The sequence below is a fragment of the Sardina pilchardus genome, chromosome 15 (assembly GCF_963854185.1).
Source record: "Sardina pilchardus chromosome 15, fSarPil1.1, whole genome shotgun sequence".
Classification (NCBI taxonomy): Eukaryota; Metazoa; Chordata; class Actinopteri; order Clupeiformes; family Clupeidae; genus Sardina; species Sardina pilchardus.
The window spans coordinates 5,939,599-6,077,098 of record NC_085008.1 but is presented as its reverse complement, the minus strand read 5'-3'; the positions used below and the strand labels follow the sequence as shown (position 1 = coordinate 6,077,098).

The following is a 137,500-nucleotide window of genomic DNA, read 5'->3' as shown; positions in this document are numbered from 1 at the left end:
CCCTTGGGGGCTTCCCTCTGCCCCCCCCTCTGTGCCCTGCTCCTGTCCAGCACTCCGCCCCCTCACACAGTGACCAACTACAGGGGGGGGGGCTCTCTCGAATGTCCACAGAACATGTACTGTACTCTTGACGGACTGATCCGTTTTGGTCCATAAACCGTGCCAAGGGCAGAGACGTTCCCACAATTTAAGATTTATAGAGCAAGCAAGCAAACTTTCTAGATTGTTGAGGGGATAATGTACCCCTGTTTTGGACTCCTTTGCAGTTCTTGAAGCACAGGACTTAAGTCATGGGACAAGTTGTGTCTACCAGCTCTGTTGAAAGGTCTGGCAAACTCACGTCATATCTGGAATACTGGTGCCCACCACTCCCCAGCCTAAAAAAAACGTTGTTGAGCTACTGTCAACTGAGTTGTACCCTCAAAATGACGCCCTTTGCCCCAGCATCCTACCAAAGCTTTGACCGTTTCATAGCCCTCTGCTAGGACATGCCCTTTGTCATCCACATTGGGACAGAATTATTTGACCATTGACTCTAGTGGACTTCTGTGTAAACAAAGACTTTATTCCTAAGTGCACACACCACCCTCCCCTTGTAAAGGTCTTGTGAAGGTCTCGTAAAGAGTATTTCTTTGTGAGTTTCAATGTGATTTTCTTATCTGAGTGTTTTGTAAGTGTGTGAGGAACTGGAAAAATCAGTCAATAAGGTGTTTGCTTTGGATGGTCTCCAGACATGGTAAGACATTTGCTAAAAATGCTATTTAAATTTATTTTTTACATCTTTTGTGCTACCTTGGATATATATATTTTACCAATCCTGATCTCTCATAAGGTTCAGGTTTAGTTGTACGGTTTTCACAGGAGCAGTCACTTTCGTGCAATAAGAAACCCAAGGTCATCAGGGATTTAGCGTTATGCTTTTGTTTGTTATGCTTTTGTTTGTTTTTATATGTTTGTTTGTTTGTTTTCATAATCATGCTCAGAGGACGACCCCCCCCCCCCCCCCCTTACATGTTTAAATATGCCACAGGAACATCATGCCTGTGTATATGTATTTTACCTTTAACTCTTAGGCTGTCATAGGCATTTGACTGCATATTAAATCATATGAAATTGCTGTGCACATGCAAACATGTCTGGCAGCATCCCAATGGGTTTGCTTCACCAACAATGAACTGTGGTCATGTCAAATGTGTACCTAAAAACTTTTCCTATTGCATATCACAAAGTACAGCACAGTTTCCAAGAAGCCCAATACAGACACATCAACTCTGAAGACAGTGAGGAATATTTAAAATAGAGATTCGGGGCTCAAGGATCGTTTTTGACCAGATCACTACTGCATCAAGTTCTTGCTTGATTGTAACTCACCCAGTGCAGGGTTTTATATATGTGTGGCCTGACTCAGCTTCAGTGACTCACCCTGTAGTCTTTTGTCTTCAGGCTTAATTTGGCTGAAAGAGGGTAGTGACCCGGCCTCGGCCTCTAGTTTAGATCAGAACGCCACCTCCAAGTGCCAATCGCCATCTTTCACGTTCAGTGTTCTTAGGTCGCGGCAGTCTCTCAAAACATTTCTTACAAGCTCAGGACTATGGTGGGAAAACCCTGCTTTTGAGTCTGGCTAAAGTGCAAAAAAAGGCATTGTGAATTGTGCAAAACTACCTGTTGGCGGGTGCTGCTTATGACTCATCCTGTCTGTCTTGGCCTGAGTCCAGAACCATCTCTAATCTGCTCCATCCAGATGTGAGGGGAGAGGGGCATAGTAGCCCTTGTTCCTGCCTGTTCAGAATACCTGGGACACCCTCTGTATGTATCCCACCTTGTGTATTTGCTTTATGTATTTCTTATTTTTCCACTCCTACAGTTCTGATGAATTTCTGATGAATTGTCATTACTGAGTTTGTTTACTTCTTGTGGGAGGTTCAGAAATGTATGTTGTTTAAGATTTTGGAAGGGAGTAAAACACTGCCTTTGTTTATTCTTTTGTAAAAAAGCAATTTATATTGTATTGCTTCTGTTATGTTAATTTGTTGTTATAATTATTGTTATATTTTGTAAGAAAATGATTGAAATGACAAATGAAGAAGTAAATACATTAAACGTATCAAAGTAAACAGAGCTGACTAATTATTTGTTCCTCAAAAAGAAAAAAAAACTAGAGTCAGACTGAATCAGAGACTCATACTTGTCATCTGCTTTCTGTTTAGTTGACAAGCTGTCAGAATCTACTTGTCGTCTTGTCCTCTTTCAGCATGTATCTGCTAATATTCTCCATTTACCACAGAGGCCGCACCACTGCGCACAGAGATGTAAGCTGTAGGGATATGTGTGAGTCATCCTGCAAAGCGTTCTCTCGCATACATAAAAGGGCCTCTTTTCCATGCTTTATTTCTATACTGCTCACACAGTCTAAACTTCAATGAAAGTTCTTCGTGTGTGGAGTTCAAGATCATGTGTAGGATCTATAGTTCAGCATATTATAAAGAATGACCTGCAAAGCCTGTTTCCAGTTGTTGGGATGCTGTGTAAAAAGTAACTGAACATTATGATTTGCAAAACATGCAAATACATATATTTAATTGAGAAAACAACAACATCAGTTGCTGAATCAGAAAAGGAATTGTATTGATTTTTTGAAAATCTGAGTTCATTTTGAATTTGATGTCGGCGACACATTTTAAAAATGTTGAGACAGCATTGTTTATTTTATCACCTCTTGTTTAACTGTGGAGCAGTTCCTGGACATAATTGTGAGACATGTTGCTGGCGTTACATTTTAAATTGCCCTATATTTTTAATATATACTGTAGGCTATATAAAATAGCAGGCCTACAATTGGTCATTGTTAACATTAGATATGTTTTCTGTGCTTTTATCGGTTTCTGTGATTGGTATATTATGACACTGTGCCTTTATTTACATTTGACAAAGCATCCCAGCTTTTTTGGACATAGCAACAGAATGTGAACAAACCTTCTGTGAACAACCTTTCTAGAATTATGTCAAAAATGCTATGTGCTGCCCAGATATCCACTACGGTTAGAATGCTAATCAGTTAGCTTTGGTCCAAACGCTCTGATAATCTGACTTTGTGCCTCAAGAGGTGCTATATCAAATTCATCAAGGAGGAGTGGTTAATGGTGTGTTTAAGACTCGAGACAACCCCAATTTTGCACTTAACACCTTAAAAGGGCTGATTCATTTTTCAAAATTTCTGAAATTAGCTGATGATCCAAGGTGAATGAGAAACAAAACTTTTTTCATGGTTTATGAAGGTGTTAGTAGATACATTTTTCATTTGTATGTCCACTTCAGGTTCGGTAGTCACAGAAAAACTATTACTTTCACAGAAAACCATGTCCTATGAGAAAAGGTTCCCATACAACTATTAATTACATAAATATTAGTTTAGATTGACAAATGTTTGTATACAAGCAAAACAAAACACCAGTAATTTAAGATGTTTTATCAAAATAATTTCCGAAGTCCGTAATCATGGCTGAAACTAGTTCCTCAGTTTGCGGTGCTCTAATGAATTTGTGCTCTGCACACAGGGCAGGTTGGGCTCTGCTGAACCCACTGATCCACACAGCTTCTGTGGAAGTTGTGATTGCAGGGCAGAATCATGAACCCTTCTCCTTCCACATAATCGCTCAGACAGATCCTACAATCACTCTGTCCATTGGCATTCTCGGGGTTGAAGATCATGGTTGGAAGGTCATAAGTGTCATTCATGGCGAGGAAGTAGTCGGTCTCCCAAATGACCTCCAATTGGTGCACCACGTGGATTCGAAGCTCAATCTGAGGAGGGCGAAGTGCGCCAACAGAAATGACGTGCTCATGTTCAACTTGATCATCAACGTCATCAATCATGATAACTGGGGGTGTGTTTGCCCTTGTCACAGATGGTAAAGCAGTATCTTCACCATCACCAAGAGTGGTAATGGGTACGTCTGCCCTCGGTGGAGATGGTGACCTTGCTCTCTGTTCCAATTCTGAGGGAGCATAGAGGTCTCGTTGTGGGGACCTTCTGCCGTTGGTTGGCATGGAAGTCCCTGGTGCTGGGGACCTTCTGCTCTTGGCAGACTCAACCGGCCTGGACCTCTTGGACCATCTAGAGTCCTCATCATCACTTAAGACAGCATCACCCGTCAGGAGTTGGTCAGCTCTCAACTGATGCCCCTGATCAGTGTGGTTACTGACAGAGGGTCCTGGCTGTGAGGAGTCTCCTTCCTGGCTACGTAGCAAGTACCCACTGTGTGGTTGAACAAGTGGTCGAAACTGTGAGGACCTTTCCCTCTTCCTGCTTCTGCCACGATTACTAATTTTTAGGAGAGAGGTTGGAAACTGGAAGGCAAAATGAGAGAAAAGGTGAAATACTGTATCAGCATATTAGAACTGTGTGTGGAATGGATGTTGAAATAAATAGAATACATTTAATTTATCTGGTAATATTTCTCAGTATAATCATAATACATGTAGGCTATCATTATGAATATGAAAATAATAGTAAATTACCTCATTTGACAGAAGTCCTTCGTTCACCAAAAAGGTATTGTACCAAAGATTAGAAAATAATATCAAGACGATTTTCTGATTTGGGAGTTTGTATTGAATTGTAAATCACAGCGAAAGAAAAAAATGTTTGAGAACCAGAAAGCTGTGACTTTACAAACTTGTCATCTTATTACATCACAAAGCTTTTTGTGTTTTTGTGCCGACATCATGGAATGGAACCTAAAGGCCTTTGTGATGTAAGCAGTGCATTGCTGAGAGCATAGCATTTTTAATTCTGTGATTGAGAGTCAATTTCAACAGGATTGTGTCCAATTTGTTAATCTATTGTTGAAAATAAATAAATAAATAGTTGTGGTAAAGTTGTAAGAGGATGCACAGGATGCACAGGAGTTTCAATGTAAAACCTTGAAAAAAATACCTAGAAATAGCAACATAAACTTAAGACATTATTGTTTCTGACGTCTATGCTTTGGACTGCTCCCAATCATAAGATCACATTCTACCTCAGCACGCATTTAACAAGTAAGTCATGCGGCTATAATGGTGTGTTCAAGACAGAACAGCAATTGAGCGGTAGGGCCCATAAGAGAGCAGCAAAAGGTGGACTGGAGTGAACATTCAGCACAGAGGAGGGTGCCATTGAGCACCTTAAAAAGGGCTACCTCAATGCCCTAATTAACCCTGGAAGAAGAGGCCAGTTTTAGGATGAAGTAGTTAGTTTAGTTCATCTTGTAAGGTGGAGTGGTGGGGAAAAATGGAAAGCCACTGGAAAAGTCAGAAGAAATGTCGGCCTGTTTGATTGAGAGATGAATAAAAATGAGAGATGTTTGTATTTGAAGTTATATCCTTAAAGTGAGCCAATACAGTTCATCTTAACACTATCTTTGTTGCTATTATAGACATCCCTGTTAAATGGTAATGCAAGCTCTCACATAGCATCACGTTTTGGAGACTCTAGTCTATTTTGAGTGTCTTTGTTAATTGCTGCACATTACTTAACTGGGATTTCAGTATTTTTTTTATTTCAAATAGCTGAAAATATTATAACACATTCTCACATATCAGTTCCACCAAGAGTTGACCTGAGACATGAATTCTTCTGGACACAATACAGAGGAAGTTACAGTATACAGTACAAGACAAGAGCAGTAACAGTATAGTTAGTCAGTTACAGTTTTTTCAAGCCAGGAGCCCAGGCATGATCTGTTCCATTCAGCATCTTTGCAGGCCTCAGAACAGCAACACGTGTGGCACAGGCAGGAGTTTCACTTCCTAACGGCACGTAGCATCTGCACACACAGATCTCTCTCTTTCGAAGCATGTATGTGACACGCAATATTTATGTTCTCTGTGGTCTGGGCATTAGTGAGAATGAATGATGATACCAAACCTTATATAACAATAGCAACAATATTTGTATTATCGTTATCATCATCCTTATTATCATTACTATTATCATAATTATCATAGACAAAGACCACCCTGGAGTAAATGTACTTTTTTTTATACCTTTCTGAATGCAGCAATTGCATCAGATATGCAACCCCTTTGTTGTCAACTATAGTTCTGTTCTCAGCTATTTTTCCTCACTGAAATGAATTCTCCGACTTGACATATGTAGATGCACTCTCCACCTGAATGCTGTGTTTCCTTCACTGCCCTCTGCTGGACCATGGCTGAGCACTCAGCTGCCCCGTCCTGGACTTGCACTGTCTTTCTCAACAGCTCAGTTGCCTCTGCTCTGCTACCGCTTCATCAGGTACCAGAATCAGGACCAAAGGGAATGCATCTGTGTAGGATGACATTGTAGTCACAACCATGTGAGTATCAGAGAAAGATATAAAGTAATATCACAGTCACAGCAATGCCATTCATTACCATTAATTTTTTAATGCTGTAATAGAGACCCCCATATTCATCTCATAGTCAACGTGGAGTCTTCTATACCACTGTGTACAATGGCAAGTAATGGCTCAGTGATGTCAGCTAGCCAGGGTGAACCCGACACATGTCAGCTCTTTGATTCTTCAGAATCAAATAAGATGAATTTTACTAAATTTGAATCAAACAAGGCAAAAATATCGATGAGTTTTGTGCGGATTGTAATCTACAATCTCATAGAGTACAACGGTCTTGCAGTAATTGTCACCTTTTCTTTCTATCACAATCTTACAGATTGAAGTTGGTCCTCTCACTTGTTTCAGCATCATTCATTCATTTGGCACCTATACAAACCACCTGTATTACACAGTAATGTGCTTTCTACAAGATAATAATTTGTCACATGTTTACTTCTCAAAATATGAAAAGGACAAACACTTCTGATATTTTCTAACTTGTAAAAACATTTTCAGCGTCATATTTAATTAAACTTTTAGTGTAAGTAAACAATGCTTTATCTCAACCATTATTATATCAGAGATAGTTTTTTTCCATCATTATAATTGCACAAGACAATACATCATACAAGGGTATGATGATTTATCCTATAAATGAGTTGAACTTGTGTGTCTCCAATAACCAACAGAGGGCAGACTTAATACAGAAAGTAAATCATAAAGTAAAGCTAAGTTCTTTCAAGGGCCATATGCTTCCCTTTTGCTGTTATGAATCATATCTGTTAATCTCCTGGTCAGTATGATTTCAACAGTATAGATTTATCAGTGTTTTCAAAACATAAAGTGATTTTTCATGCACACAGATATGAATTAAACTGTATCTAGAGTTATAGTGAGAGCAGTTTGTCAGTAAAAGTGCCTAAAATAAATGTGACCAGGCACGATTCAGAATAGAAAAAGTCAAAAATGTTTTCTTTCCAAACGGAAGATTAAAAATAAGAAGGAAAACTACTTTAGGTCACTAGTTCTCATGTTTTCTTTATCTGTGCCTGCCAGCAGGTATGTACAATTTATAGATAAGGCCAACACCCTCTGACACTCCCTGGGTTGATCTAAGCAATCAATCCTCCGCACTATGTCCTAGAACCGCCACAAACACTGGGTGGTTCCACCATACTTCAGCAAGGTGGCTGTATTATATGGCTCCTTGCAACCACAACATTACGGCCTCAGCCCTGCACTGAAGAACTACCATACCATTGGTCAGAAATGTTGTGTCTGTACCGCCAGCCTCTGTGTGCCTGCAGGATTGCATGTCTCTGTGACCAAGACAGGGGGATCTAAGGCTACAGACTGCTAACGTGAGACCAAGCTGGTTTGTGCAAAACAAGCATTTTTCTCAGCACAGATTGTTTTTCTGTCGCCATCCCTTAATCTTGTGTGTCCTACAGCCTCCTAAATAGCGTGCCACTGGTGGAGCCACAAAGGTGTAACTGGGCCTGGGGCAGAGACTTATGGGGAGGACACTGCAGGGTGGAGTAAAGAGCTGCCAAAATAGGCCTCCAAACAAAGCAGGTGGTGCTAAGCTCAGAGGAGTTCCCTCTTCATTTGTGAACAATAAGAAAAGAAAACAGCGGGTGTTTCCCAAGAGCTGTTTATGTAACCAGGTCACCTTGAACAGGAGGTGAATTAGCACTTCACTTCAGACTGATTCTGGATGTATTCATTTGGGACATTTATTTGGGACAGACAGTCAACTGAAGACTGTTTTTCAGTGGCGTGAACACAAGAGAGAAAAGTCCCCGCATTATGTGAGAAGATCACAGGATGTAAACTTGATGACAACATTCTCAGTTTGACTCTTGTCGACTGTCAATGAACAACTGTTGAATACATCTCTACATACCCCATCTTTTGGTGGCCTGACACCTCATTGGGGACTTTTGTTCTGACGTTTTACTAGGGTTTTTTCCCTCTGTGGTCCCACACACTTAGTCTGGCTCCCTTTGCTAGTCTCTGTGTGGGCTGTGATTCATGACTATAATTAATAACACACACACACACACACACACACACACACACACACACACACACACACACACACACACATTTATTATTTTATCCAGTTGTTATTTTATAGTTTTACACCAAGCAGCCAAACCTTGCCATAACTGAGTCACTGTACCCAAAGGACCCATTCACCCCCCACCCTCTTTTCTTGTTACCTTTTTACTTCAACTCTTTTTCTACTTCAACCTTTGAAGAGGTGGTGGGCTGAGAGTGAACAGTTAGCTGAAAGAACGCATGTTGAAATAATTAGACATAAAAGTTCCAATTCGGAAATCTCCCTCCCTGTCTCCAGTTGCTTGTCTGTAATGTGCCACAATTATAATTTAAAAGATCTCACAGCTGTCAAAACAAAACGAAGGACTGTTTTACTTTCATACCGTCGTTTTTATGCTGGGTGTAGGGTAGTCCTTGGCTTTGTGGTATCCCTGTCTATGGGTAGATGTGTTAATTTCAATGTGAGGTTAAGCAAATTGATAATTTGACGTTTATTACACGCTGGCGCCTCCCCCAGCAGTTTCACGTGGACGTAGGAATTCAAGAACAACCCTGCTTTCCGATTCCGAACTCGTGGTTTATAGCCTGCGCTGTCTTGATCGCGACATTTCATCCTCTGCGAACGCCCCTCGCGTCAGATGTGGAGCTGTGGAGAGTCCTCCTAGGAAGTGAATGTCAGTAGTGGCTTGGGAAAGGAAGCTGTAACTTTGTTTTTGCGCAAACTTTAGTCTCTAACTTAGTTCACCGTCACTTTCCTGTGTGCGTAAAGCCGATATGCGCTCAGAGGGATCTCAGAGTTGGAAATTCTGACCAGATTTAGGCGTTTTGTAACACAACCTACAGGCGAAGTGAAGTTACCTTTGCAGTAAACAGCGGCAGGCAGGTATAGCAGAAGCCGGAAGAAGAACTTGCAATACAGGTTGCTGTGTATGTCATCTCTAACATATTTTTCGGACACCACAAAATTCCCAGATGTGTTAGATTGTTGAATTATTTTCATATATTAGAGATTTTATCCAGTATAGATAATAAACCATGACTGACATGAGAAAAAAGAAGCTTTACGTTCTCGTGGATGTTCTATGTGTGCTCGTGGGTAAGTAACAATCTAGTTTCTCAGCTTGTTTGTCTTCATCTTAACATGCGATTTAAACTATCTAATAACGTTCTGGACTCTGCTGAAGAGTTAAATTGCCTAGTAAGAGACTGACTCTCTATACCTGCTATGCCTAATCTTGAATATAGCTATGTATGTGTAGCCTATACTGTTTATAGCACCTCTCATATGCTCTGTGAGCCAAGCCCTACTCATTTATTATGAGTTATTTACATGTATGTAGGTCAGTACAAGAGAACACAATGATTAGTTGAATGATTAGTCTATGAGCAAGTGATATCTCTCTCTCTCTCTCTCTCTCTCTCTCTCTCTGTGTGTGTGTGTGTGTGTCTGTATCAACCTCCCCACCCCCTTTCTCTCTGTTGGGGTATCATAATTCATAACAGACTCCCCAAAATATTTCGTGAGATAACCACACCATTTGGTATTGGTTTGTTGATGCAGACCTGCATCCTCCTAACCATTGTACTGGTTTAAATAATGATGCATTATTTCTTGACTTGTGTACCAACTACCAAATAAGATCATTTGTCTATAGCCCAAGACATGCCTAATAACATTGTATGTTTTTTTTTTTTGCATAATTGCATGTGGTTGTGGGCTTTTTCCTGTTGTTCTGAATTTACTGGAGTTCACAAACTTTCAGGAAGCGTTATGTTTGTTTATGGAAATGTGATACCAGTTGCTCATAACTTTCCACAGACTTTAGCTTACCCAACTGCCCAAAAATGCTTAAGCACCTTTTTCACATGGTAGGTTTTGGAGCATGAGGTTTCAGTTGCTTACCCCCCTCTCCCCAATGTACATGCAAGTGTTTATTTATATTCACTTTCAATCATATCTCATTTATGATGTTTTTCTTTCACTGTGCCACAGGAATGTGAGTTAGTTTTATTCAAAGTGATTGTGTACCCCTCCCACATATGATTAACTCTTTTGGTTGCATGCATTAGTCAGTAGCTGCAGTTAATACTCCTAGATGGTCCTTGAGGGCATAGACTGCTATGATTTGGCATGTGGTGCACATGCCATGTCTTGATCTCCACGGTTGGCTTCAATTGCGTGACACCTGTGTCAAATAGCGGCTCTGTTTCTCAACATCAAGGCTGGTGTTGTGTAACGAGATAGAGAGGAGCATGTTCAAACTTATTTCTGTGTTTTTCTAACCCATGTAATCACGGGAGGAGAGAGGTTGTGTAGCCTGGCCAATATCAACAAAAGCTCTACTCCAGTGTTTGCCAGTGTTGTATGATGATGCATTGAGGAATGTAGGTGATGTGCTACAGAAGAACTACTTAGATTGGATATGTGGAGGACATAGTTGAGAAAGTTTCCATTGAATGAATTTGTGTAATTGTATTATTCATTTGTGCTCACAACTTTAAATGAATCATTTAAAGTAGGGCTGCAACACTTAATTAATAGGTACATTTTTAACTCTTAAATTAATTGGCAACTATTTTATTTTACTAATATTTTATGTAAAATACCTCAAAATTAGCTTATTTGCAGCTTTTTAAACTTCAATGTTATGTGTTTTACTTAGTCCTCTATGACAGTGAACCAAATATCTTTTGTGTGTGGACAAAACAAACAATTTGAAGAGATAATCTTGGGCTTCAGAGAACATTATAATCAGCATCAGTTTTCTGACATTTTGTTGACCAAATAATTAATTGATTTATCAAGAATATGACTAGCAGACTATTCAACTATGAAAATAGTTGTTAGTTGTAGCCACAACTTAAAGCCTAAACCTCATATCTTAGATCACAGAGAACATACACAACAAACAGTTGTTTATTTCTTGCTGATATTAATGCAAATATGGGAAGCAGATGTTCACATTTATGATGCATTTGCTACTAGTGAGATAAGGGACAGAACTGAAGCAGCAACAGAATTTCGTATAGCCTAGCTCTGTTGGTAACCATGTTGTTCACAAATATATTCCAGAGAACTGCAGCAATGCACATGTTTCCCTTCCATCTCGCCAAAGCCTGCCACTCCAGTCCCTCCTACCCTTGTCTTTCATGCCACTCCAGTCCTTCCTACCCTTGTGTTTTATCTTTCATCTGCCATAATAACAGTAAACTTCGTTTAACAACTTGTAATGTCCCTCTACAGTCTCCGATAGTTTTATGGTTTATTATTGAGGAGGTATTAAAACTACACAAATGTGTAATCCTCTCATGGAATAGTGTTCATTCAATCCAGTCCAGTTTCATAACACTGGTGATCCAAAACTGTAAATAGTTTAGTAATACAGTATTTAGACTGGAAATAACAAAGGAAATAGTTTTGACATTCAGGTGATTGAGGTGCGTTCCAATCACTGAATCAAAATGGAGACAACAGGTGGTGGAGGCTTATGTCGCCTCAGTAAAATCGGTCCACCATCACGCAGACTGCTGGTGAAAGGGTTTTGTGGCCCCAGACATTCCACTCGCAGGACTTTGTTTGACATCCAATCTTCAGACCCTCAGCACCGTACCCACCCTGCCTCTTTTCCTCCGTCTGTGTAAGTCTACCCTCAGCACAAACACTGGCTATGGGTGTTGGCTCAGCTCACAGGCTCTACCTTCGCTGGCCTACTTTGGCTCTCAATTCGAAGAAACAATCAGTGAGTTTAAATCCACATTCACCAGTTTATTTGGTGGCAACATGACTGTAAGATGTGTTGTCAGCATTGGGAAGAATGAAATTGAACCCGCCCATAACTACTGCCAGAATGTCTCACAATTGTTCTATGCACTTGTTTACTCGACTAGTACGGTCTGCTTCTCACAATGTTGACTGACCCACAAATGTTTGCTATTAAGATATTTATGAGCTCAAGCCCTGTTAGGCAACAGTGTGATGAGACACGCCAACATTACTCAATGTAATGCACAAACTGAGTAAAGAGTGAGTATGTGAAATAGTATCTGAGGGGTGAGGGCGCTGTATAAAGAGTGCATAGGAGAGGGCTCTGTAAAGAAAAAAAGAAAAGAAAAAAAACATCATAAGTTGATCAGCTGTTTCAGCAGCAGGACTGTGTGCACTGTTATGGAAATTCTAATTGGTTGAGGGCAACTTGAATGTCTGGCTGGAAGCTATTGTGGTCAGAGACCAGGCATAAGGGTAGCCTTATAGTGTATTCCTTACAGGCTCTCCCATTACAGTGTAGATCTGGGGACAATCAGGGAGGAATTTGGTCCAACTGTGGGTGGGAATGATTAGCTTGTTACAGCAGAGCTAAAAGTAGAATTAATGATTAAAACAGAGCAGTGAAATATCAGTGGTACTTTGATCAAGAAAAGAAGAAAACCCTGATACTATCAGGTCCCAATAGTCATGATACCAGAATGTGCATGGGTTGTCATCATCTGACTGGTAACAAAGGGCTGAAGTAACTCATGATATCCAAGCACTGCATTAACACAATTCCAAAAACAAATAAAATTGGTGCAGATGCTTACTAATATACATGAAGATTGTACTTACCCCTCTCTAAGCCCAGCTGGACATTGTAGGTGAAAACTGGTCTTTCGGCTAATGGCAAATGGCATTTCATGCCAAAAACGTACAGATGCCACATACTACTATTTAAAGTAATGGCTGAAATGTATGAATGTGACCATATACATCAATTTGTAAAGAAGTTGACGTATATGGTCAAAAGAAAGTTCCTTCTTTTTTCTAAGAGTGTTTTGTACAGAAAGTGATATTAAAAAGGATTCAAGGGCAAGCTGCCTCATTCTTCTTGTATAATTTGGGATTATTCTCAAATTTAGCTGGTGATTGCCTGCCCAGATCTCCATCTTAGGCAAACTGAGAAGACATCCAGGGGAGACGAAGCATCATGACTATCTGGACAGTGCGAATCACCCTCTTTTTCACCCTCCAAAACTGACCCGATTAGTGCCCAGTCTTCAAAGGGAGGACAAGAGTTTTGGGGTCTTTGTAAGGACATGATGTGCGGTACAGCACTGTAAGTCCTAGTGTCGGAGCTGCTGACTGCTCAGTCAGTTATCTTCCCGTGAGCATTTATTGCTTTATAACACACAGTCATCTACTGTATGCTATATGACCGTGTGTCAGATTAGAATGTCTCATTCTGTTTAAGGAGGGAGGGGGAGTAAGGACGAGTGAAATGAAGGAGGGAATATATGATTAAAAGAATGAAAGGTAGGGCACTGCCAATGAGGGAGGGAATGGGAGTGTGTTTCTTGAAGGATGCAAGAGGGGGAGAGAGAGAGAGAGAGAGAGAGAGAGACCGAGAGAAAGAAAGAAAGAGGGGGAGAGAGAGAGTGAGGGAGAGGGCGTTTCTGGGTGATTTAGGATTCCAGGGCCTGCAGCCGAGGTTTGTGCGATCAGCACATACCTTCCACATGACTCAGCTCAACTGTGCGAATGAGACTGTAGCCGAGGGCAGAGGAGAGGAGCTCCTCATCTACACCCCTATACACACACACACACACACACACACTTACTCAAATACACATATGCACACACTCGCAAGTGCACACACACACTTACTCAAACACATACTTACGTACACACACAAACACACACACACACACACACTTAGCCAAACACATACTGTACTATCTCAAACACATACCCACACACAAATACATACAAACACACACAAGTACACACAAGCACACTTACTCAAACAAACACACACATACTCACATGCATTTACAAACTCACACACACACTCACACACTCATGCTGAGTGTAAAAACTCAGACAGGCAGACGCAGTCAGACATCTATAGAGATGATTGCGTGCATGAAACACAATCAGACACCAGCGATCGCTGTGCGGCAAATCTGGCCAAGCACACCTAATTTGGAGCTGTTTCACATGTGGTTGCTTCTTATTAAAGGCGGTGTTTTTATGTGGACGCCGCTGTGGTTAGTTGGACATGAGGATAAGAAGCCGGCCAGAGTCTTGAGTAAACAGGATCACATCCAAAACAGTCAAAGAGCTTAGAGAGGAAACGCTGACCCACATCTCTGTCTGAGACGTTCTCCCGAAACCTCAGGAAAGGATCAGAATTTACACAGCAGCCACTGGATTATTGGGCTACGTAGCAGTGAAATAGAAATGCTCATCATGGCTGTGTGTGTCCTTCGGTCCAATCTGATCAATGAACGATTTGACGCAACAGTTTTTTACCATTCAACAAGACTTCCTAAGTAGTTCTGTGTTAGTCAATGGGTTAGATTAGTTCAGTGTTCTGATATTTAGGCTTGGGTGTGTCATAGGGCTTATGTAGTCCCAGTGAATGGGTGTGTGATTATTGCCAGTCATAAGTATACAGCCTATAACTGCAAACAAAAAAAAAAACAGACACTCAATCCCTTGTATGATTTCAGACTCGATGGCAATGCTTTGATGCCCTAGAACACACCCCATCTGTGTGGATTAGGAAAGAGGAAGTTGCACCTTTGTAGCAAGACGTTGCGTACAGTACTTGTGAGGCATGAGCCAGGCGTGAGTCCTGACCGCATTCCTGGCAGCGGAGAAAGGATGTCTTTTAGTCAGTGCGCTTAGTGTGCAAGTTAAGGCCGTGCCTCAATCATTCCGTGTACAGTAATTGCACATCGGCAGCCCTAAAAAGGGAATAGAAAAGAGGCGGTTGTGTGTATTCCACCCCTCCGGGGCGTATTTTTAGTAGGTGCGTTTGTGAGGATCGTTGGCACCGGCTGCGTGGGACTGAGGAGCGACGAGTGGGACGGAGGAGCTCTGAAGGAGAAAAACACTGCGGAGTGTGGTGGCAGTCAGAGAATGGAGCGAGAGGAGGCTCCGGGAAGATATGGCCACAGAGAGAGAGAGAGGGAGCGAGAGAGGCTGTAATCTGCTGTGTTTTTTTGTGAAGGCCAAAGTGCTTGTGCGTGCCACAGTCTTGCTTTACTGCCGCAATGTCTGGAACCTCCAGTGCATAGAGAGGGCTTAGCCGAATAATGCCTCCTTTCACCTAGTTCCCAGTTGTTTTTGCTACAGTTTTCGTCGGCCAGAGCTTTGGTAAATCCTAAATGTGGAGAACATCCAGTCTGCAGTGACCCTCTCTGCTCTAATTCATAGACTCAGGGTACTTAACTCTGGCCCCTGCCAGAGTGTATTGTTAGTAACTACAACAGCCTGTTTTTGCATTGTTCACTCACCTGTTGCCTGATTTAATTGTCTGAATGAGTCATGCGCCAAGGGTGTCTTGGTTTTCTCTCTACCAGGTGTTCCCCCAAGTGTTCAACCAGTTGGACGTGTTGGCGTCCCTGCAGATGAACTTTAGCTCTCCTCACACCACAGTATGGCTGTATGTGGAGGTCAGAAAGACCATTGGGCCAGTTGGACCTCTGATCCAAAAAAAAATTCTCATTAGTCTGAAGGTGAACTGGCCCATATGTTCAGCCCCGCATTCAAGCGCAACACCTGCATGTATGATGTCTGCAATGACGTGTGTGTGTGGGGGCCAGGCATATGTTTATGGTCTGCCCTCCTAACATGCACGTGTGTGGGTGCCTGTGTCTGTCATTTCCCCTATCTGGCACCTGCCATGGGTTGAGCCCCAGGAGAGCAATATATGCTGGACCTTGTACCTGTACCATCACGCTCCTATAAACGATTCTGCAGCATGCTACAGTACGTGCTAGCTGTGCCAAAGATCCCAGTTAAAGGGGCTGAACTGTTCAGATCTTTCAGTTACTCTTCAGTCAGACAGGATATGTTGATCTGCCACTTCCTTTCACTTCAAAAGGCATCATTGTGAGTTCAAACAGGGAAGTTTTGATGCCAGTCGTTGATTGGTTCGTTGGCTGTACTCCATAAAGCCATTTCCCGTGCAGGAGACTCAGGTGGTGATGCCCAATCACAGCTCTCTATTGACACAGTCTCTCTCTCTCTCTCTCTCTCTCTCTCTCTCTCTCACTCTCACTCTCACTCTCTCTCTCTCTCTCTCTCTCGCTCCACAACCATTCTCTTCCTTTCAACTTCCAGGTTTCTCCAAATCCATCTTGCATGCCGTATTTAACTACCCAGACCCTTGCCATTTTCTTTTAAGATGTAGTGTTGAAAAATGTATGCCTGCAAAGCCAATATTCCTACTTGACAGTCATAGTCAGCATCAGTCTCATTTCCTTGGTAGACTGTGGTGTTTATGATGTTTGTATTACGGTACGTCAGGTGAAAACATTTATTTTGGCGAGGGACCATGTTTGTGTGAGCGTATTACGTAAGGGACCCTGAAACATTTCAATGGATTGAATGTTTTGCCCAAATCAGAAAATAGTGTCTGTTTAGTGCCAAATTTAAATGGTTTTGCAATGGAGATTATGTATAATTTTAGTTTTGCTTGTGTTTTTGTTCAATTTAAGTAGCTGCTCTCAGTAGTCCCTGGTTAACGTAGCAATTCCATTTGTTTCAGTTCATGCAAAAATACACTTAACCAATGGAAATTACTATATAAATGATCCTGAATTCAACAGCACAATTATAACCCCAAATAGCCTTATGCAATACTCTGTACCCTCCTAAATGCTTCCATATTATGTTCTCCATATTTGCAACTGAGCAACATAAAGCTCAAGTGTTTTACTCACATTCAGAAATGAAACCACTGATGATTTTCTGTCAAAATTTTGGTTAATCTCTTCTCCATGAAACTGCATAAAATATGTATCCTGGCACACACTGTAACTGTACATCCATAGAATGAATACAGAATCTAGGAGAAGGTGTAATTGTTCAGGGTGTGACTGTCCTTGGCCTTCATTGTCCTGACCTTGTCCTCCTGATCTTGGGCCTAATTTATGTCTTTTTATGAAAGATGAGTCATCCATGCACCCATGCCCTTCCTCTTATACTGTCCCAGGATACCTTGTCATGCCTTATATGAAACTATTGTGTCAGCTAAAAAAGATTTTAAGGAAAAATCTTTATGGAAACAAAGACACAATTGCGTTCAGTTAGTTAGCATCTTTATAACTAGTAGAAGATTAACATACAGTATCCTCAGAATTCTTCCACTGGGTTTTTAACCATAAGTTGTTTACACTTTCATTTCAGAGTTAAAGCTTCAAATCATAAAATTAGTAGAACTATGTAATTGCAGAAAATTAAATTACTTGAGAATGTTGCTGTTTAGTTTTCCCATGCTGCTAAGCTTTGGAACATCGGTTTCTGATTGTCCTGCCTCAAATGTATTTGACATGTCACCTCAAACTTTGACAGTTTAATTGCAGAGCTGTTAGTCTTGTCAGAGTGTGGACTTTATAACATGTGGCATAGTTGCTTCTCAAATATTAGCTTTTAAACAGGGCTAAGATGCAGACACCGACTTGGAAAGATCAAGGATCCATGTCACAGGAAAGGAAGGGGAAGTCATGCAAATTTTCTTCGTTATGCAGTTCATTTGCAAACTCCATGGCCCCAATTTTGAAAAGGATTTACATATTTTCTAGACTGCAAGGGAGAATTTACTTAGAACTTTGAAAGAGAGGGTTTTCTTCTTGACCGATCACACCTTGGCATGTTATTGCAGTTAAATGCTGTGCAAACTAGAATGTTGTCTGTGGATGTTGCAGAAATACTGTTCAGAGTCAACATTTATGCGCTTTCATTTTAATTGTGCTGAAATACTTTTTGTCAGTGCAGAAAGTTATGAAATGCATTGATGTAATTAGAAAAATATAGCACCAGTGGGAATTTTCTTCCACTGAGGTCATGAATTTTTCAGTCATAAAAATTATTTCAATATTCAGACAGGCTCAGTAAAATATTCGAAAATAGGCCGTCTTGTAAATGTTGGTCTTGCATGGAGACCCATCAGTCAATTCTTATGAAGGGCCCTTGGGAAGAATCTAGTCACAGGGTCCCCCTGCAACAAAGGAGTTTAAGATTCCCTCTCTGCAATATTTTATCAGTTGCCATCCTCTCCATCCAACTATGTGTCAGAGAGGGACCTGGGAACGGAAAACTCAGACACATGTTTCTTGACACTTCAACATTATTTCTGTCAGAGTGGGAATTTTTTTTTGCAGCCAATGGCAACGACAGTCATCCAGTCCCTCTCAGAGTTTGAACTGTGACTCTGGGCTCAAAGGCCCTTATGTGGGGTTTACTCAGTGTCACGGCTGAAAGGGGATGTGGAAAGGTTCCTTTTCACTCCGCCACTTCCACATAGAATGTTCTGGGCAAACACTGATAACAATGAAAGGGGTTTTTAGCCAGTAAGTGGGAAATGTTCTTTTGGATGGCAGGTGGGCTCCAGCTGCCTTGTGTTGACAGAGGCACCAGACTCGTCGCGGGCTGAAGCGACGTGGAGTTATACGATGTGTTCAGGGCCTTTGATGAAGCTGAGTTGGGGTGCTGCTTTAACCATCGCGAGGTTCAACGTGGCGCGTGGAATCCAGCTTATTTCCTCCGGGGTCCACATCTGCTTGTAGTTGACTCCATGCGTTTCGTTGGGTTTAAGAGGTGTTTGGGTCCGTGGCCTATGGTGTTGGTGCATATGTGGGCGTTGGTGGTGTTCACTTGGTGTTTCCATCCCTGAGGCATTTCAGATGAATAATGGCAAACAGATTGCTTTGTTAATGAAGTGAAGCAGCCTTTCATACATTTATCATGTTGTTGCAAACCAAGTCCAAAAAAGCTTTCCATTAATGGTTGGTAAAGGTTAACCATTATGCAACGTTATCCAATTTCAAGAGCCACCTGTGCATCTTGAAAGACAAGCATATTGGGTTCAGCCTCTAGACTCACTGCCTGCCTGGTAATGACATTAGAGGTGTACAAATCCATAATACAAAAAAAAGATGATCCATGCGGACCTCAAGTAGTGGCTCAAGTAGCTCATCTCAACATTTCAGCCTGATAAAATGGCAACGTTCAAGGCCAGACGCTGCTGCACTGTCCCACAGAAAGCTCACAAAGATGACACTATTTATCTCCTAGCCCATTGTCCATTGATATGGAACACAAAGGAGCTTTTTCCTGTTGTCTCAGTTTACTCTCAACAAAGACGCGTGTCTTTGTCCATGAGCTCAGGGTATAGCGTGACACTGCAGTGTCATAGACACACATACACACCGTTCTCTCTCACACACAAACACACACACACACACACACACACACACACACACACACACACACACACACACACACACCAAGTCACTGTTGACATGCTAATACATTTTTGGTGAAATGGACACTTTCCACGGAAAAGTTGTGGGAAGCTGTTAATATTCAATTTTTAGCATTGCTGAGGATGCAAGTGTTGTTAGTTCCGACAGTGAGTGGAGAGTCCAACGTCAGGTGAAACTTACAAACTCAGCAGTTGCAGACCAGACGGGATGAACACGCCCTTGTGTTCATGGCCGTGTTGTTGCTGTGCAGTGGGGGTGTGAGGGATACGGTGTGTGTCTCTGAAACAGTGGCCTAAGGCGAGAGAGAGAGAGAGGGAGTGGAAGCGACCGCAGGAAACCTGGCTACAGCTGTGAACACATTCGAGGCAGACACTGTTTGTCAATGTCCTCTACTTTAAGAGTAGTATTTGGAACACAGGAAGGGGGGAAAAGGAGGAAAGAGAAAAATCCCTATCCTTGTTTCACCTTTTAGTATCTTTTTCCTTTCCCTAAGAGCTCCGTGCTGTCTTCTGACTTGAGGTTTGACCTTAATGTGCCCCTCCTCTGCTTTATGGCATTTTCACATAACCGAGAGAAATAGATACGTGGGAATAAATATTTTCTCAGACTAAACTACAGTTGGCAGTGAGCAGGGAATGACCAGCCAGGACCTTACTCCTGACTATTTATTGAGGGGTATTGAAGCAAGATTGCTGAATCCCCAACTGGTCTGAATGACTGGGAGTATTGCCTGGCATATGATTAAGTGTAAAGTAGTATTGTCAGTCAAGAAAAATGCAGTCATTAACTCATTACTTTTTTTTTATATAGCTCTTTGAGGATTGCCAAATGATGTTAGCTGATCCTCTCTCTATTTCTCTCTCTTGGTCTCTCGGTCTCTCTCACTCTTTCTTTCTCTCTTTCTCTCTTCCTTTCTCTTTCTTGCTTACCCTTTTCCCCCTCTCTCTTTTTCAATTTCATTCATCTCTTCAAACAAAACTCTAAGCCATTGTGCTATGTGCATCCCTAGTTGGAGCTCTGTCCATGAACAGAATTCAAAGGTTTGACCATCAGCCTCAGTAGCCTGGCCACTCAAATGTCCTCATCGCTGTGTGGGGCAGTGATCTACAGTCTCACCTCAAAGATGTTGGCTATGGGGCGGTCTGGATAGATCATCAAAATTCTCAAGAACTTTTTTTCCATTTGCTCATGAAGTTGTTATATTTAGGAGAGTTTGTTGACAAAGCTGTGTTATTTAGCTTCATGAATTGTGGCACAAGACCGTAATATTTACAGACTTGTGCAGGATCAAGTGAAAAACATGCCCAGTGGCTTTTTTGCCACTAAGTGAAAAATGTTGCCGTTACTCTCATGTCCACAATGGTTTTGATGGGGTTATTATTCTGACTTTCATGTTTTTAAGAGCAGCCATATGCTCTAATTAAAGGAAATAATTGGTCATGGCACTTTCATAGACAGCACATTGGTGCACTCACAAAATGTGTCATAACAACCAAAGTAGATAGTATTTAGTATTGATATTTATTGTTCTTTATTAATATGCAGCATCTTCTCCAATCAACTTACTCATTCCATGTAAATGTATACATTACATTACATTTGGCTGACGCTTTTTAACCAAAGCGACTTACAACATGGTAAAAACATTTTTAAGCTTTTAAGAGCAATTCTAACAACAATTTTACAACAATGAACAAGAACCACAATAAGTGCACAAATGAGTGCAATAAGTATACTGGTAATTGTCTTGTTAGACAATATGTCGATATTTCTGAAAAATGACTGTTTCAACAGACAACCACAAACACACCCAGTCTAGCTCTCCTTGTATTTCCAGCACAGACTTTTGTTGTTGGATTAAACCTCATCAGTAGCCACAACACTGTCCTTTTGTTTTGCCCTCAGCCTCTCTGGAGGAACTCAATGAAGAGACATTTCTTTATGCACTCCATTGAGTTACAGTTAGTCTTATTACATTTTCCACAGTCCGTAATGAAACTAAACATTTCCTTCCAGAGAGACTAGATGGACAAGCAATGGCATTTTTAGGAGTAACGTAAAAGTTCAGAATAGTTGTTGTTATATAGTTATAGTAATAGTAAGGGCATCTGGAATACTGTAATGTCCAAAGACGATGAATGCTGGATTACCAAAATACTTGTTTTGACAATACCTGGTGCTGCAATCCCACTTTATTTTAACCAGCCTTGGTATAGTGTACCTCAACCCTAAACCTGCAACTCAACCCAGAACAATAAGTATGTTTAGCATGCAATTCAGTAACACAGACGCTGTAGATAAAGTAACACATACTGTACATAAGGTTTATACCGTAAAATGATGATACAGATGACTTACGGGACAGCAAGCCACATGTAGACGACTAGGCCGATCAGAGAGGAGATGGGGGCTCACAGGGAACGGTTGTGTGTTGTGTGTCCGTTGAGTTGCGTGTGAGGAATGACCCCCATTGTCCCCTTTTCCGTCCCTCCAGCATCCCTGCCCTTCATCATCATGAACCTGGTGTTCCGGCCGTACCAGCGGGGCATCTACTGTGACGACGAGAGCATCCGATACCCCCTGAAGCCCGACACCATCACCCACGGGCTGCTGGCAGCCGTCACCATCTCCTGCACTGTCATTATAGTGAGTCCTCATTTAGCCAGGCCAGCCAGCCATCCATCTCTCGCACTCATCTCACTCCCTCTCTCCTCGCCTCTCTGGCTTGGACATTGTTATTCTCTGCCATAGGTTAGCTTGCACATCATTCATCTCTCTCTCCTTTGCTTCTCTCTCACTCTGTTCTTCATACTGTTCAACTAAGGGTTTTTTTGGTCTTTGGTCATGTCTAATCATACAGCTTCTTAAACGCAGAGATCTCTCCCTTATAAAATGCTGCATAAGCATTAACAACTCTGCATTGTACTGTACATTTACACATTTCTTTTCACAAGCATATAGTTTGTAGTCTTTCTCTAATATTTGTCCTTTTTCTTATTGGTTAATTCCATTTGGATGTCTGGAACAGTTGTCTCTGTGTCTCCCTCCACACAGATAAGCTCTGGTGAGGCCTACCTGGTCTACACCAAGAAACTCTACTCCAACTCGGAGTTCAACCAGTACGCGGCTGCCCTGTACAAAGTGGTGGGCACCTTCCTGTTTGGCGCTGCCGTGAGCCAGTCCCTCACCGACCTGGCCAAGTTTACCATCGGGCGCCCGCGGCCTAACTTCATGACCGTCTGCGCCCCAAAAATCTGCAAGGGCTATGTGCCGCAGATCAACTGCACCGGCAACCTCCGGGAAGTCACCGAGTCCAGGTGGGTTGCACACCCAAGTTTATTCAAGTGGATTGGCGCGGGGATATTTACCGTACACTCAGATCTAATATTAATTGTTTGCTCATTGCTCTTTGGTCCATATTGAGTTATTTACACAGACCCAGACTTTTGGGTTTTTAAGAAAATGGATAAACATTGAAGGATGTAAATGTGGGGAAAGGGGGGGGGGGGGGGGGTTGACCATGTCATGATTACTACAGCATTTGTTTGGTCAGGCTTCTATGTCATGTGGCATCTGTGGAATCTCTGCTATTTGGCCAGCAATCACTTGTTTATATTTGTGTTCTATTTTCTTCATGTTAGGTTGTCCTTCTACTCCGGTCACTCCTCGTTTGGAATGTACTGCATGCTGTTTTTGGCGGTGAGTGTTACCATCACAAAGTAACTCCCAGGTGTCTTTCAGTAAACTCCCAAGTGTCTGAAAAAACATTCAGTAATGTTACTTGGATAGCCCATCCACCGAGAGTTTTTAGATGGTTAGTTGACGTTTAAGTTAAATTTTTAAATGCATTTTTAAACAATTACTGTACATCATCTTAATGCAACCAACCCCAAATCCTAACCTAAGTGTTAACCCGTATTCCTAAATGTCAACAGGTAGTTTGTTTATCATTTCTGTAGCATCTGTAGATGGCTTGTTGGAGTCCACTCAAATAAAGTGTAACCAAACTTTGAAACCTGAAACCATCACAACAGGTCTGAAACTGTGAGAGGATATTTTCTAATGGCTATGACAGTCACTTTCAGTGGGTCGTCTGCATGGAAAATCAATTTTATCGTCAAAGACGCATTTTCAGCCAATGTAAATTTCACACTCTGTGAAAAATTCTTACAATCTCCTCCAGAGCTGTTTGGTTTTATGAGCACTGAATTGGGCACAGGTGTGTGTGTGTCAGTCTGTCTGTGTGTGCGTGTGTGCGTGTGTGAGTATGTGTGTGTGCATGAGAGTATTTGTGTCAGTAGGCTGATATAGTATACAGTAATCTACTTTACATATCTTTGCACGTAACACAACACTTGTGGAAACCTTAGCCCTGTTTATGCTGCGTTTAGAGGCTGCGCAAAGACCTTGCAGCTGAACAGCCTTGTTTTGAAATACTGAAGGTATTCCGATGCCCTTGTGATTGCCCTGGAATAATCCTCCACGGCCCACCTTCTCCCTCCGTCCCTCTCTCCCACTGAGCACACGGCCTTATACCTCTGCCCCAGAAACCAGATCGGGAGGTTTAACTGTGGCGAAATAATGAAAGGATAGCGTTCGGTTTAGGGTAAGCCGGGCCGATGAACACAATGGGGCAAACCCCAGGGGGAATGCATGGAGGGCGCCAGGCAGTTGCCCAGTTCCAGAGATGCAGGCAAAGGGTCATGTATTCATCAGGCCTCAGACACACAGAGGTGTCTGTTCCCGTTCCCCTTCTCATCGAGGGAATTATGTGGTCCTCGCAAACGTGCTGTGAGTCACAGCTCTTGTGTCTGCCAGTGACATCAAAGGCCCTCGGGCTGCAGTTAGTGTAATGGGATGTGTAAATGCCTGTGCGCTGACACCGTGTGTGTGTGTGTGTGTGTGTGTGTGTGTGTGTGTGTGTGTGCGTGTGTGTGTGTGTGTGTGTGTGTGTGTGTGTGTGTGTGTGTGTGTGTGTCTGGAGAACAGTGTGCCATCGGACACTGGATTTGACATTTGTAATGATGTTTTGCATGTAAGTGCATGGGTGTGGTGTGTGCATCTGTGCACGCGTAGGTGTGTGTTTGCTAATTTGTGCAAGTGTATGCATGCGTGAACAGTATGTTTGTGTGTGTGGATCTGTGTGTGTGTGTGTGTGTGTGGTTAGTGGGGGAGAATGCCAAGTCACACACCTCCTCCAGCGAGCCTCTGGATTTGTTTGGAAAGCCTGGTAGCTTGTTAAAAACCCTGCTGGCACCAGCGCAGCCCTCCTAGGCAGATACAGCCGAGCAGAACGACGCTTTTGTGCCATTCGAGTAATAATACTCTCAACTGCTGCCTGTGAGATTACCTCAATAACCTTCTTACACATGGATCGTCCTTAGTCCCACAAGCGCCCTGAAACCTAGCTGTGGTGGAGCAGCTCAGCAGGCATAACACTCAATCTGTGCTCCACTGAACTGCTAGGGCAGGACGCAACTTTATTACATCACTGCCGAGCGAGCTGTTTTGGATGAAGGCATTTGTTAAATGTAGAGTACACAAACACACACACACACACACAGATCTGGGACAGCTCGTCGTATCCATTGCTATCGCTGGGCCTGGTGCCACTGACGAGCTAATCCAGGCCTGGAAAGCCAGGCAGAGGAAGTGCCCCAGGCGGAGCGTCCACTCAGCACAAACACGCATCCCACGGCCGTGCCGTAATGCTGTCATGCTCTCTCCCGCTAGCTGAGACTGGCTGGCAACAGAACAGCTTCATCAGCACTCGGTCATGCTGTCATGTGTGTTTATGGTGTATGAGTGTATATTGAAATGCATCATGATGTCTCTCTCTATGTCTGATTTCCTCTCTTTGTTATGTGTTGCTTTTCTTCTCACTCTCTTTCTTTCTTCCTTGATTTCTTCCATTCTTCCTAATTTTCTGTATTTCTTTCTTTCTTTCTTTCACCTCTTTTACCTCTATGTCCTCTTTCTTCCACTCTTGGTGACCTCCTCTCCTGTGCTCTCTCCTGATGTCCAGCTGTACGTGCAGGCTCGGCTGGTGGCCAAGTGGGCCAGGCTGCTGCGGCCCACCATCCAGTTCTTCCTGGTGGCGTTCGCCGTCTACGTGGGCTACACGCGCGTGTCCGACTACAAGCACCACTGGAGCGACGTGCTGGTGGGCCTCCTGCAGGGAGCACTCATAGCCCTGCTCACTGTGAGTAACCACTCACACACACACACACACACACACACACACACACACACACACACACACACACATCCTCTGTCCCTCTTCTTACTTCTCATTTTATGAGAAAGGCACAAAAACCTCTCATGAGTACCTTTTAAAAAAGAAAAAACAAAAAACATATTAATCATTTTCTGGATGACTATATGGCGTGTGAGTGGGGGAGACCGAGAGAGAGTGAGTGAGGCTAAGAGAGAGGAGACGGGCCTGGATTTCTCCACTGCTGTTGCCAATTAGAGAGCCCCCAGCTGGGATTAGAGGCACCAGGTCCTCATGGAGCTTCTGAAACAACTGCTTTTTTTCTCTTTCCCTTCGTTTCTAGTCTGCATGTCTCATTTCCTGTTTATATTGTTTTTTGGGTTTTTTTTTTTGTTCTTCCATTTCTTTCTTTGTGTCATTCTGGCCTACTTTGTTGCTTCCTGCCTTCCTCATATTCTGTCTCACGCATGTAACTCTGATGGGTCATGGTGAGAGTAAGTCCCTTCCTGCTTGTCAGTGCAGTTTAGTTTGTTGTGTATAAATCATAATGCCTTTGTTGTGTGTAATCATAACGATGTGTAGCATTGTGTACTACAAATACCTATTAAGTAAATTTAACAGCAGATAAAGTTTGGTAAAAGTTTAAAACATTTTGTATTTCCCTTTCTTTGTCTCTCTTTCTCTCTTCAATTTCCCTCTTTTCCTTGTCAGGTGCGTTACGTGTCGGACTTCTTCAAGCAGAGGCCCCCCCGCTGCTCTAGCCCTGAGACGGTGGAGAGCGACGCGCTGGAGCGCAAGCCCAGCATGCAGATGGTGGACTCGGAGCACAACAACCATTACACCTACCCCGGCGCCGTGTGAGACCTCGGAGCCAGGCTGGGCCTAGCTCTCCGCTCACGCACAGAGAAAAACCTCACCCCACCCGACAGAGGCGTCGCAAGGGAGGGAGGTCTGCCACCTGGCTCTACACACTCTCTCTTGACCATTTTCAGTGCGCGACTCAAGCCTTTGACTCTCCCGTTGGGCTTGTGAACCACTCGACTACAAATCCCATAAGGCCACTGGACTGACTGGGGCAGAGTTATTGTTGTTCTGAGAGCAACAGCCTTCCTGCCTTGCAAAAAAAAGACATGACTACCTCCTCCCTGCTGGGAGGGGCTGAACCAACGTTTTTACCTGAACATCATTATTGATGTTGTAAAAGTAGACTTTTAGGTGAATTTTTTTTTATGATGGAATTTTAATTTAACCAGTTTTAAGGGGTGCCAATGGTGAGCCTTCGACTGTATCAGATGGACACTTTTACGCATTTAGCTTTTGGGGTGAAAATGGATGAGCTCTTTGCACATTTTGTCTGAATTGTTGTTTAAAACTTAATCATGAAGCATCACAGAATGGAACTACAAGCCAATGTTGGGTCCAGTCTATATTTTTAGTATCAAAATAACATTACATTCAACATAGTGACTTTGATATTTTAAGCTTTTAACTTGAACTTTTAACCCATATACCACAATTTATTTTATTTAAGCTGTTTCAAAGTAATACATTGGTCCGTTTTTCCATATAGAGTATCAAAGTGCTTGTGCTTGTTATAGGATCGGCACACCTGGCTCTAATACGATTTCTTTACAAAAAGAGGAAGTCACATCAGAGGCTGTATAGCCAGTTGTTTAATGGCACCTTGGGCATCTGGTCTGAGTAACGGAAATGTCTTTGATGTCTGCTCTCTTGTGCTCAGCCAATGAGAATCCGGTTGGACACAAGAGACACTACATCTGTTGTTTTCGGTTTACGTCATGCAAGTTGTTCAAAAACAATATCCCACTACGTCGCCGACTTTCACCTTTGGCGTTGCCTTGGTTATCATTTGTCTTTTGTTATGTCAAAGTAGATTATAAAAGAATCAGGGCTTTGAAAACAAGAGAAATAATCTGTTCACTGGTCGCTTCCCACGTGAGGGCCCAGCTCAGAATGTGTCATTTGGTGGTTTTGGGAATGAAGATCCCAGATCAGAACATATCAGAACAGTTAGCTTTGCTAAGATTAAGGACAATCTCACATACAGTTACACTACAATCAGTTTACTCGTACGTTGAGCTACATAGCATGTTGACCAGGGCCAGGTTTTCTAAAACTGCTGTGGCCCTGTGAAGCATTGTTAGAGGGTGATATGCCCGTCTCTTCCTGTCTATCTCACCTTTGATGACGACACTGGCACTGCAATTTTGTAAAGAAAACTCAGCCCAGCCAGGTGAATTGTAACCTTGTAAAGGACTCTGCGTACACACTCACCACTATTCAAAAAATGATGACCTGTCTCTCTCACACACACACAATATACAGTCAAAAAACTCATTTTACATACCCTCACTGTGTATAGCCATAGCACGCAGAAATAATCATATGAATATTTATTCTTAAACACGACTAGATGTTTTCCCTTTGTTTTTCCATTACATTTTGTTGTGAGATCATAATCATAAGTGTATGAAACTTTGCTCGTAAGACCATCTGGCAGGAGTGCCTGCTAAAGTTTTCTGCTCTGTACTATTTACTTTTGCTAATGAGATGAGATCACACTCTCAGTGACTGTAAAGACTAATAGATCTATGCAGCTAACGAGACCTCTGGTCATCCAAAACTGTTTTCACCACAAAGTCCCATATTTCTCACACCAGTCTAACCTGTGTATTGTTTCCCCCCTTTCCCATCCACTCTGAGGAAGAATGGCAATTTATTTCTAAACTCATGTTCTAGGCCTTCTGGTAATTTGGCATAAAAGTTGACCTGCCAAAAGGTGTGTTTTAATGGACAATAGTTCTTTACGCCATATTAAAAACATGACTCTGGAACTGTGCCTTATTATAGACTTTTTCCAAGTATTGTACATAAATTTGCACATTTATTTAATTACAAAAATAAAGCCAACATCTTTGAACAATGTGTGGAATGCATGATTGTGGAAACTATAATTGTATTTTAATGGAAACTTTCAGGTCCGTACATCTGTCACAAGGAAACTTTATTTTTAAAATGGTTCCTTGCCACTTTTTAAGTTTTCTTTTAAGAGTGGAATGTCAGTCTGACACCACTATCCTGTTCACATCTTGCATACAGACACAGTAGCTGTGTTATGTGGTTTCCTTGCCTATTAGTTCTGTCTGGCCTTCTGTGCATACATCTGGCGTGCCACAGACTTTCATTAGTCTGCTTAGAAGTGCGTTAAGGTTCCACCAGGCAGCAAATTGATAGGCACTAGGACCATACACACACTACCTCAAGAGTTCAGGAGTGCTCTTCTCTGACTGCCATTGACTCTGGGTTCTCCCATAGGGGTGGAGACTAATTGTCCTGATGAGTCACTGTTCCTTTGGCAGTGGCCGGACCACATGAAAAGCAGAGCGATGGACAGCGAGTGGACCTCTCAGAGACTGTGACGCAGCCGGCGGATCAAGCAGCGGTCAACGCAAAGGCATCCTACCAGGAGACACTAGACTCAGAGCCTCCACTCCATCCGGCCATACAAGCACTGCACAAAGAAGCCCCTGACTTGTTCCTGGCTTTTCAACAAGACTAATTAAAATCAAGAGCCAGTATTCAGTAGGGGACTCTAATGCAAGGAGGGGACAGTCAGTGCACTGGAATGCAGCTCCTGACCAAAATAAACGGCAGTGTGTGTACAAGTAAACTGCGGTTGCCCAGGACATTTTATGCCAGCTCTTATGAACCAAATCCTAAATAATTCAAAATGGGATTTTGGGGGTGTTATTCATTTTGGTCACAAGCCTTCCATTGAGCTACCATGCAGTTTCAACAGGGTTTCACAGACAAAGCCAAATTGTTGTCCTTTACACTCTACTGTATAGTGGCATTAACACCTATTTGGTGCTTTAAAAAAAAAAAAAGTGCTGTGAATAAAATAAATATTTTAAACTAAGCGGGAAAGTTAAACAAACCACTCTGTTTTGTGGTGTGGTGAATACGCCTTTGTGCATGTTTGTGTTTTGCCTTTTCCGAATGGCTCCTCCTTGGTGTCACAAAATGAGGGGTTGCAGAAACCGCCATTGTGGCAGCAGAAGAGTAAAAATGGGACTTGGCTGCTGGTTTTTTTTGGTATTTTCAGAGGCGCTCTTTGGCACCAGCGCTCCTCTCCTGCCTGGCTGGCAGGACTGCGGGAATGCTAGCATCACAGGGTGGCTTTCAGATTTCTGGCCAGAGTAGGGGTACATTCAGAGGCCTTGAGAGCTAGCAGCTTGAGCTCTGTATTCAGTTATGTATGACTAGTTTTCAAGGTTTATGTGAGCAACAGCAAGGGCTGCCGGGTCTGCTTTAACTCTAACGATGCATTGGCTTGGGAATGAAACCAAATTTGCAACTGACGTCGCAAAGTTTGGATATATAGAGCCCATTCAGTGCAGGTGTTTTTAGGCAGCAGCCACAGCCTCAGCCACAACAGTCAACAATATGTCACAAATCTGAAAGTAGATGATGCTCTCATTCCTTTCTCCCTCTCAAATGCTCATTAGTGACAATGACGTGTTAAGAGCTAGTTTTCAGTTGCAATACATTGTTTCAACATAACCTATATTTCTAAAAGATGGTGTGCTGCCGATGCAAGTGGCAGGCATAACTCATACACCCCTGAAGGCATCTATTTAATGTGCTTCCATTAATTTGAGAAAAGACACAGACCAGAATGACGTCTTTGGCTTATGGCATCTGTTCAATTTTTCTCTTAGCCTATCTCATTTTGGAGAAGAGTGAGAGCTTTTTTTAGCTTTCTTCTTCATTGTGCAATTAAAACGTCACCACAAGATGAGTGGTCATGGCCTCGCTCGCTGTTGTTTTTGACTTTCTATTACATACTGGTCGCTTTCTCACCATTTGCTATATTTAACTGCAAAACGTAATACTTGCTGTCATATAGAACCATCTTTATCATTATCTTTTTACCTACACTCAGTTACATTTAGAGAATTTTACTGACGACTTCTCAAGCGTGTCAAGATGCAAAATGAAGAGCTTTGCTGGAGTTGCACTGAATCTCATCAACACACACTGTGTATTTCACGTGTCAGCAGTTTACCAAAAATACACAGTGGGAACCTCTCGTCACTGCTGAGGAAAAGGAGTATGTATAGAGGCGCGTGTGTATGTGAATGTGTGTGTGCCTGTGCATATGTGTTGCAGTGTGCATGTATGTACACTATATGCAAGTGTGACTGAGTGCGTATGTGCGTGTACATGTGTATGTAATGTACGTGTGTGTGAGTGTGACTGCAACTCTGTGTATGAGTGTGTATGAGTGTGTGTGTGTGTGTGTGTGTGTGTGTGTGCGCGCGCATGTGTGCATAAGGAGCCATTACTGCCGCCCTTAAAGGGGGGGCTGTAGCCCTGCTCCCCCAGGACAGGCCCTGCTCTGAGGCCAGCAGCAGACAACGCTGCACTTCTTCCAGCGCAGCAGTGGCACCCTGCCATCCCCACCACCAGCCTTGCTGACGGATTCATGCATTTATATATTTATACATATGTCTGTTGCTCCGGCCTTTATATGTTTATAAATATATTTTTACCCTGAGCTGCCATGGGTCTACTGGCTCGATAGCTTATGAGGATTTTAGAAGACTCCTCTCCAGCGATGCACACCTTGTGAATGATGAGTCACTCAGGTTGCAGACAGAAACTAAGTGAACGAGGTGCTATGTGTATATATTTGCTGACATTAGCCATATGTATACTTAGCCAGTAGTATGTGTAATAAATACTTGCAATAAATACTCAGTCCCTAGGTCTTATACTATAAGTTATGTCCTTTTTTTTCTTTGAGTTTGCTTTTCACACATGGGTACACACACTCACTCACTCACAAACAAACACTCACACACACACACACACACACACACACACACACACACACACACACACACACACACACACACACACACACACACACACACACACACAATTACACAGATGTACCTTTGAATGTATGCTCAGGTGACGAGGTATAGTATTACCATTTCAAGTTCAAAGAGAGAAAAAAATCACCTTTTTGTCGGCAACACCCTAAAAATACTTTGGGAACTAATTCAGCCTAATTGAAACAGCCCAGGAGTAGGTGTCCATGGATTGTCTGTTGATTGTGAACGTGTGCTGAAGCCAAGGGGAGCTGAAACGTCCCTGTGTCTGCAGCAGTCAGAAGGGGCGTGTGATGATGACATGAGAGGGTCTCTGGGAGGGGAGCGGAGCGGAGGGGAACGGAGGGGAGCGGAGGGGAGGGGAGGGGAGCGGAGTGGACCGGGCTCCTCTCTTGTTCCTGGCCCTTGCTCTGGCATGAGGGGCCACAGGGGGATCCGGGAGCGAGGCCGCGGACAGCCGGCAGCCAGCTGCGCTCTCCTGGAAAATACAGGTTTTCTTCGGCTGCCAGAGGCCTGACTGGAACAGGGAGGGGAGGGGGGGCAGAAAAAGGGAAAAGAGGAAAATGTGAGTGTGATGGCAGGACAGAGGAAAGAGGCAGCCAGCTTCTCCCGCTCCTCTCCTTTGGCTAGGAGAGTAATCAGAGGTAGAGGAAAACAGGGACACTCCACAAATAAACGAAAAAGGAGTGAACATTTAGAATACTGATACTAACATAATAGATGTTTACAGAGATCAGACAGAGTTTGACTGAGTGCTGTGTCCTTAATCAGCCTAACAAATGCAGTGATGACAGCCCTTGATTAAGGCTCATATTTCTCATGTTGAGGCTGGATGGTGAGTGTGAAGTTCTGCCCATAACTGGTTATGGTTATGGTTATGGTAGTTCAAGGGGGTATACACTGAAAAAGGACAGATCAGGCATACCTTGAATTTCCCCTCGGGGATCAATAAAGTATCTATCTATCTATCTACCTGCTTTCCTGTATGTATCTTACTCTTAAAGTAATCTTTGGCTTCAGATACCAAGACTACTTTTAAGAATGTATGGGTATCATTCAACTATTATTTAGCAATTCTTGCCATACCAACTTTGAAGCATTCCTAAAATAAGGTCAATGTTATCACTCATGCCTTTTGTTTCCTTTAGACTTGAAAATTGCAACACCTTATTCACCTGTCTAAATCGTGCATATCCCCTGTTTACAGACTGTTCGGAGCACAGAAGTCAGGCTCTTGACAAAGGCTAAACATAAAGAACACTTCACCCCAGCTCTACATGGTTACCAGTGAGCTGTTGGCCAGGAACCTAGAATCTCCTTTCAGGGAGATAGTAGTCTGGCACAAAACAACACAGAATACACTAACGTTTCCCTTGGCCATCAAGATTCACTGGTCAATCAGTGACAAGAGGGGATGATGCTACAGTTTTGAAATCGAAAGTGGCAGTGGTTAAAGGTATAGGAGCAACACTGGCAAACATCAAAATGGTAGTCAGAACATTTAGAGCAAAGGTAGGCCTACATACAGGCTCCTGACGGCTTATTATCAATTTGTAAAGTAGGAAGTAAGGAATCCATGATCAATGTGATTGGTTAAGTTGGACAAATGATCTCAAAGATTAAGCAAACTGTATACCCAATATGATTCTTGAGTTGTAACACTTGAGATCATGAGAGGCCAGACATTCTTCACAAAATCAAACAAAGTAGTGAGTCTATTGGCTAGTGAATTATACCAATACCCACTATGCTACATTGGTTTTACAGACTTGAAAATCCTCTTAATAACCTTCAATGCTTTACATGGACTGGCACCTGATTATATAAATGATACATTGTCCTAATAGGCCCCTCCAACTCGGGCCCTTTAGCTTTGCCACAATGTAGACTATCAACTAGGGGTGACTGATTGTTTGCTGTAAACTCTGGTGCAGTCTTACAATATTAAATCTGCTCCATCAGTGGCATATTTTTCATGTAAACCTTATCTGACTGATTCCATCTATCTCTGCTTAATTTCTTGTCATTTTAATTGTTTAATTTTACTTTATTTTTCAGGGATGCTGAAATAAAAATGACTGCGTAGCCCTAAACACACGTCGGTGAATCCCGAGGGTCAATCAGAACAAAGTTCTGTCATCACAGAGGAGGTTCCATATTGGTGCAGCCCGAGTGGAGGAACTGCATAAGCCAACTACAGCACCTTTCTCCTGTAAGGTCTAAGGTCATGTGACCACTTTCAGCCAGATCGGCATAGCGCTGCATGAAATTGAAGAGGCCTACTGGATGTGTTCAACAGCGCTCTTAACCGTATTCCACTGTCTGTCATCATTTAGATAGATAGCTAGATAGATAGATATATAGATAGATATACTTTCCCCAAGGGGAAATTACAGTACAAGTGCACCCCATGGCAAATAAGTGGTTGTGATAAGTTATATAATTTTTAAAAGTCAAGGTGAATTGAAGAATTGCCAGACACATCTGCATAGTCAAATGAACTCAAATGAAATTGCAGAATGGTTCACCCAGGCTGTGTTTAATTTATGCTAACTATCATTCTGACAGAGATATTCTAGATACGGATGAGGATGTCAAAGCATGAAATAAAATCAATCTTGTGTGGTTGACAAGGCACAGGACCAGCACATATAGGGCCCAGACAACAATATGTAATACCTCATATCTCATATGCGATGATATTTCATTTGATTTTTGGTTGGAGCATATAGCCTAGTGTTGCTTTCGTCAACGAAAATTATGACTAAATATCGTCGTCAACGAACTTTTTTCACGTGACTATAACGAGACGAGACGCAACGTAAATGCTGGCCATGTGACGATGACTATAATTAAATGTATAAGGCAATATCGTTGACGAATAAAAACGAGACTAATTGTGGTTTACAAAATAAAAACCATGCTAACATCTCTCTTCATTTTCGAAGACCAGAAGGACAGGAATGTTATAACATTATTTTGTGTCGTTTAGTCGTGTTATTATTTTGCAGTAGCCTAGCCTATTTCTGTTTCCTGCGTCTCACTTCAGGGGCGCATCAGGTTGCATGGTCTGATTATCATACCAGAGGACCAGCGTTTCTCGTGGGCCTGGTCATATCCGGTGCTTCTGTCACTCATCTGATCATATTTGATCATGTAGCAAAGGAGCGGTAGATGTATAGCCTATCGTTATCGCTAATAGAAGCTAAGAAATATAGGCTACGTTCAGTCCGTTAGATTGGCACCCTCTCAGTTCAACTTTGCACTAGGCTACTCATCTCACCTGCGCATGTAGATCTAATTCAGATGAAAATGTTAACAGGTAACTGCAGATTTGATTAGTGTGTAGCCTAAGCTTCTGTCCAGCTGATGCTGGCGCTGTCATATAGCCTACAATAACATTATTCCACCGATCAGCAACGAAGTTCTAATCATAGACACATTTTTAATGGAACCTTGGCTTAGTAGGCTATCTAATGTTGTGTGGGAAAGAAAACTATTGAAAACAATTCCTTACCAACCACACAAGTGCGCGTGTGTCGTTTATTTAAACGGTAGTAGAAAAACTGAATCAAAGACGGTGCTGTTCATCAACAAAATCAGCATGGAGTTAAAACGTAATTTAAAGTCCCACGCATTTAAAGGGGCAGCGACCACTCAAGGCATAGTAGCCTACCAAAACTGAGTGATGAACGTGAAATGCGTTTTATAGGCTACAAAACACTGCATTAAGATGACAACTGTGTGTAACCACGCTTAGGCTACCTAGTTAATGGTGAAATAGCATCCACATTTACAGCATTCAATAACCTAAGGACAACTTGATCTTAAGTTAAATTGTTCTCAGAAAAGGAACAGCAGGTCTAGGCCTACAGAATATTCCAAATAGTCCTTTCATGGTGACAGGGGGAGACCAAACTCTGTGTAACATACCTGATTCCACTGTCAATGTTCAGTGCCTATGTAACCTGTAATATTTGTAATTTTTTAATCCATGAAAATTAACCAAAATGTGTCATTTCCTATTAAAGGGGTAGTTCAGAATTTTGGACATAGGACCTCATTTCCAGGTTAGCCAGTGTGATATTTATCATTATACCACTGCTTGGTCAAATTTACCTATTGTGACGCGCTGTTTGGAACGTGCATTATTTTTCTATATACCGCACGGCTATGAAGTAGTTCCCTACTTTTGGGCTCATTACACTTGAATATTAATTCGCCAATGTCAATGTAACGGTAAAAACAACAACGTTGTATCTAAGACAGCGGCAATATAAACGAAAGTGATAGCAGCAGTGGTATAAGCGGGATAATCAACTCCGCGCCGTGCGTTTATAGGAAAATAATGCACTTATCGAAGTGTAAAGTCCCCTCCGCCTGCGGCGTCGGGTCCTTATTACCACTTCGAACGTGCATTATTTTCCTATAAACGCACGGTGCGTCGTTGATTATCCCTTACGTGGAGACCGTTATCTGCACATTTCATCCAGTCCTATAGTTTCAGAGTTCGCTGGTGCTATAGTGCCTGCCACTAAAAACAGTCTTACCCAGTCTATGGAGGAACAACCCCTTAAAATAGAATTGAATTAATAAAAAGATGCTAAAATCCAATTTTCATTGACTAAAACAAGACTAAAAGTCATTAGTTTTCGTCAACTAAAACTAGACGAAAATAAGACTAAAATGCTCATACTTTTAGTCGACTAAAACTTGACTAGACTAAAAGAGTATGAACGTGACTAAAACTGATAAAAACTAAAATGACAGCTTGACACAAAGACTAGACTAAAACTAAAACCAAAACAGGCCGCCAAAAACAACACTAATATAGCCTAATGGATTTTCCAATGATTTTACTTCAACAGTGTGGAGGCATGACTGCAATAACACTGTATTGGGCAACAAGAATTGTATGCATGTTATGTGAAAAACTGGTGGTCCTTGACTCACATCAGTCAGACCTTTCCCATTGCTCCCACTGAACTCCTTCTTGATAAAATCACACCACATTATGTGGAGAGTACTGACTCCTTGTGGAGAAACATAGGAACGACATACAGTATAGACTGCTAAACACTTTGGAACAAGTAGATGAGTGTTCCTTACCGGTAGGTCAAATGTACAAATGGGCTTGCTTGACTTTAAAACATGAAAGGGAATTTGGCCTGCTAAATTTTGGCAGTGGCCTTCTGGAAGAGCTGGATTAAGGGTTGTCCTCACAACAGACAATATAATTCGGGATGGCCAGCTTTCTTTCCCCAGGTTGGATTAAATAGCCTATCTGATTCGAATAAACACAGAGTCAAAAACCGTCGCTTCTTGTTTGCCTGCCACTACATTTTGTCATTGCGAGAAAAGGAAGGTTCTACCGAGATTTGAACTCGGATCGCTGGATTCAAAGTCCAGAGTGCTAACCATTACACCATAGAACCAGCTGATTCGATGACGTTGCACCGCAGCTATATATACGTACCTACTCACGTCACGACCATTGCATTTTCCTGCTTTCCGTTTTCACCTTATGTGCGTCTTCAGAACAAAGACATCCCAAAGATGTACTGACTAGGGGTACGTTCGTAAAGTGCCACTCCGATTCGTGAAATCGGAATTATCGTGCGTTTACAGCGTCACATTCTTGGAGCGTAGGCCTACCAGCTATATGTCAGATTGAATTTACGAACGCACCCCTAGATCATGTAGGTAGGCTATACTTGCCGCTTTGGGATGATGCGTCAACACTGCCGCCATCATGGCACGGGGATCTGACGCTCTAAACTAGATCTCCCGAGCAATGTTACCGATAAGCGGTGATTTCCAGCGATAGAAAATCTTAGCGACGAGCGACATTTGGCGACTTCTCACAATAACGTCAAACTTGCAGAAACGTATTAATTCTCATGTTTTTTAATTTGTGAATTAAAATAGGCTACGTCGCGTTCGCCAAAGGCGATAGGCCTAGCCTACCCCATGATTATAATGAATGACTGGCCTATGTGTATCACACCATTATTCTATATTAGCCTAGTCTAACAGCAACTTCTGGTGAGATTACAACCTGAGTCAATGAGATGAGAGGTAACCTCAACCAGACCTCGTCCCATATACAGGTAGAGAAAGCCTGCTTACTTCCATTGTATCGAACCTGGTTGCAGTTCATCAATAGTTCCATAGGGGCGGTCGCGAGCTCACGCAAATTACAGTAGGCCTAATTGGAGTCTAGATGTGGCTAGACTGGTAAATGCCTTTTTATTACAGTTTTTTCCAATTGCTAACACACTAAAATCAGATTCATAGCACAATTATTCAAACCGACACACAGAGAGCAACACATCCTCTCAAGTCTCCAAATGTCTAAATACATTTTCAGCTTTACACACATTTTGCAATTCAAAATGGCACTTTTTGCATGCACTGAACATGGTTCTCTGCGTAAGACACAAAAATCGGACAAGTAACATGTTTACAGTTTCAAAACAATGGCATCCAAGATAACACACATGTGTGCTAATTGATCAATACGTGTGCCACCTAGCCAAACACCTCAATGCTTACTGTAATTTACCACTTCAATCAGGAAGTAAGCACTATGAAAAGACCACATCAGGTAAGGTGCAGGCAAGGCAACTTTATATAGCAATTTTGTCCAGCAGGGCAACCCAATGTGCTTCACAAAGATAAAAACAATACAGTAAAACCATAAAAAAAACGAGCACCTTTTTTTACAACAAAAATGAAAAACATTGCAGAGAGAGAAGAGGATGAGGGAGAGTAATTAGAGGGGAAGGGAGAGTCCAATGTAAATACACTTGCTGTGCATATGTTGCACTGACTTGTTTGAAGTCAGTATAAAAAAGTATACAGCATGCATCTGTATCTGCAAATATGTGAACGTAAAGAAATGTAAAAACAATTTTAACTATTTTAGTATTATGGCAAAGCATACTAAATATAATTGTTTTTCATTTTTACCAACAGTGTGTAGTTGGTTAGACAACAATCTGGTGAATGAATGAAGTGTGTGCCATGTGGTGCAAAAGTTTGATTTTGATAATGCTGTGTGTTTTGGTTGTAGTGCTTCATTTTGCTAGGTAGATTGAGGTATGGGGGGGGGGGGGGGGGTGAGTTTTCAAAATTGTGTTTTAACAATTGGAAAAAACTGTATTGTCAAAAGCTTAAGTTTCTCTGGGATCAATCGTGTCTGTTTTTTGTATGATGTGTGTGATTTGTATAATAGGGTTCACTGCAGGAGAGAGAAAGGCTGGCAACAACTTGTAGGCCTATTATGTGAGTGAGAGTGAAAGTGTATAAATGCCAAATCATACCACCCCTCTACCAGACTGACCGATTGAGGAGTGTAAATCACTACACTATATTCACTATACACTTTCAGGCCTATCCTGGCACGGATCTGTTTACAACTACGGGTCATCCTACAGTTAAAAACATTTTACCATTAGGCTAAGGCTTTTCTACATAAAGTGGTCCTACAGACAAATCTTTCTGCAGGTAATAGGCTTTTGCGCCATCTTGTGGACCAGAAGTGTCTCATACATTTGTGTGTCTCATGATTTGTAGCCTAACCTAACTGTAAAACTGATTTGTGACCATTGTCAACAATTTAATCAAACAATTTTCAATATTATAGGCCTATGTCCTAGTCTGGCTATCACCATACTAAGCTCAATCTTTTAAGATTGAACATTAGTCTGGGGAGTTTGCATTTTGTTTCTGCCTTCAACCGATCAGGGGGTCGGGTTTCCCAAAATTGTTAAGAAGCTCTTAAGTGCTGAGAACTTCTTAGGAGCGTTGTAAGAATGTTAAGAGCTCTTTCCCATTAAGAAGCTCTTAAGTCCTAAGAACTTCTTAGAAGCGTTCTTAGAACATTCTTACAACGCTCCTAAGAAGTTCTCAGCACTTAAGAGCTTCTTAACAATTTTGGGAAACCTGACCAATGTGCAAACATCTTAGAAGCCTAAACGGTATGACAGCTATCTCAAAATGTGTCCAACTTTGTCTAAGTTTTGTCTAAGACTATTTACACAAAGAAAATATTTACATCTCCCATTTGCTTTACAGCCTTTATACTACATATTCACAACATTAAATATAATCAATGTCCAGTAGCCAATATAAACTATTCCATATCATTCATAGATCTCCCATGCTATATAGAGATGCAAACTTCCTTCCAGCCTATTTAATCAGTGTATGGCAATTGTATAAATATATTCACGTACTTTCAAATTTCAAGATCAAATGTATGAATAATATGTGACCCGACATAGCTTAGGCCTATTAGCAATTCAATTCTCCTGCTTCCCTTGACACCCTCAATAAACACGGGTTGACTGGATGCAGGCTTCCTGTAACAGTCAGCTAAATTGACTGAGTGGCCTGGAGAACCATCTCATAGTATATTACAGTCTACTGTATGATCTATATCAATCTTTTTCCAAACAAATGTGGCAGAAGGCCTACATGCATTGAAATGGTTGGAGTGTCAGACAAAGCCTAGCTATATTGTGACATTGATTTGTTAAAATCAGGTCAGTACTTAGATTTCTTTACATGATTGATTATCATCCCCAAATCTACCAATCCCCAAAATACCATACGTTAAAATAGGTTTAGGCTGCTGGTTGGCTGAAGGTGCTACAGACCGAGAGTGGGCGTGGTGGTGTCCCCCCAGAAGTTGCATCTGTTTTCCGTAGGCTATCACTGTGTCCTTTTGGTAACAGTTGGAGGTCCGACAGCGCTCATCGGCTGCCAGTATCACGGATTTAGGAGCATTTCTTACACCTGCTGCCTGTCAAAGAAAAAAGACAACAGCCTTCTGACAAGAAAACCTTGGATTTTTTTCTAACCACATTGTCTTCGTTCTAAAGTGCATTTCCTGCAGCTGATATTTGCTGGTATACCATTAACTCCCCAACTTACCAAGGTCTACAACGTAGGCTACATCAGGAAGCTGAGGGTGTGAGGAGACAGTTGACGTTCAGAGCACCGTGGAGAAGGCTTCCATATCTGACAATATGGAAATCTGAAGTTATCGGCGCCTATTAAGATGGTAAGACATATTTTTATACCATCATGTGTTCATGTATTAACTTCATACTTTTTACCAATATGGGGACCAATTTGGGGAGGGAATTCGAGCTTGTCTATACTGTCTATAAAGGTAGCCTACTACTATTTTTTAACTTACCGCTATGAAACTGAGAGAGCGATATTTAGCCATGTGACCGATAGGCTCGCTGACCGATGTTGAAAATAAACCATTTTCTCTGTAGGCCCAGACATTTAGGCTATTATTATAATTATTACTAGGCCTACGTGCTGCAATAGCCTAGACGACTCTCGGACTAAAACCTCACAGACCGTTTCCAGCAGAACAGTCCTCATATTATTTTATTCTGAATCAGATCAAGTTAGGCCCATATTGTTTAATTACCCTTTAATTAGTCATTTAGTGGCAAATTTGGCTACTCTCTCTCCAACCCACTAAACTACATTTCTCCAATACATCTGGATCCTTATAATGGTCTTAATTTCTGGGTTGACAAATTGAGTATTTACTGTTGAAAAAAAAAAAAAAAGTTAGAAGTATAGATTAAATAGCCTAATGGAAAAATTGTTTTGTTTGTCGTTTAATTTACTGGCATCGATTAACATGCTGATGCTGGTATGTCCCTAGAACTTGCAGCAAGCCTGCATTCAGTGCAGTGCATTGATCTCTAGGCTAATTCTTCACAGACATGTCTTTGTATTCGGGGAGCATTTGAAGCAACCTGTTTCCTTTTGTCACTCTACAGAGCAACGCATGCCTCTGATTGGCTGCCATGTGGTTCATTTCTCTGTAGCAACCTTTTGCGCAGATAGGTGTGTGGTTGTAATCATTTCCTTTGTGTCTTGGTTGTGTCTTCATGAGTTCCATTGTTCTGTCTGCTCTGCATTGTTTCCAATACAGCCTTTTATGTTTCAGATAGGCCTTGTCATTGGCTACATATTACAACATTGGTTTAAAAAACAAATCCATAGGACCTGTCAGTCAAGGATAGTTTATTGCCTCGTTTCACACTTCACACTGTTACTAGGTGTGATTATGACCTGTATTTCAAGCTTACTTGAAATACAGTTACTGTAACTGATTGAGAAAGATGTTTCCACTTGTAGAGCTCAGGAGGTTGTTATATGTCTATTTTAGTGTTGATATGGAAGAGGAAAAAAGAGATGACATTTATATTTTCCATTTCCATTTATTTTTGATCTACCTTTCAGTAGGCCTAATTATGAAATAACAAGATTTCCCATACATCTTTGGGTTTGGTAATGACTTCCCTGTTTTCTGTTTCAGTTCTCACAATACAGAAGCATTTAAGACAGTGTCTTTGACTGCCTGAAAACTTTTTGAAAGCTTGTCACTCTGTATGGCACTAGAATTAATAATTTCTACCTTTCACCCTCTCAAAAAGATATGCATGACTCTATCGATGTCAGATGTCGATGTATGGACATCAGTACAGCGAACATGGTGACCTATTTTATTAAGGACATACACTCTACATGCCATTTTTGCAACTCATGTGGTTGGTGAGGGGGGAACCTGTGGTGCCAATAAGCATATTTTCTGGGGCCAGGGACTAGAGAGCATACCAAATAACATGTCCCTCAGTTCAGAATTTAAAGCAACTCTTCCAACAACACAGACTTGGAAGTCCTGTGTTTAATATTGGAAAGTTTCTTAGTTTTGGTTTGTGTGAGTATGTATTTCAACACATTTGTAATACATAAAGGTAATACATAAAGTTGTAAAGATGTGAATGATTCCTCGTGCTTGTTTTTACATTCAGTTTCTGACATGATGAATTTCAGGCACGTTTACCATGCAACAAAGCCTGCACTTCAGCTCTCACTCAATGTGGTTTGTTTTCTTTTTTTGCTGAAGCTTTAAAAAGTCTGACCAGGTAGCCTTGGTTTGATGAGTGTCACTGTCAAAAATAGCTGTCTCGCTTCAGTCAATGTACTGAAGCACATATGCGTAACCTGCTACTCGCAGTCCTCCTCAGAGAAGGATGTTTTTCAAATGATGTGACACATCAGTTGTCAACACTGGTATCACTGCACCTTGGTCTGTCAACAGGGGGAGAATGTTGACGTGAGGGCCCTGACGGCCAGGTTCCGCCAGACTGGGATGCATGCAACAGGAGGAGGAGGTGGCTCCCCAAGACTCCCACCTCCCCTCCTCGAGAGAGGTGCTCGTTCACCAGTGGACCCTGGGGCTAATGGAAGTGTCAGGCCCAGGTTCCCTGTCCCCCTGAACAAACCAACCCCAGGACCTATTTCTCCCTCAAACGGGCCGAGGTTTGGCCAGGCGCCGCGCGGTGTGTTCCCCAGGCCCCCGCCGAGCCATCGTCCCAACCACCAGGAGCCCTTCAGGCCCCCCATTGCGGAGGTAGACAAACCAGGATCCTTCAGAAACCCCACGGAGAAGCTGGTGAGACCAATGCCAAAACCTCAGGATTCCCCAGGCGGCAGAAGTCCCCAGACCATCCACACGACACCCCTGCTCTCGCAGAGGAGCATGTCGGCTGAGGTGGCACCCCTCTTACGGCCACTACCTGCTGTGGGATCCAGACCTAAAAAGCCCAAGCGTCCCCCCTTCGTGAACTTGGAACAATTCCGAAGGAATCCTGGCACACCTAAGGCCACTGCACGGGTCTCTGGGAGATCATTAGGGGGTAAGTGATTTGGGGCTCAGAGGCTTTCATGCGTCCTTAATGCAGTCTCGCTGTTTAATGTGTTCATTTCATTCAATTGGTTCATAATATGTTATCATTATTTAAATGCACTATCGAGATGAAGGCCATGTTTTACTGCCATGATAAAGCTTTGATGTGAAAATTAGCTTATTTTTATTTCACAAATCTGGAAATGCTGAGGTCACCTCAAGGTCGGCTGCATCTGTCAGCTTTTGCTCTTCTTTCTTCTCATTTGTAGTCTTCTTAGCGGAAGAATGAAGAATGTCTTTATTAAAGACAGTCAAACAGTGGTACTCAAATGCTGTTTTGAACGTGATTAAGACTGTGGAGCTGACCTATACAGTACTAACCCACTGATATATTCTCTATCACATGCTCAAAATCTATGCAAAGTTTGCTTTTGAAATGATGGCTGGCTTTATTTTTTATATTTTTCTGTATATGATGATGAAAAAGTCATATTTGTATTAATTTAAGCAATTCATAAATTCATGTCACATGTCCCAAACATTAATCTTGAAATATCTCCCTGGGAACAACTTTATAATGTTTTTGTCCTCAGATGACAATAGTCCAACAACATCGAGAGCAGCTGGTGTTAAAATGCCTCCACTACTCCCAAATAGGCCCAAAACCTTGGCAATGCCTGCTTCAAAGCAGTAAGTAACTCTAATCATAGTGGGGAAATGGTGGACAAGCAAAACATCCGATCATACACTATACTTCACATAAAAAATTGATAGCACACATTTGCTTATATGAATGCTTGTACATTGATTGTACTTTTTAACAAATATTGTCCATTTTTAACTACTGTAATGTTCATATTCTGTTCAAGTGGCTTTGGACAAAAGTGTCTGCTAAGTAACCACAGCCAAACCATAACATCGTCTACATAACGTTTATGAGAGCTCTCTTTTAACATAGGGCGAAGAAGACATGTTCATGGGAAGTTGAGAAAAGACTGCAGTAGGCTAATACAAAAGCAGCGTGCTGTTACAGGCAGCTGTGACTCTTTGAACCTCAGATTTTGTGTGGGTGGTTTCTGGGTATTGCCAGAAACATTTACAACAAGTGACACAATGACATTTCCTCAAGTTGGTTTTTGATCAGAGCCGAATTTTTTTTCCAAAGATGCAATTTTATAGAACTTTACAAAAAGTACTCTTCAACTGTCAATAATTTAATTTCATAGAGACATGGATGATGACCAAGACACATATGATGATATTGATGCCCTCCCTCCTCCTCCACCACCTCCAACACAGACCCACGGTGTGGCACATTATTACATTTGGCATGTAATCATTTGTTAATGTCATAATAATGTTGTTGGATTTGTTTATCGTAAAACTATAAGCAGTCAATAATTAATACATACAGTGTTGTATAGAATTAAATCAGTGTGGTTCTCAAATACAAGCCTAATTTAAAAATAATTGCTTGGCTAGCCAATTTCACTATGGGTAGTAAGGCATGTTGTCTGTTTTCTGTATGTATAGCTGGACTAAAATCAATGTCTCTAAATAGTACTAGAGGTATTCAACATTTTGTTCAAACTAACAAACTCTTTTATAGGTGTTCTGTAATGTTTCAGCCATACTGCTATTCTGTAGTAGTATGTAGTAAATGTGTTGAAGAGTATAGCCTATTCCTCGCTTGCATCTGTTACAAGATCGGTCAATGCAAATGACTGAATGAAAATGACAGCATTTTGTTCTCTTATTAGCACGCATTGTAAGAATTATTGTATTGATGTTGTTGATCACTACTGGTCATGTATATGTCACAAGGTTTGGTCACTAGACTTACTCTTATTTTAAGTGTATTGAAACGTAAAGCTCATGTTGAAATCCCTGTGACAGGAGTAGTGTTAGGAGTAGTGAACAAAACATTGTTCTCTCTTCTCTAGAGGGCTTCAGACCTTCTCCATCTAGAACAGCTGGTATAAGCAGTCCCCCCTTGATGTCTAAGCCAAGCAGCATGACAAAAGACTTGTCACGCCAGTAAGTTATGATTTGTGTTTTTTTTTTATATATCAGTTTATTCGGTTCTGAACTGAAGTTGTAATGGCCATTTTCCTGTGAAATTTGCACGGCTCCAGATTGTTTCAATACAGAAACGCATAGCTAGATCACTTATTAACAATATAGATGATATAACCTGATGGGAGTACTGACTGTCTCTCTCCCATATCCCCAGCGACCCGGATGACGAACAAGACACATATGATGACATTGATGCACTTCCTCCCCCTCCGCCCCCTCCACCTACGCAAAGTCAAGGTGCGGGGCAATTCATTACTTACATACTTCCTTATGGTACATTTAAAAGTAAATGTAATTGATAAGGCCCTGTATTATTCTTATGGTTTGATATCTGTGACAAATGTCAAAGTGAAATAGAAGCAAAGAAGTAGACAAAGCTCTGGGAATCACCTGTCATTTGAGGAAAGACACTGAGACGATGTGATAAAAAATTGTTTTCTATAACACGATTCTATGCAACAGGTTGCCATCATTGTATTCTCTCTGAAAAAGGGCATGATTTACTCAAAACAACGTCATCCAGCAACTATCAGAGATGATCTATGTTTACATAACAGGCAATAATCAGCCATTGATTGTAACTATCCTTAAAGTGTAACTCCTGCAAAGATTTACCCCAGGCTGTTGTTCTGCGTGAAATCACATCAGCTAATAAGCTGCGGAGACAGTATTCTTCGTTGATCAATCACTACAGAGCTTCCAACGGTATACGCTATAGCCCAAAACTGCAAATAGTGGATTAGTGAAGGGCGGTGAGCCAAACACTTTCCAAATAGCATTTTGTAACCAGTAATATTGTTCAAAACAGCACCAAACCTCATCAGTAGCTTGCTCAGGGTCCTACACATAAAACAAAGCACCAACAAAGTAGTTTGCAAACCCAGCGTTTATTACAGACTGTTCAGTTGTTGTTGAGTATTCTTGCTAAGCTGAAGGAGTGTTTTTTTTCTCATTTCACACTCAGACTCCTGGAATGATTCAGGTCAAGCAGATGAGGTGAGAGGTTTAAAAAAAAAGAAGAAGCAAAAACAATTCCCTGTTATTAAGCCCCATGAGCATCTGGACTGTCACAAATATGTTATTAATTATAGGATTTTGAATTGGAGTGTAATTTACTGTAAATTAAGAAATACACCTTTCCATTGTATCTCTTTGGTCTTATTTCCTGTAGTGGGATAACAGTGATGATAGTGAAATCTATGAAGAAGTCGAGTAAGTTTATGTTATTTTCATCACATTTTTGGTAGCCTTATGCTTTATGGCCATTCATCTTATACCACTATAATTACAGTATTATAATTACATTATAGTTACGATTTTTAATTACATAATTGTTAAGAAGGTAGTGTATCATCTAATAGTGAATTAACATAAGGACATCAATACATATCTATATTACAGTAGTACTGACAATACTTTCTTTACCAGCCTACCAACCAATTAGTACTGTAAATAAACTGTGTTTCGTCAATTGTTGAATCAGTAATGACCCATGAGGCGTTTGTGTTCAATGCAGCAGCCAGGAGAGCATCCCGACGCCAACTGACACAGGCAAGCATTCAAAGAAAGACATAAAACGACAAAAAGAACAGGAGAAGAAAGAGCAGAGGGAGAGAGAGAAGAGAGAGCTTGCTAACAGAAAGAAATTCAAGGTAAGGATTCCATAAATTCCTGATGCGGTCCCATATATTTCCCTCGAACTGATGTTTCTAAGACCCAATTACTCTCATTTAACAAGGCCTGGTTTTCAAAAGGTTTTCTGTCCCCATGAAGATCAGACACTGTAGCTCTGCCATGAACTGACTGAAAATAACCCCTTAAAGTGAACTTGCATTTAGATTTAGGTCACATATTTCACTTTATGGGTTCCTGTGTCAACATACAGTGTAATGGTTGTAACAAAAATGTATGTATTTAATGGTAGTATTGTTCTTCTGTACACGTTTTATACTCATACCAACACCCATAGCTCAGTCAAATAAGCACTTATTACGGTATAAGTCTCCTCTCCTCTTGATTTTATCTTTACGTGTTGCATACTGTAGTGTATTTGAATCACTTCAGCTTCATGTCATGGAAAAACAAAGTCATGTTTGTGAGAATAACGGACGATCACCACCCTCATCACACCCTCTCCCAACAGCTGACTGGAAATGAGACAGCTCTGCATATAGCCCGTGTCCGCCAAGACTGGCACGGAGGGAAGAGTGGCGATCTGAGTGTGCAGCAGGGTGAGAGTGTGGAGATCATCCGCACCGACAGCAACCCAGAGGGCAGATGGCTTGCCCGCACCATGGATGGCAGATGTGAGTGTAAACATGTGGCAGTAACAGCATCAACCAAATAATTGAAATGCATCAGAGCATGAAACTGAGGAGGGCACTAGTGGGAGTACCGTAATTTCCCTACTATTAGCCGCTTATACATTGATTTTGCTAAATTTCTTCAGCTATGAGGTTAATATACGGCCACGGGGGCAGTTAATATGGTATTAATATGGTTTTGTTTCTTTTAACTTGCATAAAACTATGTCCTGCAGCTAATACACAATGCGGCTAATACACAGGAAATTACTGTATGCCAGATGAAACTAGGTGATATGTGCTCATGTTGCAGTATGATTGTAACCCATCCAGACGAGTCACTGTTGTATACTGTAATGAAAAAGCTGAAAGAATGTACAATGTCGGTGCACTGACATGTTAATGGCAGTTATTTGAGGATAGCGATGAAGTGTGAATGGATAGTTATGTCTGTGTGTAATATGTTTTTTGCTATGTGTAAATGGAACTGCTGTGAATACTAAGACTCGGCAGTGGAGCAATAGGAAGTAAGCCGACCAAGTTGACTGTGTTGATTTTTGAGACTCAAAATGAATAAACAAATGAATGAAGTGTCCTTTGCGTCACCTGATAGACGGCTACATCAGCACCAAATGTGTGGATATGGACTACGAGGAGGTGAAACGGCGCTTTGGTAGCATGGCTAGACCCAGACCTGATCCTGGTGTCTATGATGACGTGAACAGGTAAGATTTCCCCACCACCTCCATTACCCTTACAGAAATTCCACATTTCTGACGAACAGTTACCACAAGGTCATATTTTCACATGCAAATTAGGTTTTTGACTATGTTGCAGCAAATTTGCTCTAAATGTCACATTAGATTTGTCACCAGAAGTTCACTGGAAGTTTGCCATTTCTGGCTAAGTGTGGTGGCAAATCACTGGTGAACACATGTGCCACTAGTGACAAACTTCTCATTGTTGCTAGAACTTTGCTGGAAGCAACCAACATTGGCAAACTCATTTGTTTCCCACAAATCACCCACACGTTTGCTGCAAATCTGCTGCAAATGTTTCATTTAGTCAAAGTAGTGCAAGTGCATGATGCATGATAGTATACAGTGTGTTCCTGATTAAAGATCAAGTAATAATATTTGTCTTGCATTAGTACTGATTATTTCATATATTAAAGTGACCCACATTGATTTACCAATATTGCATTTTAGTTTGTGTTAATGTATGTATAGAGCTCAAATTATTTGAACATTATTTCTGCATACTTTAAATGATTAAAGTCGGTTAAATGTCTGTACGATTTATAATGAAGTAATAAATGTTTTTCTCTCTTGTCAGCAGCATGGAAGGCTATGGTGAGTATGGATTAAACCAAAATGGGGCAGCCCATGTTAGATGTTAATAAAAAGGATATCATGAGAAATCTTTATATTATGACAGCTGTTTTTGTTTATATTTTGATTATGTTTTCTCTCTCTCTCTCTCTCTCTCTGTTTCTCTCTTCTCAGGATGTGAGGATGATAGCTTCCCACCTCCTCCTCCAGAAGTCGGGATAAGGTATAACGACTAATGTACAGTAAAATGGAAAGGCTACATGATACATCAGCGCACTGCAGTTATGACTGCTGACGTAGTGGGATACAATTGTATTTGCCTCATTTATTTAAAACATCTTTTGAATAAGCTATTCATTTTAAGCAAAGTTTGCATGTGAGTTAATGTGTGACGGATTTTAGCACTGTTTAATAGATAACTGTAGGGTGAGGAGTACTCTAAGGAATGTTTTACGAATGGAATGTCTTTTTTTCCCACACATTCATTTAGCAGACACTTTAGTGTTAGATAAGGTGATGTACTACATGTAATTTTACATTTGCATTTAGCAATTTAGCAGACACTTGTATCCAAAGCGACATACATTGCTACATACATCCAAAGCAACAACACCTTAGACAACTTACAGTAGGTAACAATTAATACTACAACAATAAATATTACTACCAGAGGATTGGGAGTGCAGAAGTTTAAGTACTAGTCACAGTGTAGTTAAAAGAGATAGTTGTAGACAAAGGAGGCGGTAGAAGTAGTGGGTGAGGAAAGTGCATGTGAGGAAAAAGAAAGTGTACTGTATGCTAGAGGTGTGCTGAGTTGTTAAAAGTGTTAAAAGGAGAGGAAGTCATCTCAGAGGTGTTGGGTCATCAAGTGTATATGTGTGTGTGTACAAATGTGTACCTGTACATATGTATGTTTTTATGGTAATTCTCTCATTCCATTTTTATGGTAATTCTTTTTGTCCATGAAAAGGAAAAAAAATTGACCTTCTGTCTTTTTTATTTATTTATTTATTTATTTTAGCCCAGATCCCAAACTTTTAAAGAAGATGGAAAAAGAGGAGAGAGAGTTCAGGAAAAAATTCAAGGTATATTTGATATATTTGTGACCTTGCATTTGCATAGATATTGAACATCCGTTACATAAGCCTTACATAAATTCATTGATCACATACCTAAAGAGCTGAAAGAACAATTATTTTTCAGTTTGAAGGGCCAATACAAGTTCTTAGGTACATGAGGGTGGATCCCAATGCGAACATTAAGAAAGCTAGTGGAAAAGACTTAAGCGTGGGTCGGGGAGATCTTCTGGACATCATTCAGTTCATCGGTGATAAAAAAGCACTGTGTCGAAATGCACAGGGAAAATGTAAGTGTAAACACTGCCCTCTGTTGCATAGTCACAACACCTACAGTAGTTCAATTGCAATCTGGAGCACTGCATCACTTCTGAAATTTGTTCTCCTTCTCATATAGATGGATATGTACCCATGATCTACCTGCTGACAGAGTATGTTTTTACAATGAGAGATAAGGATTTTTTATTGTTAATATAACAGAATTAAATGTGTAATAACCTACAGATATACACACGTGTTATGTACAATTATTATAATAATGATTATTACGACTACTACTATTATTATGTTATTGTTATTACTATTATTATTATTATTATCATCATCATCATCATCATCATCATTGATGTTGTGTTATTAATATTCTTTTTAATCTTTTTGTTTTCAGAGAAGGGGAAATATATGATGACATAGATCACGCAGGTGAGATGTTCACTATTAGTTCCATACATTTCCCTTTATATTATTCAATAATTATGCATCGGAGACCATTTGCTTTACTAAAAACTTGCTGCAAGGTTTTATACTATTTCTCTTTTTTGTTAATTTCTCAGATGTCTACGACAACGATAACAACATGTGAAGAAGTCAGTGCCAGACAGCAGTATTGAAAATTACATGGATCATTATAGTAGGACACAAGACATGATGGATTTAATATCAAGGGTGGAAACTACTTTGTGTTTGTTTGTTTTTTTTTTATTCCTGAGACTTTATTGTAATTATGAAAAATAAATGTGTATGCCTGTCGTTGTGAGTCACTATTTCTTTTTATCATGCAAATGCAATTCAGGCTTAGGCCTATAGGCCTGTCATGACACTACTGCAATGTGAGGATAATCCAGTTAGTAGGCCTAAAAGTAATTTCAAAGCCCTCAGGAAATTCACATGTCCTGTGTAGGCGGCATATGGATAGAGTAAGAACGGAGTCTGTTTGTCCATTTCTTTTAGGTCTATGGTAAGAACAGGCTTTTGATTGTAGAGTGTCTGCCATCAGGGGGATGACGAATAGGTAATCTACTATTTTTGCCTGGGAAGGAGTACTCCTACGGCTACTTCCTGACCAGAGTAAAGTTCAGTTGTTTGGTTTCTGACTGGTTAGGTATTTGTTAGGTCTGTCTGAGAAAGAGTTGAAAAAAGAGCTGACAGGCATGACGTGTGGTATGTTGTACTGCATGGACCTGCACTTCTGAGGACACGAAAGCCCATTTCTTCACATAGATAGATTTCTTCACAGGTGAAGACATAGGTTAGGCTAATAACGTTACTATTACTGTGAATGAACGTAATCGAGCACAGGGCATTATGCAGGAATCAATCGGATCGATTGTGAATTTACTAGAATCATACAGAGGAAGAGACAAGGTGGTAAGTGCACCTTGTGTTTCATTGATGCTACGATATTTCATGTCACGCTACCATGTGTGTTAATCGCTCTTCAATGGTCCTTGGCGTCAGGTCCGAACGCTTTGCTATGGCTCTCAGCTGGTCGGAGGCGTTCTCTCCCAGAAGACTGCAGGGTCGTCTGAAGTCGGGAAGAGTCTTATGTTGTTTTCAGCACAGCTGAGCCACTGCAGAACTGTCCTGAGACTTTTCGATGACCTCTCCATGGTTGCCTACTCGAGGAATTATGGATTAGGAAACAGGGTAGGCCTATGGAATTTTAGTTTCAACACTGTGATATTGGGTTCATCTCAGGTGAAATTGGCTCACCTTACAATTACTCAGTTGGGAATGGTTTGTGGTGCTTTATTGCATGCTTTATGAAAGAATGGATTTAAACAATATTTACACACACCTTTTTACTTAAAGTGAAGCAATCAGCAAAAAAAACATTTTCTTTTTATGTATGTAACTTTGGACCAACATGTAGTATTGGTGAAAAAAACATGTAGCTAGGCCTATTTCTGATTTGGTCAATCATGTATGTAGGTACTCATTAAATAACAACATACCAAGAAGAATTGGCACTGACAAAACAAACCAGATACTATCTGTGGTCATTTTCATGGAGGTTTGCAACAAAAGAAACTAAATTTTACCAAATTAATTTTCCGTTTTTATGCTTTAAAATCACTCAGTGGCTCTGAAAGAGCTTGTCATCATTCAAAACATTGCCATAGTACTGCCATATGCACGCAGAGTTACTTGCTCAGCCCCCTGTGAATAGTTCGGTGAATGCAGTACAAAGGTGCTCGGGAGAAAGAATGACCCACCCTGAGTTGCAACAGCATACATCACCACACACAATCCTGTGACGGGCCTGTAGGCCTTTGCCAATGCTTTTCCCAGTGTCTTTGACCACCACAGCAGGAAAATAAAAGGTGGCCGGCAGAGCCGAGGATAGTGAGGTCAAGCCCTGTCAACCCTGAGTGCTGTCCCTCACCCCATATCCCTTCGCCACCTCACTTTCAGCAGTAGTGACGACCAATTTGGGCCTATACTTGCACACACAAACACACACACACATACACACATATACATATGCGCGCGCACACACACACATGGGACCCAGATCAGACCCGCCAGCAGGTTCCATGAAGTTAGTGATAAATTACACATTACACCTTCATCTCACATCTCACCATGTGCCTTTTGTGTAGGAGGATGACAGTATAGTCCGATGTGTGTCAGTGCTTACCAATGTTGCGGATCAGCTGTACTACCCATGTGAACACATTGCCTGGGCTGCAGATGCAGAGTTGGTCAAGGTCAAGTCAGACAAATGGTGGACTCTGAGTACATTACTCTGGGCCTCATCCTTGCTGCTGGGAGCTCTCAGGTAACCCATGGTTGCAGGTGCCATCTTAAAGATCTTTATTGTGACATTTCTAGTCACACTTACTTAAGACACACTCACACTTCATTTTCTTGCCAAAGACATTTGTTGTCTGTTCAAAAATTATAGTGTTATTCTAACAGTATGTATGTTCCTTGATTAGATCAATTCGAGTCATCTTTCTGCTTAGGAGAAAGCTGCGTAAAAGCCGAAGAACAGCACAGGAAAATGTCAGGTAATGTGCATCTCTTATTAACTATTATTGTTGTATTTTCACTAATTGTAATCAATTGCCTATTTAAGCCAATGCAATGACGTCTTGTCATTATAATTTGTGTTTTTGTGTCTGTAGTGAAAGACTGGCCATGCAGAGAGAGTGTCAACAACAAATCAAGATGGAGTTCCTGGGTATTCTCAGCTGTCTGGCAGATCTTAGCAATGCCATTCACTGGATGCCCCCTGGTATTCTCTGGGCAGGACGCTTCCCCAAATGGCTTGTGGGACTGATGGGCACAGTCTCATCTTTCATTGGCTTGTATCAGATGGGCTCAAGTGATAGTGAGCATGAAGCGACCTCTTGATCATATAAATAACTTTCACTGAGATGCCTTTTTGAGATGTAAAAAGACTTGTAAATTGTACTTATTAATTGTCTGTAGATTATTGTAAATTGAACAGTAACCTAATGCCTGTTGAATGTAACCTCTGCATCTTAATTGTGTTAGTTTGTCTGAAATTGCATCAATGAGGAGTCCTAAAGTTAAGACTTAAGAAGATTTAAGCCGTTAGATTATTTGTGAATATGGGCTCTGGTCATGAGGATTTCACTGCTAATGTAATTGCTCTGTCCCTATCAAGTAATTTGATAGAAAAGTTTAATGGCCAGCTGAAGGGACAGTCTGGCGACAGTGGGATGTTTTCCTACATCGGTTTGTATTTGTAATCTAGGCCTTGACTGTTTATTACTGACATTGAATAAAGACACAATAAAGTGTTATTTAGAATGAGAAGCTTATCGGTTCTTCTTAAACCTTGTTTTTTTTTCACACTAATAGAATGGAGCAAAATAAATGGGTACAAAACCAACCGTGTCAGTCAGTCATCAGTCATTTTTACTGAGGCTACCTGTGTTATGATTGACACATCTTGTTTATGTTTTCGATGTATCGATTAGTCAGGGCTTGCTCCTATCTGTAGCGCATGCGCAATTCGTTGTCTCGTCACAATGTAGACCAAGATCGCCGAAAGAAACAGTTACAAGTGTAAAAGATGAGTACATTCCAGCACATAGGTGGGTGTTTTTTCGACTGTAGTTTGCCTCTTAATCTCAGAATTAGAGTAGTTCCTAGTGGTTCGTGCGTTGTGATAACATATGATCGAAGGCATTGGTGAAAACTCAAACATTTCTCATTAGCAAACCCAAGCTGTGTAACTTTTCCACCACTGAGTTGTAAAATTCATGTTATGTTTTGCATGGAGGCAATGCATGAATAAACCGTTTTAGATCGATCGAATGTCGAGAGAGGGTTGAGCATTGACTGATCAAACCTCTGTTCATTTAAGGATACCATATAATGGTTGTCGACAGTGGATACTCCAGCGTAGTCTGGTGGTGTTAAGGGGAAACAACCTTTGTTAAGACAGCCGAACCTTGATCTTACATGTTGTATAGCCAGATCATTAGAGACACGTTGCGATTGCATACTGCCTGTTATCCATTTTGCTCCTTTGAGTAAAACAATCTTAGTTCCGCAATACAGAAACACAGCAGAGAGGCTACACATGTTGCAATATTAGCTATGAATTAGTGTAACGGTTGTCCATTCGTAGCCTATCGACTAATGTTGTTCTTTTGTTGGTTACACTCATTGCTTTTCTTTAGGTAAAAATTGCTGTCAGCCAAGGGTGTTGTATCTTGGAAAGGTCAGAATCTCTCAATCCCATGGAAGGAACCTTGCTTGGGAGTGTTAGAAGACTCACTCATAGACTGTATCTGCCCTTGCATCACTGCTGAGGATGGCAGAAGAGGCAGGCGCCACGCTAATGAATGGGGAGGAGGGGAAACATAGGGATTTGCTCCAAGCAGAAGTGCAGGCCCTCATGATGAATGTGCCTCCTGCATCCAAAAACAATGAGGCTAACATCCCTCTCCATGATAGTCCTGCTCCCTCACAATCAGAAGAAATAGTGAGTCAACCGAATTCAGGTTTGGTGGATGTTGATCACAGCAGCACAAATCCAGCCCAGGAGAATAGTAGGAAAGCAGATCTGGAAGATCTGGACTCCTTTAGCCTGATTGAACCCCCTCCGTTGGACTGGAGGTCCGACTCCTCGAGTGAAGCAGGGTGCATTGGAGAAGCTGACAGCGAGGGCTTCATTCAGACAGACTCAATTGATATTCCTGAGGATGCGGCGAGCGAGGATGGATCCCAATTGGCCGCATCTGTTCCTGAAGCCCCGTTGCTCCCATGTCAGGTGGATGTAGGGAATCATAATGTGGGACAGGCATTTGAACAAAGTGAAGAGCAGCTGCTACAGAATGAGGTGTTAAAGGGACAAACAGTTGAGCAAGAGGTGGAGGAGGAGGAGGAGGAGGAGCAACAGCAGGAGAAGAAGAACGAAGACCAGGAGGGCCCAGCGAATGAGCAGTGTGGTCCTCCTGACGTCGACCACTCCCGCATTCACACCCTGCTGTCTCACCTCCAGCTCGTCAGTCCATCCCCTGCCCCCGACAGCCCCAGCCCAGAGCCACCTCAGGCCACCCTCCTGGACTTCACCGACCCGACACCTTACGACACACTGTCCAGCCCGGGTCCTGTCGATGTGCCGCAAGCCCAGGGCACTGCTGCTTCCGGACTGCTTTTCACCGAGAGTCACCAGAAGGACCTGCTGGGGCTCCTGGAGGGACCCAGCTCTGCGGAGGAAAGGCCCCAGCTCAGCCCGCCGTGCCTCAGCTACGGGCACCTCAGTGCTGGCGTGGACGCCGTGGTCTCCGTCTCCTACAGCCACGAGGATGCTGAGAGGTACTGGGACGGCTCACATGGTGGACACAATGAACCGGAGGATGAGACCCATGCGTTGGATTACTCAGGGGAAGATTCAGGCTTGCTGTGGCAAAGGAGGGCAGAGCCACCTGCTGAAGAGGAGGGAGAGGAGCTTGCTGCCAGTGGTTCAGATATGGTGAGTGAGGGGCAAATGTTCCTGTTTTTACCGGGTCTGTCATGAAAATATCCTTGATTCAGCAAAGCAGTTCATATTGAATAAGAATTGTGTTTTTTTTTTTTTATGTTTTTAAGTCCTAAAATAGCAACTTTTTGAGGACCTATTCCAAAGTAAGTGTATCGAAGAGCTGTGCAGTTGGTAGGCTCTGTGTTTAATTGCCATCACATGTGATTCTATCCTTTGTTCTCTGTAGGAAGCTGAGGCCCGGCCTGCCTATAAAGATGGTGAGATAGCTGAACACACACTGACGAGATAATGCATGTTCCAAAATATTCCACATAATCATGTTTGTACTAGCAAACAATGCATCATCAACAATGCACTCAGGGTTGAATGGTCATCATCACTCTCTCTGTCTCATGCTGTTGTAGTGCCTGGTCCCTGTGACCCAGATGATCTGCTGGATGGGGTCATATTCGGCGCCAAGTACCTGGGCTCCACACAGCTAAAGTCGGACAAGAACCCCTCGACCAGCGCCCGCATGGCTCAGGCCCAGGAGGCTGTGGACAGGATCAAGGTCTGAAGCACAAGAAGCCGTTATTTATACTGTAGTAGTCAGTGTCAAGCTGTACCTACAAGGGGAAGTCTGCTATCAGTAAGCAGTTCTGTTTTTAGTGTGTGCTTGTTTGCATGTCCAAACGTGTGGTTGTGCATTGTTTGGCAGGCTCCTGAGGGTGAGTCTCAGCCTATGACAGAAGTGGATCTCTTCATCTCTACACAGCGAATAAAAGTTCTCAATGCTGATACACAGGTGGGTTGCATGCACATTCTAGTCTTTTTTTTTTATTGCTATTCAGATTTGACTGCTCTGGTATTAAGAGTGCGTATTCAAAAAGTTGTCAAATTTCACATCAGACTTTGAAAGCTTTGTTTTGCATTTGCGCTACGCTTCACATAATTCATTTTTGTTGTCACAAGAAAACCGAGTGATCTGAGCACTGGAGACTCAAATATCCCTGTTGTCACTTCTCATAGGAGGCCATGATGGACCACTCCCTGCAGATGATCTCTTACATCGCCGACATCGGAAACATTGTGGTGCTGATGGCGCGTAGGAAGCCTGCTGGCCGGAAGGGTTCGGACGGGGGTCAGGCGGCCAACCCCGCAGCCGCTCCGAAGAAGTGTTGGATGCTGTGTCACGTCTTCATCTCTGATGACGTGAGTGGCAGGGCAGTGATGTCCACAAGTAGGGAGAGTTGACCAAGCACTCATGACGTGATAAATTAATATTGTATACAGCATGCACTCAGAGGTGGATGCAAAGAAAAGCCTTACTCAGTCTGCTAAATATCAATGCAGGATTAATACATTACACTCTTAAACGGGTGATCACACTGGAAATAACGAAGCAGCAGTGGTAAGCCTAACGCAATGCTCAGACCATATCTCGTTCCTAAGTAACACAAACAGTTTACCTAAGCTGGCAATTGAATACTCCCGCGTTGCGCTTTGAAAGGTGAACCAAATTCAACACTCGGCTTGTTCAACAGCTAGCACTGCCACCATTCCGCTGCCAAACCATAGAAAACAATAGGAAACCTGCCGCCTGTCGCTTACCACAGGCCAGTGTGATCCCTTCCTTACTCTGAGTGATTCCAGGAAGAAGGATCTTGTTCATAAATCATGACTGCAAGTGTACCCTTTTGCCAGCTGTGGTGCTTCCCATGCATTTCATTTGAATTCCCCATTACAGTGTTTCCTTGGCCTAGGGCAACTGGTGACTATGTTGACTTAACTCATTGAATAATAATGGAGGGCCTGAGGGCAATACCCAGTTTTTCATATTCTGAAACTGATCTATGAGTGAGATGACTCCATTTGGGCTGATGAGGAAGTAGTCAGTGTTTACCATGATCTTGAACACATCATTTCTTGCATAACTCTCATGTTCCCTCTCTTGAGAACACCAGGGTGACTTTTTCACTGATGGACAAGTTTGAAAAGGGTGAAGACAACCCATTATCTCTTCTTTCAGAGGCAGGCTGTAGATTCTTTTGAGGCACAAATGGAGTTTGATTGTCAGTATGGCAAATACAGGAATTCCTGATGAAGAATGCACACCATTTCAAGATGGTGTCTCTCATTCAATATCAAGATAGTGAGGCCGGTTTGCTGTAACTGTGTGGCAAAGTTGTGTCACTGGAAATGACTTTGTATTTTAACCCAATTCAGTCATATTCACAGTGTTGCATAATGCCATTATACCAGCTCTCAGGGTGTGGATCAACATTTCTATGCTCAGGCTATATAATTACAACATAACATGACAATCATTTCCTGCCCTCCTCAGGCTCAGGTCATTGCACAGGCCATTGGCCAAGCATTTGCTGTGGCTTACCAGCAGTTCATGCAGACAAATGGCATCAAGCCGGATGAGTACGATGACTTCCTCAGCACTCAGGAGCTGTACAACGGAGACCTGGTCCACTTTTCCTGCTCGGAGAATATTAGAGAGGTACTGTGGTTGTACTTATGATCCCCTGTTGTGGGAGAAATACCCATAAAAAGACATGCCATCTGCTTAAGATAACAATGTCATACCACATGTATAGATTAACAAAGCAATGTCCTATTCATTTATACATATTTATCAGATATTTTCACTTCATCAATAAATCATATTGCCCTCCTCCACCTGGGGTTTTGCGGCCTGGTTAGGTGTGCATTCGTAAGGCGATCGGGGAGATCCTGGGCCTGGCCGTGGTGGAGTCAGGCTGGGGCTCCATCCTGCCCACAGTGGTGGTGGCCAATCTGCTGCACGGCGGACCGGCCGAGCGCAGCGGCGAGCTCAGCATCGGAGACCGCATCATGTCGGTCAACGGCACGAGCCTCGTGGGCCTTCCTATTACGACCTGCCACACCATCATACGGGTATGGATCTCAGCTGTTCGCTGAGTATTATTGCCAAGAATCATGACCATATCATGTCTGCCTGCCAGCATGATATGAATGCTTACTCTAATTTTCCACTAATACCCCTGACTTACTTTCTTGTTTGTGCTCAAGGATCTGAAAAACCAAGCTCAAGTGAAGCTCAGCATAGTCCACTGCCCGCCTGTCACCATGGCGATTATAAAGCGTCCAGATCCGAAGTACCAGCTGGGCTTCAGTGTAGAGGATGGCATTGTGAGTTTCTTGTCCTTCCATTCCAATTTGTGTATAATTCCTCTATATTTTGCATACTGATAATAACACCCTAATATCACCCAGATGATAATACACACCAATAAATGAAAGGCAAAAAAGTTGCAGATTCTGTTGCAGATTCTTTGAACGGGATACATACAGAATAGTTCAATATATATTGCCTGAATGCATGAATGTTATTTCAGATCTGTAGTTTGATGCGAGGCGGGATTGCTGAGAGGGGAGGCATCCGAGTTGGTCACAGAATCATCGAGATCAACGGGCAAAGTGTTGTGGCTACACCCCATGACAAGATCATCCACATCCTTACAAATGCTGTCGGAGAGGTGGGAGTAGTACAAGTACATAAATAGCAATTGTGTGTCTGTGTCTGTGTCTGTGTCTGTGTCTGTGTCTGTCTGTGTCTGTGTCTGTGTCTGTGTCTGTGTCTGTGTCTGTGTCTGTGTGTGGTGTTAGCAGTACATTAACTCTCGTTTGTCTTCAAAAACAGATTCATCTGAAGACTATGCCAGCATCTACTTACCGTCTGCTGACTGGACAGGAGCAGCCTGTGTTTCTTTGAGAGAGAAAAAAGAAGAGAGAGAGTGTGTGTGTGTGAGAGAGAGTGACAGTGAAATGGACTCCACTCTTACAAGCGATAATGGGAAACAAAGATGTCCTTCTGAGCACTGTTCAGCTGGCAGTGTCTCAGTCATCTGCTGGATCTGCTCCCCGATAGTGAACTTGAGACTGTTGCTTGTGCATTCATGAACCACTTCACGTGCATAGAGTGCCACTGTATAGCAGTATTTTTGACAAGTACCAACAAAGTCCATAGTAGTTTACATGAGGAAAGAAAATATTTTAATACAGATTTTTTTTTAGATGTATCTGTACTGAATTAGATTAATGCAAAAGGGCTTATTTATTTTTATGCATAGAACTTAACTCACTCACCGCATGCACTCTTGGCGTGTATTTTGACTTCCTTGTTGCTCTGTAGAGAGTAAGTTATGCCTACGGTCTATGCAATTTAAGACAAGCCTTATTTTTGGAATGCAATGTTGTTATTGTATTTCACTTTGTCGTATACATCAAGACATCTGTCCTCCAATATTCCACCATCACTGTGCCCTCTGTTAGTATAGACATGGAATAACAGCGTTCTCAGTCTTGAATAAGGTTTTGCTGCTCACAAGTGCTCGTAATGTTCTCCTTAACCCAATGTCAGTGCCTGTATGAGAAAAATACATCTTTTTGTCCGAACACTTAAGGATTTGAGCGCAAATAGTAATATATCTTTTAATAACTGGTGACTATTAAAATGAACCCTATCATCTTTGTTGAGTTGTTCACTTGGGGAAAGACTGTTTCCCAACCAACTTCTTCCTTCAATTCCCAATCCAATGCTCACTTGTTATTTATTATAAAGGATCAATAACTCTTTTGTGAAATATGGTGGTCCAACAAGGACTCTTTAGAGGAAAGGTTTATTTACATTAGTGAAGACTTTTACCCTTAATGATGTGGACTCACCAGTTTGAAAAATGAAATGAAGTTTAGTTATAAGATTTGTACAGTTGTTATGGTAGTGTATAACTCTTCTTCTCTGAAGTTCTTTAATACCTTAATACCCTCTCTAGTGTTCCAGAACAGTTGTTGTAGCCCTGTAATAGGCCTACCCCTATAGCATGTCCCAAAATAGGCTAGATTCCTATGTCTAGCAGTCCTATAAAATAATGATAAAAATAAATAATATTTAATCCAACAATAGGGCACTGTAGGAATCTCTCTAAAGTGTGAGACGCTCATCAGTTGAGGAGGATGGGAAATATTTTTCGTTCCTCTAAAAATCAAGTTGCTGGCGAATGAATGAGTCACGATCAGAGTTTATTCATTTGCTTTAAAAGTAGCTGCGGAATCCGTGAATTTATAAGTAATTTGGATGATGAGGTCCATCGCTTTAAATAATTCTCAGTCAGTCTCCTCCCGACCTGCCTTCCTGCTCCGAACCGCAGGAATGTGTGTGACCTCATTCACATGGGCCTTGCATAGTTCTTTTGACTTGTGCTACTGGTGCCAGTTTAACATAGTTGTCCAACTATGGCCTATTATAAAGGATTTATCTCTGTTCTGGGGTCTGCGATGTCGACTCGCAGTTGTTTTTAAGAATCACAGATCACACAAATCCCTACGAGATTTTTGTTTATCTCATTTAAGATTTTAAGTCAATGTTTCCTTGAGATCTGTATCAAGCATGGGTGAAAAAGAAAACTAAAAGTAAAAAAAAAGTTAATGAACGTGTTAACTCTAACACTGACTGAAACCTTCCACCCATATAAGGAATAGTCCCATTATAAGGTATTTCTAATGTCAATCACGTCCAGGATAAGGAGGAGCTTAAGCGCCGCACAGCGCCCATTATGAAAAAAAACTTCACACTAACTTTTTAATAGGAAATTGCTCGCCATCGTCACCGCACGCTGCCTTCTGAGAGGTAGTGTACTGTCGCTAGTTATACACGTCTAGTGATGGCTGCAAATCAGTTCAACAAGGGACCAGCTTATGGACTTTCTGCCGAAGTGAAAAGCAAAGTAAGACACTAATTTGTTAAAATATTGTAAGATATAAAATGAAAATTGTGTGACATTCCTCTATGCCTCATACCAGAATGAGACCAGAATGCCTCGAACCTACCAACTTGTTTTTGAATGCCAGTGTGAAAGTTAGTTTTCATTTAATGTTGAGCATCTGGGCGTTGCCCAGTGCATTCTTTCTAAAACTAGGCATCCGGTGAAGTGTTTTGTGAATGAACTGAAAACCCCGTTTTTGGCTAAATTATTCTTATTCTATTCGTATCGTGTACACATGCTTTAGTTAAAGCGAACACGAAGACCTATTGCATACATGCTTGAAGAACTTATTTCGGCCACACATGGTAATTACGCACGTCTTAGCTTACCATATGCTTGAATGACAGGTAGTCACATTTCGAAGAACAGGAATTCCCCTTTCCTCCTAGATCTTTACTGAAGACTAACTATTAAACTAAAATCGGGAATTGTTCGTTTTCATCTAAATTACTGGAGTTCTGAATTACAGTAGCGTACGCATTCGTGCAGTTTCGTTACACGCCTCTTTTATTAAAAAAAAAACAAAAAAAACACACACACATGATTAGTCCAACTTCCCCTAAAAGCTGGTTGATAAGAGTTGAAATTCCATTAAGCAAAGGAGTAGGTAGGCCCATCAACACGTAGGTCACAATTGATGTTGCTATACGCCTAGATTCAGCAGCTTGGAAAGAGGGGTGCTTACCATCACCAAGGAAGGGGATCATTATGTTCCCTCTGCAAGACTGAAACTGGTCAAGGCGTGGCTAGACTATTATTTTCATGTAATGAAACCACCATAGTTTGACAGAGGAAAAAATAAATAGGCTACCAATAGCAACTTCAACAGTTGTAATTTCAACAATTATACAATCCAAATAATAGTGTTTCATTTGCTAGTGTAGGACTGGTTCTGAGAATAGTTAATAGATTATAAAAAGGTAGATTTATTCAGTTTAGTGATACATAGCATAGGTAGCATACCCTTTAATTTCCCCTTGCCTGCCTGCCTTAGGCCAATGCGAACTTGAGTTAGGCCACTCCCATACAGCTGTAAGACTGGTTTTAAAGCCTATGACACATAACACACACATTTGGTTTGGATTCGGGTGAATGTTTTGCTGGTCAGAGGATGAGCAATGCAAGTGTGTTGTTACTCAAAACAATGGCTGTAGTACATAGCATTGCTGCAGCCTAATAAGGGAAAAAGATGTCTGCCTTTACCACAGTCATAATAGTTCACTTCATATGCAGAAACGATGCAAGTCGCGAAAACATTGATTTAAGTTTTAGGGTCGGTAATGGATCAGCTAAATGTGGGATCAAGTCAATAAGGTGGCCTCATCTGAGTGCTGCTCAGCCACTATACTCTCTGGATGAGTTGTGGACAAGGGGTTTCTAGGACAATATCTGAATGCGTTCCTTGTTATTCTTTGTCCCAGATAGCACAGAAGTATGACCTGCAGAAAGAAGAGGAGCTCCGCGTCTGGATTGAGGACATAACAGGCTGCAGCATTGGGGATGATTTCCAGAAGGGCCTGAAGAATGGTGTCATTCTGTGCCAGTGAGTGACACTTTGATCACCCCATTCAATCACTCTTCCTGCCTCTGCCATGGTGCCCTAACTTAGATTTTGTACTCTTTCTGTTTAGACTGATAAATAAATTGCAGCCGGGGTCGGTGAAGAAAGTTAACAACTCCTCTTTGAACTGGCACCAGGTAAGCTCATATAACACAGCTGTCCCTTTGTCGAATAATGTACTCAAACCTATATCACCGATCAAGGACACCGCAAGATGTTACATGCAAGTCTAGGAGTCAGTTGGAGCTGAAGTCTTAAATTTGACATGACAATTACATTTTCAAATTTCTACACAATTCACAATTTGTCTTTGGGAATCTGAGACAGGATCTGGAGATGATGAGGTAGTCATGGTCAGCGCAGGGCATTGGTACCCTTTCTGTCAAGTACACTCCACACACATTTCAGTGGTCATCTAGCAGCCAACTGGCCAACATCAATGAAAATGAAAGCACAAGCAGAAGCAGCGCTGAATTAGAAGAACAGAAGCATTGGGTTATTTTTTTTCCTTCCGTTTTCCCCCAGCTGTGGCTTTAATCGAGATGTGGAACTGACCAGAGTTCATAGCTGATGGTCAAAAAGTCTCAAAGTTCCCCATAAGTGCTGTGAATGGCCTTGTGAGAATAGTTCCAAATAGAGTGGAGTTTATCTTTGCCACTGTGTATTTCTTAGAAAATGCAACAAGGATTGCTTGAGCTGAGTCTTGCTGTATGTCTTGACCTGTAATTTGGAGCTGTTGTTCATGCATCAGTGTGTTATAGCTGAAGAAGTCAGTTTTGCAGCTGTTGAAGTTGCCTGCAGAGTCTAAATTAGTCGCCTTTGTGGCGATTGGGATGTGTGTATATGCAAGTCTGTGAGTGGTTACTGCTACTGCGTCAAGTGTGGAAAGATTATAGGGAGGCTTTTTTTTCATGGGCTGGACTGCAAGGACAACGATCACAGCATTTATGTAATTAGAAGTGTCCCAAAATAGCAGGCTACTGCTTTGTTGCTCACCAACATGTTCCATGACCATCATTTTTGTGCTGTACTGAGCTTGCTGAGTGGATAGTTTGTGTGCACTGACCTCACTCAGCCTTATCAAGTGTTTAACTAATTTCTTCCTTCTTAGCTGGAGAACCTGTCTAATTTCATCAAAGCCAGTACAATGTACGGCCTGAAGCCTCATGACATCTTTGAAGCCAATGACCTGTTTGAGTGTGGGAACATGACATCAGTCCAGACATCTCTCCTGGCTCTTGCTGGCATGGTAACATTATTTATTAGAACCTAGACTGGTACACCCTGCAATATGACTGCCAGACTGTGAATTACGTGAGTGTCATTGCGCAACCCTTTATATGTGATGCCTGACAGGCTAAGACTAAAGGAGTGCAAACGCGGGTGGAAATTGGTGTGAAATATGCTGATAAACAAGAAAGGGCTTTCGACGAGGAGAAGATGAAGGCCGGGCAGTGTGTCATTGGCCTCCAGGTACTAAGCTCAAGAAATGAATGAAAAATGAAAACATGTGTTCGTTGAGTATATTTCCAAAAGTCATGTTTTATTCCCTTGTCTTGTTCTTGTTTTTGTTTAGATGGGTACAAACAAGTGTGCTAGCCAGGCCGGTATGAACGCTTATGGGACCAGAAGGCATTTGTATGACCCAAAGGCTAATGTTCTTCCACCCATGGACAGCTCAACTATCGGTCTGCAAATGGGCACCAATAAGGGTGCAAGCCAGGTGTTCTATCCTTGCATAATATTCTATGTAACTGCAATGATGTTATCCGGTCTCACATACAGAAGTATATGGTCTAGTCCAGGGGTTCCCAAACTTTTCAGCCCACTACCCCCAAAATCCCCAAAACAGTGCGAGTGACTTGCGACCCCCACTATCCCCAGAGGTGATAAAAGTCTACAACGCACACACACTAATAGGCCTATCGAAATACAAGCGTAATGTCACGAAAGAACATAACAGCCTAACAACTACAATACATTGAATGGCTTTTATTTCAAATGTAACTACTATTTTTATATTTTCATACAGTTATGGCTAAAATATGCTAAACTATGCTATTTCTGATCGTCTCTTGACCCCCCCCCCCACCCTTTCTGTCTCCCAACCCCCACTTTGGGAACCACTGGTCTAGTCTATGCTAGATGTGAATATGGGTAATTGACTAAATGTAGCTGTTTATCTTACAGTGATATACTGTAATGTTTTGCTTTTTATGATGATACAGTTTACCTAAATATACATCTCTGTCATCACCGTAGGCTGGCATGACAGCCCCTGGCACCAGACGAGCCATCTATGACCAGAAGCTGGGAACGGACAAATGTGACAACACCACCATGTCCTTACAGATGGGCTCCAACCAGGGTGCCAATCAGAGTGGGCAAAACTTTGGTCTGGGACGCCAGATCTACGATGCCAAGTACTGCCCAAAGGGTGAACTTCAAGACATGCCATATGAGACGGAGGACAATGGTTATGACCAGGACCAGGGTTATGTGGGCCATTAATGGAACAAAACATGTAAAAGGACACACACACACACACACACAGAGTAGAGACACACAGTGTGTTTTTCTCTTCCTCTACAGGTTAACATCCAATGCATTGAGGCTGTGCTTTATGTTAGAAAAACGGAACAACATGTATTGCGTTCGTCTCTCCTTTTTTAGCCGTCTAGGCCCTAGTGTTCAGCCATGCTGTTGTTTACTGCCAAGAGCAACACATTCATATCCTCTCATCTAACAAAAGCCTCTTTGTGGGACCACATCAGAAAGTGTTAGCATAATTTTTGTTTTTGTCTTGAAGACAGTATGGGTGGTCCTCTCGCTGCTCCACTGTATCTGAAAAAAAAATGTATTGTAATTTTCCTCAATCCAATTCTCTAACTTTTACCTCCTGTTTCTTGCCATGCCATTTAGTTGAACGACACATATAGTTCCTATCCTTGTCTTGCCTAATTTTTTTGGCATGCATCTGTACACATTCATCTCTAGGTTATCTTGACTTAACCTGACCCATCCTCTCACATCCTTGACTAATGTACCTAGGACCATGAGGTACATTTAATTAACCATGATGTTACTGAACAAGCTGAATATGCTTTGGGAAAAATCGTTATACATTCCACATGAGTCTTTAAGTGACAATTGCAAGTGTTGTTCATTGTTCTTTTTAAATTCCAGAGGAAAATATTCATCAAAAAGGGTGTTCCATATTATTTGATTTTGTATATTTTTTAATTAATAAAGTTAACCTGTCGTCTTTTGTGCCTAGTTTTAAGTATGACTCTTCTGTTATTTGTGTTTTAAAAAAAAAGATTTTGAAAGGTTACAAAATATTCGCCTGTTTGATGACCTTGTATAAATGGGACCTAATCTTCTAGCCAGCACCGAAATAGACCTAGGCTACGTCCCAGTGTAGCGGCCAATCATATGTAAAGCCGGTAAGCGTGGACCCTACCCTAATCCTCCTTCAACCAATCAACGTCAAGAAGGGGGCGGAAATACAGTAGTCCCTAATTCCAATAGCAAATGTTACAAAGTAAATATCTTGAACCTATGGCTTACACAGCGGCTGGACCTGGCTAATTGAAAGAGCTGGGACTGGGATAGGTTTACTGCCGAATACAAAACTTCGGGCAGTATTTAGCCAGACGGTAAGACATGTTAGAACATTAGATACTTTTCAGAATGTGCACCTCTGAGAGCTTGTTATTTGGCTGCGACCAGATCTTGTGTAATAGCTACAGTAGCATCGTCCCATGTTTGAAACAACGTCTAGATGACAGGTGCAGAAACAAAATATTTTTATATATCTTATTTTTGCTCTCGCTCATGATGAATATGTAACCTAGCCGTGGGGAATTGATGGAAATACGAGCTCGACAGTTTTTTTTCCCCTTTTAGAATGTCCGGAAAGCAATGCAACATTTCGTTTGTGATGAGAAAAGGAAGTAGGCTAGTGAAAATGTCATCATGACGTTGCAAACCCTCTAATATCTTCATCTGCAGGACGTGTGCTGGGTTTCACTCGCACTGCTCCAGAATATCTTGAAATAGGCTACTCAGTTATGTGTATACGTCTTGCTTATACTGGAGTGTGTCAGGCTACTAGCTTTAGAATAACTCATAGTAATGAGCATTCAGAAAGTATTGCATTAACAATGCTATTCGATTGAATATCTGGTCTGATCAGATGATGCAGGCTATGGTCTTCAGACGCGACGTGATGCTGCAAGGAATAAGGTCAATACAGAATATGTGCATCTTGTCACCTTTTGATGTCTCTCAGACTTAGAGGAAGAAAATTGTGGGCACGTGTGTGCATGCGTTGTCTATTTGACCAATTTAGGTATATTTGATATGCATAAAAAATACATTTGACAGATTGTTTCACAGACTTAACATTTAAATTGGAGGTTTTGACCATAAGAAAGTGAGTACACCTACATGTTTCTGTGCCACAGGTGCATAAGACACTACACCTGATATACCCCCTAACACACACACACACACACACACACACACACACACACACACACACACACACACACACACACACACAGAAAGAGAAACATTTCTATTCATTAGTGATATAGTATTGAATAAGAAGTGCAGCTACAGGCGAGCAGTCAGGCTATCTTTAAAATGTGTTAATAAATTCCATTGGAATCAATCAGTCATAAACCTTTTTTTAAACTGATTCTCTGAATGCTTTTAACAGAATTTGAGGACTAATGCAGTTTAGTTGTTTGCATGTACCTGATAAGTCAAGAATAATTTGCCTTGATGCCACATAAGCCAATAAGGATAACAAGGATTTGGAAATCAACTTGTGACTGGTACTCGGAGCAGATAAACTCCTCCAGTCATGCACACGGCACTGTTACCCAAGTTTTATTTAAGCGCTTGGAAGTGTGTCAGATTGATGATTACTCGAATCATTGAAGAACCAACCAGTCATCAGAAGTATCTGTCTGTCAACAAAAATTGATCTCATATTTAATGGGTGTAAGGTTTATTTAAGTCTGTGTGGTACTGACTTGTTCAGTCATGTGAGGCATGGAACTGTGTTGTTATAACCTCCTGTGCTCTGCCAGTCTTCCCAGGGTCCCTCTCTAACTATGGGCCAGTAGCTGCCATCACTGCGCCATGGGGATCTGCACACAGTTGCTGCTTCTACTTTGGAAGAACATCACATATCGTAGGAGGAACAAGGTGATTCTCATTGAAGTGTGTTCATTTTAATTCAGTGATGCAGTAAGGAATTATCATAATCCTGCTGTAGAAAGAACCAGTGTCTTGGAAAACCAACTCTGTTTCAACCATGGAGATTTCAGGTCCTGTTCTAATGGAATAGGTAAAAACAGTTTGACAACTAGCCAAGTTAGCTTGTGTTTACCTGTCCAGTTACCCTCAGTAGTCTTTACTAAGTAGAGACATTAGGTAAGGAAGCAGCCTGGGGACATTTCAAGTGGGTCATTGTCTGCTTAAATTACACCTTAATGGTAGTCCTTTCTGTTAAGACAACAAAAGAGTCCTGTGGTCAGTAGCTGGTGAACCTTCAGCTTGGAGCTGTAATGGTGCCAGCTGTGTTTTTCTTTTGCCGTAGGGTTGTTGCACAACCACGATCAGTAGAAAAGGCACTCTGTTTAACCTGCCCCCTTCCTACCTCCAGGTCCAGCTGCTCATTGAGATACTATGGCCCCTGTTTCTCTTCCTCATCCTCATCGCCGTGCGACGCTCCCACCCCCCATACAAACAGAGCCAGTGTGAGTACCAGGCCTGTGTCTGCCACTGCTTTTTGCTCTCTCTCACGCTCTATTGCTCTTGAGTTGGATCCTAGCGGTCCCTTCCCCCTGCTGAAAATAAGGCTAGCAGATTGCGTAAGCTGATTAGCTAGGTGAGAGTAATTCTCTGTGCTATGCACAGGTTGAGTTTTGGAGTTTGTTTGTTTGTTGTCTGACTGTGTGATTTTGCATGCAGTATTCTCGGTCACACACAGTATAATTTAGCCCTCACCTTCCTTAGGCAACTTTGTCCTGGTTTTGCCTTTTGTCTTTTATGCCATTTGTTTTGGTTCTCACCTGTCAGTCAAGAAAGATCTATGTGCCCCCATCATTATTTAACTCGTGTGATGTGCTGGGTTGTATTTTTGGTGGTGTGTATTTCCAACACTCATTATCATTTCTCTGATTTAAAATAGTCATGGCCAGTGTACGAGCTGCCGTGGCAGCGTGCTGAGTAATCGTCCATGAGCCTGACCGTCTCTCTATATGCAGGTCACTTCCCCAACAAAGCTCTGCCCTCCGCTGGCACGCTAGCATGGGTTCAAGGCATCGTTTGCAACATCAACAATCCCTGCTTCCACCAGCCCACACCTGGAGAGATGCCTGGCCAAGTGGGCAACTTTGACAACTCAATGTGAGCGTGTGTGTCATATGGAAACATGTCTACCGCTGTAAAATGATAAGTGCTTGGAGTAGACTTATTGTGGAATGTTTGTTTCTGTTGTTGAAAAGTGTTCTGTTGTCCAGCCTTTTTCCCGCATGTGTTTTCTTTGTACATACAGTGGCAGATAGTACGCTTTGCTGTGTCCGTGCTTATTTGTGTACATCTAAGCTGCAGTGATAATGCCTTGCATAAGCTAAAAGTTATGCAAAGTCTGCCCGTGTCTCCACCCCACAACAGACTTTCCCGGATTCTGGTGGAAACGAGGACGGCATTGGCCTACAGCAGCAACCAGACGGCCTTCCATGGATTTCAGGAGCTCCTGGACGTCGCTCAGAGACTTGGAGAGCGGCCCGAGGCTTGGCCAAGTACGGCGTGCCGTCTCCCATGCAGCATGCTAATGAGACTTCTGTGGTTCCCTAACCTTTGTGCTAAGTCCCCACGGTGACATCCTGCGAAGCACACTGAGGGAGACTCCAGGACGGTGACTCTTAGCAGGCCTGACACTGAGCCTGACTCTTAGCAGTCTCAACAGACCTTATTGCTTTGACATTAATTTGCCCCCGCCAACCCCCCTTCTCGCCTCAGGGGTTCGCGTAATCCTCTTTGTTGACAGCTCTCTTAGCCAGAGCAGGTCGCAAACTTGAGTGGCAAAAGTGAAGGCTGTAGTTATCTGATTGTCCGTTTCGACACAAGGGATCTTTTGTTAAACAAGACGGACACTTAGGAAAGTCCCAAATCTTGTGTTGAATGGTTTTGTAAACAAATAGGGTTTAGGGAAACACACAGAAGTCAATCTTTCTTATCATACTGTTTGTTTCGCCAGATTTGCCTGTGGGGGAGTACCTGCGCGCAAACGAAACCTTCTCCAACTTCCTCGTCACCAATGGCAGCCTCCCACGGCCTGCCCTTGACGCGCTGCTTAGGGCGCGGCTCAACTTCCAGGTGGTGAGTGCTCTGTCCTCCGCTGCCGTCTGAGATTACCTCCCGCTGACCTCTGCTCAGCCTGTTATGACAAACAGTGATGAATCATGCCTTTTCCGTTTGACCTCTCCAACACCCTCCAGTTGTATGGGAGAAATGCCCATGTTTTTATTAGGCTGTTTAAACAGCATGGAAAACACAGTTTAAAAGGTGATTTGAGACATGGTATGGTCAGTCTTTTAGATGTCAGGTATATTCTGAGAATATACCTGACACATAAACTAGACAATCTAGACACAGTATCTTGGGTCAATTACATTGCATTTAAGTGTGCTATATAAATAAATTTGACTATGACTTTACTTGACAGTACTTGTTGCACATGCATCCATATACAAGTATAACACATATTATATTTTAGACAGGTATATTATGTTTTAAATAACATAATATACCCCATAATATACCTCCCCCCCTCCCTCAGGTGTCCCTGTCTGGGGCAGGGATGCGTCTGGCAGACATCGTGTGCAACGCGTCCCTGCTGGAGCGCTTTCTGACTGTGGAGGGGGGCGACTCCATGACGGAGCTGCAGGCCAGCTTGTGTGCGGTTGACCCGGACACACTGCAGCAGGCTGAGCAGCTCTTCCTTTCCCAGCTGGACTACAGCAAGATATTCACGGTCAGTGGCTGAGGCCTGGGCGTGTGTGTGTGTGTGTGTGTGTGTGTGTGTGTGTGTGTTTGTTTGTTTGTGTGTTTGTGTGTGTGTGTTTGTAGGGCTGGTCATTCCTGGTGAAAGGTTGGTTTGTGTCTGACCTGGGCAATGTTGGGGAGGATATTGTCTGTTTTCATGGTCATTTTTTGTAAAGATAAATGAATGGTTTAGCTGATTGTGTGCCACTGGGTCAGGGAGTTGTCTATGAGTGTTCTGGAGTGGTCAGGGTTTCATTGTGGTGAGGTGGCCAGTTTGACCTTTGCTTTTATCTGTCAGTGGATACAATACTACTGTGTTTCTCTGTAGTGGACAGTGTGGAGTTTGGTCCGAGCCCAAAGTGGTTAGCCTAATTCTTGATCTATTTAAAGGTGTGATTAGTTTCTAACACTGGGCATTTCTAATTAGTTTCTCTCTCTCCGTTCATTCATCGTTCATTGCTCAGTGTCTGTGCAGGTGTGTGAGTCTAATAATAAACACCTGGCGCTGAGTCTATTTGTGGTGACTTGTATCTGCCCTCACATGTGTGAGTGAGTTCATCAGTCTGTTTGGCATGTCTGTAATCCAATTGGTCAAGCTTAGTGGTCTTAGTGGACTAGAGTGGGGTCTTCAGACCTGTGTCTGGAGCAGAATGGTCTGTCTCTAAGGACAGAGTACGCGTGTACTGCTTGTTAACTGACTGTAGTTAAAGGGATCAGGGGGCCTGAGAGTCTGTCTGTATAGGCCCGTAGAAGAGGGCTGAGTATACTTTATGAGTCACTAGCATGCATGAGCATGATGCATCTGTGCAGCAGTGCTGCTCACAGTATTTATGTGTTGCTGTAACCTTCACTGAGGAGGTTGTGTTTTTAGTTCAGTTTGTTGAAGTGTTTGTCGGCAGAATTGAGCAAAAATAGCTTGGTAGACTTTCATGGAATTTTGACTTGTTGGAGGGGTATAGCATGAGGAAACCATTAAAGTCATGTGCATCCATGAATTATGTTTCATTTTCACTAACATTGAGAGGCCAGTTGACTTCGACAGAAGTCTAGTTTTCTTTCTCTGTCTGTCTCATATGCATTGTTGGTGAATGTTTGTTTTATGTTAAATGCTTGATTGAATATTTTATTACATTGTACAAACAACAGATGCAATGATGTATTAAACATTTATGAATGTATAATCACTGTGAAGTGTCAGTGGTGCATGGCTTGACAATATTTTGCAGTCACATAGCGTAAAAATGGTTGTAGAACACTGCTCTAATTTTTTAGAATGTATGCTATCCACTATCATGTCTGGTGTAGCTAGTACCATTGTGGCAGCTAATTGTTGCACCAGACGCCTTGCGAATGGAATGCTTCAGTCACATGTCCAGTGTAGCCTCCCGGTTAGTCGTTCTGCTCAATGCTGTTTTGCAAATATCTCGAGGTCTCTCTTTGTCATGTCCTAATCCTCTCACCGTCACATTTTGTTCCTCTACCCCCTCAGAGAGAAAGGCTGAGAGCAAATGTGGGAGAGCTGAGGGCGCTAAGCCAGGCCGTGACTTCTGTGTCTCAAGAAGTTGCAGGAATCTTGGATGATGTAAGACATTTTTAATCAAGAAGCCATGTGTTTTCCACTTCACACTATCATTATGTCTGTCTATTTTTGAAGAGCCAGCATTAAAATCTAATTGTGTACACTGTTTGTCAAGTAAACCTTATACACACATATTACAATATTAAAATATAAGCTCACCCATATACTGTAAGTAGTACGTAGGTAGATATGTACAGTAGTATGCCTGATGAAAACAATCTGACACCAGTTTTCCATTTCCATATTTAGCACATTACCATAACCTCCTCTCCCTTGTTGCAGTTATCAGGGTTGTCGGGTTTCTCGGACTTGAACTCGGAGCTGAGGTTGCTGTCTCCAGAGAACCGCACGGAAGCTCCGCTGCAGAGCTTCCGCGCCTTTAGCCGCATCGTCTGCGGTCACCCGGAGGGAGGCGTGGAGCGCATCCCGTCCTTCAACTGGTACGAGGACCAAGACGTCAAGTCCTTCCTGGGCCGAAACGGCACGGAAGAGGACGACCTGGATAACGACAATGTCACCAGTGAGTGAGAGATGGACTTACTGAACCCTCCGACCAGTTAAACACACCTGTGATGTAGAGAGAGCCTTTTCCGCATGTACAGTAATGACCTCGCACCTGTTTTTGTTTTGTAGCTCCCTTCTGTAAAAGCGTCATTCAGAACTTGGAGTCAAACCCCCTCTCCCGCATCGTGTGGCGAGGGATCAAGCCCCTCTTCATTGGGAAGCTGCTGTACACGCCAGACACTCCTGCAGTCAGGGAGGTCATGAAGGAGGTACGGTGCTGCTGTGCAGGTTGGGCCGAGTCCCATGTACTGCCTGAACACTCCAACTTAAAAAGACTCAGAGAGACTTACTATAAGGAAGGTGTAAAGAATGAATCCACTGTAGAGGGAGGGTTTCATGCCTTGCATGTGCCATACATCAAGGACATAGTTCCTGGAATGTTTTTGTGACAGTAACAGGTTGATCTGCCTATTAGCAAAGCAGTGTGAATAGGGAATGCTAAGATATGATCCATATTTTGTTGACGCTTTCTCGGCTTGTTTTGGGTCTACCGTCAGCCTTGTGAAAAACTCTGGCATGGTTTAATTAATCAGCACATACCAGAACACTGTTCTATTTAGATGAATTGCAAATGAAGCATCATGGTTAGGGTTTGATTTACTGAGACTCTGTCTGCATACCAACGCTTGCAATTAAGCAAGCATTCGGTTCTGTCAAAACACATCACCAGCGAGAGAGGTCAGTGTGTAATTGCACTGCTGCACTGTTGGATGCTTATTATGAATGTTGTTCACTACCATTTGAGGGAAGAATGGAAGGCCTCAAGTCCAGCGATGCTTTCCAACATCAGGCTAACATTCTATGTGCTTTGTCCCCCAGGTGAATAAGACCTTTCAGGACCTGCAGATTCTTCAGGACCTAAAGGGGGCCTGGGAAGAGATCGGACCTCGTGTGAAAACCTTCATGGAGAGCAGTGTGGAGATCCGACTTCTGCAGGTCAGTTTATGCTGAAATGACTGGAGCTGTGGGTCAGGCAAGAGACTGCTCAACCCAGGGAAATGCTGTTCCTCCCTCATATGCTGCATATTTTGGAGAAAATGTTATTGAGGAGATTGGCTTGTTGACCGCTACAGTAATTTCCTGCCGCATTGTGTATTAGCCGCAGGGCCGTGTTTTATTTAAGTTAAAAGAGTAAGACACAAAACCATATTAATACCATATTAACTGTCCCCGTGTATCAACCTCATAGTGGAAGAATTCTTGCAAAATCAATGTATAAGCCGCGGCTAATAGTCGGGAAATTACGGTAGTCTTAACATTGTAACTGTTTGCTAACAGTGTCGCTAAGACGTCTTTCTCCAGCTCCTAATAAGCTTATTAGTCTGTGCTCTGACTTGTTGTTGTCACTAAATGGTCTCTCTCTTCCTCTGCTAAACGGATGCCCCTTTCTTGGCAGGACCTGCTGAGGCGGCCAGAGGTGGCGGTCCTGGTGAACATGCGTCTGGAGAACACTTCCTGGACGGCGTCGCGGATCACCCGCTTCCTGTCCACGCCGTCGCCTGACACGCCACGCAAAGAAGGGGCGCCACCCACCTGGTTTGACATCTTCCAGGATGTAAACCACACCATCAGCACCCTGGGCCAGATCACTGAAGTATGCTAATGCTACAGTCATATATAGTCACACTTACGCACCTACATTTACTCACACATGTCACATGTAATACACTATATAGGCAAAAGTATTGGGATGCTTGCCATTACACCCACAGGAACTTCAGTGATATCCCATTCTGTCCCCGCTTACAGCTGTAACAGCTTCCACTCATTTGGGATGGTTTTCCACAAGATTTTAGGGTGTCTGTGGAAATATTTGCCCATTCATTTAGAGGGCTATATGTGAGGTCAGGCACTGCTGTTGGGCAAGAAAGCCTGGCTTGTAATGTCAGATGGAGTTCATCCCAAAGGTATTTGATGATGGCCAAGTTCTTCTCACTGAAACCCGTCTTTACGGACCTTGCATAATGGTTGCTTTTCAGGGATTGGGCTTAGGTTAGTGAGGGAAAATCTTCAAACATTTCCATCCAGACACTCCAAAATCTAGTGGAAATGCTTCCCAAAAGAGTGGCAGCTGTTACAGCTATTGTATTTATTTGGGGAGACAGGCACCAAATAGAGCTCTTGCTTTCACTAAGCCTTCCTCTTTTGGCTTCAGCTGCTGAGGTCTGCAGAGCAGTTTCATAATTGAAGGATTTGAGAAGCTGTTCTACATACTTGTGGCGTTTGCTTCCACCATGTTATTTATTCACTCAATTTGGTGAGAGAACACCAAGTGCATGAGCATGGGTCAACCCAGAAAGAACAGGAATGGAATCTGACCTATTGCCACTCCATGGTATTATTCAGACTGCAATAATGCATCAGTCAGACTGCAACAGAGATTTTGTTTATATTGATTTCTATTTATTTCTTTGTGTGTGTGTGTGTGTGTGTGTGTATGTGTGTGTGTGTGTGTGCGTGTGTGTGTGCGTGTGCGTGTGTGTGTGTGTGTGTGTGTGTGTGTGTGTGTGTGTGTTGCTCTTCTCTTGTTGTTCCACAGTGCTTCTCTCTAGATAAATTGGAAGGTGCTGCCACAGAAGGGCAGATGATTGACAGGGCCCTGGAGCTCTTGGAGGACAGGCAGTTCTGGGCAGGGATTGTTTTTCTCCTTCCGGATCCTTCCGCTCCCACCCTCCCCCCTCACGTGTCTTACAAGATACGCATGGACATAGATGATGTCACGCGGACAAATAAGATCAAAGACAAGTAAGCAGAACTCGTTAAAGCAGAAGTGGAGAGTGGAAATGTAGACGTTTTGATATCCATATGTGCAATTTATTTGTCCACAAACCCACAAATCTATCAAATCAAATTGAGCTTTCCTCTGAGCATTTGTGCGCAACTTGAAGTTTAAGCCTGATTATCTGCTAAAAATGCTCTTAGAAATCTTAGTTTGTAATGTTTTGCTTGTAATCTGTAAAGGCTTTTAACTAGCCATAAATGTTGCTATGTTGTTGTTATTAATCGTGTGACTTGAACATACCTGTACTTTTGCACTGAGTCTGACTTGTCTTTCTTCGCAGAACATATCTGTACTGTTGCACTGACGTGTCTCTCTTGCGGCCAGGTTCTGGGATCCGGGTCCGGCAGCAGAGCCCTTCAGTGACATGCGCTACATCTGGGGCGGCTTTGTGTACGTGCAGGACCTGGTGGAGCGGGGGCTGACTCGAGTCATGACCGGCAAGGAGCAGAACACAGGTGTCTACCTGCAGCAGATGCCCTACCCGTGCTTCGTGGACGACGTGTGAGTGCTGCGCTGTGCATGTTCACACCAACCGGTAGTCGCTCTCGGATGTCGTTCAGCTCCTCAGTTCAACCACAGTTCACACTTCGACACAGAGAAGCTTTAAGCTTCAACTTCCCATAACTTCCATATATGGTCACACGTGTTTGCACACACAACACACACACACACACACACACACACACACACACACACACATTTTCACACATGTGCACACATCAAAGGATTATAATTGGTGCCTGTGTTCCCGTTTGCTGCTGTTGGCAAGGTGTTAGTTAGAGGTGCCCTGAGACAAACATTAAAAACGTATGCAACACACAAACAGAGCCAGGTGGGCACCATGGCATCTGGGTTAGAGGATCTGGTCTCAGATTTCAGTGTGGTGTGCAGCCTTTGGTTGTTGTCAAAACAGGAATGGAAGGGAGGGACATAGGAGAGAGACCAGAGTAGGCGGCAGCTGCCACAAACAAAAACAGTGTCCTTTTGATCTCCCACTGCCTCTGGGTGCTCAAATACTGGGTATCTGCAAACCCACATCCTTTGGCGTGTCCCTATACCTTTCAAGTGCCCCAAGTATCTTTAAGCATCTTATTGCACAGCTACTGCTGATTATGTAAACAAAGGAAGGTTTTCCACGCTTCTGCAGTTGTGCGACGATCTGGTGCAACCAGGCCAGGACAGATAGAAAGGAAGAGGGAGGCCGGTGCAATGCAGATGTCTTCTTTAGTATTTCTTTAGTATTTAATTAAATGGTGCAAAACATTGACGTTTCGACATTACAAACATCTTCATCAGTCCTCTGACTCTGATGAAGATGTTTGTAACGTCGAAACGTTAGTCAATGTTTTGCACTGCTGATTATGTATTTGTTATGTAGTTATTAATTCATTTATTTCATTCATTCATATATTATTACTATTATTTGTTTATTTATATATTTTGTCAAGTGTCTGGTTTGTTCATTTATTTTGAGTGTGGAATTTCTCATGATCCCCATTGTGATTCACACCACCGCAATCCTCCGCAGTTTCCTGCGCGTGCTGAACCGCTCGCTGCCCATGTTCATGACGACGGCGTGGATGTACTCGGTGGCCATGATCATCAAGTGTGTGGTGTACGAGAAGGAGGCGCGCCTCAAGGAGACCATGAGGATTATGGGATTGGGCTCGGGCACACTGTGGGTCAGCTGGTTCATCAGCAGCTATGTGCCCTTCCTGGTCAGCGCAGGCCTGCTCGTCTCTCTGCTACAGGTGTGTGGGACTGGGTGGGGCTAAGTGGCATACAACAAGCGTGTGTGTGTATGTACAGTATATATATATACACATCTATATACCATCATACCATTAATACACGGGGCAGTTAAGGAGGTCTTAATATGGTTTTGTTTCTTTTAACTTGCATACTGTAACTGCAGCTTATACACAATGCGGCTAATACGCAGGAAGTGACTATACTTACATACATACATACACACACACACACACACACACACACACACACACACACACACACACATACATATAATCATAATATAATGTAACCGTGCCCTGCATTTAGACTATGTCCTACAACTGTGCTCTATTGTGCAACTTCTGGAATTGTAAATGTTTTCCTGTGTGTTTCAGTATGGGGACATCCTGCCATATAGTGACCCCGTGGTGGTCTTCTTCTTCCTGGCTGCCTTTGCCACGGCCACCATCCTGCTGTGCTTCCTCATCAGCACCTTGTTCTCGCGGGCCAACCTGGCGTCGGCGTGCGGGGGCCTCATCTACTTCTCGCTCTACCTGCCGTATGTGCCGTGCGTCGCCTGGAGAGATCACCTCACCACCACACACCGCGTCCTTTTAGTAAGTGTGTTTAGCTTGAGTGTCTGTTCTGCTCTCTCTCTCTGATCTTGTCCTGCTCTCTGATTGGTGGGTAATCTTGGTAGAGCAGCGAAGGCTTGCTACTCTGCTGTAAGGGCCCACCTAAAGAAAACTAGCAGCCACCCCAAGTGGAATACTCTCTCTTCGAGTCATGAGTGGGAGACAAGGGAACTGCTTACAGTGTGTGTGTGTGTGTGTGTGTGTGTGTGTGTGTGTGTGTGTGTGTGTGTGTGTGTGTGTGTGTGTGTGTGTGTGTGTGTGTGTGTGTGTGTGTGTGTGTGTGTGTGTGTGTGTGTGTGTGTGTGTGTGTGTGTGTGTGTGTGTGTGTCAGTAAGCATGGAATCATGGCACTCTCCTTACCAGCCAATCAGCATTGATCTTGTTCTTTGGTAATCTGAGGGCAGTCAGCAATGATCTCTCTCTCTCTCTCTCTCTCTCTCTCTCTCTCTCTCTCTGTCTTCATGTCTGAGAATGACTGTACCAGTTTAAGAGCTCTGCCATTCAGCTTGACATATCTACAATTAATGTCACCTTTGGGAGTGATTGCATGTCATGCATGGGTGGTGTGTTTGGGAATGTCTTGGTTGGATGTTTTATGGCTTCTTTATGGCACCATTAAGCTTCCACTGAAACACCCGCTCATACCCTTCATTCCAAAGACAAGTAGAAAAAAATAAATGTTCCAGATCAGCTGAATCTGATGCAGAAGGAAATAAATAATCTACGTCCCTTCATTTAGCCCCTTTATTTGTGCCATGGTCTGTGTTCTTGTCCCCCTTCTGGTCTGTCCAGTGGTAAGATGCAGTGTTCTCACATGCCATGTCTCAGTCTGATTTCCCATCTGCCATCTGAAATGTTTCCCCCCGATAAGCCCCGAAACCAGAGTCAGAATCAGGGGCAGCTGGCTGCTCGTGTAAATGCAGGTCACACGTACTCCTGCGCTGATGTCATCGCACCTCTCCCGGTGAGCGCGGCGGTCCTGGAGACAGGCCATGTTTGTGCTCTTAATTCCCCCAGCACAAAGGGCCTCTGTTGTCGCCAGGCAGGAGCGGCCCCTGGACGCGTGCTTCTACACGGCTGCATGCCGTTACGCCCCGGATCGAGACACGTCAGCCCGGCGTCTGAAATGCTGCTTACGAAAGAGAGGGGAAGTGAACCGGTTTTTATAGGAACAGCTGAACAATGACGCGTGGGCCAGGCATTGATTGGACTCGTGTGTCACATCCTGCTCTGTTTCTCAGGAGCAGAAGCTAGAGTTGGACTAATGCAGATGTTTAAAATAAAATGAACTCTCAACTTTACTCAGTTTTACAGGGGAAATATCATGACAGGCTAATGTCATGATATCATATGACTCATATGAATCATTTTTCAACTTTGTGCTGAATCTTAGTTTCTGTTTTTATTGATGGTGTCTTGATGAACCGCACAATAAGAAGTGGTGTGAAAACCTTCATGTCTGGATTCACATCTAGAAGTGGTGAATGAAAAAAAAAAACGTTCACATAGGTTCACTTCCTCTCCATTTAGCCCTTATGTATGAAAAATGATAAGCATAGACATATGTTGACATACTGTATGTTGAGTAGACTAAACAGTGAACGGGTGAAACACTGACCGCATGCTTGTCCCCTCTCCTCTCCTCTCCTGTCCCGTCCCACAGAGCTTTCTGTCTCCAGTGGCGTTTGGCTTTGGCTGCGAGTACTTCTCCCAGTATGAGGAGCAGGGAGTGGGCATCCAGTGGTTCAACATCAACTCCAGCCCCTTGGAGGGAGACACCTACAGCTTCGTCACCTCCATCGTCATGCTCTATGTAGATGCATTCATCTATGGTGTACTGGCCTGGTACATAGAGGCCGTTTTCCCGGGTATGGACCAGTTATGATGTGTGCCATGATACAGTTATGTCTGTGGTGTGACCCAATGAACATTTGAACTACGATTTGAACTCCTTGTTGTCAGCTTTTGCTGTCTATCTTTAGGATGTATTCATTATGTCCCTTCTCCTTTTCTGTGTCCCTCCTGAAGGTGAGTTTGGGGTCCCTAGGCCCTGGTACTTCATCTTCCAGCTCAACTACTGGGGCGGAATACCGCTGGAGATGGGCATGCCCATCCCCCCAGCCCCCAGGGACGAGCAGAACGGTAAGGCCACACTTCGAAAGCGGACCAGTCACGATATATTCAAATATTTGAAAAGAAATGATAAAGGTCCGCACAATGATAGAAGCTCCCAAGCGTTTATTTAGCACTAAATAAACGCTTGGGAACGTCTATCAGTGTGCGGACCTTTATCATTTCTTTTCACTTCTTTTTAGTCCAGCACCTGTACTACTGAGATGTGCGCACATTCTCTTGTTTTTATATTAAAATATTTGCACTGTCACACAATGAAATGTCACAATCAGTATAGTGAGACTTTTCTTTTATTATCTATCAGTTTTAAAGTTGGGTAGTTTTGAAAGGGGGTTACATTTTCATCTTTTTCCCTCTTTTTTTCTCCAGAACGAGTGGAGCCAGAGCCCCAGAACCTCGTTCTGGGTGTGGCCATCCGCGACCTGGTCAAGATTTACAAGAATGGAGGGAAACTGGCGGTCAATCACCTCAATCTCAAGTTCTATGAGGGTCAGATCACCTCTTTCCTGGGCCACAACGGCGCAGGGAAGACCACCACAATGTGAGCTGCGCTTTATCACATAGCTTTCCAACTATAGTCCATTATGATATCAGTGCTAGGCGTGTAAAGAAAAGTGAAATGTGAAATAGACGATATAGAAATATTACGCTAAACTGATACAAAACTTGAAATAAGGCATTTGAATGAAAATACTTCTCTAAATGTAAATGCTGAGTGATTTAGTGGCCCAAACAGCTGGAGGATGTTCCTCTGCTCTGACGGTGTTCCTCCCCTATGGGCAGCTCCATCCTGACAGGGCTGTTTCCCCCCACGGCGGGGACGATGTACGTGAGGGGCATGGACATCCGCAGGGACATGGAGTGGATCAGGAGGACACTGGGGGTCTGCCCGCAGCACAACGTCCTCTTTGACATGTGAGCGCTTCTTCACTAACCCCCGCCCCTGTGTGGTTTTGGTGTGGTGTTTGTACATGAATCTCTGAAAGTTTTGAAGTTTTCCAAAACACAAATGGATTTAAAAAGTGCTATTGGGTGTGCAAATTGACACTGGGATACTGTTGATTTGGATATTGTTGAAACTTTAGATTATTATTCTTGTACCATTTAAACTTGCATACTTGAGATATATTTTATTTGAATCTGAACAGATCTAGCAAGAACTATTGTGTGACACATGGCACGTCTCTCGTGTGCTTGACATGGTTGCCTGACGCTAGACTGTGTTTTCAGCCTGACGGTGGAGGAGCATGTGTGGTTCTACGGCCGGCTGAAGGGCTTGAACAACACGGAGGTGATGGAGGAGACCACCTCTCTGCTGGACGACGTGGGTCTGCTGCACAAACGCCACGAGGAAACGCGCAACCTGTCAGGTACACAGCTGCTCCATAGTTTAAGTAGTGCATTTGGTTTTATTACGATGACCATTAACTCCTCACTCCCCTGAGCAAGTCGACTTTATAGTAGGCCTATATTGGGGAACTGCTGTGTACATGTATATTTGCTTTAGGTGCTTAGTGAATCTGCTGTGTTATCCTGCGTGCCCCAATGTCTCTCTTGTCTCTTGTGCAGGGGGGATGAAGAGGAAGCTGTCCGTGGCCATTGCCTTCATCGGCGGCTCCAAGGTGGTGGTTCTGGACGAGCCTACTGCTGGAGTGGACCCCTACTCCCGCCGGGCCATTTGGGACCTGCTGCTGAAGTACCGCAAAGGTACTGTAAGAACCAATATACACTTCAGCCATTTTGAGTTGTAAAAGCATTGGGTTCTCACAGCCTTTTTCAATTCCAAGTTGGAAGCTTTGCCATGCAAACCTGATGTGTGTATCTTTGTGATGAGTGCAGTATTGATTGCTCAGAATGTAAGACATAGAATGTTAAGATATCTGGCAACATGAAAAGACAACTAACCTAACGAACTTGCGCTCATCGTTCTGTTTCTCAGACCGCACCATCATCTTGTCCACCCACTACATGGACGAGGCCGAGTTGCTTGGTGACCGCATCGCCATCATCTCCCAGGGGAAGCTGTGCTGCTGTGGAACTCCCCTCTACCTCAAGTCCAAGCTGGGCACTGGCTATTACCTCACGGTGGTCAAGAAGGAGGTGGACAGTCGGACGCCCAGCACCAGTGCCAGTGCCGGAAAGCTCTCTCTGCCTCCAGTGCCTAAGGTATGCACATACTGTACTGTAGGTTCACATGTTAGACTGGATGGTCAGAACCATTTGGCGAAAATAGGGCAGCAACTACTCAATAAGACTTGGAAATAGGAAAATAGTCATAGAAATTTGTATCAAATAACATATCTAATTGATAATAAATAATACGAATTATTAATACTACTAATATTAATAACTAACAATACTACTAATACTAATAAATAAAACATCATTAGCAGCTTAGACTTATTACGCATTTAGGTTACCTTGGTACTGATTTTGTCTCAACGTGTTTCAGGACAGTGACTCATCCCTAAGTGACGACACTGGACTAGGAAGCGAGGAGAATGGCCCTGGTACGTCCTCGAAATTGACACGTGAAATATGATCTCGACAGGAAAGATTAAAGGACACTCTCCGATTCTCTGTATTCCTCGCACCCCTTAATGCTGTGTGTGTGTGTGTGCCCTCTAATCCCCTGTCACGCGCGCAGACGTGCCTGCCCTGGTGGCCCTGGCGCAGCACCACATGCCCGAGGCGCGTCTGGTGCAGGACCTGGGCCGCGAGGCCATCCTCAACCTGCCGCACCGCTCGGCCGAGGACGGCAGCCTGGCGCTCTTCCTGTCCGAGCTGGAGAAGAGGCAGGCCGACATGGGCATCACCAGCTACGGCCTGTCCGACACCACCCTGGAGGAGGTGAGCCCCGGACATGTGGCACACACACACACACACACACACACACACACACACACACGCGCGTAAGCGGTAGCACACTCTTGAGAGCTATAAGAGGATTGGGTCAGAGGCTTAATGTCAAACAGTACCATACTACACATTCAAAAGCGACACATATGTAACCTGGTGTGGTTAAGCCTGGCTTTACCTGGCACCGTATTTAGATTGGTAGAAGATCAGGTGTGATTTTTGCACAGGTGTGGTGATCAGCAGAAAGAGAGCAAATCTTACCTGTGGAGTCGTGTTGTGGCTTGCCTGCCCTTGAGACATGCTTATGAGGCAGTGACAGTGTGTGATATGGCAAAAGAAGAAGAGGAATGTGTGTCAGTGTCACTGGGCATGAATGTGTGTAATAGACTGTGTGTGTGTGTGTGTGTGTGTGTGTGTGTGTGTGTGTGTGTGTGTGAGTGTGAGTGTGAGTGTGAGTGTGAGTGTGAGTGTGTGTGTGTGTGTCAATTCAGGAGTCAGTTGTGTCTTTAATGTCTGTAGAAGGCCTTTATTTATTTCTGTATGTGACGTGAAGACATGCCATAAAACCAAGTAGTTTTCATTCCCAGTAGTCCTTCACAATCAGCCATCTAGATACAGCATTGTTATATTGGATTCACTCAGTCTATTGATTACGGCAGAAAAGAGGTTGAGCTTCAAATTCTCAGTTCAATTCAACTGAACTAACTATGTATTCACAGTAAAGAGTGAAGACTTAGTTGAGAGTTAGTTTTGACACCTGACAGATTAGTTTGAGCTTTTTGGTTGCTCTTGTGTTCCTGTGTCCACATGAAACCAGATTTTCCTGAAAGTAGCGGAGGAGACGGGGGTAGACGTGGACCCCGCCGAGCCTGAGAGGCCGCCCTCGTCACCACGGCAACGACGACCTGACCCACCCGAGGAACGAGAGCCAGGTAAACATCATCATCCGCTCAACGCTTTCATCTCCGTACGTGTGTGTGTGTGTGTGTGTGTGTGTGTGTGTCGGTGTCTGTGGGTAGGTACATGTTAGTGTGCTTGTGGTGGTGTACATGTGTGTGCGTATGCGTGTATGTCTGTCTGTGTGCGCGTGTGTGTCTGTGTCTGCGGGTATGTACATGTTTGTGTGCGTGTGGTTGTGTACATGTGTGTGCGTACGCGTGTATGTGTGTCTGTGTGTATGTGTGTGTGTGTCTGCGTGTGGTTCCCATATGCCTGCGGGCACATGCCCCTGCACCCGCACATCATGTTTGTTCCAGATCTGCACTGACTTGCATCTTTCTCCCTGTATGCACTTTCCAAGGGAGGAAAAGACCACGCAAGCAAGGTACAAGCCTCTGCGTGGTGATGACCTGTGTTAATAAAGCCAATCCCTCCCTATCTCTTCTGTGTGTGTGTGTGTGTGTGTGTGTGTTTGTTTGTGTGAGTACTCAATAGCTCAGATCCAGACTTTAGGTGACTAACCCTTGGCCTCTCAGGCCAGCTATCCTCCAGTGTATCTGTCTGTCCAGTGTCCTTCAGTAGGCACACACGCTGCGATGTACACAGTGGAAGGGATTGGCGTGTGATTTCTTTGACTCGTTTGGTTGAGTTTGTGTTTGAGTGGTCAGTTAGTGGAGGTCAACAAAAAGCGCCAGTCTCTGTTCTCATGTTTAAACACACACACTCTCCTCTCCCATGCCTCGTTCCCTCTAGAGCCCAAGGAGACGGACCTGCTGAGCGAGGAGGGTCGAGGCGGCGACCCGGCCACGGGCTGGTGGCTCACCTGGCAGCAGCTGCGGGCGCTCTTTGTCAAGAGGTGGCTGTACGCCCGGCGGAGCCGCAGAGGGTTCATCGCTCAGGTGTGTCCAGGTGGAGGCGATGAGGGTCAGGGGTTTTGGGCTAGGCTGAGTTTATGTTGTTCCTGGGTTCACATGTTGTGCTTCAGATTCATTGCTTTTCCGTTTGAAATTTCCTAATGATGTGGGGCTGCTCTCAACTGGACTACTTCACTGTGCTTTCATGTGTACAGTAATTTCCTACATATAAGCCGCATTGTGTATAAGCCGCAGGGCAGTGTTTTATGCAAGTTAAAAGAAACAAAACCATATTAACACCATATTAACTGCCCCCCTGTATTAACGTCATAGCGGAAGAAATTTAGCAAAATCAATGTATAAGCCGCGGCTAATCGTCGACAAATGTGCTAAATTGACGTTTAGTAGTCTACCTCATGGGTATCGTTTTAGTTCTAAATTTGAACACAGAAGTATGACTACAAAACGCAGACCCATCCCATTACTGTAAGCCTGTTTGTTTGTTTATTAAGTTTATTTTTAACTGGGGCCATGTACAAACATGTGTTAATCACAGGGGGGATGCTTTGTACCAGATTTAGCTATTAGCTCATTTCCATTTCCATGTTAGACCAGTCAGAGATGGGTCTCTTGTGTAAATGACGTGGTGTGCCCCTCTTCCAGATCGTGCTGCCTGCCCTGTTTGTCCTGGTCGCTCTGTTCTTCAGCCTGCTCGCCCCACCCTTTGGGAAGTACCCGGCCCTGAAGCTGCAGCCCTGGATGTACGGAGATCAGTACACGTTCTACAGGTAAGGCCCAGGGCAAGAGAACAGTACACACGTTCTACAGGGTTCTACAGGTAGGCCCAGGGCAAGGGAACAGTACACGTTCTACAGGTAGGCCCAGGGCAAGAAAACAGTACACATTCTACAGGGCAGAGAGGTATTCTGAAGAAACATTCTAAGAGGTTACATGGTTATGTTGCTGAAATAGAGAACAAATGAGTTTGCCAAAGACATAATGCAATGAGAAAGGCAGCACAGTGGGGAAACTGCTCTACAAGCATGGCCTTGATTCAAAAGAGAAAAATAAACCAGCGCTGTATTTCCTGGACTCAAGAACAAGAGGCTTGCACTCAGCCAAGGCAGCCATCACAGGGACTTTCCTACTGGAGATTACACAGTCCCAGGAGAGGAAGGAAAGCCAGTCATGGCGGGCCTTGAATGACTCTGTGGCTGTCTATAAACAGGAAATGTCTGTGTTCTGTACACCATGAGCCCTTTCTACTGTGTTAAACATGCTTCACTGGCTGCAGACAAATGATATGACATGATCCGTCTGTTCTGTCTTTAATTGTTCAGCAATGACGCCCCAACGGACCCAGAAATTCAGAACCTCCTCGACGCCTTGCTTGACCCTCCAGGTTTTGGGACCAAATGCATGGACGCGGAAATGGATCCGGCTGTGTAAGCAGATCTTGTTGTGTTTGGCTTTTCCCTTTAGTGAGTCGATACCCTCAAAAGAAACTCACACTGTCTTTTGATGCCATTTATCGATCTTTCTATCAAGCTCTATCAATGAGCCTACCCATTTGAGCCATGATCTTGGCAATGGCAACTCCACAGTTACAGGTGGCAACTTTTTCACCCTCTCTTAAAAGATATCATCTTTAATAAGTATGTATAGTAGATGACCCAGGCATTGTTTATGTAAGGGGAATGAAGCCGCAATGTTTTTTCCTGTCCTGTCATAAGAGGAGGAGACCATAAGACATTAGAAGAGTTAAGGCCCCAACTGACCGCTGGGATGGGAGACTGAGTAGGTGTCCTCTAAGTAGCCTCCTGAGTTCTGCGCCTCACCTCCATCAGTCTGTCCTCCCTACCGCATTAAAAACATCACATCTAATGTAGTCATTACTAATTTCTCCAACATTGCATTGTCATCCGTCCTGGACACAGCGTAACTTTCACCATGTCTTAATCAAATTAATGTCTGGCATATTATGGCATACTGTAATACATGACACATTGTATTATATGACCATAGCTTTTGATAACAAAGCTCTATAACAGACTTTTAAAGAGCAAGCAGTTAACCTGAGCATCAACATTGATTTTTGAATGTCTCTGGTTTAGATCATTCAATCGGAAGCTCCCAAAATGTTTTGAATAGCACAAGCAAGATCATGTAATGAACATACGTGTGTGTGTGTGTGTGTGTGTGTGTGTGTGTGAATGCAGGAACACCACCTGTAGCCAAGACCCGGGCTCCAGGTTCCTGCGTCCCCAGATCCCGTACTCCACGTGGCAGCTGCTGGGGAAGGGCAACTGGACGGCGGCGCTGCCCTCTCCTGAGTGTGAGTGCAGCACAGAGGAGGTGCGCCGCATGCTGCCCGACTGCCCCGAGGGAGCCGGGGGCCTGCCCCCACCACAGGTCAGACACACACACACACACACACACACACTCACACTCACACACACTCACACTCACACACACTCACTCACACTCACACTCACACTCACACTCACACTCACACTCACACTCACACTCACTCACACTCACACTCACTCACTCACTCACTCACTCACTCACTCACTCACTCACACACACACACACACACACACACACACACACACACCACCCACACACACACACACACACAAACACACACACAAGTGGAGAGACAAATATGCTGCCCTACAGTTGATTACTCTATTTTATTCATAACCTTGACTTTGTCTATCACAGATTAAGCGACTCACTGGAGACGTCCTGCAGAACCTGACTGGTCGTAACATCTCCGATTACCTGGTTAAGACTTATCCCCAGATTCTCAAGAAAAGGTTTGATCCAGATTAGTGCCTGTTGTCCATGTTGCATTCATTTCTGATACCTAATGCTTGAAAAGTGCTGAAACATATTATTATTTCTATTATTATATATTTATAATTGTATTGTAGTGTAGATGTAATTTTCTAATTAGCTTTTGTTCCCATATCTTACATATCTACCAGTATGAAGACCAAGCGGTGGGTGAATGAATTCAGGTGAGTTTTTGTTTTTGGTGCCAAACCTTCTCTGAATCTGATCCTCTAATTAAGTGATGCGGTATCTTTCTAAGTGGACCGAGAAGGACAAACGTGTGTCTCTGACCCCTTTACAGGTATGGAGGCTTCTCTCTGGGTGGGAAGGCCTCACAGCCCATCTCAGAAGGCCACTACCTGGATGAGCCTGTCATGGCCATCAGATCACGCTACAGAGTACCTGAGGTATCTACTAAACAGCCATAGCATCTCTAGCTGCCGTGTTTGTCATTTAGTTCATGTCGGTCGGTGCCTTTTTTCAGTTGATTTTGATCCCTCTAGTTTTTATTTTCTTATCGTGTACTCTCTCTTGTTTGGTGTCCACAGAACAGTTCCTTTGACAACCTCCTCCACAGGCTGCCAGGCTTTCTAAGCGGCCTGAACCGCGAGCAGAACGTGAAGGTAATCCGCCGCGGAAGAGCCTCGTCGACCGAGATCAGCCTCTTCCTGCCGTGCGTCGGCAAAGAAGCTCGCTGGCTCGACGTTAATCCTTATCCGCTTCCTCCGCCAGGTGTGGTTCAACAACAAGGGGTGGCATGCCATGGTGTCCTTCGTCAACGTGCTGAACAACGGGCTCCTGCGCGCCAACCTGCCGCCCGGCGTGGACAAGAGGCTCTACGGCATCACGGCCTACAACCACCCGCTCAACCTCACCAAGGAGCAGCTCAGTGAAATGGCCCTGTAAGCATCCGGCTTATCTTGTCGCTGGTTTGTGTGTGTGTGACTTTCCTCTCCCCTTTGTCCTCCTTCCTGTCGCTCCTGTTCTTTCTGCTTTTCTCTGGCGCTTCGTTATCACAGACATCTGAGAGCAATATCTCTGTCTCCTGGGGGGATCACAGCTCAGCTGGCCCTGCTCCCGAAATCTAATAGGCAGACTTGACATATTTATAATGCCGAGACCAAGAAGCAGTGTGGGTGTATTTCAGGGTTGGTTTTATATTTTTACGCTACATTACCAGATGAATTCAAGTGCATGTGAATATTGTTAGGAATGTGCTGCAGCATGAAAATGTTAAAGACTTAAAGTGGGGTCATTTTAAGAGGAGCATAACATTTGAAGCCACAAAAAATCCAGAAGCCGTTGACGTAGCAGTGATACTGAGCTCCTGCTAAAACAGGAAACATTTGGTTAACAACATGGTAGCTGACTACAAGCGAAGTGAAAGTATTAGTAATATTGCACAGTTTAGATAAGGGACACATACTGTACACAAGGACACAGTATTATTTCCCTCTTTTAATTCTCCCATCATGCTTTCTTTCTTGACAGTTGGTCTGTGCAATAGAAAAGTCTAAATAACTACTGATCTCATGAAACTTTTTTTCTCTGTTCACAATGATTTAGTCATACAGTGTAGGTAATGATGCTGTGGGGTGGGTAAACTTTAGGGATATTGATAGACAGATATCTACTATTCTAACTTTGACTTTCTAACTATTATCTACTTGTGACCAGGATGACTACCTCTGTGGATGTACTGGTGTCGATCTGCGTCATATTTGCCATGTCCTTTGTGCCGGCGAGTTTTGTGCTCTTTCTGATCGAGGAACGTGTCAGCAAAGCCAAGCACCTGCAGTTTGTCAGTGGAGTGAAACCGGTCCTGTACTGGCTGGCCAACTACACCTGGGACATGGTCAGTTTACTAAGACTCAGTACTTGCTAGTCATCAGTGTTCAACATCACTGCTACATTGTTGTAGGTTTATTTTTTTTTTTTTCATGAAAATTCCATGATTGAAAAATTACAAAATAGCGAAACATGACGAAGGATGTGTTCAGATTAGCGTTATTTTTTGCCGCTGCCAGTATATGTTTTACATTATTATCTTATGGAGTAGACGTGTTCTCAAAAAATCTCTGTTTTTTTTTTAACGCTGTTGCCGCAAAATGTTTTGTCTTCAAACTTTTACATTTATAGTCATTGCTTTACATTTGACAGCATACATTACTACACCGTTGTAAGTGTAGCCATCTGTAAGAAATAGCTAGATAATAACAAATGCACCATTTCTCTTGCAGCTCAACTACTCTGTGTCAGCCACCATGGTGGTGCTCATCTTCATCTGCTTCCAGCAGCAGTCCTACGTCTCGGAGACCAACCTGCCCGCTCTGGTCCTGCTGCTTATGTTCTATGGGTGAGAGACTCCCCATCACCACCATCTTGCCAGACAGACAGGAAATCATCCAAGACACCCCCCCCCACACACACACACACACACACTGCTTTGTTTCATAACATTGATGATGTTTTGTTTCTCTACATGCACAATATTCTTCTTATATTAATAGCAACTATATTTATAGCAACACACAGTGCTATGACAGTGATATAACAGTGACCCCTGTGACCCTCTCCACAGCTGGTCCATCACACCGCTCATGTACCCGGCCTCTTTCCTGTTTGAGGTGCCAAGCACAGCCTACGTGGTCCTCACCTCCGTTAACCTCTTCATTGGGATGAACGGTAGCATTGCCACATTTGTCCTCGAGCTGTTTGTGGATCAGGTATGTGGGTGATGATGAGGGATGTGGGTGATACTCCCTGAGTTCTAAATATAGAGCAGGTTGTGCAGTACATCATATTTGTCTACCAAATTTACTGTAAGCAGTTTTTCAGTATGTCTAAATATGTGTGCCAAGTCATGTTGTTATCTTTGTGCTGGGTCAAGTGTACTAAGTCCTCCAGGGGGTCAGTGTGTTTTCACATTCCTTCGATGCCGCGGAAGTAACACTCCGCTTCCTCCTGTTTTATGTGCTTGCTTCCCAGCATTTAAATGACGTCAACAAGATTCTGAAGAAGGTCTTCCTGATTTTCCCACACTTCTGCCTGGGTCGAGGGCTCATTGACATGGCGAAGAATCAGGCCATGGCTGATGCATTTCAGAGACTCGGTGAGCCATGACGGGGAGTGATCTCTAAAAGCCCCGATTTAGAAGATGCCCAAGGGCAGATTACTGGAAAGTTTGGCGCTCTTAGGTGTTCAACCCAAGTCAAGAATTGTTCAAGTAATTAGAGTTGTAATGACTGGATAACATGTACTGTCTAATGAGCATGCAGATTTATGGTGACAGAGGAGGAGGTTCTACTTTATCAGCAGTATGCCCTTATATGTCTCTCCTGTCTCTTGACTACCCTGTGTTTTCATGTTGTTGTGTCAAAATTGCTTTAAAAAGCTTAAAATGTTCACCATGTTGTAAGTCGCTTTGGTTAAAAAGTGTCAGCCAAATGTATTGTAATGTAAAATTAGTCTGCAAGTTTTTCTCACTTTTTTCTTTTTTTCCTCCTATATCTGCAGGTGCCAAGAAGTCACTAGATCCACTGGAGTGGGATTTTGTTGGGAAGAATTTATTTGCAATGGCGGTTGAAGGAGTGGTGTTCTTCATATTCACTATTCTACTACAGTATGGCTTCTTCTGCAAATTCAGGTACAATAGGCATCTGCTGGCATCTTTAATGGTATACCAAACAGCAGGCATCTACTTATTGCACACCTCGCCAAAAAAACAATTTCAAACCATAACCTGCCTTTAGGCCTGTTTATCAACATACTTCAAAAGCTGTCAATACAAATAGTGTCACAGTATAGAATAGAATATACTCTCCATAACAAAATATGTGCTATTAATGTGGTGATACCAGATACACTGTTCCAAATGTGACGTTTCCCCGTTTCCTCCATTTCTCTGTGGGCCCAGGCCCTGGTCTGACCCAGTGCTGCCCCCTCTTGGCCCAGAGGATGATGACGTTGCCAAAGAGAGAGACAGAGTACGCAACGGAAGAGCACAGGGAGACCTACTGTCCATGAAAGACCTGAGCAAGGTAGGCACATGCAAAATATAACATGGGCAATTTAGAAGTTTATGTCTGTTTTTCTGGTGGAATGCAATTTACAAATCCGCTGTTACTGTTAGAAATGCCACCACCAACACAACTGCAGATTGTTGCGTGTGGACACCATATTGCCTCTGAGTAATGCCCTGGAGGTAATGGCTAACAAACAGTCTTTTGGTCGTGCAGATATACAAAGCAGGGAGGAAGCCAGCTGTGGATCGCCTGTGTCTGGGGATCCCTCGTGGGGAGGTGAGTGACTGCTGCATTCTACTCTCTCTCTCTCTCTCTCTCTCTCTCTCTCTCTCTCTCTCTCTCTCTCTCTCTCTCTCTCTTTTCTCCTTTCATAAACTCTGTAGCTCTCATGAAGACAGTTCATAAAAAAGTCTGTTCATGTCTTCTCTGTCAGTGTTTTGGTCTACTCGGAGTGAACGGTGCTGGGAAGACAACGACATTCCGCATGCTGACAGGAGACACCACTATCACCCATGGAGAAGCTTATCTCAATCAGTTCAGGTACTGGATATCACACCAGCACCGATAGGAGTCGCTTCACTCACTCATTCAGTACACCTATCCAACCTTTTTGAAGCTGTTGTCCTAGGTACCATATCTTGTATTATGTATTAATTGTAATAACACATAATCGTATGAAGTATTTTGATTTTGATTTTTGCAAGTGTAGGACTTGATATGAACGCATACGATGGACTATTCTGCTCCTTGACCCGGAGTGTGAAGCCTGTGTATGTTGGATGAGGCCCTGATCAGCAGGCTGAAGCGTGTTGTTTGTGTGCCCCCAGCGTGCTGACGGAGATGGAGCGGGTCCATCAGCTCATGGGCTACTGCCCACAGTTTGATGCCATCAGTGACCTGCTCACAGGTCGGGAGCACCTGGAGTTCTACGCCCGCCTGCGGGGGGTGAAGGAGGAGAACGTGGCAAAGGTGCGCATGGGTTTGTTATCTGTGAGAGGAGACGCTGCAGTGATGTCAACATGGTCATCATGGGTTTTTTTTTTCAGCGATGTATCAACATGTTTTTGTTGTGCTCGTCCAACATTAAAGTGAGTTTACATTTAGTAAAGACACATTTAGTGAGTAGTTGAGAAGAGGTTTGGGCGTTTTGCATGGTTCAGATCAGATCAGGTTGAGATAATATGAGCATGTAGAGCAGATTAACATCGATATTGTCCGCCATACTGCAGATAAAAAGCGAGACTCAGACTGGTCAATACTCTTTCCGTCAGGTGGCCGACTGGGGCGTGCGGAAGCTGGGTCTGATTCAGTATGCTGAGCGGGAAGCAGGAGGCTACAGCGGGGGAAACAAACGCAAACTCTCCACTGCCATTTCCCTGATTGGAGCTCCTCCAGTGATATTCCTGGTAAGCCCACGATGATTTACAAGAAATCAGAAGAAATCTGAAAACTAATGCAAATTAAAAACATCCAAAATTTGAAGTCAAAGTATACTGTTTTATTATATTATGCATTATGTGTGAGCTAATAAAATAAAAAATGAACGGCTTCCAAATAAAAGGTGTAGTGAGATGAAATGTGGTGTTCTGTGCATCATGTCAGGATGAGCCGACCACGGGCATGGACCCCAAAGCCAAGCGTTTCCTCTGGAACTGCATCCTGAGTGTCGTCAAGGAGGGCAGAGCCGTGGTGCTCACCTCTCACAGGTAGATATGCCTCCCCATCCACCGTCACGGTCTCCAAACAAACACAGATTAGTAGCTTTTAGACTGAAAGACTAGTGTTGTTGCATAATGACTTAACCTATCATTGTTTGCTTCCTTAGCATGGAGGAATGTGAAGCCCTATGCACTCGGATGGCCATCATGGTGAATGGCAGGTTTCGGTGTCTGGGGACAGTGCAACATCTCAAGAACAGGTAGAAATGGATTATCATTCCATCTGTCTTGTCGCCAAGCTAGTGTATCCCAAAATTCTGCTGAACCCTAACTTTATAGAATCACTGTTTTACTTATTCCAAATGCAGCATTATTGATGTGACAGTTCATTTGGCGAATTGATGTACAAGTACAATGTGGCCCAAAAACTGAACTACTTCATGCAAAAATCTAAAACAAATGTGACATTCTAAAGAACACATCACATAATAGGATATTCAAGCAAGCAGTGGTATAATGACTTATAATTCGACTGAAATATTGATTATAGAAATGCGACTCGCTCTCATCTCCCCGCTCTCTCGTCTCTTGTCAGGTTTGGGGACGGCTACACGATCATCCTGCGGCTCTCCATGCCCTCGCAGGAGCCCTGCCTGGTGGACTCCTACCTCAAACGGGCCTTCCCGGGCATCGAGCTGAAGGAGAAGCACCAGAATGTGCTGCAGTACCAGCTGCCTTCGCATGCGTGCTCTCTCGCCTACGTCTTCGACGTGCTCTCCAACAACTACGAGGAGCTGGGCGTGTCCGACTACTCCGTCTCTCAGACCACTTTGGACCAGGTGAGTGAGACGAGACCCACACTTTCCTTACTGTTGTCTTCAGCTATGCCAGTTGAGGATTTGTTTGCATATGCACATTTTTATACACAATATTTGAATGAATTTAGCCATTAAAATCAACCTGTTTGATGATTTAAAATGACAGCATTCTGTTTATTAAAATACTGAAAGGTTGGTTTGACACCATACTCATTGAGTCTGTGTGAGATGGTGCAATGATGAGAATATGTTCATCATGTTTTTTTTTCAACCATGTATCACTTCAAGCACTACTTTTGTACAAGCACATCCAACAATAAAGCAAAGCATGAAATTAGCCATTAAAATCAACCTGTTTGATGATTTAAAATGACAGAGGACAGCATTCTTTGTTTATTAAAACACTTCTATATGAAAGGTTGATTTGGCATCTATATGTGTAAAAGTGTAAAGTGAAAGTTTTACCTGCATGCAGTTTTCCCTGTAATGCTATTTTCCAGCCTACTTACAACCACAACAGTTATCACTCACATCTGTCTGAATTCGTAGTTACCAAATGTTGGTCTGACTCATATTAAATTGGCCACAGTGATACCTAAGAACATATTTCTCATTTCGTACAGGTTTTTGTCAACTTTGCTAAAGAACAGAGTGATGACGACCAGCTCAGAGAGGTGACGGTAAACGGTGCTGTTCAGACCACTCAATCCAACCGGCTGCTACCAAGCCGACCAGTAAAACCAACAACCAGTGGACCCACGTCACCAACCAGGTCTCAGACGAGTCAGTCTTCCCCACAACACAAGGCAGCTGTCATCACTAGCCAGTCGTCATCTCCCACCCGCGAACCCAGCCGGTCAGAGTCACCAAGCCAGAGCTCTCATGCCGGCCAGTCCTTCTCACCTGTCAGGGCAGCTCAACCTAGCCAGTCGCCGACACTCGGTGTGGCAGCTCAACCATCCCGGTTACCCTCCCCGAGTAGGGCAGCTCAACCCGGTGGATCTCCCAAATCGCCCAGGTCCGGGGTCAGAGAGGGCCCCTCCGATGGGGCAAAAAGCAAGGGCAAGGACATCCCAATGACAAGACTGCCAAAGGCCAAGAAAGAATCCTCAGGCAACAAGTCAAAACGTAAAGGAGAGGCTTCAGAGGACAGCAAAGATCCCACCAAACTTTTCCTGGTTGCAACCACGCAAGACAGTGAGGTCTGAGGAGAGTAGGCTCGCTTGTGAAAAACGGACAAAAATGGGTCGTCTGTCGGGGTGGGAGTCCTCCAAAGTTTTAGGTCTGGTGCCTTGTTCATTATCCATCATCGCTGTGCTCCATATCACTGTGTCCCCCCTGGCTCTTTAAGGCCATTCATGTAGTTGTAACAATTTATTGGTAAATCCTATAAGGAAATCTTCTACTACGATTTCAGGAGGAAAGTATAATGGCTCATACATCCGCATGCTGCAAACAACTACTGTACCAATGCATTCCCACAAATCCCAGTCCTTTTGTTACTGAATGTTTCCATAATCTGATGCACTTTGAAACAGAAAATGATGTGCACTATCTGACCGTTTATTTTTTATTTTACTGTAACTATTATGCTGGGTTTTCTGATTACTTCTGGCCTACATGTACATAGTGGTGTACAACTGATGTGTAGCTCATTTTAAAGGAGTAGTACTTATGTGTGTGTATACACACACTTAGCTTTTTTCACTTACCTCCAAATATGGTTGATAAACTTACATGTGGTGTCCAAATTTTGCCTCTTAGGACATATGCCAACACTTTTTATGCAACGTATTATCAGCGCCAAATGGCATTGTTTGACTAATATTATTTGTCAAAGAAAAGTATCAGTTACATTCAATTGATCTACATGATCATGAGAATCAACTCAACCTTTAAAGACAAAACTTAGATTGGTGTTGGCAGAGTAAGACCAACATTTATTTCAACTTTTACATTGTGGAATTTAGATTTTACAAATCATGGCAGTACTACATACTATGCGAGATATCATGAAAAAAAAAATAGTCTACTGGACTGTTTTACAACTCACTGTGTTTTAGGCTATGGTAATGACTTCAGCAGTTTACATTGACATTGTTAGCTTACATTAAAGATCAGTCGTTACTGACAAGTGGGCAAGATTTGGACATCCAACATAATCTTGATGGATATGTGAATTGAGGGGAAAATTTGGCTAAACCACGTCTTCCGCTGAGTTACTCCATCAAAACAAAAAGCCTTCATTAGGTCAGTTTTGATATGTTTCATTTTTTTTAAATCTATTTTTCTGTCCGTTTCATGAGTGTCAGATGAGTGGTGAACCCTATGCGCTGCATAATGCTGCACTCCTTTTTTGGGAAATGGGATCTGTTACCATGTCGAGCTGCGTTAGCATGTGAAGACATAAAATAGAATGTACTGAAGGACAATGTGTTTAAATAGTAATATATACTTGACTGTGGATGTAGTCATTTATCTGTGTTCAGAAAGTATGTCTATATGGAAAGAATATTTATGAATAAATATTTAATACTTAAAACATTTCCTGGAGATACATTTGCGTGTGTTCCCTGTGTTAGTGTGTATGTGTGTGTGTGTGTGTGTGTGTGTGTGTGTGTGTGTGTGTGTGTGTGTGTGTGTGTGTGTGTATACTCAGTGGAGTTTTGATTTGTTGACAGCCCAGGGGAAATTATGTGCTTCCTTATGAAAGCGGAGGATAGCGAGCTGATTCACATTCTTCTGGAGAGGAGGACTGCAAGACATCCTGGCCGACATCTCAGTCATCTCCCTTTGAGCTCGGGGTAGCTTGATCTCAGGAAGTTTTACTTTGCCCCTGAAGAAAAATGGGAACATTTAAATGTCCATCGTGATTAGTAAAGCACAGTACCCTCGGCCTTTGGTAAAGTTTACTAAAAACATATATTTAAAAAATCATCTTTTGGTGATTTATTGTAATCTCACAATGAAAACAATAAGGAAAAATCCATCCTTGAAGGGAGGGATGATCCGTACATCTAGTTCAAGATAGATCATTGTCTGAACAACTAAGGTAAACAAAGTGACCAAGAGGCTAGATCCCTTAGTCCTTTTTCAACATAGGAAAGACAAGGGGATACACTACATTTAAATAAAAAGAACATGTGTTGACATGTTCACACACACACACACACACACACAGTATGGAGGATGGTAATAGCGGCGAAAAATTCCAGAAGAACCACTGTTGGAGAGTTACAGAAAAGGGTCACCAAGTCCCCAAAAAAACTCGTTAAAAGTGACCCCACTGCTATAGATTATTTAGAGGGCATGCCAAGTAAGCCTTTCCAGTCATCTAATTACACATGTAAATGGCAGGAGTTACTGGAATTACGAACTGGGGAGATTTTGTAAAGACGAATGGTCTAAAAATCCCTTGGCTTGTATTCTCCAACTTTATGGGGTGTCATAGGAAAATAAAAGGGAGGCTTAAGAAGGTACTACACACAGGGGTGCCAATGTTGTGGGCGACATGTTTTTTTTAATATATTCTATACCTGTCTGTTGGGTACTGTATCTATCTATTCAATCACAATAACATACATTAACATTGTTAGTAGTGTATTTGACTGTATGTAAGATTTTTAAAAGGAGCCTTGCTTACTAATATTCACTGAGTTTGTTTGTACATAAATATTGACAAATGTATGACAAATATGCCCTATGCGTATAATGTGCTACTGTATGTCAACTTGTCAAGCTCCTCACAAAACTTCTGAAAACTTCTCGAATCTTGAACATGAAGTAGGCTACAACTTTTAAAAAGTCTCCAAAGCTTTTACAGGTCAGAACACTGTCCTCAAAGCCAGCCAGAAGTGCTCCTACTAAATTGATCTAGGATAATTGTTTTTCAGTTGCCTCCAAATGTGACACAAATGACAGTGCGCTCAGCCAAATTGAGTTGGCTTGTGGGAGCAAATTGGTTTGGATGCTCCTCGGGTAGGGACTGCAGTCGCACTTAAGCCCTCACTGGGGCAAACGACCTGCAATCATTCAGAAATTGCCCTGTCATCTCTCTGGTCAGTCTGACCCAGCCTTTCTCTAGGCCTACTGCTGGAAATGAAGCTAAATCTACCTTTACTCTATCAAACCTTCATTATACTACATGTCCATCTCCTCTTCCACTTGGTTCACGTAGTCCAGAGTTGAACATGTTTTTTTGGTTAAACTTAATTTAATTGATTACTGATTTTGGATGTTTCCATTATTTATGATACTTCAGTGTGGAGATATTCGATTGGGAAGATAAGTGGACTTTGTTTAATGAAAAAAAAATAAAAAAAGTTGAGGATCAACACACACAAACGAATCCTAATTATCAATTCCAATAAATAGGCCTATATTATCCTGGCCCACACCCATCAACCAAAGTCATTTCATTGAACAAATTAATTCTTCTCAATCCACTTACCTGTCCAGTTGCCTTTCCACTCTCTCAATGAGCATTTGGAAGCTTGACACAGAAATATCAGGGAGCTGCAACTGTGGTGCCATCTGCAAATAGGCAACGTTATCACAATAATAGTTACTTTTTTATTTTTACTTATTATCGATGCAATGTAACGGAAACTATCTTTCATGGCCTGTTATGACAAGGTAAGAGACCAAATAGTCAAGGTCATCTCAATATTACAATATAACATCAAAGTGCATACATTTTGGCTCAGGATATTCTTGATGACATCAGTCTGCAGAAATCTTGGCTTTGACTCTTCACATTCCTTTTCTATTTGTGATTTAGAATGACCAAAATCCAGAGGATGCTTTTCTGCAACATCAATGTGTGGCAGTGTGCAGCATGGTTTATCAGAGTTAGATGCTGGAAGAGTGGATTTCAGTGGAGGCAGCATGATTTTATTACTCCCCATGGGTTTATCCTGGTGTAATTTGAGTTTTTGATTAATAGTCATGGATTTGACTTCTTTCGAATGTTTATCAGTTTTTATTTCATTTGAGAGTCTGATTTCTTCAATTTTCAGATCATCATAAGAAATGTCATTTTGGTCCATTTTAAGGGGTTCAACAGCCATGGACAGGACAGGCCAAAGGTCAACAGATATTTTCAAAATTGAGGAGGCACTTTTGTCTGCAGATGGGTTAGATGACTGAGACTGCTGGGTGGGCCTGCTGGTAGGGCTATTTGAGTCCTTGGGCATCAGGTGTGTTTCTGTGGGCCTAACCGAGCCGTGGCGCCGTTTAGTTTTCCTCTTCGGTACACATTTTATTGATTCCACCATCATTAAATCACACACAAATGTACTTCGACCAAAAGGAACTTGAGACTCAACGACTTCTTTCAAACTACATCCCTTCCTTCTCTGCATTATTTTATACCTGGAAAGACAGCAGACAAGAAACAATGAGTCTTTCGTACGATTACGAATAAAATGTATGACAACAGAATCCACAACGAAAGGCTACACATTAGCAAGCCTGGTTGCCTATCCTAATTGGCTACTTACCCCATCGCTTAAAGACATTTGATCGTCAATGTGATTAACCAAAAAAAGTATTTGTCATTTGAGCTGTTGTGCCTGATCATTTAATTCATCTCAAGGAACGTATTTTCAAAGAAAGAACGATGCATAGGTCGCTGAAATGACTTGAGGCACATAACTTTTCTCCAACACACAGGTTTACTGGGACGCAGTCAGCCTCGTTCTGAATCGCTTCCTCTTATTTGGTCCGTGTGCCGACTGTGGCCAACTTCTTCGGAGAGACGCTAGGGTGTCTTACTAAGGTTACCTTTAAAAACAATTTTGCAGGCGGTCGCGCGAGACGTCTTTATTTATTTTCACAAGATTTGCTGTGCACAGCTTTAGTAACTTAGTAGGATGGTTGTGCTAACCAACGACAATAACAATGCCGATGAACGGGACTTAATGTGAGTGGGTAACATTAACGTTAGCACAACATATTCGACCAGTAGCGTTATAATGGCAATGTATTGCTTTGTTTTTTCCTTTGCATGCATCAAATGGTTTGTCATGTGGCAGTACACCTATATAAGTGTTAATCTTCTTGTCAGTGTCCTAGCTGTTGGTTAAAGGTCGCAATTACAAACGGTATTAGCTTTCTATCTAGGCAGCTAGCAAGTAAGCCTAACGTTAACCCTCTGTTTAGCTCGTTGTCTAACTGACCGAACAGTATAACGTTAACGTTACATATATAAAGGGCATGAGGAACTGCCCTTTGATACAGAAACAAGTATCGGTGATGATAGTGTTAGATGAGCAGTACGTAACTGTATTGTTGGCGACATTTAGCATTGTAAACAGTAATGTTTTTTTCTGGTCGGCGGCTACCTAACCATAGCTAATCAGCGAGTGCTAATCAGAGAGAGAGAGGCAGTCTACGGTAGCCTGACGTCCTTGTTTACTACAGCCAGACGCTGTCTCCAACGTTCTACACTTTGTTACGATTGTATGAGCCCAATCTTTGATATTACCAGTGAAATGTAGTGAGAACTACACATGGGTCATTCCACCTCAATTCAACAAATGCCTTCTGCTTGACCATCTCAGATTTCCTTCAAAATTTTACCACCTGAAGAGTAACCATTTAAACTGACTTAGCCAAAATATTAGATTGGTATACCTAATACATCCAGAGAAAAACGTTTTTGAACATGGTACCCCCCTTCTGATTTTTGGCACATTGGCGCCCTCATCTAAATCTGCAGCAACGTTCAGATGTCATTATCTCAAAAAGTGTTCAAGCTAAAGACTTCACATTTTCTGGGAATAATGATTGCTACCTATAGATTCCACATATTCATTCGTAGGCCGTATGTATTGATACTGACTGTGTTTCAATCTTGTGAAATCAGAAGAAAAATGGCAGATTTTTTTTCAACCCCCACATTGGGTGCTCCATTACACAATTTGTAAACAAAATGTTTGACAAATGGTTATGTCTCTCTACAGAAGTGTTTAAGCTGTCTTTGAAAAAGTAATTAAGAGGTGTCTATATTGCTTTTTTGTTGGAAGTATTGTAACACAAAACTGAAAAATAATCAATTTGGATGATATTGTTTCTCCCCATTACAGAGGTATGACACGCTATACCAATGAATTGAACACATCTCCAGAAAGAGTATGAAATGGGCTTTCAGACTGTGAAATTTCAAGATGGTATTATGGCTGCAGTTATTAAAAAACATTTTTTTAATATTGGTCTATTACAACAATTAGCGTTGCTTTTTTGTGCTATTATTTAATGATTTCATAATCCTTGTCTTATTCCTAAGTATCAGATGTTTATGTCTCATACTGTTAAACATTTATATTTTCATTTACTTGCTGAGTGATGAACTAATAAAATATTTCCTGTATTTCCGAAATAAATTGCTGCGGTCACTATTTAATGCCACTAGATGTCACTGTTCAATTTCATGGATATCAGCAATGTGTTGTTATAGTAGACCAATATTTCAAAAATAACATTTCAATAACCATAGCCATAATACCATCTTGAAATTTCACAGTCTGAAAGCCCATTCCATACTCTTTCTGGAGATGTGTTCAATTCATTGGTATAGCTTGTCATACCTCTGTAATGGGGAGATACAATATTATCCAAATTGATTGTTTTTCAGTTTTGTGTTACAATACTTCCAACAAAAAAGCAATATAGACACCTCTTCATTACTTTTTCAAAGACAGCTTAAACACTTCTGTAGAGAGACATAACCATTTGCCAAACATTTTGTTTACAAATTGTGTAATGGGGCACCCAATGTGGGGGTGAGAAAGAAATCTGCAATTTTTCTTCTGATTTCACAAGATTGAAACACAGTCAATGTCAACACATACGACTTACGAATGAATATGTGGAATCTATAGGTAGCAATCATTATTCACAGAACATTTGAAGTCTTTATCTTGAACACTTTTTGAGATAATGACATCTGAACTTTGCTGCAGATTTAGATGAGGGCGCCAATGTGCCAAAAATCAGAAGGGGGTACCATGTTCAAAAATGTTTTTCTCTGGATGTATTAGGTATACCGATCTAATATTTTGGCTAAGTTAGTTTAAATGGTTACTCTTTAGATGGTAAAAGCTTGAAGCAAATCTGAGATGGTCAAGCAGAAATTTTCTCTAAAATCCGTTGAATTGAGGTGGAATGACCCACATGCAAACCCTAATTTGTCACAAATAGGCAAGCAAGAAGTCGTGCCATAACGTTACATTTTTTTTGTGTCAGATTATCGGGGAAATGTTGACATATGTTACATTTTCTCAGCCAGTATCTGGTTCTATTTCTGTGGCAGCAGTGCATTTAATGTGGGCGGGACTTTGAAACATAAACCCACTGACCCATTTCTTTGCAGCTGTGGGCAAACTAGGCCCAAGATTAGGGCGTTTTTGCTTCTTGAATAAACAAGAAGTATTCACTCAATGTATTATCACTCACTGGCATAAATACTGTATTGTGAATCCATGATTTTTGCTCTATATTTGCTGGTATGGATTGGATTGCATTTCGTGTGCATATTGACATTCTGTTTGCAAAAATGTAGATTTTGTTGGTGCATCAATTTTTCTCTAAATCCAAATGAAAGAGTTACTTCAATCACTCATCACAGTTTCCACATTTTCTTGTCAGCCTAATCGAGGAGCCTCCAAGGTCTCTGCCTAACTCTCCGGCCAAGCGTGTCTCGCCAGCCAAGAAAAAGCAATTCTTCATCAACCAAGCAATCCGCAACTCAGACCTCATCCCTAGAGCAAAGGGCAAGAAGAGCCTTAGAAGACTAGAGAACAGTAAGCTACCTTACAATATCTTGAGATTATGGGTGGCTCTCAAACTCTCCTCGATCCTTGAGGCTCGTTCCCACTGATCTACAGTATAACTAACACTGGATAGACTATCCCATTGTTGCCGCCCCATCCTTCTTTATCTAGATCAGTGAGGACGAGGATCGAGGAAGGAAGGTAGGGTGTATAAAATACCAAATGAGAGGCACCCTATGTTTTATCTAGTTTCATCCGCTTTGTACTGTAAGGCCTTAGAACAGAAGTAAGGCTGCAATGAGATTTTAACCCCTCCATACTGTGATGCCTCATAGCTCGCTACCTGGCTAATCTCCTGGAGAGAGATGAATGTGTCAAAGAGGAGGGCGAAGTCTGTGACTCTGCCATCCCCACCATCTTCACTGAAGCCTGCACCAATGGGAACTATGCTGAGGTACAACTAAATTGTTGTATATTATATACATGAATAAGTATATTTTTCGGGATTTTTGCTTTCATTGAGGTAGGATAGTGAGTAGAAAGATCGAGACTATCAGGAAGTAAGTGAGATTGAGAAATGAGATTGGGAAAGTAATGTAGAAATGGGATAGTTAAGCCTGGTGCATACTGATAGAAATGATTTAACTGAAGGGCCATGAACCCTCCACTGGGTGGGCATAGTCAACGTGGCCAATTACAGTGGCGCAACCAGACTCTTATCAGAATTTGAGTCCAGTAACATTTGGATTTGTTTACGAGGTGTGTTTCAACCTTTCATGGAAGTCAGCCCTAATTTACCCCACCCGCAACATTTGAGGGTTGGGAAGTGTCTTAATCACCTTTTTTCGGTTCTTCTTTAAAGTTATTGCAGTGTAATTATCTTGTATAACAGACACAAATGCGCAATAAAATAAAAATAAACATGTTATTTCTCCAGTGACAGCGTTTCTGTTGTTAACAAAATGATCTCAATCTCAAGTGATTTGAATGACTGCTTCATGGTTGCTCATCTGCCCATCATCGTGTAACACCTGCCCAAATGATTTGATTGGCCCGGACATATCTCAACCAGGCATATAGGCTTCTCAATGCAGCGACTCTGGTCCGAATTTCCTGCCCTCAAATGTTGTGGGCGGGTTTAGTTCGGCGGACTTCCAGGCTGGGGGAAATTACCAGATTAATTGGCATGTAAAGCCCAATTCACACCAAAGATTCCCGACGCAACGAGACCAAGTTGCAGCGGTGTGAGTTAGAAGTTGCACATAGTTGCAAGCCGTTGCAGAGCATTCAACATGTTTAATCGCAGTCGCAAGGTTTTAGAACGTCGCGGCTCATCTCGTCTCGTCAGGAATCTTTGGTCTGAACCCTACTTAAAGGGACACTTCACCGATTAGCATTAAGCTTTGTATCTTTAGAAAACCAGTCATGTTTTTGAATGGTCGTGCATCATTCCCTCATTTTGCCTTGAGATGGGAGAAATACGGATTTCAATGTTGGACTGAAATCCGTATTTCTCCCATCTCAAGGCAAACTGAAGGAATGATGCACGACCATTCAAAAACATGACTGGTTTTCTAAAGATACAAAGTTTAATGCTCATCGGTGAAGTGTCCCTTTAAGGATTCATGTGAATGGAAGTATTATGTATGTTGTTCAAGTGTATTTCATGTTGAACATATCTATGTGTCTCCACCAGACATGGAGTGATTTCATGAATCGCTCCGGAGAGGAGCAGGAGAAACTGTTGGCTCTGCTGGAGGAGGAGGCCAAGAGGACCTGTGCCAACCAACCACCCAAGGACCAGAGAGAGAGTAGGTCAAGCTTTATCAGATGCTTTTCTCATTCCCTTTGTTTAATTTCTTGGGTCATTCTCCATGTTTACACAAGGGAGTCCTTTCATACTGGTCTCATGTCACTTTTTATGCTGTTCACATTACATGCATAACTACTTTGTGTTGTACAGGTGTTGCTGCTGAATTAAGCAGAGACAGATTTGAGTTTGGCATAGTTTTGTCAGACTACTCAGTTGTGTTGTCTTCATTCCTTACAGTCAACCCTGCCTTCAGTGCTCAGGACTGCTTCCAGAAAATCGACCGCAGGTTGCGTGTTTGTCTGAAGCGGAAAAATATCCCAATTGTGAGTCATCATTTTAGCACATCTGAAAATCTAATGTGATTTGCCCTAAGTTCTTTTGGTGCCTTGGGGACCAAGCAAAAAATCTGGTTAAGCACAAAGGTTGAGAAATGCATAATGAACAAAACATGAGTGTACAGGCATAACAACTCATAGGAATGCCTTAGAAGGGAATGGAAAACAGTAATGTCACCTCAAGCAGCCATGTGTTACATCAGAAATCCATTTCCCCTCATAGTATCATTCTTACTGTGCGTTCACACCGCCGGCGACTTGAGCTTCCAAAGATTCCGGAAGTCATTCATTTTCAATGGAAGCCGGCTTCTCTCAGCTGCCAGCAGCGACCAATCCGTCGGCGTCGCGTTTTGGGCGTCTTGAGCGACTAGAGAAAGTTGAAAGTGGTTTAACTTTATGGTAATTAGCTATGACGCGGTTCAGCGACCAAACGACCAGCAACGAACATAGAATGCTACTACGTCAAAGCAGCCAAAGCATCCAAGCTTCCCACGGCGTCCTTTACACGGCGTCCAGAACGATTTTGGAAGCTCAAGTCGCTCTTGGTCTGAACGCACAGTTAGTATCTCAGTAGCATTGCTGAAGGCAGCCGTGACTGCAGAATCAGAACAGATTGTCGCTGTTTCAGGGCACCCTGGAGGTCATTGAGGAAGATCTGCTGCGTTTTTTCAGGGCTCAGCCCCACTCTGTTTACATCACTAATCTTCAGAGCAGGTAAGGGTGTTGCTTTGTCCCACCTATGCAGCCTTGTCGAGGAATTGAGGAATGAGGAATTCTGGAGCATGCTGTAGATGTCCCAGATTTATGGCGTTGTACTGTCTATGTGTGTTCTTCACGAAGAAAAAGCTTCTGTGCTGAAAGTAGACTGATGAAGGAAAATCACATTTTACAGTAATAACATTTCTGTTTTTCTTAATCCACAGCTATGAAAGGTTGTTGCTTCATGCCGTCTGCCAGTACATGGACCTCATCTCCCAAAGTAAGTGCTGTCTAGAAAGTATAAATGAAATGTAGCATGTCCCCATAAATCAGATCAGCACATGTCATGCACACACATAGGCAATTGAAGAGTGGCCTAGGGAATGAACACTCTACTGTACCTGTAGTGTAAGTCTGACAGTGACCATTCCGAATGGTTTGCTCTAGGTTCTGACTGTAATGGGGCACGCCAGACCGAGGTGAAGAACAACCAAGAGGAGTTCCTGCCACCCCATCCCCTTCTGTCCACTTACCTGGGCCAGATGAGCTGAGAGATGGACAGGACAGAAGATGAGTGAGGAGAGGATGCATGGCCATAAGGAGTCACCCTCGTCTCATTAGCCAGTAGTATCACTGAGGAAGCAGCTTTATTAGGAGATTGGGCTTTTTAAGTAGGATTCTGTCAATACTGAAATTCTGTATTGATGGATGCTGTATTGATAGGTTTAGCTATGTATTTCACAATATTTCCCTTTGGACATACACTCATGATGGTGCGCATTGTCAATAGGTCAGTAGATTAGGGAACATGTCTCTAGTGGCTGGTTCCTATACAGAGGCCGCGTTAAAGCAACACAAAAAGTAAAGGTCAGAGAGTAAATCATTATTAGTTTGGTTTCATATCACAGGGCTGCATGTCTGTCTTACAAAATGACCATAATCTCCCACACAGACCCGATTATCTTCTAGAGAAATCTACAAGACCTCTATATCAACAAATGATTTGATTCATCTTTTGACATGACCATTTCTCTCTGAGAGTGCCCCTTTAAGGTAGTACATGTGTAGAAAAACAGTATTGGTTGGAGGGCTCACATCTCCCACTCACTTCCTGTTTCTCCATTGTAAAAAAGTCAAAAAGCCAAAAAGAAAAACACTCTTGAAGGTGCAACACATAAGATACCATCCTCCGACATACATACTTGCACAACAAACTTAGCATGATGTCTCACTGGCATTATAGATAGGAAGCACTTATCAAAAGACACAAGATAGGAATAGCACAAATGTTTGCATGAGTAGAGGAGCCCCAGGATGTAATAACGTGACATAATGCACAGCATTATATATGAACTGCCAGTAAAGTAGTAATGTAGGTGTTCAAAAACAATACTTTGCATCGTTCACACAGTGCCAGTATGCAAAACCTATATCAACAATGTTATGTTTTTTTAGGGCCCATTGGTGATGGAGAACCTACTACTTATTGAAGCCAGTTATAACTGCAAATAGTCATTGCAATATTGTATTCATAATACGTTTATTTGCCTCCCTGATGACACATACATAAACCATTTTAATCTAAGCAAACCATGCTTTAAAAGAGCCTAGTGCTCAATGCTTACTTATGATGTGCGTTTGTTTAATTTACTTTTAATTCAGTAATTTGAACAATTGGAATTCTTTCCAGAATCCTAGAAGTTAATGTAAGTGAGTTTTCTAGCAAGCTTCTGGTGCATTTGAATTCAAATGCACAAATGGGAGCCCTTGGACAAACTATCCACCATCCCCTGACTACAACAAAACAAATGCCCTTTGCTAAAGTTTTTCCAAAAATTACTACATGTCTAATATCACATAAAACACATATTTATGTCTGTTTCACCAGCGCTGTGCTCATCTGTTTCTGCTTAACTTGGGAGAAATTTGGGAGTACGGAGATGTTTGATCTCATCTTCTGTCCACTTTATAAATCATCTCAAGTTACCCTTTCTCTCATCCAAGTTTCTTAGCTCAGGGTTTTGTTTATTTAATGTGTATTCTCTCCAAGTGAAGTGTCGTTCTGCATTCAGTCCGATTCAAAGGCTTCCATGCCGACAGTTATCTGACCTAAATGGTCCATGATTGGGTTATGGTACCTCTTAAATTCTGTACACAAACCTCAACACAGCACCACTGCCACTACCAAGAGGCCTCCCACATATCTGATGCATCTGTTTTGTATAGGCCTACTATACCTACATCAAAACATGGTACATGACACAATGGATGTCTGATGAGATACTTGGGCAGTGCATAAACACCTTGATGGTACCCAATTTTCTTATTTCCCTCATGAACACAGATATGTTTCGATTCGGTCGTCATTTCATTCTAACTCGATGGGCCAGTGTGCAAGCCAGTTGTGTCTGATTCTGCTACTTGCTCCATATTAGAATGTATACCATAGATAGAATCTTACCCATCAGGTTTACAACAGCTCTGAGGGAAGTTGCCATTATCTCTTGGTACTTGAAATCACGCGGACTAACCCCTCCTTTGAGCTGTAAGGTGCTGTGTTATTTGTACAGAGACGAGCACCTCTACATTGGGTGCATACGCCAAAGTGGTTGTGTTTTTCATTCCGTGTGACACGTTTGTACATGCAGATATGTATGTGTGTGTGTGTTTATACATTTATACACTTTAAGCCTTTACAACCAGAGTCAGTGGTTCAGTCAACCGTTGTTTCATGTCGGAGAATATGTTTTTTTTTTTTTTTTTTATCATTAACCAAAGTTTGCAGAGTGTGTGATCATAGTGTCTCAGGCATCATTACACCCTTATGAATGTTATCTGTGGTGTGATATCCGTATTTTAAAAAGTGCATTTATGGATGGGCCTACACATTACATTATGAACTTAAAAAAAATACCCCAATATGTAGCCCTTCTATTCACAGGCAGCTGTGATTTAGCAAATAGTCAGTAATAACTTTTTACTAGACATGTTTATACATTGCATCCTCCTTTTTAAAATCACACCTGTACACAGTATGTGCCAATAGAAGATGAATAGTCACACTTTGTATGATTATAAGCTTTAAGCTGTCTGTATGGTTGTTTTAATATATGAGATGCTTATATGTATGTTTGTGACATTGGTGTGTATTTATATTGTACAAGGATAATGGAGTGTGGGTTTAATTTAAAATGCTTGAATTTTAAGCAATCACAACATTAAAATGAAACTCTTGACAGGATGAAAGCCATGTACTCATCAATATCCTCATTAAAATCTGAAATCAGTTTGAAGGCTGTTAATTGTTGTTGTTGTTGTTTCAATTGATTGTACTGGAATTCTGGCATCTAAAATTGTATCACAGCAGTGACTGTTCCAAACGTTCACTAAATGTTCACTATGCTTCTTAAAACAATATTCTTCTTCCATAGATTTAATTATACCCCTCCGGTGAATAACGCCCGTCGCCCCCCACCCACTCGCGCACGCAATTCCTCTGTTAAAACCCCTTTGCACCTGAGAGACTAGGTGCAGCTGACGGACAAAACTAAGACAGGCACACATGCGCATCTGTGAACCATGGAGAATTCAGGCTTTGTATTGAATATGTCAGTTCTCTTATCAAATGACTCGGAAACGTATTGCAAGTTGGATATTTGTACCAACTATTCGGCACCATATGAGTCTGCGTTACTGGTCGATGCCTGGCTTGTGCCACTCGTGTTTGTTATTTTTATGATCTTTGGAGTGTGTGGAAACTCATTAGTTCTTTATGTCATATACAAGCATAAGAAAATGAGGAGTGCAACAAACGTTTATATCGGTAAGTCTGAATTAAATTATTCCTAATAATTTATTGGCAACACTTTGAGCTATGTTACCTATTTATTTATACAACTGTGGATGTATTTCTTTAGCAAGCCTGGCTACAACGGACATTGTTTTTCTGGTCTGCTGTATACCATTCACTGCAATGCTTTACCCTTTGCCAAGTTGGGTCTTCGGGAACTTAATGTGCAAATTGGTGAGCTACATCCAACAGGTAACTTATGTAGCCCAACGTTTTAGGATTATTTTTTCCTATTAAATCTTTGATATCGAATATCTAGGACCAATGCTGTTGACAATGATTTCGCACACTAAATAAGTTAAACAATTGGTTTGCCATTCACCCTGTGCCAAATCCTCCGAGGTCTACCTGTACACGTGCAGTTTTAATGGTACATTAACAGTGAGTGTTTATGTCGACAGGTGTCTGCCCAAGCCACGTGCGTAACACTCACCGTGATGAGTGTGGACCGCTGGTACGCGACAGTGTATCCCATCCGTTCTTTACAGTACCGAACGCCAAGGCTAGCTGCTGCAGTCAGCCTTGGCATATGGATAGGTCTGTCATTGTACCATCGCCTGCTGGCTTAGGCCTCTACACTGTATCCCGAATATATCTCACAATAATATGTGCGTTTTGTAGCTAGAATTTAATGAAGCTTTTACAATAAAAGGTTATTTTTGTTAAGGTAAAGTAATAAACAAAAAAATGTATACTGAATACTTCGTAGGCTACTTAATATGATTCATATTTTCACTTCAAGCCCACGTTGATAGGCTAATCTCATATATTAATGTGATTCATAATTTTGCTGTTCAGCATAACAATTAGCACAATTTAGAACGTGTTAAGATAACCAGTGTATAATTGATTTGTTCATATGTTGGCCAATTTTAATCAAAATTACACCCATGCTCAAATCCTAATATTTCATCAAACACCTTGATTACATTGGTAAACACTTGATTCATGCATATGTCTCAGTTTGTCACTATCTTTAATTTTGTATGCTGTATATAATCTTTTTTCCATGCCTGAATATCTTGGAAGGCTTGCATGAAAATCCAAATATTCCTGCCTTTCTGTCAGGGTCTTTTCTGCTGTCCGTTCCAGTGCCTTTGTACAGCAGAACCATGGTTGAGGAAGGGCATGGCCCTCGGGTCTTCTGCACCGAGACCTTCCCTACTGCGATGCACCTGAAGGTTTTCATCTTGTACAACTTCCTGGCTGTGTACCTGCTCCCCCTCTTCACTATCTGCGTGTGTTACTGGCTCATGCTCTACCAAATGGGCCGTCCCACCGTTGAGCCCATTGACAACAACTACCAGGTCTCTGTATGGGACCTTTGAGTTTTCTTCTTTGTTGAATTGCATGCAAAGCACTTACAGTCATGGCCAAAGGTTTTGGCAGTGATGCACATTATGTGGTTCGCAAACTTTGCTGCTTCAGTTTTTGTGGTGGTGATTCATATTGTTTGTAGTTTATTGTGCCGCACGATCAGTTTACTACTAGCATATTACTAGTAATTCTAGTAATTACCAGGCAGGCATGCTGCAGAGAAACTAGAAGCATGGAAAATAAAAGAAATGTACAGAGTGACAAAACATTGATTTTTTTTTGTGGATACTTTCCTTTGTAGCTTTCCCATGCGTTCACAGATAGCCTTTGAGCTGGACAATACAGTAACTCCACTCCTGTGCTGCTGAAAATGCAAAGCAGCAAAGTTTGCAAGCTACAACATTTGTGCCACTGCCAAAGCTTTTGGCCATGACTGTAATAGTAATCTATTTAAATGTTAAAGGGCCAGTCCACGATTCTGATCCAACACAACTTTTGTGAAATTAAGTAAATTGCCCCTCACAGTCCCCTAGCTTTCTGCTCTGTGTGTGCAAGTCCAGTCTGTAATGGGAAACAAAGTGTCTCAGAACAGCCATCAAAGTCCTTTTAGGCAAGTCCTGCCACTCTCCAACACTCTTTGGGCTCTTGCCGGGCATTTATTTTGGGCAGAACTGCACGTGCACGAGGCTTCACGACACCATCCTTTTTCCAGCTGTGAGAATGCATCACATGATTGGCACGATGCATTCACATGTCGACTTTTAGCAGCAGAAATATCGGAATATGTGTAATCAAGGCTGGGTTAACCCTGCCTATAACCTGCTGGCACATTTGGATTTCGCTTGGCAGCGCAGGCTGGAAACCTGCACATCTATCTCCCCTGCTTCCTGTCCACAACCTTTGGCTCCAATCACAAACTAGCTTATCCAAAAGACGCACCGGATCGTTAGTCTGATTGGTTGAATGGCTATCCAAACGTACGGAATCATTTGAACGATGCCCATTGATCACGCCTCTTGTGCAGTAGAAGTAGATCGTAGACTCCTCAGACTAATGTTCAATCTTAAAAGATTGAGCTTAGTATGGTGATAGCCAGACTAGACAATTGCTATATTGGTGTTACAAACTAACCCCATACATTTCTATAGGAGATTCTTTGAGTACTGTGTCTGCTCATTACAAAAAGTCTCTGAAGCCATTCACTGTTCTAGCCAATCAACACATTTCATTGCACTGGTCAGGAGTATGTACTGTAGATCAAATGTAATTTGATTGGCTATTCAGCTCAAATATCACTAATCTCTTATACTAGAATCACAGACTGTAACTTTATGTAGTGTTTCTGACTATAAACTATGTGTATGCATGATTTCACTGATCTTTCCATACATATCTTTCAAAATGCGTGACATACACATACACACACACATACACATACACTGACCTACAGTACAGCCCACATACACATTATGGTGAATTGTAAGAGAGGCAGAAAGGTTGGCATACATAGAATGACTATTGAAAAGAATCCCATGCCTAATGAGAATTATGGTGGAGGGGTTGTGATATTGTGGGGTTGTTTTATTCCCAAGGGTCTTGGGAATACAATTGGCTTATTGAACACAAAATCATGCTTCTGCCATTGCCATCTCAGTCCCCTGATCTAACTACATAGAAAAACAGTGGTGTGAGTTAAAGGGCCAAATGCATGTGTAGACCTAGGAATCTAGACCATCTGAGGGATTGCGTACAGATGAATGGCTTTAAATCTCTTGCTTTGTATTCTACAACTTAAAGGGGCATCATAGGTGAATATTCTTGGCTGTTTGGTAAAGGGAGTCTTAAGAAGGTGTTACAAACAGAGGTGCCAATAATTGTGGGTTATCTACTTTTGTCAAAAGTATTAATTAATTAGTATTTCTTTAGGCCTATGAGTTTTTCCTTTTTCTCAGAATATATTTCCTTCCCTTCAAGGTTAGATTTCTCCTCATCGATTTCATTGTGAGAATACATTTACAAGCGGATTAGTCTCTTTATATCTGCTTTTAGTCAACTTTAGCAAAGGTGCCATTAATTATGGAGGGTGCTGTATAAGGGGACACAAAAAAATAGGTTTTTCATGTGTATGCCATTCAGTTTCCAGAAGGCACCAGAAACTAAACTAAACAGTTGTTTTTGCCAATGTCCTCTAAGTAAGGAACTTTGAGTTTCTGGTGTACACGAGACCGTATCTGGTGTGCATGCAAAACTTTCTGGGGCACACAAGAATTTTTTTTTTGTACATCCCTTTAGGGACCCCACTCTGAGACATTTCTGTGTCCCAGAAATGGACTTAACACTTGTCTTACAACAGAGTATGAACTTACTTAATATCAGTGTAAGCAACTGACAGACTGTAACGTTTATTATTCCACCTGGCTCCTTATCTCACCCCCACCCCCTCACCTTGTGCAGCTGCAGGTCCTGACCGAGCGCTCGGCGGCCTTTAGGGCCCGCCTGTCACGCATGGTCCTGGTGATGGTGCAGCTCTTCCTGCTGTGCTGGGGCCCCATCCAGCTCTACATCCTGGTGCGGGCGTTCAGCCCACACTTCCAGTACAACTACTGCACCTACAAGCTGAAGATCTGGGCGCACTGCATGTCCTACCTTAACTCCTGCATCAACCCTGTTGTGTACGCCTTCATGGGGGCCCACTTCCGCAAGGCCTTCCGGAGGACCTTCCCCTGCCTGTTTAAGCAGCGCGTGGCTGCTGCCCCACCACCACCCAACAGGAACGCACACACTGAGATGCAGTATGTGTCATAGGATGCCTCTACACAACTGCCAGCATACTTGTTGATATATGACAAATATATACAGTATATATATATATATATATATATATATGATATATATATATATATATATATATATGATATACCAATGGGTCAGCACCCGCCTACACTTACATGTAGTTTCTAAAGATGTGAATGTTACCTTAGTAAATAATTATAGTAAAGTATTAGTCCTCACACACACGCACGCAAGCACACACGCACACACACACACACACACACACACACACACACACTACTTAAGTGGTATTTTCTTGTAGCCCTATTCCTAGAGTTTAAGAAAAATCATGTTAACAAGAAATTAACTCACTGCACTGTACCTGGTCGACCACTTTCTGACCGGTACGCAGTGGTGGACGTATTACAGGTGAAATTGGCCGTTGGGCTGGTACAGGTTGATCGATACTAGCCCATGAACAACCCCCCTATTTAGACCTAATACTATATGATAATATGGCTCAACACATAAGTGAACTTGTGGACTAAATTATGGTATAACATGTCAAATTCTTTGTGTTGATACCCAACTTGCTCAATATTGACCACTTTTTGTAGCCGGACTATCACCAGACCAAGCTACATTTTTTGAGTTGAATATTAGTCTGGGGAGTCTGCGCTGTCTTTCTATTTCACAAGAGGTGTGATCAATAGGCATAGCTCAAATTACTGTATGCTTGAATAGTCCTTCAACAACAACCAATCAGACCATGGACCCCCTCCTAGCCCATAATACAGATTTGGAAGGTACCCCAGTCTGTCATTTATGTTTGAGCTTTGAAAATGGTATCAGTTACCGCCATATTGTACAGCCAGTTGCATCATCGTGTCTGATGATACTGATCAGAGATGCAAAAGTGAAATGGCTAGCACACTTTCCAGGAAGTAGGCATCACATCGGATCCTGTCAGTGAACATCATGGTACGGGAAGAGGATAAAAATGGCCTTTCTTTCAAGTATACTTAAATACCACTAGGTGTCAGCAAAGTTATTGAAATTACGGAACATCCTCGGAATTTCGAGACTTGCTAAAACGTAGCCATTTGTTTGGCTTTGTTAAACAAACAAAAAAACAAAAAAAAATTGACAACAGCCTGAAACCAATTGTCTACACCTTAATAAAACGAAATACTACTTTCATATGTAGCTTACAATACTGGAGTGGACCATTGGAGCATGGCAGGGCACTTGAGGTCAGAAAGATTTCGTCCAAAACTTGCTGACCAAATTCATATGCATTCTGAATTGAACGGCTTCATACTTAACATACACTATCAAATGCGTCAAATGGCGCAGCTCTTGCGAACAGCTTAGATCCTGCTTGTGTAAAGGCATCCTCCAACAGTGTGATTAAAACGTCATGAATAAAGGATAGTGTGGGAAATGGATGACGAGGGCGGGTAGGTCTATACGATAAATAATTCATTGTAGACTTAATGCTTGGCAGCCATCATAAAATGGAAGGCGTCAGGCTGAAGTTGACTAGTATTTTCGTTGCGACTGATCGTTTACGAAATTCCCAATCACTTAATGGCAACAATTTGTCCTCTACATTCTAAGGTAAAATCATCCAGTCTCAATAAGAGTGGGCTACTTGTTCCATTAACACTTTGATCATAGGCTTTGTAAGTTGTAGACTGAAGGATAACCTCACACACCCGTACTATCCAACAGCGTAAGGGTTAACTGGTATCATTAACCAAGGGAACGTCGCCAAAAGATTGGCATCGGGTAGGTTGTGTGCTGTACGTAAAATACAAGGGAAGACCCTTAAAGTTAACGTGCCTTATACTGTGACGCTGCACATTTCATATAGATCCGTCATGCTGCTAAATTAGTCTAGAAATGGCCAAGTTATTGTAATTATTCACGCAGTTACGCGTAAATTACGCATGGACAGGAATAAAGTTTGTAAACTGGTTGCATATGTTCCCTTACGTCGCCACAATTCGGTATTTGATGATGATTCCTAGTTAATAAAGGAGGCTGGCCTCCGCTGATTCAGAGGTTAGGAATTTGCATCTGATTGATGTTTGTCAACCAATGATTTGACTCTATGACCGTGAGCACGCCTTAGATTAGGCAAAGATGCAGTAACCACTAAATCAAGCTGTACTTTGATATCGAATTAGATAGAGCTCATACCACTCATAACAGTGATACGTTAAGAGAATATATTTTAGTTTTGGAGGGAAAGTTGTGGTCAATAACCGCTCAAAAAGCTAGATTTTAACTGGGAAATCAGGAATGTTTCTTCCGGTTCCCAAGAGTGCGAAAACAAAACGGAAACAGAATTGGTAAGTTTATTTCCTTTTCTTGCTCACATTCTAGCGTGCGTGGAAACTCAAACTGCTAGGAAGTGTTCCGACGTGTTTCCTCCAAATTATGGCGCTGGATTAAAAACAAAAGCTAATGTTGGTTTAAGTTATATTCAAATAATGTCATGGTTATCAGCAGCGTGACTCGTATCAGTTACAGTGTATTTATAAGTCATGCGTTATTGGCTTCCTCCTGTTCATCATGTTCCATTTGAAATGATCAGTTTGTGCTTTGAGTTTCATATCATGTCAGATCATATCTTAAGTTAGGCCACCACGTGACAGATTTTAGAACATGTTTACAACACGATAAGCAGGTTGATTAAGCAGAAGCATGCGATAGACTAATTCTCACTAAATCAGTTTTGTGGGCATTTAAGGCGTGTGATTTAGCCGTGGGGTTGGTGAGCTTTAGCCCAAATGAGAATGTGAATGGAGAAGAAGTGGGCACTGTTGTTATTGTTGCCTGTTTACATTGAGCCAAAGCAAACAATGCAGCATTTGACTTAAATCATCCAAACACAACACCATCGCACGCTAGGCTTTACTAGAATCTACTACAACATGTGGCGGTCACACATACAGTCCATTTAAAGCTAATTTAAAGCCGACCTGACACAGTTTGGATCGACCTTTTGGATCAAAAGTGCAGCAGGATCGTAGCCTACGATTGATATAGCGATGGTCAAAATGGTACACACAAAAATCTAGCTACAGGTAAGTCCATATGCTTCCTGATGAGGCCTGTCAGGTGGAATAACGATTCGTCTCCCGTTTTGATAACAATTTCCTTCGTTTTGTTTAGAATGATTTTGGCCTACTGTTTGTTTACATTAGTTTTGAATAGCATATGCTACAAAGCAGACATATTTGTGCCCTTTGCAACGTAAGCTAATATAATATAACCCCTCCCCCTTCATACACTGTATAGCTTGTAGTGGAGGTCTATAGATTGTGCTTCTGAACGTTTCCTCTTTGCACAATATGTTGGCAATCCTACACGGGGGCTCATTTCTGGTCAACATGATTTTCTGTTCTTATTTAAGGCAACTATATCCCATCGGAACACATATTTAACAGCTTTAACTGAAGAACGTATAGTATCCCCTTGTTGAAACGAGCACATGGGAGCGTATCGGTCTCAGCCAAAACTGTAACAGTGTAGCCTAGGCAGAACATTATTATTAGGGGCGACTGTGAAGATGATTGTCAACAGGCGCCTGGAGTGAGCGTTGTCGTTCTGCGAAATTCTGAACTGTTTTGGCCCTTTTGGTTGTAGTTTGTTGATGAAGAATTGAGCTAATATTTATCTATAGACTTCTTATTGGTCAAGAATAGCCTTGCCGACTAAGCCTGCCATAGCCTTTAGGCCAGGAGGCAGGAATCAGCTGAAAAAGGGTGTTTTTGTTAGGGTTGCGTGTTAAACTTTTCTGCCTCCTGTGTAGGTCCCCCCATAGCCCTCCTGAAGTTTCAGACTCTGGAAGACTTTCCTTAGAGGGTAATTTGTAGTGCAGTGATTAAAATCTCAATGGGGGACATATCTTTCTCTTCAGAACTATTTGACCTTTGGATCACTGGCCCAATTATTTAATTATTCTACAGGAATGTGGTCTAAACGAGACTTGTGCTCATGTACAGAACACTTCTCAATAGGTTTTACTTAATCTACTTTAACATAGGCTTGTCATTTACTGAGGCATAATACAATCAAACGGTCAAAAATGTATGACAAAGGGTTTGCAACTGTGACCTAATTAATGAAATTAAACTCATGGCATGTTGAGCACTGCCCCTGCCAAGCCTACAGCATGGTCCCCCACTGACAGACATGTGTTGGATTGTTACTGAACTACTGAACCCATAGTTCTATTAGTCATTATAAACTCAGATTGATAGGCACTTTTATTGGACACCTCCATCCTGGAAGACTTGACTCATATGGTTGTCTTATTACAGGGGAACATGAGTGTACATGTTGTCTACTCTGCTGTGAATATGTCTTACTAATATGCTGACATGCAGTGATGGGTGGATTGTTGGTGCTGAACATTTGCCAGAGTCGGAGGGCAGCTGTGGTTTTGCTGGCACAAGATAAACGGTTTTGTTATGCAATAGGCATTCAGTGCTTGGATGGTGGTCGTCTTCTTGCTCACACCTTTTTTGAGTCCAGCCTAGCATTTAGCATTTATTTCACTTTCAATGATATGCTTATTACAATGTTTCAAAGGGAACCTCAATAGGTTGGCCTTCTCATTGTATATTCTTTGTAAATTGTATAGCATTTATCATGTTGACATGGAAACGGTTGTATCACATGCTGGCAATAAACAATGTGTCCGGCTGTACACCTTTTCTGTTATCACTAACACGGTTGACACAGAACATTTTGGAACATACAGTATGACTGTGTAAAGTTGGCCTCACTTCAAGTTCTTTCTTGTTCCTATAAAATGGCAACGCAATAAAAATGACATTGAGTCAAAACAGAATGACTTTCTTTGTGAATATCAGACATTCACTTCACAAAAAGTAGGTGTGCTGACATAAATGAGACCAAGAGTTGGAGTGAGGGGGATTTGCTTTATGATTGGACCACTGTGGATTAGAAACGTATGGCCAGCGATCAGTCCTGAAAGACTTGAATGTCTTTGCATAATGAAGGGGTACTAATGAATAACATGCCTTGTTAGAGGAGGGTTTATGTCACTACTTCACTTGTTTTGCCCACAGAAATTATGCTAGGAATGCATTGCATTTAATGCAGTGTAATGTCAGTCTGGGGTTCCTTATAAAGTGCCTTAGTAGTGGTATTTTCTCACACAGAAGCAGTCAGTTAATTATGTAGATACTGAAGATTTTGTCGTCTTTCTAGTTTTTTTTTTTTTTTTTTTAAAAAAAGCTGTTTATGAATGAAACAGTCACAATAGAATAGTACTATTTTATTATCTTCATTATAAATTATTTTATTAAGTATGCATACATATAAATATATTAGACCCACACAAAATCTTGTAATGCACTCTGTTGCACTGCTTAGTTCATAAAACTTTACAATGATCTGGTGGTGTTCTGGTTTCCCCTGCCTTTGACATACATGGACATGCACTTTATCAAACAAACGCACACACACATATATACACAAACACTCTTCCCTAAAACCAGCAGGGTTTTTTAAAAAAAAATTGTTTTATTTCAACAGCAGTACACACACTTATCTCAAGACTTATGTACCAGACTGCAGACTGCCTTTGCATCGAGTGTGTGGAAATCCGGTTGATTACAGAGATGAGTTTATATCAGTCAGAGCCACATTTAAGCCTGGTTGTTTTGAGTTCTGATGTACTCGTGATGTACTTGCATGAAAACATGTCATGCTGAAAGATAGGGCAAGTGGTGGTAGATATATCCCCTATTAGAGGGGGAGGGGGGGTGGCAACAGTTCTAAGGCAGCTATTTACGATTGTAGCCTAATGGGTGTTACTTAGTTTTCCCTCACTGTTTTTCCATTGATGTTTTATTTGTGCCCGTCTTTTATTCCTGTGGTGAATTGAAAAGATTGAAAACCTTTTCTATTGAACTCTTTCATTCTTGGCTGTTGACGTAAAACATGAAAAACAAGGTGTTAATAAGAATGTGGTTAATAACCACCAGGATGAAAGTCTTAAGTACAACCAGTAGCCCGAGAGCGCAGCAAGGTTGGGTGATATGGAGCCACAAGTCCTGTCTACTGGTTATTTGTTTAAAGGGGTAGCAACACCATAAAAAGCTGGCCAAACAGGTTCTGTCAGATGTGACATTATAAGACATTGTTGTCAACCACCGTTTAAGTTCTTTTATTTCTTTGTAACAGTGGATAACAGCGAAAATATTTGATTGTTGTGGTGGTAATGGTGTTGTCTGCACATTTGACTGACTTGAAACTTGATCATATCTCACAACTTATGTGATTACTGAAAGCTGTGGAGTAAACCCTTGTGTTGTAAACATTGCCCACCATCACCTCTGACATGAGCTAGAAATGCTAAAGTGCTTATAGCCCTTATATGCTAGCCTTACCCTCGTAGCCCTTTTATTAGTCTCCTTGCAGGTTGTCGTCATCATCATCATCATCGCACACACAGCCTTATTCTAACAGTATGTTATCACATAAACAAAGTCCACTTTTGCACACAGAGAGTACTTTCATGTTTAAATCTGTCTCACAAATTAGTGTCCATGTATATGAACCTAACTAAATCTGGCTACTGGAGTGGCAGAGGTACACTGACCAGAATGCATTCACATTGGGATGGCAGTCACGTGTATGCATTGCATCTCTCGCAGAGAGACTCCTAGTGTCGTGCTAGTGTGTTTTCATTTCCTCTGCATTTTCCTCTGCAGCCGTTCAAGCAGTGGCCGGAATCGCTTGCAGCTCGGCCCTTTTGGCTCGCAGCCTTTCTGTGTCACACACAGAGTGGAAGTGTAGTGAGTTGGCTTGCTTTCAGCTGTGCTTTTGCCAAAACCCACATATTAACAAGTCTGTCTGGCACGCAGGCCAGTTCGCTTTTCTCCTGCCAAAAAAAAAGGAACGGAAGAGGGGGAAAAAAGTGATTTCACTCTTTGGGACGGTGCCATGTGGGAATCCCAAGCAGCTGATTGCGCCACCCCACCCCCCGCCCCCCTCTCCCGTCAAGGAGATTCCCCTCCTCTCAGCCCTTTCTTTTTTCTCCTTGCCTCACTTTCTTTCTCATTCAACTTGGTCGAAAGAAATGTGTACATCTTCCTTGAGTGACGAGGTATAAAAGGGAGTAGATCCTCCTCATTATGCTGTCGGGAAATCAGCCTGGCTCATCAGCATGGGTCTTGTTTTCAACAGCAGATTGAACTCTTAGACTGATGATGTCCTTGGTTCTTCTTTGATATGAATCGGCACCAGCTGTTAAAGGAGGCTTCTCCACACGTGTTCAGATCTCTAGCTGAGTGGTTTCCCTCCGGTCTTTCACTGAGGTCCAAGCATGAATAGCCAGGCTGCCTAACTCATTGTTACACAATGTTCCTTGTCTGACAAAAAGAATAATTGCTGTTCAATTATGATTGTAGTTTTTCTCAGTTCAAAGACTATAGGCACAGTGAGGAAAGGCAATACTTGGTTTTATTTGTGATATTGCATGTGGCCACCTAAATGTTTTCTGCATTTGTTATCCATCCATCAATTATGGGTTTGGCCGCCATTTGATGTAACATTTATCATGATAAAATAGCATGCGGAGGAGGGATCGGTTGCACAGTATGTAGGTTGTACGTGTAAAATGGCTGCTATGTAAAACCGGCCTGATATCAGTGGTCCAAGAACAGGTCTAACCACATGGATCAGTGATGACTTGAGATAGAAATGCACATCATTTAATTATAGGGGGCCTTCAACCCACAGAAACTGAAGAGACAACCTGCTTATCAGCCGTGCATAGACAAAGGCATGATTGTGAAAGATTATGATGGGCAGACAGAGGCATCCAGCTCCTATTTGAATTGATGAAAACAACTGGTTGGTCCCGTTTACATTACGTAAAACCTGCCATGCGCTCACAAATACAACAAAGCTTTAAAAAAAAAAGACTAAAAGATTTAACAGTTGTATCAGTGTATACTGTGGGTGAAGAGTGCATGTTTTCATAAACTAGAGGCATCCACCCCAGGGTTATAGTGAAGACTCCACTCCAGTGTGGCCTGTGTGCTTGTAGAGGTGGAGGAGGCTAGAGTGGACGGGCAAGAGCGTGTGGCCGGAAGGGAGATGGTGGTATTTAGAGTCAGTTGCTTAATATACACTCTCCCTTCTTCCTTAATATCTTCTCTTTTTCTTCCTTTTCTGTTGCAAGTTCAGATGAGCCTGCTTGTGTAATTTAATTGTATTTAGGCATATTTCATCATCTAGGCTACTGTTTTCCGGCATGAAGCCCAACAATAGTGTAATGCTGACGATCAACATTGACTGAGTTAAGCACCTACAAATGTGCACAAGGACAGTAGCAGACACAATGGAGCGGAAGCTGTTCTCATTGTATTTGTGCCTTTTTACTGTAGTGCCCAAAAGATTAGAGTCTACACAAACGTTCCATACAGAGCCTCTTGTACATTTTGTCTAATGACAAAATTAGATGCTGTAAGTATAAAATTGGCTTTAGTGTTTTAAGTCATATTTGACATGCTTTTTTACTTCCTGTCTGAAAGTGTAAGTTATCACAGAAATAGACATGACCACTACTTGCATGCATCAAAAGGGAGAAGGTTTGGGTTTGAGTTGATGTGGAACTGCAGTGAAAAGGGTCACTTAAGTGAGATGATGTGGAGATTGGCCTGTGGCGCGAGAGCTAATCAGATTGCCCATAGCCATGTCATCACGATTTCCTTGCAGAAAGTGCGTAACCCACAGCCATCGATGTCTGAGTCACAGGCATTTCTAGCACATGCCCAATAATGATGGCACTCCTTTTTATAATGATGATGATGGTGGGGGTGATACAGCTGCCATTTTATTGGGTCTCATTTTCTGGATTGCAGTTTTGGTTCTACCGCTGAAGATTGTCTCGCCCCTTTATTTTCCAGCCTCTCTACTGCCTCTAAATTGAGTCTCTTTTGCTCTCGAGTGTCACAGACGTCGCATTGCTTTTGTGTTCTGGTTTTGAGCCTGTGGCTTTTGAAGAATTCTTTAGAATGCCTGTGACATCACATCCTGTCTCCTTTGAGGTTAGATTGGGGTGGTGGTTCAGTGTGTGTATGGGGGGGGGGGGGGGGGCAAATGTATTTGAAGTTGCAAACATGAAGAAAAGCAACCGAGAGCAACATGTCGGTCCACTTTCCTGAGTATGCACAACTGTATTGATATACTTGCTCATCGACTTTGACTGTTCTATGAATTTCTCTATGATTTGTTTTGACTTGGCACGTCATTGTTAATTCACTCCATGGTTTGGTCCAAAGGGTTTGGCGCAAAGATACGAGAGCTTTTGTTTTGATGAAAGCATTTGTGTGGACTCTCTTGTTCTAAATGTATGTGAATTCTTCTCTCTCTCTCTCTCTCTCTCTCTCTCTCTCTCTCTCTCTCTCTCTCTCTCTCTCTCTCTCTCTTTATCACTTTGGAATTAGACCCCTTAGCACGCTGCTTATCTCACAGTCATGTTTGTTCAGACCTTGCGATCTTCAGCTTTCACCCCACCCGCAGACACCCTGTGATGGTGCTGGGACTGGGAGGGGTGAATTGGGGCTGGGGGCCGGGGGGGTTAACCCATTAGCTCTCATCATTCCCCACTCATCCTACATTTAACGTAAGCCCCCTATCCTGTTTTTACCCACACAGACACATTCACACATACCCCTCCCCCACCAGTACCCCTATCCCAAAAGACCCATGATGTCCTCCTAAATATCTTGTCTTTCTCCGCTAGCGTGTGCTTTCTGCAGCAAAGAGTTAAAGACCTCTGGTGACCACCATTCTGTGAAGTTGCCCAGTCCCCAAATGTAGTCCAGTGTCTGCGTTGATCCTTTTACCACTCTCCCAACAGCTGCTGGTCAAGACATGGAATGATCCCGGTCCTGCACCAAATTGCCGCTTGGATGGAAAATTTCACATTTCCAAAAATAGCACTGGATCGGTCTTGCCGTCTGTAACACCTGCCTGTAGTTGAGTGAATGCCTATGATATATATATGTATGTATGTATCATGTCCATTTGCAAAACACTAAAGACAGATTCAGTGTGTTATATAGACTCTTGTAGCTATATATAGCCAGTCATTAGAAGCTGGCCATTTTGGAACCAGATTAGTTTGTAAATTAGATTTTGTCCTTGTCGCTGCCAAATGAAATTACTTCTATTTGCATTAACATGAAATCAACCTAGATAGATAGCACATGAGTTCTTGGGGTGTTCCTCTACACACACACAAACAAACAAACTTACACACTCAGGGAAGAAACCCTACAACTGTTACTTGAGACTGTGAATACCTGCTGTTGAATGTATGTAACCGTGGGCCTGCCGCCACCCACGCACAAAGTGAAAACATACCTTTAGATGTACTTGTATATTCATTTCAGATCCTCTTTTTGTCTTTACCAGAAAGTGACGCATTCTGATACACCTGTGTGTCAGACGTTTTCTCACACTCGTACACAAAGTTTGTTCTGCTTTACGTCAGAAATGTGAATGGAGCTTTACATATAGACAATAAAAAAAAGCAAGTCCTCTTATCTGCCCTAATCTTTTAGAGGAAAGTACTGTATATATTGATGGAGGCACATACTGTGGTTTCTCTCTCATTTCTCATAACTCTCTTCATTTGAAGCAGACCTTATCTCTAGCCTGACCTACTTAGCACATGCAATAAAAAAAAGCCAGAGCTCTCTTCTATGCAGCTAAGAAAACCTAACAAACGGCAGTAACCGCCTCTTTTTGATATGCGGACTCCATCCGGGTTTTGTGGTAGATGAGAGAGGCAGAGTTGTCCACCTGTGAATAGATTCAGAGTGAAACCAGTCAGCAGCTATTGTCATGGAAATGGATATTGGTTATGAGAGTCATGAGATGCGACAGAGAGGATTTCCCTCCCTGTGAATTTGGCCCCTTGAGCCCCATGGGTTTACAGTAATACTTGAGGTGAATGGGTATTGCGTTTGTGACATCCCCTGAGGTTCTGTAGAAAGCCGTTTGGGTGGATGAAGACCGTAATGGAAGATGGTTTTTATGGAAATGTGTCAGTGACACATTCTTCATCGAATCATATCTACACTTGTATACTTTCAAAATCAAAATCCATCTCTCTCTCTCTCTCTCTCTGTCCCCTCCTCCCTCCTTCTCATACCATGTCACTCATACCCTCTCCCTGTGTGTGTCTGTGTGTGTGTGTGTGTGTGTGTGTGTGTGTGTGTGTGTGTGTAGGCCTTGCTAGTGCTGCGGTGTCAGACGGAGGGGGACTCGTCCGTCCAGGTCTGGCTCACTCATCGGCCTGCTGGGAGATCGGAGCGGCTGCACACCTGTCCGGGGTCAGAGGGGGCCGCCATCTGAGCGGGGGTGGAGAGACGCCGTCCGACTTGCCCTTCACGGGAGGAAGGGAGGGGGACCCACACAGACGGCGGGAGCCTTCACACGTCATTGTCCCCACTAGGACTTGGAACGTTTTGTTTTAATTAATCCAATTTAGATTTCACTTTTTAATCCCTTAAGTGTTAATAAACCTAAGCAAAACGGGGAAACCCTTACCACATTCATCATCATCCTCATCATCATCATCTTCATCATCCATCATCAACACCTTAGCCTACAAAAGCCTTAAAACGCCTTAAACTCCTTCTCCGCTTGAGGGAGTACCAGAGAAGGAAAGACCCCCCCCCCCCCCCCCAATTCCTTCTGCTCTCCCCCCCCCACCACCACCACCTAGCCCACTCCTCCCCCAGCTCCCAGCCCCTCACCCTGGAGATGAAGCTCCAGGCCGTGATGGAGAACCTGCACAGGCAGCAGAGAGCCAAGTTACTGATGGAGCTGGAGCAGCAGAAGCAGCAGCAGACGGCTCAGACCCAAGCGCAGCTCGAGCGCGGAGGGACGGTGGCCGGCGGCCCCGACGAGGAGCGCATGGGCAGCCCGGCGGCCGAGTCGGAGCACGCTCAGATGGCAGCGCTGGCGGCCATGCGCGCGGCCGCGGCCGGCCTGCAGAGGCAGGAGGACAGCCCCATGTCGGAGCGCAGCAGTGTCGGCGACGAAGAGGACGACGAGGACGACGACGAGGCGGAGGAGCCCTACAAGGACATGATGGGTTCGGAGGAGGAAGAGCAGTTGTAAGATGTTTTTTTCTTGTTTATCTATTTCCCGTTGTCTGTTTTATTACGGAAGATGTTTTGAGTGAAATTTGATCAGTCAACAGCTGGAGCAGCCAGGCAGCTACAGTGCTACACTGGGGTCATGAATTAAAAAATGCCTCCAAAGTGGAGCGCTGTAGTTGCCGCGCTGCTACGTTTTTTTCCCCCCTGTAACCGACAGTACTCGGTGACCTTGAGAAACACAGTTCTGTGAAAACAGTAATGTACAACCTCAAGGCAAAAGCTGTGCCCCCCCCCCCCCCCCCCCATGTCAACGTTTTCTCTGCCCTTCAGAAAGCAGAAGTGGGACGAGGAAGACTTTGAGGGGGAAATGGAGGAGGACTACGACGACGACCTGGCCGACGAAGGCCTGCCCACAGGGCGCGAGGCCCTCACCCCCGGCAAGGGCATCCTGCTCCTGCCGCACCGCCAGCTGCACCCCAACTCCCAGCTGCTGAAGCAGCGCATGGCCCCGGAGCAAGAGCCCCGCGGGGCCGCCCTGCCCGTGCACGCCTCTCAGGGCCCGCAGGCCCCCCAGGACCACGCCGACTGGACCTACGAGGAGCAGTTCCGTCAGGTAGGAGGCACCTCGTTTTCTTTTTTGAATCAGGTCTGATAAAGTGAGGTCCAGTCGCCAGTGTCATTGGTTTCAGTGTAAGGCGTGTCTGTGTGTGTGTGTGTGTGTGTGTGTGTGTGTGTGTGTCATAGTAATAACAGCCCCCCCCACTACCTATGTTCCCCAGGTCCTATGTTCCCCAGGTCCTATGTTCCCCGGGTCCTATGTTCCCCACTTTGTATGGGACCGGAGAACATAGGACCCTTTTTTTCCTTAAATTTTAGAAAGAGTTCTTTGTTCCCTGCTTTTCCAAAAAAGGGTCCTATGTTCCCCGATATGTATTGCGACTGGGGAACATAGGACCCTTTTTGGGAAAACCGGGGAACATAGGACCCGGGGAACATAGGGATTACCCCGAAAAGGGCTAATTGGTTTGATTAGCTTCTTTTGTCTTTTAATTACAACTTGCACAACTGATTCAGGATTTTAAGATGACATATGTGGGAAAAGGGATGAGATTTCTGTACTCCAAAGAAAATGTTTGCTGACTGGTTCAGTTTCATTCGGGTCCAGTTGCTTAAGGCTGAATATAGAACAGTTTATGCGGATTCTGTTGTTTTTGTCAGACAGGGGAGTTACGTGTTCCCTGAGAATGTCAGTTTGTTTCCTTCTTTTCTTTTTTGGTCTGTGCATGTGATCTGGCTTGATGCCACTATTTACATAGAAAGTCAAATGTGCTGTCTGAACACACAATACACTCTTGACGTTTATTAGAGTACAGACGCCACTCCAAGTTGTGTCATTGTCACTTTTATGATGACGAAGATGTTTGCTCAGAGGACAATGTAATGGCAGGGGTTTCCATATTTGATTGAGCTCCTTCATCTCTGAGAGAATGTCTGGCGCCACTGAATCTGTTTGTCTCGGCTTCTCTCTCTCTCTCTCTCTCTCTCTCTCTCTCTCTCTCTCTCTCTCTCGCTCGCGCTCTCGCGCTCTCTCTCTCAGTGATGAAATGGTGGCCTAAGTGTACACCACACCCTGACTAAAAATGATTCCAATTGTTCTTCACAAGCCAAAGAGGTTGATAATTTTCTAATTGCTCTTCACATCAGTGACAGCAAATGGTGAGGGACGGGGCCCCTTGTTTGGCAGGCCGTTGAGGCTCGCTCACGCATCACCCTGCCCCAGGCCCTGGTGACACCCCCCCCCCCCACACCACCACCACTACCTCCACCCCCCTCTCAGTTACTGTGGGCAGCGTAAACCACAGATGCAGTGTCAGTCCAGTGCTCTTGGACGGGCCCATTGGACAGCAGGTTGATCAAGTCTCATCTCGTCTTACTCACATTCCCTGACTCCCCAGTTTACGCTCTCTACACTCCAGTTTACCCTTTCATCCACATGTGTGTGGATCCAAAGATGATGTACGACAAGTCAGGCGGGGGTCTTATGAGCTGTTGCTACCGCTGTTTATTTGTTTGTTTGTTTGTGTGTTGCGATACATACTTGGTCCTTCTTAGGGAGGTCAATTGCTATTTCTTTTTCAAAAGTCTTGGTGTCCCAAGATACAAGGAAGTCTGAGATCATTTGATTACCGTTAAGGAAATGCAGTGTTGACCAAGGTACCCCTTCAGAGGGCAGTCATAGTTGGCAGTTATGTAATCAAACATGCCAGGTCCTTGTCCGTTTAAGATAATGTTACACAATCATCTGCTAATGTCAGGCTGATTGCATCATAAGAGTGGCCTTCCTCCCCAGCTTTTGATAGCCATGGTAGGAGGACTTGCACAATCTTTTTTCTTTAGTTTCCTTCTTAAAATATGTTTTATTCTGTGCTTTGCAACCGCCGTTGATTTGTATTTATATGAAAGTACTGAGCTTGCACCAGAGAAATCTCTTTATTTCCCCACACTCTGGGGGGAACCGGAGCCTGCCAGGAAAGGGTTAAGGCTGAGCAGTTTATTTTAGGCAGGTGGGTGTAGGCAGTTGGAATGTGCCTGGGGCGAGTGATAATCTGACCACTCTGGACGCAGACCCCTCGCAGAAAGAGCCGTGCCTCTCTATCTGTCGCTGTCAGTTGGAAGCCTTCCAAACCGAAAGTGGGAACACGCACTCACACTCTCACTCTCGGGCCCATTCCCCTCCTCTTTCTCACTCACTCACTCACACACACATAGACACACACACACACACACACACACACACACACACACACACAATTGAATCTTGAATTTCAGGTTAGCAAAAAACAGCATTAAAGTACTAAATACCAGTGCCCCCCTTCCTAAATTGTCATCCAGCCTGTGGCTGTCTGATGAGTAAAACTGGTTTCACCTCTTGCACTGCAGAGTAGGGAAAGGCCAAACTAAATAAAGTTCCCATGTGCTACAGTGTGTTTCTAATTTTGATGTGACTATTAATTAATCAAATGTCGAGGCACATGGCCAGTGACCCCTGATAGTTTTATCAGCCACAGGCAGGCGTGGGACGCGAGAGAAATAGCAAGGAGGATTTATTGGGTGATATCAAAATGAAACAGCAGTGGATTAATGAAAAAGAAATGGCACAGATTTCCCTCTTGCCTGTCAGATTGAGTGGTGTTTTGTTTAGGCTTTTCAAAATGAGTCTCTGCGAGATAAACACAACCGCAACTAAGATGTATACCCATACCCTACAAAAAAGTAAAATGTTCTTGTCTGGGCCAACATCAAGACAGCATGAGAAGATGTAGTTTTCAGAGAGTCTTTGCTTAACAGCCTGGGGAAAATAAGTGGCGTATTTTATTACAAGAGCTCAAATGTCGTATAGCGCCCCATCAGGGTTCGGTGGGGAGGGGAGCTCAAACAATATGTTGCCATCAGAAGTGGACAGACCATTTACAGCTTCAGGAGGTTTCTTCTCTCCCCTCCCCACTAGTAGATCCTCTTCTGTTTGTGTTGTATTATGGCTCTCAAATTACACTTCTTTAAAACTATTATCTGAACGGTTTTCATCCAATCCTCTTCATCTTTTTTGGTCAGGAACTTGGAAATTGTCATTGATTTGACCACAGTTCATCATAAATCAGATAAAAAGATAAAAAGTCTTCTCCTTTTAAAAGATAAAGATAAAAATAAACAAAAGAAAGTGGAAAACGTAAAACTTGGCGACGCCCCCACCCATTCCTGAGGCTAAAACAGAGAGAGAGAGAAAGAGAGAAAGAGCGAGAGAGAGAGAAGTAAAAAGAAAGGCCTTTGAAGTCTCTGCTGTCTCTGCTTGCATTCTCTCTCTCTCTCTCTCTCTCTCTTTCTCAAAGTCCAGGCCAGCAGGGCAGATGGGCTGCAGATGGACAGTAAAGCAGGCATCTCTTTAAAAATGCAGCACTCTGCTGCTCTGGCCCGGCTACGTCCAGGGGAGCCTGCATTAAAGATTGATTTCCACTGGCCAGACTGCCACAGGCACTAGTGGGGTCACTCTGGACCTGATACAAAAGACTTTAGTGTGATTTCTCAGGGGGGCTCTTTGCCCACTCAGTGGTGAGTAGCGGAGAGTTCAGAGACGAGACATGAGGAATCCTCACACAAGCAACCTAATATATCGCTGGCCATTTAGATCCTTCAAAGCAGATTCCAATGCTATCTGTGCGTTTATAGTCGACACATAAATCTATGCCTAACATGTGCTGTTTTGATGTTGGCATCTAACAATGGGTTATGAAATGTCTGTCATCACAAAATCTGTCACTAGAAAATCTTAGAGAAGAGCATCGTCCATGTGACGATTACAGTTAACTCTTTAACTCTAATACTATTCATATATTTTTCAGGTTACCTAAGTCACTATTTAGCCGAAATTAGGATGCAAATCATAATGTGCATGTCGATTTGTATCTGCATTAGTTGGTAATCCCATCAGTAAAAACATCCATGCAATTGGATTAGCTGTGTTTTCCCCTCGCGTGCTGTTGGGCCGGTGAGCGGCGTGTGGGGGCTGGCAGGTGGCCTGCTCCTCTTTTCATTAGTCATTGTGACATGATGTATCCATTTATGGGGATTACCTCAAACAAATATGCTCAGCCAGCGGCCGGCCACTCCCGCTGGGCCCTCACTCTGTACAGCAGCACCTTACCGCCCGGCACCGAAGCCAGCTGCCGGCAGGGCATTGTGCATTTGGTCACACTCGGCTAGTTTCCTCTGCCTGTTTGCATCATGGTTTGTCATTGCAATGAGGTCTTTTTTTTTTCTTTTTTTTTCTTGTGTTTTCTTGTTCCTTTTTTTAATCACGAACTCAGCCACCATTCAGGCACGTTGGTTTCGGGCTGGTTGGTGGATTTGCACGTTGAGGATTAGTGATATTGTGACTGAAATGATATATTTCACACCCTGCTGGCAACTTTTTTTTTCTGCTTAAGGGAGCGAGTCGGTTGGTTTCGGGTGAGGCCCCTTAAGTAGGGCAAATTTTAAAGAATCGCTATTCTCAACCTATTCTGCTAGCTTTGTCATGCAGACCAGAGACAAACCCACAGATGTCTCGTTATGCTCTCTCACATAACGAGAACGAAATGAACAAAGACGACAATAAAGAGGTAGAGACACGTGGAGAGGGGGGAGAAATGGCTGGTCATGGCTTATTCTCACAATGTGGAGGGGGGCTTGGCATCGGTGACTTAAAAAAAGGGGATGTGAAGGGCTGAGGCGGGGGTGGGGGGTCGTTAGAGTGGACGGAGAAAACCTGGGGTGGGGGGGTGGGCAGACTTTGAAGAGAAGCCAAGCTGTGCGCCACGCGCCGAGGCGGCCCTTGGCTGAAAGGCAGGGAGTCGCAAGACGATCAGCACATGTTTGCTCGCTGGCTGCTCTGAGCTGATGTCAGAGTAGAGGAGCCAGGGGGATTCTGGAACTTGGCAGGCACTCAATATGGCGCCGAAGGGGAGGAGAGGGCATGCGAGTGGTGGGGAAGCAGGGGGGGGGGGGGGGGGCAAGCGGCAGGAATGTAAACAAAGATTGCATAAAGACCTTGGCCAGCAGTTTTTTTTTTTCGTTCTTTTCCTCTGTTTCTGTCTACTGTACACCAAGTCTTTTTACTTGAGAAATGTAACTGGTGTGTTTGTTTTCAAGCAGCGTAATCCAGATGAAAATCTCATGTGCTCATGTCAGAGCACTTCTCTATTTAATGTAAAGAAAAGCACAACATATGGAGAATAATTTTTTCAGACTTCAGTGTTTTAAAATTAAGCCATTGTGTTAAAGTCACAAATGCTTAAGCAAAGAGACTGGATCTTTACAATTCGCTGCAAAATGTCTTCTCTTCTATCTACGATCTTTTCAATACCCTTGCCTGAAGGATCCCATTGATTTTAGTGTAAACAAGCAAAGGCCATGTGTAATGTTTTGGCAGAACGTGTTGTGATGTGGGCTGTGGTGTGTCAGTGAGCTGCCAGCAGCGTCGTGTCTCTTGGACACCTCACCCTGTCAGGCCATCCCTGCACTTAACCCCCACACTCCTCCCAGACACTCCCCACTCCATCTGACCCCAGCCCAGATGCACCTCTGCCACCCCCCCCCCTGCTGCCCCAGACTCCTGATGGAGGACTGTTGTAAGGCGGCGCCGGGCTCCAGCCACCACCTCTTACTCACAGAGGACAACGGTGGGGGAGGACATGTGACAAGGCATGGACAAATCAGAGGTCACCAGGGGTTAAACACTCACTGTGCCCTTATTGATCGGGCAGGGCAGCGAGGGGCTGTCACAGAGGCCCAGTGGAGGACGTGTGTGTGTGTGTGTGTATGAGTGTGAGAGTGACTGTTAACATGTGTGTGCATAAGCAAGGCAATGCAACTAGAGCCATGCAAGGAGGATTCATCTATCCTAAGTGTCAACCTAGTCACCACCCACCCCAACACCGAGACCTTCCTCTCCCTTCTCTCCTGTCTTGTTGAACAAACTCACTCCTCGTCTGACAAAGCACAGATCTTTGCTCTTCTCCCTGCCAGACACAACAGTCCTCCCTTTCACCCCACGTTTGACAGCCAGCTTTATCTGTTAGTGCTGCACCGATATGTAACAGCTTAACATTGGCATTAGCCAATATCAGCTTTGTTTAGTCGACCATCAGGCCATTATATGACATTTCCAGATGGCAGTGGCTGAAATGTATTCTTTTATGTGCTTCTGCCCCAGATATGAAGGGCCACTTTAAAATGGTTCAGTTATTTTTTAGAATATTTTATAGATATGAAGGGCCACTTAAAAATGGTTCAGTTATTTTTTAGAATATTTTATATTTTTGTTTCTCGGCCAGTAAAGGGTAGCAGCATAAACAAACAAATAAAAAATATATATATATCGTCCCCAGTGTCTCTCCATAGGCAGAGGGACCTCCTGGCTTCAGCTCTCTGCCCTATAAACACCAGTCCTGCAGATATAATGATGCTGATAAAATGTTTAATTTAGTGCCTTTCTCAAACCCAAAGTTGCTATACATAGCAAAACAATACTACAGTAGCAATAGCAGTTGCTAGCAGTAGCAAAAGCTACATGACAAGGAAGACCGCATCCAAACATCCAATATGTGTCAACGGTTAGTCATTTGTTGCTCTTTGGCAACATAAGGAATTTCATTCATGAGTGTCCACGTTGCCATGGCGATGGCAGAGGTGATCAACCGCAATTATCTACCACCAAGAACATCACATGCCGGCTAATTAGATTTGCCTTTTCCCAGATTGATCACAGCTCACAGACGTCAGTGCATTCCATGTTTTGCATGCCGGTCTATATTTCTCATAACGTGACTTGAAGTATTGTTTTCAAAAGGATCTGTGAAGAGTCAGATTTTTTTCTTCTCTCCTTTAATTCCTTTAATCCAGGCAAATTAATCCAACAAGCACACCCTGACTGACTACTTCAAATATTGATCTGCCAGCACACAGTGAGGGCATTGTTTGTCTGTCATTTCTTACAGAGATGGAATTTGGTTCTCTCACTTTCTGTGCATGTGACCTATTTGATTTTGCACAGACATGTTTCCAAGTTCCCTTCCCCCCCTCCAGGACACAAATCATGTTTTTTTTAAACCTTTTCTACCATGATGTTGCCGTAGATGCTGTAATTCTCCTTCTGTTGGTGGGTTTTGTTAGGCTGGAGACATTTTTATACCTCACAGTTGGTGGATACCGTTTGCTCCACTTTGTTGCAGTGCTCTATTTTCCATCTAATTCTAGTTGGATCTTTCTATTCTAGCAGTGGTCATTGTTTTCAATTACGTTGATCTATGGTGTATTTACAATTCCATTCGTGTTGTGTGGAGCGTCAAGGAAATGTAGGTCACTATGGTATGGTCCCTTAGACTGCCATTGGCATCATCCCGAGATGAGGCCCTGGGGCCTGATCCAAATGAATGCCTAGATAGTCACCCAAACCTCGGCCCCTGGTGTGCCATATCTACCACACAAAAGGATTTGGGTCTCGCTCATCTCTAATCCTGTGTGACATCTGACATACAGCCATTGAATTGGGAATCGGAGGTTGAGAAGGCAGGAATTTCACCAAGAAGCACGGGGGGTGGGGGGAGGTGTTTTGTCGTAACATGCAGACCTGGATGTTTCAGACTCTCAGTCCTTTTATTTTTAGCCAGTTGTGGCAGTCTGTGGCCAAGGGCACCCTAGCAGCTGCTTTAGGTCTTTTTATATGAATGCTACCTAGAGAGAATAGTCTGGTGGACTGTGTTAAATTAAGATGAACAGTTTTGTAGTAACACTGTTGTTGATCTGACTTTAAGGTTGATAGTGATTTATTTTTATTTATTATAAAATCAATTATTTAAGATCAAGGTGTCGTGTGCCAGAGCTATTTGTAGCTTGCTTCCTATTTTCTCTATCTGCGCTTGCAGTGGTATCACAGTCTTTGAGGAAGTGTCAACAGAAAAAAGGCTTGTTTCTTGTTTTGCGTGACTTGTGTGATAACTGTGAAAGAATGACTGAGCTCTGTGCATTTTCAGATGTGTTTACAGTTATTGCCTAATGCCCACACTTACTTTTTAATAATCATCATTACTTTTACTACACTCTGCCCTATGCAATATAATGTTCAGCTTGCCACCTCCATTCTGGGCCCATATCATGTGGCTCTGTTTAAGTGCCACTCGCTCCAGAACCCTCATGTTGAGCCCCCCACCCCTGACATGACCCATTCCTCCCCCACACTCTATAGCCTACTCCCTCTCCGGCTCTGTCAGTGTAGACACACTCAGCGTGCGAAACACTCAAATACAATCTCTCTCTTTCTTTCTTTCTCTCTCTCTCTCTCTTTCCATATCCCTCTCTTCTTGCTGTCTTCAGACCCCTCTACCGCCTTCCTGCTTGTTTGATTGACTGATGTAAAAGGCTGGTGGAGTATGTCAGAGTGTGTCGTATGCAGCCACCCGCACCATACTCCTGCATTAAACACTTGCCAAAACACCTGTTGCTAGCCAAGAGGTCATTGTGTGGCGTGTTGTGCAGTACTCTCAGTTTATTTTTGTGTACATGTATTAATTAGTGAACATATGCCCTTACGCATTCAGTCTGTTGATATGCAATGCTACACTCATGCCCCAGCACTCCAAGCAGAAACATGTAACAATAGTCAGCACACGTGAGGGTAGTGTTAGTTTCACAGGAAGGCGTGTGCATGTGTGGCAGTGACCACAGTAGGGCTTGGCGATATGGCTTAGGAAAAAATATATATATATCACACTTAACCCGATTTACGATTTTAATTGATTTTTTTTTTTTTTTTACTCAGCCCCGCCCCCAACATTTGAGGTCGGGAAGTTCGGGCTGGACTTGTTCTGTTGCAGAGCAACTATGCCTTAATGAACCTGAGCGGTTCGGCCCAGAAGAACTGTGAACAACTTTGTTGAACTGAAAATGCAACTAATGACAAATAGCTTTCAGAAGGCTGTGGTATGATGTCTTTGTAAATGACGTTTAATTACAAAAGGGTTTAATTCATCCTGATTCTCCCTTACAATGGCACTGTTGCTAGAAGGTAGACATTTAGATTTCGCCATCGTATCTGTTGTAGAAGATATTGCCTGTGAAAAATGACCAGAAAACAATGTTAATGGAATTGTGGAGAAGGATAGTTTGGGTATTCTTCCTACGGTATTCACCCCCTGATTCTGTTGAAACATGCTCCATGATCACAAGGAGCAGTATCAGACTCATTCTGACTAGAATTTGAGTATGACTACGCCAGGCTAGGCTATCGCACCCTCCCACATTAAAGTCACAGTCTTTAAAGTCTGATTACACAGACTATGATTTTGCAATGACTAGGAATCTTGTAGAATCACTATGCAAGACATGCACCAACGGGAACTCCAACGAGGATTGTAAATGATCTATACAGCCTCTTCTAAGGCCTCAAAATTGTGTGCGTCTGCAGCACTGTTACATGGGATGACATCCCCAATCTGCTGTTATGTAGGCATCAAATTTGATCATGTAGCATGCACAGGTGAAGTAGGCTGGGTGAACCCTGCCTGACCTGCCGGCTAATTTGGTTTTCGCTTGGCAGCTCAGGCTGGAAACTTGCACATCTATCTCCCCTGTTCCCTGCCAGAACCTTTGACTCCAATCAGAAACTAGCTTATCCAAAAGACGCACTGGATCGTTGGTCTGATTGGTTGAAGGACTATCCAAGTGTACGGAGTCATTTGAACGATACCCATTGATCACGCCTCTTGTGCAGTAGAAACAAAGCGCAGCCTCCCCATACTAATGTTCAATAAAATAATGTTCAATGTTC

General features: G+C 42.8%; 10 protein-coding genes and 1 non-coding gene across 14 annotated transcripts in view; 9 read left to right on the top strand and 2 right to left on the bottom strand.

Moving 5' to 3' along the window:
- Nucleotides 1-9,031: 9,031 nt before the first annotated feature.
- plpp2b (phospholipid phosphatase 2b) lies at nt 9,032-28,830 on the top strand. Its single transcript, XM_062555987.1, has 6 exons — nt 9,032-9,516; nt 22,165-22,316; nt 22,725-22,987; nt 23,312-23,369; nt 25,696-25,872; nt 26,596-28,830. Exons 1-6 carry the CDS (start codon nt 9,456-9,458, stop codon nt 26,743-26,745), a joined length of 861 nt encoding a protein of 286 aa, XP_062411971.1. The 5' UTR covers nt 9,032-9,455; the 3' UTR covers nt 26,746-28,830.
- Nucleotides 28,831-37,168: 8,338 nt separating this feature from the next.
- On the bottom strand, nt 37,169-37,240 carry trnaq-uug (transfer RNA glutamine (anticodon UUG)). The gene has a single exon. It is a non-coding gene; the product is annotated as a tRNA-Gln (tRNA).
- A 3,300-nt stretch (nt 37,241-40,540) lies between these two features.
- Nucleotides 40,541-51,354, top strand: si:ch73-40i7.2 (FYN-binding protein 1). 3 transcript variants are annotated; one of them, XM_062556839.1, is made up of 18 exons: nt 40,541-40,875; nt 42,949-43,546; nt 44,130-44,226; nt 44,763-44,842; nt 45,480-45,573; nt 45,770-45,852; nt 46,580-46,611; nt 46,787-46,827; nt 47,135-47,267; nt 47,759-47,921; nt 48,532-48,643; nt 49,254-49,270; nt 49,424-49,472; nt 50,271-50,334; nt 50,453-50,615; nt 50,723-50,756; nt 50,993-51,027; nt 51,159-51,354. In XM_062556839.1, exons 1-18 carry the CDS (start codon nt 40,873-40,875, stop codon nt 51,185-51,187), a joined length of 1,827 nt encoding a protein of 608 aa, XP_062412823.1. In that variant the 5' UTR covers nt 40,541-40,872; the 3' UTR covers nt 51,188-51,354. The 3 variants fall into 3 exon arrangements, with proteins under 3 accessions (XP_062412823.1, XP_062412822.1, XP_062412821.1); XM_062556838.1 differs by having other exon boundaries at nt 47,132-47,267; nt 49,257-49,270; XM_062556837.1 differs by having other exon boundaries at nt 47,132-47,267.
- A 314-nt stretch (nt 51,355-51,668) lies between these two features.
- Nucleotides 51,669-53,983, top strand: pex11g (peroxisomal biogenesis factor 11 gamma). The gene is made up of 5 exons (XM_062555864.1): nt 51,669-51,972; nt 52,063-52,251; nt 53,208-53,386; nt 53,547-53,618; nt 53,736-53,983. The coding sequence occupies exons 1-5, from the start codon at nt 51,910-51,912 to the stop codon at nt 53,962-53,964; spliced, it is 732 nt and encodes a 243-aa protein (XP_062411848.1). The 5' UTR covers nt 51,669-51,909; the 3' UTR covers nt 53,965-53,983.
- A 604-nt stretch (nt 53,984-54,587) lies between these two features.
- Nucleotides 54,588-61,070, top strand: si:ch73-40i7.5 (amyloid-beta A4 precursor protein-binding family A member 3). The gene is made up of 11 exons (XM_062556259.1): nt 54,588-54,674; nt 55,266-56,563; nt 56,799-56,829; nt 56,977-57,122; nt 57,270-57,356; nt 57,581-57,763; nt 58,896-59,060; nt 59,264-59,476; nt 59,612-59,731; nt 59,938-60,078; nt 60,243-61,070. Exons 2-11 carry the CDS (start codon nt 55,400-55,402, stop codon nt 60,312-60,314), a joined length of 2,322 nt encoding a protein of 773 aa, XP_062412243.1. The 5' UTR covers nt 54,588-54,674; nt 55,266-55,399; the 3' UTR covers nt 60,315-61,070.
- Nucleotides 61,071-62,187: 1,117 nt separating this feature from the next.
- Nucleotides 62,188-67,197, top strand: LOC134102446 (calponin-2-like). Its single transcript, XM_062556544.1, has 7 exons — nt 62,188-62,325; nt 63,786-63,907; nt 63,996-64,062; nt 65,037-65,174; nt 65,282-65,398; nt 65,502-65,648; nt 66,188-67,197. The coding sequence occupies exons 1-7, from the start codon at nt 62,263-62,265 to the stop codon at nt 66,434-66,436; spliced, it is 903 nt and encodes a 300-aa protein (XP_062412528.1). The 5' UTR covers nt 62,188-62,262; the 3' UTR covers nt 66,437-67,197.
- Nucleotides 67,198-67,470: 273 nt separating this feature from the next.
- abca7 (ATP-binding cassette, sub-family A (ABC1), member 7) lies at nt 67,471-97,347 on the top strand. Its single transcript, XM_062515558.1, has 49 exons — nt 67,471-67,584; nt 69,028-69,145; nt 69,606-69,699; nt 70,210-70,351; nt 70,619-70,746; nt 71,205-71,326; nt 71,787-71,981; nt 73,482-73,574; nt 73,854-74,091; nt 74,205-74,344; nt 74,955-75,071; nt 75,532-75,729; nt 76,675-76,880; nt 77,242-77,418; nt 78,446-78,668; nt 79,044-79,265; nt 80,947-81,151; nt 81,312-81,425; nt 81,786-81,957; nt 82,200-82,331; nt 82,647-82,786; nt 82,986-83,123; nt 83,356-83,582; nt 83,869-83,926; nt 84,064-84,266; nt 85,093-85,207; nt 85,968-86,113; nt 86,732-86,856; nt 87,409-87,513; nt 88,288-88,480; nt 88,796-88,890; nt 89,062-89,094; nt 89,211-89,316; nt 89,458-89,532; nt 89,642-89,811; nt 90,587-90,764; nt 91,150-91,265; nt 91,491-91,635; nt 91,898-92,021; nt 92,426-92,555; nt 92,826-92,949; nt 93,148-93,210; nt 93,368-93,474; nt 93,762-93,903; nt 94,206-94,340; nt 94,537-94,640; nt 94,760-94,852; nt 95,188-95,431; nt 96,034-97,347. Exons 2-49 carry the CDS (start codon nt 69,080-69,082, stop codon nt 96,616-96,618), a joined length of 7,203 nt encoding a protein of 2,400 aa, XP_062371542.1. The 5' UTR covers nt 67,471-67,584; nt 69,028-69,079; the 3' UTR covers nt 96,619-97,347.
- A 604-nt stretch (nt 97,348-97,951) lies between these two features.
- On the bottom strand, nt 97,952-101,751 carry LOC134058304 (uncharacterized). 2 transcript variants are annotated; one of them, XM_062515559.1, is made up of 4 exons: nt 101,695-101,751; nt 100,105-100,783; nt 99,861-99,943; nt 97,952-98,246 (listed from the first exon to the last, which is right to left on the bottom strand). In XM_062515559.1, the coding sequence occupies exons 1-4, from the start codon at nt 101,709-101,711 to the stop codon at nt 98,066-98,068; spliced, it is 960 nt and encodes a 319-aa protein (XP_062371543.1). In that variant the 5' UTR covers nt 101,712-101,751; the 3' UTR covers nt 97,952-98,065. The 2 variants fall into 2 exon arrangements, with proteins under 2 accessions (XP_062371543.1, XP_062371544.1); XM_062515560.1 differs by lacking the exon at nt 101,695-101,751 and adding an exon at nt 100,912-101,384.
- r3hdm4 (R3H domain containing 4) lies at nt 101,126-110,333 on the top strand. The gene is made up of 8 exons (XM_062515561.1): nt 101,126-101,333; nt 104,060-104,214; nt 104,520-104,638; nt 105,881-105,995; nt 106,235-106,320; nt 106,961-107,046; nt 107,256-107,311; nt 107,479-110,333. Exons 1-8 carry the CDS (start codon nt 101,284-101,286, stop codon nt 107,580-107,582), a joined length of 771 nt encoding a protein of 256 aa, XP_062371545.1. The 5' UTR covers nt 101,126-101,283; the 3' UTR covers nt 107,583-110,333.
- A 304-nt stretch (nt 110,334-110,637) lies between these two features.
- Nucleotides 110,638-115,003, top strand: LOC134102378 (G-protein coupled receptor 54-like). The gene is made up of 5 exons (XM_062556463.1): nt 110,638-110,854; nt 110,949-111,073; nt 111,283-111,418; nt 111,950-112,188; nt 114,653-115,003. The coding sequence occupies exons 1-5, from the start codon at nt 110,638-110,640 to the stop codon at nt 115,001-115,003; spliced, it is 1,068 nt and encodes a 355-aa protein (XP_062412447.1).
- A 2,158-nt stretch (nt 115,004-117,161) lies between these two features.
- Nucleotides 117,162-137,500, top strand: part of arid3a (AT-rich interactive domain 3A) — a 33,105-nt gene continuing 12,766 nt past the window's right edge. The window contains exons 1-3 of the mRNA XM_062556181.1: nt 117,162-117,327; nt 126,263-127,155; nt 127,471-127,753. Coding sequence (XP_062412165.1) covers nt 126,800-127,155; nt 127,471-127,753 — 639 coding nt within the window. The 5' untranslated portion in view covers nt 117,162-117,327; nt 126,263-126,799. The remainder of the gene's footprint in view (nt 117,328-126,262; nt 127,156-127,470; nt 127,754-137,500) is intronic.

What these genes read in the sequence shown, in the direction of transcription:
- plpp2b (XM_062555987.1), top strand. Translation starts at nt 9,456, where the DNA reads ATGACTGACATGAGAAAAAAGAAGCTTTACGTTCTCGTGGATGTTCTA. An exon ending in TGTTCTATGTGTGCTCGTGG is followed by an intron (nt 9,517 to 22,164) that starts GTAAGTAACAAT and finishes CCGTCCCTCCAG; the next exon opens with CATCCCTGCCCTTCATCATC. An exon ending in CGGGAAGTCACCGAGTCCAG is followed by an intron (nt 22,988 to 23,311) that starts GTGGGTTGCACA and finishes TCTTCATGTTAG; the next exon opens with GTTGTCCTTCTACTCCGGTC.
- si:ch73-40i7.2 (XM_062556837.1), top strand. An exon ending in CTCTGGGAGATCATTAGGGG is followed by an intron (nt 43,547 to 44,129) that starts GTAAGTGATTTG and finishes TTTTGTCCTCAG; the next exon opens with ATGACAATAGTCCAACAACA. An exon ending in GCAATGCCTGCTTCAAAGCA is followed by an intron (nt 44,227 to 44,762) that starts GTAAGTAACTCT and finishes TTAATTTCATAG; the next exon opens with AGACATGGATGATGACCAAG.
- pex11g (XM_062555864.1), top strand. Translation starts at nt 51,910, where the DNA reads ATGCAGGAATCAATCGGATCGATTGTGAATTTACTAGAATCATACAGA. An exon ending in ACAGAGGAAGAGACAAGGTG is followed by an intron (nt 51,973 to 52,062) that starts GTAAGTGCACCT and finishes CCTTGGCGTCAG; the next exon opens with GTCCGAACGCTTTGCTATGG. An exon ending in ATTATGGATTAGGAAACAGG is followed by an intron (nt 52,252 to 53,207) that starts GTAGGCCTATGG and finishes CCTTTTGTGTAG; the next exon opens with GAGGATGACAGTATAGTCCG.
- si:ch73-40i7.5 (XM_062556259.1), top strand. Translation starts at nt 55,400, where the DNA reads ATGGCAGAAGAGGCAGGCGCCACGCTAATGAATGGGGAGGAGGGGAAA. An exon ending in GCTCGGAGAATATTAGAGAG is followed by an intron (nt 59,061 to 59,263) that starts GTACTGTGGTTG and finishes CGGCCTGGTTAG; the next exon opens with GTGTGCATTCGTAAGGCGAT. An exon ending in TCAGTGTAGAGGATGGCATT is followed by an intron (nt 59,732 to 59,937) that starts GTGAGTTTCTTG and finishes ATGTTATTTCAG; the next exon opens with ATCTGTAGTTTGATGCGAGG.
- LOC134102446 (XM_062556544.1), top strand. Translation starts at nt 62,263, where the DNA reads ATGGCTGCAAATCAGTTCAACAAGGGACCAGCTTATGGACTTTCTGCC. An exon ending in AATGGTGTCATTCTGTGCCA is followed by an intron (nt 63,908 to 63,995) that starts GTGAGTGACACT and finishes CTTTCTGTTTAG; the next exon opens with ACTGATAAATAAATTGCAGC. An exon ending in AGTGTGTCATTGGCCTCCAG is followed by an intron (nt 65,399 to 65,501) that starts GTACTAAGCTCA and finishes GTTTTTGTTTAG; the next exon opens with ATGGGTACAAACAAGTGTGC.
- abca7 (XM_062515558.1), top strand. Translation starts at nt 69,080, where the DNA reads ATGGGGATCTGCACACAGTTGCTGCTTCTACTTTGGAAGAACATCACA. An exon ending in TGCTCGTCTCTCTGCTACAG is followed by an intron (nt 78,669 to 79,043) that starts GTGTGTGGGACT and finishes TGTGTGTTTCAG; the next exon opens with TATGGGGACATCCTGCCATA. An exon ending in AAGCGAGGAGAATGGCCCTG is followed by an intron (nt 83,927 to 84,063) that starts GTACGTCCTCGA and finishes TCACGCGCGCAG; the next exon opens with ACGTGCCTGCCCTGGTGGCC.
- r3hdm4 (XM_062515561.1), top strand. Translation starts at nt 101,284, where the DNA reads ATGGTTGTGCTAACCAACGACAATAACAATGCCGATGAACGGGACTTA. An exon ending in CCTTAGAAGACTAGAGAACA is followed by an intron (nt 104,215 to 104,519) that starts GTAAGCTACCTT and finishes GATGCCTCATAG; the next exon opens with CTCGCTACCTGGCTAATCTC. An exon ending in ACCCAAGGACCAGAGAGAGA is followed by an intron (nt 105,996 to 106,234) that starts GTAGGTCAAGCT and finishes CATTCCTTACAG; the next exon opens with TCAACCCTGCCTTCAGTGCT.
- LOC134058304 (XM_062515559.1), bottom strand. An exon ending in AGAATATCCTGAGCCAAAAT is followed by an intron (nt 99,944 to 100,104) that starts GTATGCACTTTG and finishes GCCTATTTGCAG; the next exon opens with ATGGCACCACAGTTGCAGCT. An exon ending in GTGGAAAGGCAACTGGACAG is followed by an intron (nt 98,247 to 99,860) that starts GTAAGTGGATTG and finishes ATTTTTCTTCAG; the next exon opens with GGGCAAAGTAAAACTTCCTG.
- LOC134102378 (XM_062556463.1), top strand. Translation starts at nt 110,638, where the DNA reads ATGTCAGTTCTCTTATCAAATGACTCGGAAACGTATTGCAAGTTGGAT. An exon ending in TGCAACAAACGTTTATATCG is followed by an intron (nt 110,855 to 110,948) that starts GTAAGTCTGAAT and finishes GTATTTCTTTAG; the next exon opens with CAAGCCTGGCTACAACGGAC. An exon ending in CAGCCTTGGCATATGGATAG is followed by an intron (nt 111,419 to 111,949) that starts GTCTGTCATTGT and finishes CCTTTCTGTCAG; the next exon opens with GGTCTTTTCTGCTGTCCGTT.